The 121,896-nt window shown below is 46.8% G+C and overlaps 1 protein-coding gene and 1 pseudogene across 1 annotated transcript; both read right to left on the reverse strand.

Annotated features, from left to right (window-relative positions):
- Positions 1–47,544: 47,544 nt before the first annotated feature.
- Positions 47,545–119,771, reverse strand: CAPN8 (calpain 8). The gene is made up of 21 exons (XM_064383547.1): positions 119,535–119,771; positions 109,450–109,519; positions 84,696–84,814; positions 84,044–84,177; positions 82,702–82,870; positions 81,555–81,638; positions 78,941–79,026; positions 76,428–76,502; positions 75,519–75,679; positions 72,226–72,401; positions 68,816–68,827; positions 65,713–65,924; positions 63,923–63,959; positions 59,650–59,718; positions 56,828–56,885; positions 55,167–55,231; positions 51,153–51,221; positions 50,678–50,756; positions 49,974–50,090; positions 49,022–49,080; positions 47,545–47,834 (listed from the first exon to the last, which is right to left on the reverse strand). Exons 1-21 carry the CDS (start codon positions 119,769–119,771, stop codon positions 47,811–47,813), a joined length of 2,112 nt encoding a protein of 703 aa, XP_064239617.1. The 3' UTR covers positions 47,545–47,810.
- Positions 98,883–99,160, reverse strand: LOC105722300 (small nuclear ribonucleoprotein E-like; annotated as a pseudogene).
- Positions 119,772–121,896: the final 2,125 nt, after the last annotated feature.

The raw sequence follows: 121,896 nt of genomic DNA on the forward strand, positions 1-121,896 counted from the left end.
GGGGGCCGTGCTTGGAGGAGGACAGACCCCACCAGCCTCGGGCCCTGAATGACTGTAGGACACCAATTCCTCCCCCACCACTAATTGGACTTCATGTGAACAAAAAAGAAACTCCTACCGTGTTAAGCCCTGGGGATTGGCGGGTTTATCAGCTATTAATGCAGTGCAAAAGCCAAAGCCAGGCAGACAGAAGTACTCCCAGAATCAGCCACAGCTCCTGGAATGAAGCCTCCTGTTTCTAGCAGCACAGGAGCTGGTGACTGGGGTGAGCCTGAAGTAAGACTGGGGTAAGCTGGTGACAAGTGAGACAGGCAGGGCCAGGATCCCGCCTCTACCATTTACAGAAAGTATGTCCTAGGGCCAGGCACTTGCCCTCCCTGGGCCTCAGTCTTCCTCTATAATATGGAGATAGTATTAGAACATACCTGAGAAGATCGTTCAGAAGATGTCAGTGAAGGCCCACCAACACACCCTTTCTCAGTCTGGGCTGCTAACAGCCCTCAGCTGCACCCTTCTGTGGAAAATAGTCTTTGCCTCCTTAAGCCAATTCACCTGGGGATTCCTGAGAAGTTAAGCCCCTAGCCCCACACCCTGCCCACCCACTAACTAATAAGAGGAACCAAAGCCCTTGCTTCAAGGCAGGGCAACTCCAAGGTATCACCCAGGCTACAAGAGTGCCCGGTCGGGTGGAGCTGAGGCAAGACTCCAGACGGGGCTCCTCTGTTCCTGGCCTCCTCGCTTCCCTCACTTTTGTGTCAATTTCTCCTGTTAGCACTCACTCAGCAGGCCACTTGCATGAGAATCTTCATCTTAAATCTGCTTCCAAAAACCCCAACCTCAGACAATTGTGAAGATTAGATGAGATTACATGGGTAAACCAGTGCCTGGCAGATGGAAGGTGCTTAATGAAAGTGAGCTAGTATAGTTATTATTCCTCCAAGAGCCAGGGCTAGGTTGGAGAGCCTAGCGGCCTCAGGCTGTAGCAGTATTAACTGCACCACCCCTGGGAGAACTCACTCTCAACATTCATTTGTAATAAATAAACCCTCAACAAGGAGGAAAGAAAAACGTGAAGCCTGGGTGTCCATGGACACAACTGGTCTCATGAATAAACCATTAAGGATGAATGATTCGAGGGACTCCAAAGGTCGCAATTTTCTAAAGCCACAGCTTGCCCCAAGCCCCCTGCTCTTTTCTAACAAGCTTCCTGAAATGTCTTTGGTGTTGGTAAGACTGGGATAAGCCGGTAACTGGGGTGAGACAGGCAGGGTCAGGATCCCACCTCTACCATTTACAGAAAGTATGTCCTAGGGCAAGGCACTTGCCCTTTCTGGGCCTCATGGGAGGTGTTTAGACCCTTCGTTCAATGTTTTGGCGCCCTCTTCTCAATAATGAGTGAGTTCTCACTCTATTAGTTCAGGCAAGAGCTAGCTGTTTAAAGAGCCTGGCACCTCCTCCCACCTTTTGCTCCCTCTCTCACCATATGTTGCACGTGCTCCCCCTTTGCCTTCACCATGAGTAAAAGCTTTCTGAGGCTTCACCAGAAGCCAAGCAGATGCTGAAGCCATGCCTGTACAGCCTGCAGAACCATGAGCCAAATAAAACTTTTCTGGGCCGGGCGCGGTGGCTCACACCTGTAATCCCAGCACTTTGGGAGTCCGAGGCGGGTGGATCATGAGGTCAAGAGATCGAGACCATCCTGATCAACATGGTGAAACCCCGTCTCTACTAAAAACACAAAAAATTAGCTGGGCATGGTGGCGCATGCCTGTAATTCCAGCTACTCAGGAGGCTGAGGCAGGAGAATTGCCTGAACCCAGGAGGTGGAGGTTGCGGTCAGCCGAGATCACGCCATTGCACTCCAGCCTGGGTAACAAGAGCAAAACTCCATCTCAAAAAAAAAGACAAAAAAAAACTATTTTCTTTAAAAATTACCCAGCCTTAGGTATTCCTTTACAGCAACATAAACAGATTAATACAACCCCTATTCAAGATTGACTCTTTGGAATTTTGAACATGAGTTTAGAATGAAATGAACCTGGGTTCTGCTCTGGGCTCTGCCATCCAAAAGTGTCAAAATCAAGTTCACATCTTAAGCAGAATAGGGCTTGGTGCCAGGAATCTCCAGGTGGTACGGGTGGTCAGTACCCTGACCCAGGCTCACACTGCCCTTAAGTACTTTTGTACCATTAAAAGCAGCAGCCACAAATTCGTAGTGGCAGAAAGTACCATAGTGGTTGCCTGGGGCTGCGGGGAGGAGGAAACAGGGAATTGGGGTTTAATGGGTTTCACTTTAGTGAAAATGAAAAAGTTCTGGAAATTAAGGGAGGTCATGGCTGGACAACAATGTGAATATAATCAGTGCAAGTGAACTGTGCACATAAAAACGGTTAAGATGATCAATTTTATGTTATGTGTACTTCACCACGATTAAAGAGAGCAAACAATAGAGAACACAATCTGCCAAAGACAAGGCGGCTGTGATGTGTGACTGTGCTAAGGTGGCCGAAAGGGCCTGGCTCAAGGCTCCTGGAGCCCTCATGAGTAACATCTGAAGCGGCCACTGGGGCCAGGCTTGCCACCCTTTCAGAGGGGCATGAGGTGCAGGGCAAAGGGTCTGTAAAGGCTGGCAGGGAAGGGGGAAACAGTGGAGAGTGAGGACCGGCCCTGGGCACCCAGAGGGTGCTAGAGACCCTGACACTCTCCCAGGTCTCCAAACAAAATAAAGCATCCCAAACAAGGCAGCCGTGCTAGGAGATGAAAAGGAAAAGACCTTGGGGGACAGTTTCCTGATTTCCTCCAAAGACCGCAGAGCAAATTTCCTGTGGGGCTAAGCCTGTGCCTGCCTGGGCTCTGACAGTCAGTCAACGAACAGGCATTTCCAGGTCTGCATCAGGCCCCAGGCACACAAAGAGGAATGAGAGTTCCTGCCCTCCCTGGATCCTGGGGGAAAAGCTGACAGATACACCAATCCTGTGCCATGGGAATTAGGGATGGGGGGAATGATGGGCAGGGAGCATCAGGGTTATCTTCCCAGAGGAGGCGGTCCCTGGGTAAATTGAAGAAAGAGCTGGGAGCTTCTCAGTGAGAGCATTAGAAGGAAGATGGAGGCAGGAAGTGGGTGCTCAGGTCAGGAGAAAAACCCACGAAGGCCTCTCACATGCACTCTGCACCCTCCCCTCATTTTTACAGGGTCCTGCTGCCAGCTGTGCAAGCTGCAAGGAAGAAAGCGCACCCTCCTCCAAGGCCTCAAGGGTCTGCTCAGTCATCCACTTAAGGATGCACCAAATAAGTAATGACTACGTCGGACTGGGAGAAAATGAAAGCTCTCTTGGAGGGGAAAACAAGTTACTCATGCAATCAAGAGCATATCCTTGACACCCTCCGTGAGTAGAGGGACAAAAGGTGGCAGTGAATCACACCATGTGTGAGAGCCTTTGTTTCTACAGAGTGTGGTTTCCAGAGAGACCAGGGAATGCTGCCTTCAGGTAAACACGCCCACCCATGCTGCTCCGAACAGGATCCATCCTCCACGAGCCCCACTAAAGAGGCCTAGCTGCTTAAATTTCTCATTCGTACCTCCACAGGGGGGATTTCAAGTGCTAGCTGGCCAAGTCACCCAACAGGTGGCAGTGGACCCTTCTGGAGGCCAGGAGCACCCTGTCCCGTGCTAGGTCCCTGGCCTCACTCTGCCCACCGCCCTCTTACCCTCAGAAGAAGACTTCTCTGGTTGGTGAGTTTGGGAGAAGAGACTTGGCTTGATCAGCTCAGCCCTTCTGCTCCTGCTGACTCTCCCTCTCCTGCCTGCTCCTTCCCCTCCTCCTCCTCCCCTTCTCCTCCTCCTCCCCTTCTCCTCCTCCTCCCCTTCTCCTCCTCCTCCCCTTCTCCTCCTCCTCCCCTTCTCCTCCTCCTCCCCTTCTCCTCCTCCTTCTCCTCTTTCTCCTCTTTCCCCTCCTCCTCCTCCTTCTTCTCCCCCTTCCAGATTCAGTGTCATCAGGTTTGACTTCCCCAGTAGAGAGCTTTACAGCCATAATAACACAGTCCATCTTCCGGAGCTTAAGGTTTTGCATATTATCTCATTTGTCTTGGCAGCATCTCTATAAGGTGACGACTTGACACAAATAGTAAAATGGTGAGGGCAGGCTGCGAGGCGAGAGCTGTAAAGAGACTTATGTGGGGTTCAGTGCCAAACCAGGGAAGGATGAGGGGGTCATGGAACTCATGCTCCCAGAGGACCCACTGAACCAGGACTCGGGGCTCCATGACCCCTTCCAACGAGCCTAGAAATGGGCTGCTTTAAAAACAGAAAACGTGGCCTGGCTCGGTGGCTCACACCTCTAATCCCACATTTTGGAAGGCCAAAGTGAATGGATCACCTGAGGTCAGGAGTTCGAGACCAGCTTTGCCAACATGGCGAAACCCCATTTCTACTGAAAATACAAAAATTAGCCGGACATCGTGGTGCGAGCCTATAATCCTAGCTACTAAAGGGGCTGAGACAGGAGGATCACTTGAACCTGGGAGGTGGAGGGTGCAGTGAGCTGAGATCACACCATTGCACTACAGCCTGGGCAATAGAGTGAGACTCCATCTCACAAAAAGAAAACAAAACAGAAAACATGTTATGGAATCAGTGTGAAGGAGGGAATTAACTCTGGCTGGGGCATGCGCTCTGAAATGACAATGTGACATTTTTGTTCAGCCTCGAAAGATTAGTAATATTTTTCTAGACAGACTCACAGAAGAACAGGAATGAGCTGGACAGAGAAGCGCCAATGTGCCTGCTTATTTGGGCCCCTAGGGCTGGATCATCAGGTGCTCAGTGGGGGCAGTGGCCAGGGAGAGGCCTGGTGATCAGAAGACGTGCTTGAATGTCAGTCTGCAGGAGAGAGGAGCTGAGGGAGGTTTTGAAAAGCAGGGAGCAGGTGCTTCCTGCTAAGTGATGTGCCAGGAGCCACTGCTGCCCTGGCCCAGGGAAGAGGCAATGAGGGCCTGCATTAGGGCAGGCTCCTGGGAATGAAGATGAGATTCTTCACAGTTCAAGGCTGTGAACATACCGAAGGGTTCAGGACAAGGCCCTGCTCGCAAGGAGCTCATAACCTGGGAAAATATGAGCTGTAGACAGTGACCCATTCAAAGGCAATCGACTTAGAGGATGTAGTCCTGAGTCCAACTGAAATAAAATTTCAGAGAAAGGAAAGATCAAGTATGGGTAAGATAAGTCTAAGAAGTCACATGAGGGAGAGAGGTGAGTGTTAACCAAGAGGGGAAGGAAAGCATTTCTTTCTTTCTTTCTCTTTCTTTCTTTCTTTCTTTTTCTTCTTTCTTTCTTCCTTCCTTTCTTTCTTTCTTTTATTGAAGAATGTCAAGTTGAAAGGAAAGCATTTAGATAGACAAAAAGAGGAAGGGCTTTCAGGGGAATGGGGAAGGGGCTGGACTGAAGGCCCAGAAGTGGGATTGAGTAAGATCTCTGCTCTCAGCATCACATGTGTTCATAGATGGCCCCTTTTTCCCATCAGCCTGCTCTCTATCATCCCATCTTAACCCACACGCCTCCTTCTGTTGATATTTTGGTAGAAAATAATGAAAGCCATTATGTGTGTATGTGTGTGCATAATATATATATTTTAGAGACAGAGTCTTGCTCTGTTACCCAGGATATAGTGTAGTGGTACAGTCACGGCTCACTGCAGTCTTGACCTCCCAGGCTCAAGCAGTCCTCCTGATTCAGCCTCCCAAGTAACTAAGACTACAGGCATTTGCCACCATTCCCAGCTAGTTTTGTTCCTTTTTTTTTTTTTTTTTTAATAGAAATGAGGTCTCACCTGGCCACTTAGGCTGGTCTTGAACTCCTGGCCTCAAGTGATCCTCCTGCCTCCACTTCTGAAAGTGCTGGGATTACAGGTTTAAGCCACTGTGCCTGGCCTGAAAATCATTATACCACTCATTTTTATATGAAAAGTCTACCGTGGTTCCTTTCTCTGTGAAGGAATGTGACTCATTGGGCATAGAGGGGGTCCAGGTCCCTCAGGAGGAAGATGGAAATTTTGTAAGCCCTCAAACCCAAACTTCTGCCTGTCTAGTTCTTTCTACTGGCAAATCTAAGCCCCAGCCTTATTTCTCATGCCTGGAACCACTTGAGAGACACCAGCTGGCCCAGGGGACCTTAGAGAACTTGCAACATTTTGGTCCTCAACAATTAGTTGTTGAGAGAATGAATGAGCAAATGAATGAATGAATCAACCAATCAATCAGAGCCAATCACTCATTCAATCGATCAGAGCCTTTTCTCTCCCCTCCCCTGCCCATCATAGGCAACTCTCAGTGGTTCTGCCTCCCAGCTGGAGGGTGGGGTAGGGTGCATAATATTTTTACAGATAACAAAGTGGGTTGGGTGTCTTGGCTCACTACTGTAATCTCAACACTTTGGTAAACCAAAGCAGATGGATTCTTTGAGCTCAGGAGTTTGAGACCAGCCTGAGCAACATGATAAAACCCCATCCCTACAAAAAATTCAAACATTAGCCTGGTGTAATGGCGTACACCTGTAGTCGCAGCTACTCAGGAGGCTAAGGTGGAAGGATGGCTTGAGCCCTGGAGGCAGAGGTTGCAGTGAGCTGAGATTGTGCCACTGCACTCCAACCTGGGTAAAAGCAAGACCTTGTCTCAAAAAAACAAAAACAAACCAAGAGATCCCCCACAAAGTGATGCTGGTAATAGCCACCCTCAGCTCACGACTAAATGGAAATGATTCTCTCCTGGGCCGTGGTTTCCTTATTGATAAAGTGGAGGTAATGATGTGTACATACTACTTGGGTTAATGTAAAACTCAAATGTGATAATAGATAAGAAAATGACTTATAAATTGAAGGGCACACTCCACATTAGAGAGATTTTCATCTTGGTCTATGCCTGGTACAAGGCCCTATTCATTTGCAGCATTAGAAAGTATCTATGGATATAGCATAAACCATCCTTTGCTTCACGGACCGTGCTTCAAGTGATAGACAGTTACGGTTACTGCCCTGTCTCCAAAGACCTTGTCTTACTTCTGTGTCCCCAAGAGTTTGCACTTAATGAATGCATCTGAACGAATGAAAATAATGAAAGCCATTACATCTGCTCAGCTCTGGCCAAATGTTCTTCCAGGTGCCTTACTGACGTTATCTCTCATACCTCGACAGCCCTGTAAAACATGGTAGGCGCATCCATATTTTACAGCTGAGGAAATGGACATTCTGAGAGGTTGTTAATAATATTGACAATAAGCTGGGCGCGGTGGCTCATGCCTGTAATCCCAGCACTTTGGGAGGCCGAGGCGGGTGGATCACGAGGTCAAGAGATCGAGACCATCCTGGTCAACATGGTGAAACCCCGTCTCTACTAAAAATGCAAAAAATTAGCTGGGCATGGTGGTGCGTGCCTGTAATCCCAGCTACTCAGGAGGCTAAGGCAGGAGAATTGCCTGAACCCAGGAGGCGGAGGTTGTGGTGAGCCGAGATCGCGCCATTGCACTCCAGCCTGGGTAACAAGAGCGAAACTCCGTCTCAAAAAATAATAATAATAATAATAATATTGACAATAATAATATCAATGATTGCTAACTCTCACTGAGCACTGATTATGTGCCAGGCACTGTCTAAACAGTGTAACACATCATCCCATTTAATCACCACGACAACCCTATGAGGTCATGCTAACAGAATTCCCACTTTAAAGATGAGGAAACTGAGACCTAGTCAAGCAATGCACCAAGTTCACAGAGCAAGTAAATGAATGAAGAAGAGAATGAATGGACACTAAGAAAGCAGGTGTGGTGGTCAGAAAAAGGAAGTCCTTTCAATTACCGTCTTGCACAGGGAGATCCCTGAAGCAGAGGTCTGTAGCCATGAGCGGGCTTGGGCCCCAGCCCTTCTCCAACTCATCTGGAGGAAATCACTGCGATTGCTCATGCGTCGTGTCCTCCCACCACTGGCACAACCTCCAATGTGGAACTGTAGCTCTTTAGATGATGAAGGGCTCTGGGAATGGCTCCAGGGGAGGAGAGTTAATTAGTTCACAGCAAACAGAGCAGGAGCCTAATTACTCCCACTGCAGGAAGTTGATGGCTTGTGATAAAGGCTGAGCAGGACCCAGAAAGTTCTGTCCTTCTGCACCTGCGCAGGTGGGAGGCCAGGGACCTCTCATTCCCCCAGGGGCCAGAACCACCACCCAGACAGGGATTAAAAGAGCCTCCCTTGAAGTTGCTCCTGAACCATCCCACCCACCATTAGCTGGATTACAAGGCGACCATCAATCATCTTCATATGGGTTCCTACCTCACCCTCAGGAGCGGGTAGAGAACAGAAGGCTGAGTTGGCCATCAAGGCACTGGGCTTCTTGTCCTCCATCCTTTTTTAAAAAAATAAAGACAGGGTCTCACTCTTAAGCCCAGGCTGGAGTGCAGTGGCACAATCACAGCTCACTGTAGCCTCGAACTCCTGGGCTCAAAGGTCCTCCTGCCCTCACCACCCTGCCTCAGCCTCCCAAGTAGCTAGTACTATAAGTATGCACTATCATGCCAGGCTATTTTTTTGTTTGTTTTTAATTTTTGTAGAGACAAGGTCTTGCTATTTTGCCCAGGTTGGTCTCAAACTTCTGGCCTCCAATAATCCTCCCACCTCAGCCTCCCAAAGCTCTGGGATTATAGATATAAGCCACCATGCCCATCCTCCCTGATTCACTGATCCGATACTATAAGATATCTATTTGCCCTTTTTAAGGTCTCAGGACACCCCATCTGAAGAAGGCACCAGGGAGGGCCCAGGTTTGGAGAAAGACACTCTAGGCTCAAATCTTGGCTTTTCACTTAGTAACCGCATGACTTTGGCTACATTTCTTAACCTCTGAACAGAGGTTTTCTTATTAAAAAAAAAAAAGAGAGAGAGAGAAACTAATGTTGAAAGAACTCAGCGAGATAGCATATATGAAACTACCCAACACAATCTTACTCAAAAAATGTTTGCCCTTCTCTATCTATAAAATAGGATTAATCTTGCCTGCCTCTTCCTACTTCTCACGGACCGAGGGCCAGTGAGCAGAAGTATGTATCCAGTATGAAAGTGCTCCATGACCCATTATTTATAGGGAGCACAGCTTCCCCGCCATGCTTCAGGGAAAGTGCAAGGTGGACCTTTCAGCGTTGGCTGGACTCCCGTGTGTGTGAATGACTGAGGGCCCTGCATGATGATTTCACCACACAGCTCCAAAGAAGGGAGGGCAGTGAAGTCTCCAGCCTGACACTCCCATCTCTCCCTGATGGTCAGGAAGGCACCTCCAGCTTTTAGCAAACCTCAAGAGAGGTGAGAGACCCTCCCCTGTGCCCTTGCAGGGAAGAACCTGGCTCCAGGAAGACATCCCAGAAGACCAGGATGTCAGACCCCAGAGACAATAAACCAGGCTGGAGCAGAGAGGCGAAGCCTCTCTAAAGACCAGCCACACAAGCCAGAGGTGGTCAGAGGCTGGGAGGCCCTGGGCGGCCTGTGGGAAGAGGCTGCAACCAGCCTGGGACTCTTGGCAGGTTTCCTGGCAGGTAAGAGAGACCATGCAGGGGCCAGCTCACCTGGGCACCTGGGATCCTCACCTGCTGCAGTACCAGGGGACCTGGGGGGCAGGGACAAGTCTCTAGGAGGCTGGGGAACACAAGGCAGGCCCCAGGCTCAGGGGTGATGGTACAGTCCGAGACAGCACAGTCCCAAGACAGGGCCCCAGGTGTGAAGACAGAGCTGTACTGGGAACAAGATGGAGGATGGAGGATGAGGGTGGGTGGGCTGGAAGGAGGCTGGTCATGGAATTCAGACCAGGAACCAAAAGACCAGAGGGCTCGAGGCCAGAGCAGGACCAAGGTCAGACAACTGCCCGCGTCCTGCTCCTGTCTCTTTCTGACAAGCTGGACTACAACCTTGGGCAAAGGCACTCACCCTTCCCTCTCAGCGCCATTTGCTCATTACAGGGCTCAAGAAAGTAGTAATTATCTGCTTCAGTTTCAGAAAGTCATTAAATAATTAACATTTGTGGAACTGCTTTGAACTCCTTGGATATGAGCTGCTGTGAAAATATTATTATTGTTTAAAAAAAAATATGTCTCAAACCATGAGCTGTTGCTAAAGGATCTGTTATCTTATCCTTGGGGGTAGCTGTCTGCAAGCTGATTAATTAGAACTCAATTTTTCAGACTTTTTAATTTAGATGTTAATAAATTCAATAATTTTATCCATTTATTGTTCTAGATAAGATCCTTCGGGAATAACTTCTCATTTACAATAGTGACCTGGGCAAGAAGACTCAGAAACTGTTTTATAAATGCCTGAGATAGGAATTGCACTATGAATAAGCAATCTTGCAGGCCTCCAAATTATCAGACCTGCTACTCAGCCCAAATACCACCACCAAGTTGAATTAATATTCCTACAAGAAATGTAACGCTCACATAGTCTGATTTTTTGTTTAATTTCTCAACCCAACCATACTGACTTTTGCATTTAATTGACTTTGTCTCAATCTTTATCCAAAGGAAGAAATGTATAGATGCAGAGGGAAATGATTTCAGCTGTGTCTTTCTCCCCTTCCCCTTTGTCTCTGTCTCCTGCCCCCAGGCTGAAAGGCAGGCCATTTGGAAAGAGAGACACAGCCCCCAGCCATCAGGGGCCTTGTATGCCAGCAAGAGACCAGCCTCACTACCATGTGAAGGAAGGCACCCTTTCTCTGCATGGAGATGCCTGAGATGGTGCCTGGGAGCCAGGATCCATTCAGGATTGGGAGAAGAAGAGGGGTTCTGCCACATCCAGGAGGGTTAGCTCACAGCCCACTGTAAACGCCAGCCCAGAAACTCTCTGGAGTTGCCTTCGTCTTAGGACCAGCCAGCAACACAGATCCACATTGGGGATTTTATCATGGAGTGTAATCTTTCTCAAAGAGCTAGACTCCAGGGCCATCTGGGTTTCTAGGACCCTTTAGAGAGGACCCCAACTCTCCTCTAAACGTGTCTGTCCAGCTTCAAAACCTCTGCACTGAGCTACAGTCTGGGGCTTCCATCCAGGGTTCCCCACCCTCTCCTCTCCTCCAGCCTGCTCCTCTGTCCTATCACCTGGTCTCTGCTTTCCTTCCCTTTCTCAGCCCCTTCTAACCTGCAGACTCTCCTAAGCCAGGTTTGGTTTCTCACTCCGAGTAGACCCTAACTCCCTAAGCAACAGTAAAGATGTGCCTATCAGCTCTCAGTTACCTGTGCTGAGGTGGGAGGCAGCAGTCAGGACTCACTCCAGAACCATAGCCTTGCTATCTGAAATGTGTTAGCGACGGTTTTATAATCTCCACTCCCAGCTGCCTTTGTTAGGTCACTAATAAAATGAACCTCGTTCTGCAAGCAGAGCCCCGGTATGAGGTATGTGTTTTGTGGGGATACACGGGGGCCTGGTGGCATACCCCTCCACTGAGTACCCTGTCACAGGTGGGTCATGGAGCCAGCTCTACCCAACTATGTTCTTCCTCGGGCCTAGTTTTCCTGGGGAGGAACAAATGGCACCAACAGACCCAGGATTCAGTTGGTTGCAGAGATTTTCCCTTGAAAGTGAGCAGTGTAATCAGACCATCTGCTGAGAAGAGAGGTGAGAAAATAAATCCCCTTGGACTTAGACACAAGAAAGAGCAGCGAGCATGTTTGGAGCAGACAGCTTGGGATCTCAGTCACATGGCAGCTTCCCCCAGCTGGGTGTGCAGAGCCTGCTAACTTGTGTCATGGGATGAACCCAGTAGTACCTGCACCCTGGGCCACCCCCTACCTCGGGCCCCCACCTGTCACATCCCGGTCTCCACCCCAGCCTCTCTGCTCCCTGTTTCACCTTCAATTCAGTCTCCGTTCCACACCCACTGTGAGCATTCCAAAAGGCAGACCCCACCTTTCCAGGGTAACTTTCTAAGGCTCCAGTTTCTTCCAGATAAGATGTAAACTCTCCAGTCATCTAGTGCCAGGGCCCCTCAGGCATTTCCCTCCAGCCATTCTGAACAAAGTGCATCCCCCAAACCCTCATCCCTGTCACGCTGATCCTTCTCTGCCCCTGCCTGGCTAATTCCTTCTCACCCTTCCAGATTCCCCAGGCGTCCTTTCCTCTCTTCTCCCTGAGGCTAGGCTTACTTCCACCCCTCAGGACTCCCTGAAAGCCCTGCAGGGGCCACTGCATAGCTCTCACACTCTCATCATCTGCCTCTCCCTCTGCAGGGTGAGCTCCGTGAGGGCAGGGGCTGTGTCCTGTTCTCAGTTGATCTCCAGAATCTGAGTCACCAGAATCCATGTAGGAACTCTTGGGAAAAGCTCAATAGTTCATTTACTTTCTTTTCCTCATCACCAAAGTAGGCAGAAGACTCCCTGGGCCAAAGTAACCAACACAGCCCAGGGTAGAGCTGGTACAGCAAGTGCTTAAACTCTGAGGCTCTAGACCCTCCACTTGAAGCCTGGCCCTGCTGCCCTTCAGCCATGTGACTGTGACCAAGTCACTTAAGCCAATAATGGAGACAGTAATAGTCTACTACAATGGATTGGTATTGCATGGATTAAGTGAATTAATACATATAAATTGCTGAGAATAGGATCTGCCACACAGGAAGTGCCATGCCCGTGTGCCAGTATTGTTAGTAGGATGCTAACCCCTTGAGGGCAGGGACTATACTCTTTGTCCCCAGATACACACACAGTTCCTAGCACATAATAGCAAAATTGTCTACTGGAAAGACTTGGTGGGGAAACAAAACTGGATTCAAATCCTGGCTATGTGCTATTGGGTGGGTTACATGTTAACAGTGAAACTTTCATTATCTGAAAATCGTGCAGGTTGATGTGAGGTTGATATGGTTTAAATATTTGTCCCCTCCAAATTTCATGTTGAAATGTAATCCCTAATGTTAGATGGGGCCTGGTGGAAGGTATTGTGGCCTTTGGGTCATGGGGGCGGATCCCTCATCAACAGCTTCGTGCTGTCCTCCTGATGAGTGAGTTCTTGGTCTGAGTTCACATGAGATCTGGTTGTATTGGTCTGTTTTCACACTGCTCTAAGATACTACTTGAGACTGGGTAATTTATAAAGAAAACAGTTTAATTGACTCACAGTTCTGCATAGCTGGGGAGGCCTCAGGAAACTTACAATCATGGCAGAAGGTGAAGAAGAAGCAAGTGTCTTCTTCACAAGGCAGCAAGAGATGGGGGGTACTGCCAAACACTTTAAAACTATCAGATCTCATGAGAACTCATTCGCTGTCATGAGAACTGCATGGGGGAAACTGCCCCCATGATTCAATCACCTCCCACCAGGTCCCTCCCTCAGCATGTGCGGATTACAATTCAGATTACAGTTCAAGATGAGATTTGGATGGGGACACAGTCAAACCATGTCACTGGTTGTTTAAAAGTGTGTGGCGCCTTTCCCCCACTTCTTGCACCCTTTCTCACCATGTGATGTGCCTTCTCCCACTTCTTCTTCTGCCATGAGTAAATGCTCCTTGAGGCCTTACCAGAAGCTAAGCAGATACTGGCACCATGCTTCCTGTACAGCCTGCAGAACCATGAACCAATTAAATTTATTTTCTCTATAAATTACCCAACCTCAGGTATTCCTTTACAGCAACACAAAATGGACTAATGAAGAGGTTTAGAATGCTGTTTGTAAAGCCCTTATTAGCACAGTGCCGGCCCCTAGTGAACACTGAATAAATGGTGGCTGTAATCTTCATTAGTATTCCAGAATGAATGAGGTGACAGTGAGCAGCGGACCCTCTGGGGCTGGATTTCCTGATTACATGAGTAAATCTTCAGGAAACCTGCACTCCCATAGGCATGTCCAACTACAAAAATTTTGGAGACTGGTACAAAATGAAAATGTGAGACCCTCTTGTCTAAAAACTATTCAGAATCTCAAGACAGCAACACCAGAGCATTAAACCAAGCACAGAGCTTCCTCTGTGCACAGATCATGAACTCATGAGGTCAGCCTGCCTGTGGGACTTTACCAGCACTAGTTTCAGTGGGATGGGCTGAGGCCCTCTGATTTTGCAGACAAGAGTCCCAGCCCAGAGCATTCAGGTGTCTCACATCACTTTTCTTCTGGCTCACTCAGTGGGGTGAGACTGGGAACTCTTGGTGCCAAGTCCAGTGTCCCCAATGACTGTTAGTCCTCAGTGGCAGCCCCAGCACTCCCTCCTGCTTGGCTGAGAACCCAGATCACAGAAAGGGGATGACTTGTCTTTCTTTAAGTTTGGATTTAAAATTTTAAATGGTACTGAAGTTGATTGAATGGCCCCAGGTCTTCACTCCCCTCTTACAGTATTAGCTGTCTACACTCAGCTGTGGCTTCAGAGTGAGCAGGGTGTACCTCACCACATCTTGCCTCTCAGCTTGCCTATGTTACTTACTTAGGCCAATGGGAGTGGTTGGGCTTGCCATCTTGTGTGCCTGCCTTTCACTATGGAAAGAACATGCCCTGGGTGTCTACCACCCCAAAGAGGATGAGAGATGCATGGACCTGGACTCAACCCACAGTCTGCACTTAAGCCCAGCTAAACTAGAGCAGCTGAACTCAGCCAACCTGAAGACACAGGAGTCAGAAATAAATGCTTATTGTTCCAGGTTGCTAAGTTTTGAGTGGTTTGTTAAGCAAAATTACTATGGCAATAGGTGACTGATAAGTGTCTTACAACCCAAAGGGTCCATGACTCACTGGGTGCGGTGCCTCACACCTGTAATCCCAGCAGTTTGGGGGGCTGAGGCAGGAGGATTGCTTGATCTCAGAAGTTTGCAACCAGCCTGGGCAACATAGTGAGATCCCATCTCTACAAAAAAACATTAAAAAGCCAAATGTAGTGACATGCGCTGGTATCCCAGCTATGCAGGTGGCTGAGGCAGGAGGATTGCTTGAGCCCAGGAGGTCAAGGCTGCAGTGAGCCATGATTGCACCACTGCACTCTAGCCTGAAAGAAAGAGCAAGGCCCTGTCTCAAAAAGCAACAACAACAAACTATGACTCAACTGCCTCCCTCTGAAGCTAAGGAGGCTTTTTGACTCATATGCATTTTTGCAGCTTTTCTGCAGACACCCTAAAGCTTGGGGTCTCATGCCATCAGATCCCTTGATGTACATGAATCTCCACTGGGTTGGTTCCTTACTCTCCCCAACCTCTCAGTCATCAGCAATTACTCCAGCTCCCTGCAGCTGAGGTCTGTCTGTCCCTCTAGGTGGTCCCCCTCTAGGTGGTCGCCTTGGACAAAAACCAAGATGGAACCACACTGACCTCTCACACACAGCCCAAGGTTCCACATCCTTTGACCCGGAGGACCCCTGGAGTACAGGCCGATCCCAGTGCAGCAAAAACTTGTGCTTCAAGGAGACTCAGACCCTGGTCAAATGTGTCCCCCAAACTGCAGGGAAACCATGTTGAACTTTCTGGATGATCTATTTCAAACTTTTCCATCTTGACTCAAGGAGAAGGATGTACTTCCCATGCCTTATCAAATAGGAAAATTTGAACCCACTTGTTTTATTTTGCTTTGCTTTGCTTTAATTTTTAGACACAGAGTCTGTCTCTGTCACCCAGGCTGGAGTGTAATGGCACAATCATGGCTCATTACAGCCTTGAACTCCTGAGCTCATCTCAGCCTCCCTAGTAGCTGGGACTAGAGGCACACACCCAGCTTGTTACTTTAATTTAAAAAGATGAAACGGTAAAACCTTCTCAGGTTGGCAGTACTCCATGAATGTTGACATGCATCGATGCCAGGAGACTAATGCATCCTGACCTTGGGAAGAGAACAGAAGCTCCGCATTTGGAATGTTTCTGGATTCGTCTGTTGACAAATTTTAACCTGTATCCTTTTCCTGTAATAAATCATAACTGGGTGTCTAACAGCTTTCCATGAGTTCTGTGAGGCCTTCTAGCAAATAATTTCAGGAGTTTTTGGAACCACCTGAATTTGTGACTGGTGTCAGAGTGAGGGCAGTTGGGCAGGCTGTCCCCTCTAATTTTGCAGTTGGGAGTCAAAAAACTGCAGAAACAGCTGCTGATGCTTACAGCTGCCCAGCAGCCCTAAGGCAAAGGAGAGGCTGGGAAACAAAATGCACCGGAAAAACTCATGTTGGCCAGAGCTAATGCACCTGCCGCCATGCTGGAAGAGGAAGAATGGCTCAGTCTCCACTCCGGCTTCCTAATCTAACTTCAAGGCACTTGTTGACAGAATTAAACCATACTCAGCACTCTGCAAACAAAAGAGTCTGGGAACAGGCTTCTGAACAGGAGACAGGTGGAAGAGGTGAACCAGTCCCCTATTGGGCTCACCAGGACTCTCTCTGAAAATTCACTTCCTGATTTTCAACTTTAAAACCTTTGAGATCCACACTAAGGATGAGGGGTTTTAGATGTATGTGATGGGATTGTGGAGAGCTCCATGGTAAATTCTGCCAATAATCTCCCTCTTCCTTTGAATCATGTATTATCCAGGAGTTTCAGCCACAAGCACCATGTTATCATCCCGTTACACCAGTCACAGCTAAGGCTACAATAAACACTTGGAATAATAAGGTGTGGCCACAATTCCATGCTTTGCCCTTGTCTGATCTTTGAGAATAATAGACATGGTCACAGAGCCTGGAATCAGGTGAGGCTCTCCTGAGGACCCTTATTTCCAAAATCTGAAATTACCAGAAGGATAAATTAAAGTATGAATACTAATTTGGTAAAAAGGATACCTCGTTTACAAAATAATTTTACTTTAATGGTAGGCATTTCCAGATATTTACCACTTGTCAAACCGGAAGAAAGAAACTCCAAAGTATTAGGAGCTATTGTTATTTGAAGACAAGTTAAGAATGTAGAAATCCCTTCTCAGAAACATTTATGAAATTAATGGAGAATTATAATTTGTATCATACACTGTTTCTATGAATGCATCTCTTTTCTAAAATAAGGCCCAGCTGTAAATTATGGGGACAGCATGGGTTGGTAAATGCTCTTCAGATGCCTGATGGGTGCATTTCCTATCTCCCCTGGGTGTTAATCTCCTATGTGGGAAGCCTGTTTCCTGCGTGTATCACCTAGGTTGCTTTTGGCTACGAGTACAGAATATTTCAACTGAAACAGCTTAAACAATAAGGACATTTATTACCTCACAGGTCGATCTGTCCAGAAACGTGAAGTTCTAGGCTTGGTTAATTCTGCATGATGAAGTTGTCAGGCACCTGCTGCCTCTCTTGGCACTCTGCCATCCTCAGAGTCATCTGGTCCCCTCAAGGTGGCCGGATGGCTGCTGACCACCGGGCCTCACACAAGACCATCAGAAGGAAGGGAGGACAGCCTCTCTTCAAGTTTCTCCTGTTGTCAGAGAGAAAATCCTCCCCAGTAGTTCTCTAGAAGGCTTCCCTTGCTGGTTCCTTAGTCAACATTGGGTTCAAAGTGCACTTCGCCACTTTGAGGAAGCCTGGAAAGTGAGATGGCATTTGCATCTGCCTCTGTCTTGAGTGTGACGTTCTCAGCCAGAAAGAAGAAGGAGGTTGGGAAACACTTGGTCCAGCAAGAAAGCACATCTGCCACAACACCCTGACACTGCTCCCTCCTAAAGCCGAAGGCCAAGGCTCTGGCACAGCAGGTGCTCAGCAAACACAGGTGAAGAAATCCAAGAGCCAGTGAAAACCAGTGCTCACTCAATCCATCTCAGTTTTCTAAAGGGTCTTTCCAACTTTGGTATAGAAGCCTCCTACACAGACACCGAGAACCAGTCCCCCTTTGCCCACCTCTTTCTTGTCCAGGAGGTGGCGGGTAAGGCCGACCCATACCACAAGTAAGGGAGCCTTTTCCAGGTTTTGTTGTTATCTTGTTCTCAAGTCACACAAGAGACTGACTTTTCTGGCAGTAGAAGCCTGAAGACCCCCGCAGGAGAGGAGCCACTGCCAGGAGCAAAGTTGTCCCAGCAGAGATGAGAGCCTTTGCTAGTCTTGACCTTGGATCTGGAAATAGAAGTGTCTTATTCATGTTCCCAAGGAAATTGAGGAGAATACTCTTGAGTTAAAACAGATGCTTCACACAGGGCCCTTTAGAGGAGCTAAAACCAAATGGCTTTCAAAAGGAGAGAACAGCAGTTCAGAGGCAAACTTTGTCAGACGTTTGCAGCCCCATCCCCAGCAGGGACCTGTGGGCTGGGACAGTCCCTTTTTCCTCAAGATGTGGCTGGGGACTCACTAAAATGTCACAGCCTCTTCAACTTGCACTTCTGACAAAAACTCACAGATCTCAGCGGCCCCGTGCCCTCTTGCCAGCATTCTGTCTGTACACTCATCTTCTTGCAGGAAACCAGAGAAAAAGTAAAGGCTTCACTAGAGATCATATCAAGCGCAGAAATCAGAAACAGCTTTGCCACAGATAATTCTGAGGTGAATGCCGGGTGCCTCCCAGAAAGCCACAGGCCACTGAAGCCGGAAAAAATACAAAAAGATACTCGTTTAATACCTAAGGAAACTGAAGCCCCAAAGAGTGACACACAGGTACTTTGGCTCATTGGAGAAGCTAATGAGCCCACTCTCCACTCCTAATTAGTTGTATAATCTTGGACACGTTGATAACCACTTTGAATGTTGGTTTCTTCATCTGTAAAATGGAGTTAACATTGGCTGCACAGGGCTGCTGTGAGCATCAGACAAGATGAGGCCTGCAGGGGTGGCGCATCCTAGAGCAGGAAGACTCTGACCAGCTTCCCTCCCCCGCCACCTCCCCATGCTGCCTCGGGCCTCCTGGGGGCACCAGGTGGCTGGGTATCCTCACTGCGCAGACACTATCCTCTCTCTCCACCCAACTTAGAGGCCGTCAGCTCAGGGACATCAGGCAGGCAGGAGACCCACACCCAATTCCCCAAACAGGAGCGTGGCCACCCTGGCCAGTGGGGCTGAGCCCTCTGAGGACGCACAGCTCCTCCCTCTCCTGCTTGCTAAGAGCCATCTGTCCTTTGTCCCCATAGACAGGCCAAGTCCCAGAGCCGTGGGGAAGGTGACAGCTGTTGCTGTAAGGGCTGGGGCTCATGCCTCCTGCCACTTCCTTCCAATCCCACCCTGGGCCTGCCCTCATGGGGGCCCCTGGGCCTGTTCTCATGCTCAACCACGTGTCAGGAGCAGTGCTGGCCCTCACGGACCAGGGACACCCTTCCCAACTCCCTCATGCCTACTCCTGGGAGGTGCTGGACAGGACCCATGCTTGTCCAGGTTCTGGGTAGTCAGTGATTATCTAAATGAGAACAATAGCCACATGGACCATTCTGGAAGAACGTCTTCAGGAAAATCATTGTTCATAAGGACCAGCCTTTCTGCCCCACAGCTCTCCTGGACTCCAGGCACAGGTGGGGAGAGCCTTGGGGTGTCCTAAGCACTATGCCCTGACCAAACACCAGCTACCCAACTTCTAGGACCTTCCATTCCCTGCAAATCCCTCATTTGAACTGGAAATGACTCCTGCAGAGGAAGCTTCCAGTACAAATAGAGACATCCAGAGCCTGTGGGCAGCCCTGGGGTGGCAACCCAGATTCCTACTTGCAACTCTGGTGGGACTGAAGCATGAAGCATTATGCATCTGGATGCTCTAAAGCTTGATGTGTACACACGGCCAGCCTCACAAGGGACTGGTAAGGAACAACTGAATAGCAATTTTAAAGCACTTTGCAAAGTGCCACATAAATAACTCCTCGTGTAAGTGATTGTCACGTATATAAAATGCTATCGATAGCAGAAAAAATTATCTCTGACAGCAGAGACACACATATCTATGCCAGGAAAGCAGGTCTCTGGAAGGGAGGCACCTGCAGTGCACTGAAAATTAAATGTCAGTAGAGACCTGTCCCTGTTCTTGATCTCCCCGTTGCCACATGCAGACCATAGGAGATGTATTTGTGTGTTTTTAAATCACTAGCAATGAAATCCACTTAAAATATTGCAATAGCCCTGATGAGAGGAACTTATGGTGACATGGATTCTACCGATTACTGCCTTTGATTCTCTGAAGAGTGTGAGAGACTAAACCAAAATTATTATTTTGCAATCTTATCTGTGTTTACTAGTTTTTTTGATCACTACATATCAGTAGAGGCTTCTAAAGGGGAGTAATCTGTCTCCTAAGAGAATAACATTTGTATTCATTAGATAATTTATTTAATACAAGGGCAGCTTTTAAAAGCCAAACAAAAAATATATATATACAACTATAAATAAAATTTACACATATCTGAGTCCTGAATAAAAAAAAAAAAAAAGCCAAACAAGGCCAGGTACCATGGTTCACATCTGTAATCCCAGCACTTTGGGAGGCCAAAGCAGGTGGATTGCTGGAGCTCAGGAGTTTGAGACCAGCCCAGGCAACATGGCAAAACCCCATCTCTACAAAAAAATACAGAAATTAGCCAGACATGGTGGAATGTGCCTGTGGTCCTAGCTGCTCTGAGGGCTGAGGAGGGAGGATTGCTTGAGCTCGGGAGGTCGAGGCTGCAGTAAGCCCTGATTGTGCCACCGCACGCCAGCCTGGGTGACAGAGTGAGACCTTGTCTCAAAAAAAAAAAAATGAGTAAAATGTTTAAAACACAAATAAAAAAAGGCCAAAACAAAACCACTACCACACACACACACAAACACACACACACACACCACACTCCACACTCTCCTCCATTTCTATAGGACAGTTGGGGTAGCTTTATTCTTAGTGTGAAGAAAATTTTCAGAAATAGAATATAATAGTGTAAAGCCCACAATCCTTTAGTGTGATAACTTTAGTGTTGTAGCTCTGAGCTGAAAATGAGCAAAAAAAAAAAAAAAAAAAGAGTCAAATACAAAGTCCCACCCTCATGACAAGCCACACCTGTTCTAAAATAGGGACAAAAAGGCCAAAGCTTTGAAACACTGATAATAAACTAGACAAGAACCTGAAAACATGCACTCAGAGAAAGCACAAATAAAATGTAATAGAATTAAACAGGCTGTAACTACAAACACAGTAGAGTTGTAAGCATTATAAGAAAATATAGCAACAACAGCCTTGCAGTGGCTCATGCCTATAATCCCAGCACTTTGGGAGGCCAAGGTGGATGGATCACTCGAGGTCAGGAGTTTGAGACCAGCTTGGCCAACATGGTGAAACCCCATCTCTACTAAAAATACAAAACTTAGCTGGGGGTGGTGGCATGCGCCTGTAATCCCAGCTATTCAGAAGGCCGAGGCCTGAGAGTCGTTTGAACCCAGGAGGCGAAAGTTGCAGTGAGCTCAGGTTGTGCCACTGTACTCCAGCCTGGGCAACAGGACAAGAATCTGTCTCTTATTAAAAAAAGAAAAAAAGAAAGAAAAAAAAGAAGAAAAAGAAAATGTAGGAAGAATTCTGTCTCAATAAAGTTAAAAAGGTAAGTGAACAGAACAATTTCCTAAACAACCTAACTCATTGATTTAGAAAGAAATAGAAGGCAGGTGTGGGAGCTGGATGAGTCCTCTGACTATCGGCTTTCCCAGACTTCCCCGACAACCTGCATGACTCAGCAGAGATAGTCATAAACCTACTAGGTAAACAACTCCAGTGACCTCGGACTCTCACCCCCATCCCCCACAGCAGCCGCAGCAAGACCCATCCAATGAGAGTCTGGCTTAGACACACCTAACCCTGCCCCCACCTGATGTTCCTTCCCTACCCACCTTGGTAGTGGAAGACAAAGGGCAAATAATCTTGGGAGTTAAGGGCCCCGCCCACCATACTACCACAGCTGTTGTTCTCTGGAAAGCACCACCTCCCAGCAAGAGGCCAACGAGCACAAAAATAGAGCATTAAACCGCCAAAGCTAAGAACCCTCAGAGAGTCCATTGCAGCTCTCCCACCCCCACCACCTCCACCAGAACAGGCACTGGTATCCTCCACTGCTGAGAGACACATAGATGGTTCACATCTCAGGACTCTGCAGAAACCCCCAGTACCAGCCCAGAGCCAGGTGGACTCACTGAGTGGCTAGACCCAGAAGAGAGACAACAATCACTGCAGTTCAGCTCACAGGAAGCCACATCCATAGGAAAAGAGGGAGAGTACTACATCAAGGGAACACCCTGTGGGACAGAAGAATCCGAACAACAGACTTCAATCCTAGACCCCTCTGACAGAGCCTACCCAAATGAGAAGGAACCAGAAAACCTACTCTGGTAATACGACAAAACAAGTTTATTTAACACCTCACAGAAGTCACACTAGTTCACCAGCAATGGATCCAAGCCAAGAAGAAATCCCTGATTTACCTGAAAAAGAATTCAGGAGGTTAGTTCTTAAGCTAATCAGGGAGGGATCGGAGAAAGGCAAAGCCCAATGCATGGAAATCCAAAAAATGATATAAGTAGTGAAGGGAGAAATATTCAAGGAAATAGATAGCTTAAAGAAAATACAATAAAAAATTCAGGAAATATTGGATGCACATATAGAAATGCAAAATGCTCTGGAAAGTCTCAGCAATAGAATTCTGAGACTTTCATCAGAATTCTATTGCTAAAACTTTCATCAGAATTCTATGGCTGAGACATCAAAAAGCCAGCATCACCCTATTACCAAAACCAGGAACAAGCAGAAGAAAGAAATTCAGAGCTCAAAGACACTGTCTTTGAATTAACCCAATCCAACAAAGACAAAGAAAAAAGAATAAGAAAATTTGAACAAAGCCTCCAAGAAGTCTGGGATTACGTTAAATGACCACACCTAAGAATAATCAGTCAGTAAATGTGATACACCACATAAACAGAATTACAAACAAAAATCACACGATCATCTAAATAGATGCAGAAAAAGCATTCAACAAAATCCAGCATCCCTTTATGATTAAAACTCTCAGCAAAATCAGCATACAAGGGACAAACCTCAATGTAATAAAAGTCATCTATGACAAACCCACAGCCAACATAATACTGAATGAGGAAAAGTTGAAAGCATTCCCTCTGAAAACTAGAACAAGACAAGGATGCCCATTCTCACCACTCCTCTTCAACATAGTACCAGAAGTCCTAGCCAGAGCAATTAGAAAAGAGAAAGAAATAAAGCGTGTCTGAATCAGTAAAGAAGAAGTCAAACTGTCACTATTTGTTGATGATATGATTGTTTACCTTGAAAACCCTAAAGACTCCTCCAGAAAGCTCCTAGAACTGATTAAAGAATTCAGCAAAGTTTCTGGATACAAGATTAATGTACACAAAACAGTAGCTCTTCTATACACCAAGAGGAGAATCAAGTAAAAAACCCATCCCTTTTATAATAGCTGCAACAGAATAAATAAATAAATACTTAGCAATAACCTAGCCAAGGAGTCAAAAGACCTCTACAAGGAAAACTACAAAACACTGCTAAAACAAATCATAGATGACACAAACAAATGGAAATACATCCTATGCTCATGGATGGGTAGAATCAATATTGTGAAAATAACCATACTGCCAAAAGCAACCTGCAAATTCAATGCAATCTCCATCAAAATATTATTATTCTTCACAGAATTAGAATAAACAATTCTAAAATTCATACGGAACCAAAAAAGAGCCTGCATAGCCAAAGCAAGACTAAGCAAAAAGAACAAATCTGGAGGCATCACACTTCCTGATTTCAAACTATACTATAAGGCCATAGTCACCAAAACAGCATGGTACTGGTATATAAATAGGTGCATAGACCAATGGAACAGAATAGTGGACCCAGAAATAAATCCAAATACTTACAGCCAACTGATCTTTAACAAAGCAAACGAAAACATAAAGTGGGGAAAGGACACACTTTTCAACAAACGGTGCTGGCATAATTGGCTAGCCACATGTAGTAGAATAAAATTGGATTCTCATCTCTCACCTTTTACAAAAATCAGCTCAAGATGGATTAAGGACTTAAGCCTAAGACCTGAAACTATAAAAATTCTAGAACCTAACACTGGAAAAACCCTTCTAGACATTGGCTTAGGCAAGGATTTCATGACCAAGAACTCAAAAGCAAATGCAATAAAAACAAAGATAAATAGCTGGGACCTAACTAAACTAAAGAGCTTTTGCATGGCAAAAGGAATAGTCAGCAGAGTAAACAGACAACCCACAGAGTGGGAGAAAATCTTTACAATATCTATACATCTGACAAAGGACTAATATCCAGAAGCCACAACAAACTCAAACAAATCATAAAAAAACAAACAATCCCATCAAAAAGTGGGCTAAGGACATCAATAGACAATTCTCAAAAAAAGATATACAAATGGCCAACAAATATGTAAAAAAAAAGCTTAACATCACTAATGATCAGGGAAATGCAAATCAAAACCACCATGTGATACCACCTTACTCCTGCAAGAATGGCAGTAATAAAAAAATCAAAAAACAGTAGATGTTGGTATGGATATGGTGATCAGGGAACACTTCTACACTGCTGGTGGGAATGTAAAGTAGTATAGCCACCATGGGAAACAGTGTGGAGATTCCTTAAAGAACTAAAAGTAGACCTACCATTTAATCCAGCAATCCCACTACTGGGTGTCTACCCAGAGAAAAGAAAGTCATTAAATGAAAAAGATACTTGCACATGCCTGTTTATAGCAGCACAATTTGCAATTGCAAAATCATGGAACCCACCCAACTGCTCATCAACCAACGAGTAGATAAAAGAAACTGTGAGATGTGTATTTATATATAATGGAATACTACTCGGCCATAAAAAGGAATTAATTAACAGCATTTGCAATGACCTGGATGAGACTGGAGACTATTATTCTAAGTGAAGTAACTCAGGAATGGAAAACCAAACATCATATGTTCTCACTGATATGTGGGAGCTAAGCTATACGGACACCAAGGCATAAGAATGAAATCATGCTATTATAAAGACACATGCACATGTATGTTTACTATGGCACTGTTCACAATAGCAAAGACTTGGAACCAACCCAAATGCCCATCAATGATAGACTGGATAAAGAAAATATGGCACATATACACCATGGAATACTATGCAGCCATAAAAAAGGATGAGTTCATGTCCTTTGCAGGGACATGGATGAAACTGGAAACTATCATTCTCAGCAAACTGACACAGGAACAGAAAACCAAACACCGCATGTTCTCACTCATAAGTGGGTGTTGAACAATGAGAACACACAGACACAGGGAGGGGAGCATCACACACTAGGGTGTGGTGGGGGTGGGGGCCTAGGGGAGGAATAGCAGGAGGTGGGGGGATTAGGGAGGGATAGCATTAGGAGAAATACCTAATGTAGATGACGGGGCAATGGATGCAGCAAACCACCACCATGGCACATGTATACCTATGTAACAAACCTGCACAATCTGCACATGTACCCCAGAACTTAAAGTATAATATTTTTTAAAAAAAAAGATACAATGGACTTTGGGGACTTAGAGGGAAGACTGGGAGGGGGCTGAGGGATAAAAGGTTACGAATATGGTGCAGTATATACTGCTTGGGTGATGGGTAACCCCAAAATCTCACAAATCATCACTAAAGAACTTACTCATATAACCAAATACCACCTGTACCCCAATAACATGGGGGGGAAAAGCAAAAAAAAAGAGTAGCAAAATAAGTGGCTTGGACAGTATACATATAGTTAGAAATTTGTGTGCATAAAAAGAGAGACAAAAAAAGAAATAGAAGGCAGACTTCTGGGTAAAGATAGTGGATTGTACAGTGGCTCACGCCTGCAATCCCAGCACTTCAGGAGGCCAAGACTCAAGGGAGGCTCAAACGGATTGCTTGAGCCCAGGAATTCGAACCCTGCCTGGGCAACATGGTGAAACTCCATCTCTACAAAAAACAGACCAAAAAAATTAGCTGTGCATGGTGGTGCATGCCCAAGTAGTTTCAGCTACTTGGGAGCTAAGGTGGGAGGATCAACTGAGCCCAGAGAGGTTGAGGCTGCAGTGAATCCTGATTGAGCCACTGCACTCCAACCTGAGTTACAGAGTGAGTCCCTGTCTCAGAAAAAAAAAAAAAAGACAGTGAATTGAACACATGTACCTAATATTCCTCCTTCACTAAACCTCACTAAAACTATAGTAGAGGACTTTTTACAAGTTTACAAAAAAAGGAAACGAAAAAAGATGGACAAATGGTAACTATCTTCTGAGCAGTCGTGAGAAAAATGAATCTGGCTACCCTCAGGCCATGTCTCACAGGGACTCATGAACAGTTATTTTCCATCCTGCTACCTTAGACACTGTCCCTTTGGATGACCACTGCCCAAAAGTCACTTGAGGGCAGTTTCTCACCATGGATGTGGCTCAGCTACGTCCGGTGTCTCCCATGAGAAAGCTAGGACACCTTTTACTCTTTCCAGGCGCTCCCAAAGCCTTGACCACTCAAGAGGTCAAGACAACACCCTGTTCCCTTCCATCCTCACTGAGCAATCTCTGGGAGAGAGAAGGCCCTCCACTTCTTGGCATCACACTCCCTGTGCCTTTGCCACACTGTCCCTCCTAAGGGCAACTCTCTTCCACCACAGGGCCAAGGAAGGGGACAAGTACAAGGATAGTACCATCTTACTTTCCCAAGACCAATATCCAACCTGATACCCTGAAGCCCCTTTCCTCCACATATACCTTTAGAAGAAGGAACTTGTGCAAAAGTCTGCTGTGAAGCACCCCCACCTCCCAGAAGCCCAGAGCTCAGACCCAGGTTCCCCTTCACTGAGCACTACTGGCCCCAAGATGAGCCTGTGCTCCTCATGCAAGCTGTATTTTTTTTTTCTTTGGAGATAGGGCCTCACTCTGTCACTAGGCTGACTGCAGTGGTGCTATCATAGCTTACTGCAGCCTCAACCTCCTGGGACCAAGTGACTCTCCTGCCCCAGCCTCCCAAGAAGCTGAGACTACAGATATGTGTCACCACACCCAGCTAAGTTTTAAATTCTTTATGGAGATGGGGTCTCACTATGTTGCCCAGGCTGGTCTCAAATTCCTAGCCTCAAGCAATCCTCCTGCCTCAGCCTCCCGTCACTAGGATTACAGATACAAGCCACCATGCCCAGCACAAGTCGTATTTTTTAAATCTTCTATAGGTGTTAGGAAACTGAGAAATAGATTGTGTCTAGCTTGTTTGCATTTACAGTGACCATATTTGATGAATCAGATGTAAATGAGCCTCTCTTCACATAATATTTTTTATATATAACACAATTTACTTTAAGATGTTTTTAATTTTCATTTCCAATGGAGCTCTAAGCAACTGAATTCTTCAGCAGTCTAGCATCTCTTAGCTTTTATTAGATTCTGAGAAAAATGAAAAAAAGTCATAGAGTAGAAGAAGTCATCAACATTATTATGACAAAGAAAGTTATATTTTTCTGGACTAAGTGTCTCCTAAAGTCAAAAAGGTAGAGAAAGAAAATGTATTTTTAAGGAATAAAAACATTTCCAGGCTAGGTGCGGTGGCTCACTCCTGTAATCCCAGCACTTTGGGAGGCTGAGGCGGGCAGATCACAAGGTCAAGAGATCGAGACCATCCCAGCCAACATGGTGAAACCCCTTCTCTACTAAAAATACAAAAATTAGCTGCACATGGTGGCGTGCGCCTGTAGTCCCAGCTACTCAGGAGGATAAAGCAGAAGAACTGCTTGAACCCAGGAGGCAGAGATTGCAGTGAGCCAAGATCGTGCCACTGCACTCCAGCCTGGGTGACAGAGCAAGACTCCGTCTCGAAAAAAGAAAAAAATTTAAAAATTTTTTTATATATGATGTTGGCTTTTAATGCAAAAAGCAAGCAGAAGAACTGATGCTTATGGAGTGTATGCCCTGTGCTTGTCCCTGAACTCAGTGCTGGATGTGCATTAATCCATTCAATTCTCATAGTAACTTAGGCCAGCAGGAGCCACTACTAACTACTCCATTTTACAGATGAAGAAGCTGAGAGTTGGTGAGATTAAGTAACTCATCACATGGCTAGTAAATGGGGATCCAAAGTTTGTCTGACTCATAGCCTGAGTTCTTAGCCATTACACATCCTGACTTCTTTTTTATTTTTGAGACATTTATGGCTTTGTTGCTCAGGCTGGAGTGCAATGGCACGATCTTGGCTCACTGCAACCTCTGCCTCCCAGGCTCAAGGAATTCTCTCATTTCAGCCTCCGAGTAGCTGGGACTACAAGCACACACAACCACACCCAGTTAATTGTGTGTGTGTGTGTGTGTGTGTGTCTGTGTGTGTTTGTAGAGACAGGGTTTTACCATGTTGCCCAGGCTGATCTTGAATTCCTGGGCTCCCAAAGTTCTGGTATTATAGGCATGAGCCTCCATGCTTGATTGTATCCTGATTTTTTTCTGGAATTTTGTCTACAGTTTCTCTATTTCTGCTGCCTCTAATACTTTATTTTTTCCAGGCTTAATGAAACTGAACTTCTGCCCAGACAAAGAAATAATTCTCTGTCCTTTCAGATGCTCCTTTATTTCTTGGGTTAAAGTGCAAACTTCCAGAAATTGGTTTCTCCGCCAAGGTATGTCAGAGTCCCAAGCCCCCAAGCCTTGTTGCTGAATGGCATCAGGATTAAAGGCCTGTGACAGTCTAACCATCCTTGTTGTGCTTTATCGAGAGGCCTATTCTAACACTTTTTCGTTTGGCCAAGGTGAGACTAAGAAGCACTTGCTAAAGTTTAATTAGGCTGCTCTCCTGGGACTCTGTTCGCAGAGAGTCCCTCCCTGGTACAGCAGACAGATCGCCCTTCTGGGCTTAGTCGGTGCCCTGGGTCCCCCAGAACACCCTTTTCTCATCCTTTCTGGGCACAGAGAATCTTCCCAGATCATCCATGCCCAGTAGTTACCAAATGGGGCCCTAGCAGATCCCCCTACTTTGGCCCCCCTTTCAAGTACTCTACGTACCACAGATAAAGCTGCCACAGTTGCCAGCACATCAGCACAGGAACCCCCACAGTCTGTCCCCCTTCCCCACACCACCCACTTTGACCTACCTTGTCACCAGTTCCCACTGAACTTGGCTCTTCACATCACTCTTGGGTTCTGCTTTTTCCATCTGACTACATGGTGACCATTTATTCAGCTCAGGCCCTGGCCCCCCTAGACTCTGTTTCCACTGTTTGCTCATTGGCTCCCCTGCACCCTGGCCTCACAGGGTACCCCCACAGCTGTGCAGCCATCCACAGGCCCTCCCCACTACAACGGGAAGCCGACAATAGAATTCCATCAGGGAGAGTGGGAAGGAGCATCCATAAAGTGCTAGACACTTGGCAATTGTCACTTAATCCTCACAACACAACAACTTGTAATTTATTTATCCTCCACTTTATTCCAAAAATGGGTTAAGAAGCCTTATGAGACTATATAAAAGACCAACTTAGCATGAATTAAAAGCAGAAGCAAAAGAAGAAAGAGAAGTAATAGGGCACATAAACCAAAATTAAAGAGCAAAATGTGCTACATAAATTCTTCGCTGTGTGTGGCCATAACTTTGTCTCTGACATCCTTTTGCAGGCAAGAAGATAAGGGGAGCCTGAGCGGTGCCAGGAGGCAGGTACTACCATTTCTGCTTTACAGGCGAAGAAGTAGGCCAGAGGTTGAGGGGTTTGCCTAGGATCCCACAGCTGACAGGTGGCAGATGAGACTTAAATCTAGGCATACCCAGACAGAAGACAGAAGGCACTGGTTTTTGTTGTTGTTATTGTTGTTGTTTTTTGTGGGTTTTTTTTTTTTTTGGTAGAGACAGGATCTTGCTATGTTGTTCAGGCTGGTCTCAAGCTCCTGGCGTCAAGCAATCCTCCCTCCTCAGCCTCCTAAAGTGCTAGGATTACATGCATGCACCACTGCACCTTCTAAGTCTTGTATTAATATTTAGGCTCTCCTGAGCCCTGTCCCAGGAGTCCATCTCCGGTGTTCTTCCAGGACCAGAACCTCCTCCTGAACAAGAGGTATCCATCAGCTGCCATGGCCCTTCTCCAGCCACCATGGCATCACCCGGACAATAAGAGAAGAGGACACCTGGCTGTGATGGGCTTGTCTCTCCTGGGACTGTAGACAGTGGCAGTGGCAGTGAGGGAAGTGGGCCACTATGGCCGCTCTGTCCTAGTCAGAACAGAAATCAATCAACCTTCAGCTAAGGCAGGGCCAAGGGAGGGAGAGAAGAAGGGGAGGCCCTTCAAGACACCCACACTTCTGTGCAACAGACCTGCTCCCTGCTCCCTGCTCCACCCCAAAGGCAGCATACAACTAATAGGCTTGTCATCTGGGGTGATAACATTAGCCTCATCATTAGCATTTTACTAAATAAATCATTTCAAATTAATTACCTTGCACTCTTGAAAGAGTTAGCTCTGGTTGACTCCTCCATCCCTGCTGATTATCACATTGGCAGAATTCATTAGTAGATAAACCAAAGTGTTTGTGTGTGCACTGGATATAGACAAGCTCTTCCTCCCTGACACATGTGCCAGGGAGCCCAAGTGCATCCAGGAGGCTCAAGTCTGCAGTTGGGCAGCATGGCCATGGCCCATTGCTGACGTCTCTCAAGTCTGGGACCCCTCAACTCCAGGCATTACCCTTGAAGGTTGCAGCAGGCTCTGAACAGCCTTGTCACCAGTTGGCTTTGTCCTTTGTCTCCTTCTTGGGTTCCATGGGAAAATCATGTGAATGAACATGTCAGTTGCTTTCTTTTCTATTTCAGAGTCTCAAAGAAGAGCTGGAGAGCTGAGGGAAGGGGAGAAAGGGAGGCATGCATCTTGGGCACCTCACTTTAACCTCTCTAAGCCTCAACTTCCTCAGCAGTTAGTGGGAATGATGGTATCTACCTCGTAGGATTATTATGAGAACTATCATTTGATAGTTGATAGGTAATTTTAAAAAAACAGTTGATAGTGTTGATAGCTAATTAAAAAAAAAAAACAGATGGGGTCTCAATATGTTGCTCAGACTGGTCTTGAACTCCTGGGCTCACACTTGAGTTGAGCTCAGTGACCTGCCCATTTTAGCCTCCCAAAGTACTGGGATTACAGGCATGATCCACTATCCCTGACTGACAGCTATATTTTAATGGTGTATTTACCATGTGCTGGACACTGTTCTGAACACACAGACCAATTCACTTAATCTTGACCACAACTCTATGAGGTAGGTACAATAATTATTCCCACTTTCATATGAGAAAACTTAGGGACAGGAAGGTCAAAAATAGCCAGTTGGTCCATGGCCACACAGCGAGTGAGTGGCAGAGATAAACTCTGAAGCTAGATGGTCACCTCTACAACCCTGCTCCTAGCTGTTGAGCTTTGTGGATTAAATGAGATAATGCATAAAACATTTAGTAGACATTCTGGCACTTAGGACAACTCAATAATTGTTAGCTATTATTGTGGTTAATTATGCAAAATAAAAATAGTAGGATGGAGACAAACACCAACAGGGGTGAAAACACAAACGTTTTTGGTTGGAAGAGACCTTGATGATGCAGGGCAGGTGAGCCCCATTTTGGGGCTTAGCCCAGGAGGGCTCTTGGCTTCTCTCAGGAAATAATTCAAGAGCAAGCTGGAGGTAGAAGAAAGCAGGTTGACTAGAGAAGCAGCAGTGTAGAGTGGCTGCTCCCTGTAGAGTGGGGTTAACCCATAGGCAGTGCACTCAGAGTAACAGCACACAGACTGTTGGCTAGCAATGTTTATGGTTAATTCTTGATTATATGCTAAATATGTGGTGAACTATTCATGAGTTTTCCAGAAAAGGGGTGGAAAGTTCCCAGAGTCCTCCCCCTTTTAGACCATATACAATAACTTCCAGACGTTGCCATGGCATTTGTAAACGGTCCTGGTGCTGGTGGGAGTTTCCTTCAGCATGCTAATGCATTATAATTAGCATATAATAAGCAGTGACATAGCTTTCATTGCCATCTTGATCCTGGCTGGTTTCAGCTGGCTTCTTCACTGCATTCTGTTTTATCAGCAGGCGTCTTTGTGACCCAAGCCTTGAGAAACAAGTTCCACCAAATCCTTATCTCATTACACCCTAGACTCCTAGCTTTACAGGCTTCCTACTTTTGCCCAAGACATCCCTGTTGAAAGACGTTATAGTCTTGAATCTCATTTCAGAAGGTGCTTCCTTCATAGACACTAATAATTTTCCCAAACACAGAATATTAGTTTTGGAGAACTGAGTGACCATCTAACCCAACTCCCCTCTCATTACAGACGAGGAAACTGAGGCCTGGAAAAGTCACTGGGTCAGTGAGAACAGAGCCCGGCAAGGAGCTTGAGTCCCTGACAGTTCAGGATTTTTTTCTCTACAGCATGTTGGAAATCCTACACTCTTATTTGCATGTTGCTTTCCATAAATTTGCATGTTGGTCTCCAAAGACTCAGTGTGTGAAACAAAATAAAAGAATGTGGGCACTGAATTTAAACTTAATAATCAACACTCTTGAAAAGCAGAACAGAGCCCCAGGCTTCAAGGAAGGGACCGCTGAGGGCCCTGGAAGGGAGAACAGGAGTTGGGATGCAGCCTCTCTCAGTGTATAGGCAGGCAGGTCTCTGTGATAGAGGGAGCCAGTCACCTCGGTGGCCAGCATGACTCAGGAGCTCTACAGGAGCCACCAGAAGAAGCCCTCCACAAAGCCCACCTAGAACTAGAACACAAATCTATGACACAAGTTCTCCCAAAGCAGCCTTCATGGGCACTGAGGCCCAGAGAGGTGAAGGGACTTTCCTAAGATCACTGAACCGTCAACAACAGAGCCTGGACCACAACCCACATCTCCTAACTCCCAGTCCTACAAACTGTGGCCATCTTCAGGGTGAAGCTGCCCCAAGGCCCCACTGAAACACACTCTCCTCCCTGGCTGGACAGGAGGAGCCTCAGGATAGACACTAAGCCTCCCCTATTGACTCAAAGCTGTTTCTCCTTAGAAAACCCAGAGGCCAAGAGCAGCCAATCCCCAGGGGCATGTCCCTGGGGCGCACAGGCCCTAATCCTGGTCTGCTTAGTCAGGCATAATAGGAAATGAAGCAGAGAGAGGGAGAGAAATAAAAATGCCCACTGAATCATAAATGGGGGAAAAAGTCAATGAAGCAGTCACAGCCTTGGCTGGGGAAAGAACAGCCAGGACTGGGGGTCCAGGAGTAGGCAGCTCTCTCCTCCAGAGCCCCAAGAGGAACAGAGATGACAGAGGAACACAAGGCTGGGCTGTGGCCTGCCCCAGCTCGCAAAAGAGATCCAAGGAAGCTGACCTGAGAGATGTGCTCAGAAGAGTCTGGACTGGGGACCTGAGGGCACCAAGAACTCAATAGAAGTTCTTTTCCTTCTTGAAAACAAAAGTTGAGGTCACAGCAAGCCTGGAAGACTCACCCTTCAGTTTGCAGTGGCATGGCTTTGCAGAGACTTGGCTGAATACAAGGAACTTACAAGTTAATTCCATGCAAAAGCCTGCCCATTGCAGACTTCAGGGAAATGCCTCCTTTCTTCAGAGATGGTAAGAGACAGGATAGGAAAATCATCTTTCCAGATGGGACTGAAATTGTGCCTGGGGTGGGCAGATGGGCCTTCACTGGCTCAAGTCCAGGGCCTTGCAGGCCCTTCCTCTCTGGTCCAGGGCCCTGGCCTTCTCTCTCTTCCAGACTGGGAGGCTCAGACTGAATAGGATGTAATTGGGGTTTTAGCATGTTGGAAAGAAGTAAAGAAACTCTTCCTTTCCTCTCTGTAGTGGGTGTGTGAGGTATAGGGAAGGAAATGATTTTTTCTTTACCCTTCAAACTCTGTAACAAAAGACAGATTAACAAGTGAAAAACAAACAGAAGTTTATGAACATGTATACCTGGTAGATACCCAGAGAAAACAGGAAATCTCCAAGAGGTGGCTTTGAATTCAGATTTAAATATCATCTCTAGCTGAAACAAAGAAAGAAGGGTATGGAGGAGGCAATGATGATGGGGGGCGGGGGGGGTGACCAGGGAATAAGTGTCTCTAGTGATTTAATAGCATTGATAAGCGTCTCTAGTGATTTAATAGCATTCTTTTCCTTCTGCTACAGAGAGGGAGACACTTACAAATGGAGATTTCCTTAATATATATAAATTTTCTTACAAAAGAATAACTTTTACTCTGTTTTCAGGACTTCTCCTGTGCCTACTGAATCTTAAAGTAATCCTCATGCCAAAGAGACGTATTTTGGGTTGGCATATTCTGCTCTGCTACAAAGGGGATGTTGGCAGTGTGGGTAGATAATTTGTAGAGGATGAAGAAGGAGGAAAGGAGGGCGCAGGTTGAAGGAGTAGCCCCAGCAAGGGTGTAGGCATGTGTTTTAGTCCATTTTGTGCTGCTATAGCAAAATACCTAAGACTGGGTAATTAATAAAGAAGAGAGATTTATTTATTGCGGTTCTATAGGCTGAGAAGTCCAAGATTAAGTGTCTGCATCTTGTTAGAACCTTCTTGCCATGTTGTGTCATAACATGGCAGAAGTCATCACATGGTGAGAGAGTACTCCAGACAGGGCAAGAGGAGGCTAACTTCATTTTTGTAACAAACCCATTCCCAAGATAATGACAATCTATAAGCAGATAGAAAGGGTCTTCAGGGACCATAGGAATCCATCTAGTTTTAGCAATCATCCTGCTTTACAGCTCCCTATCTTACAGCCTGATGTTTTCAAGTCCTGTGTGGAATATGGTCTCCTAGTCAGCTGAAACCACCTCCTGACAGAGACCAGCAACTTACAGATGAGTTGGAGTAAACTTTCTTCATTACCATACTAAAGTCTACACCTCAGAAGGGTGTATAGCTTCATTATCATAACATGCAGCCTAGTGCCAGCATGATGACCTTTGCCAGTGAGACCCTCCTGTACATGCGACAATGCATCTTCTCCCCTCTCCATTGCCCCATTCAACACTCCTGTCACTTTCCCCCCAGGAGCACTGCTTTGGAGAATCCTCTTCCTACCTGTGGCAAATAATAAAATCCCTATTGATCAAAACCTGCATTCTCGCAGAGAGTCATTTGGTACTTGCCAGGCAAATGGACCCATTTTTTGAGTAACAAATTCATTCATGAGGGCTCTGCCATTAACACCTCCCATTAGGAGCCACCCCCGAACACCGTTGCACTGGGTACTAGGTTTACAACACACAAATTTGGGGGGACACATTCAAACCATAGCAGCATATTGGTGACTTTCGTTAATACCAAGTTTTATCCTGGGTGATTAAAACACAATAATGAAGCTGGAGAACAGTCTGGAAAAATGGCTTGGGACCCATTCAGAGAAGGGTCTTGAGCACTCTCCTAAGGACTCTGATGTTCGTTCTGTTGACAACAAGACACCACTGAAAGTTTTGAGAAGAGAAGAAATGATGCACCTGGCGCTGCAGGAAGTAACTTCTAACACGGGAGACAGAGAGGCAAGAGTTTGAAAAGAGGATTTGTTAGGAGGCCTCTGCTGGTGAGCAGATCGGGAGAGACAGAGCAGCAGCCTGAATTCCAGTCGTGGGTAGGATGGAGGAAACCAGAACAGAATAAAAAGAGAACTGACAAGAATGAACAATGGATTAGCCATGAGGATGAGGAAGAGAAAGAAATAAAAATTGAATGAGTTTTGTAGCCCAGATAGCTGTGTGGTAATATTAAGTGGCATCGAGGACCTGGGGAGAAAAAAGAGGTATAAAGGAAGAAGAGTGACTTCAGCTGGGGACATGGAGAATTTCAGATAGCCTTTGGACAACCTCGTGGAAATCCCCAGAAGACAGATGGAAACTCAAGACCAAGTCGGAGATATGTAGGCTCAACAAGAGGTGAGGATTTGAGAGTTAACAGCATCAGGGAGCCTGAGAAGGAGACTGAGAAGGAAACCCAAGGAAATGCAGAGCTGATGATGGCACAGACAAGTCCTTGGTAGCTAAAGATGGCAAAGCCACCCATAGGTAATCAGAATCAAAAAAAGAAATCTAGAAGGGATGGAAAAGTAAGAAAGTGGAGCCCCAGAGTACACAAAGTCCCTGCAACTCCTAGCACCTATGTGAAAAAAAAGAATTTCTATCTCTGTGGGAGCCATAGGAGTGTTGAGAAGAAAACAAGCTGTGAATATTCTGAGTTATTCAGAAAAGATCAGATGCTCATGTCTGTAATCCCAGCACTTTGGGAGGCCAAGGCAGGGGATCACTTGAGGTCAGGAGTTCAAGACCAGCCTGGCCAACACAGTGAAACCCCATCTCTACCAAAAAAAGAAAAAAATATGTAAAAATTGCCAGGTGAGGTGACACGCACCTGTAAGCCCAGCTACGGGGGAGGCTGAGGCACATGAAGTGCTTGAACCCGGGAGGCAGAGGTTGCAGTGCAGAGGAGCAATCTCTGGGTGACAGAGTGAGACCCTGTCTCAAAAAAAAAAAAGATGCATTCAAGGTGGTATGGCTGTAGACTCTTCTGAGTTATTCAAAAAGAGGATTTATATACCTCAGATTATAATGATTTTGCCCTCTTCAGATTAATCCTCTCTTAATAAAATAAATTTTCTTTTCATCACTTTATAATCATAGATATATGAAAGAAAAATAAATCTTGGGACCCCAAAATCACTAAGCCAAAGGGAAAAGTCAAGCTGGGAACTACTTAGGGCAAACCTGCCTCTCATTCTAGTCCTTAAAAAGATAGCTACTAAGTTTAAAAAAAAAAAAAAAAAAAAAAAAGCTATATACCTACCTCACAAGGAATTTCCTTGTGGACCAAGGACAGACAGAACTCAAAATCATCCCTCTGCTCACTGAGATAAATGCATATCTGACTGCCTCCTTTGGAAAGGCTAATCAGAAACTCAAGAGAATGCAACTGTTCATCTATTATCTACCCATAACCTGGAAGCCCCCTTTCCATTTCAAGTTGTCCTGCCTTTCTGGACCAAACCAATATTCATCTTACATATATTGATTGATGCCTCATGTCTCCCTAAAATGCATAAAACTAAACTGTGTCCCGACCACCTTGGGCACATGTCCTCAGGACCTCCTGTCTCAGATATTTGGGGTTCATAGATGGTTCAAATATTATAAAGAAATAAAAACTTCCGTTAACGTCACCTTCATCCTTCATTGGCTCCAGCCAAAAACGTTGCCATCATTGTCAACTCTTACCTCTGTCTCTACTGCATGTCTAACAGAACCACAGAGCTTATAAACTCTCTTTGCAAAATGTATCCAGAATCCGACTCTTCCTTATGACCCCCACTGCAGCCAGACTGGCCCAGGCCACTATCCCCTCTCACCTGCATGTGGCCACAGCCTCCCGGCAGTTTCACTGCTGCTCCTAAAAATCACCTCTCCACTTGACAGCCAGAAAGGTTCTGATAAAATGCAGACAAGGCCTTGTTACTCTTTAGTTCTAACTCTCAGTGACTTCTGTCTTAGTCTGTTTGTGCTGCTATAACAAATAACTGAGATGATATTTTATAAATAATGGAAATTTACTTCTCACAGTTCTGGAGACTGGAAAATCCAAGATCAAGGCCCTGGCCAAGTTCATTATCTTGTCGGGGCCCTCTTGCTGTGTCCTCACATAGCAGAAGGGCAGAAAGGACACCCAAGCTAGTTCCCTCCAGTCCTTTTATAGGCACTAATCCATTCATGTAGGCTGAGCCCCCATCACTTAATTACTTTCCAAAAGGGCCCCATCTCTTAATACTACCACAATGGAGAGTAAGTTTCAACATGAATTTTAGAGGGGACACCATCATTCAAACCACAGCAACTTCCCACCTCACTAGAGTAAAATCCAAAGTTGTCCTAGTGGCCTAAAGGCCTGACGTAACCCGGCCCCTGCTCTCTCACTCCATCTCTCTCCAAGCTGTTTCTAAACTTGTCATGTCTGTGTTCCTGTGCTTCCGCTCCCTACCTGCTCTCCTCCTGGATATCCATCCAGCACCTTCCCCTATGTTGTTCAGATCTTTACTCAAAGGCCATTTTCTCAGAGAGGCCTTTTCAGACCTTTCAATCTACAATTGAACCCTTACCCCTTCTACACACACACACACCCTCCTTATCCTCTCTCCACCCTGTGCTGTGTTTCTCTTCTTATAAGATGCTGTCAATACTACATAATTTACTCCTTTATTTGATGATTTTCTGTTTCCCTAAACGAGGATGTTAGTCCCTAAAGACAAGGATATTTGTCTGTTTTGTTCACTGGTGTGTCACCATGACTAGAAAAGTGCCTGACACTTTGTGGGTGCTCAAACATCTGTGTAGAATGATTGACTGCAGCCTACGGGGTAATTTGCCACCTTCTATGTCAGCTGTGATGAACTGCCCCTCGTTCCATGCCAGATTCTGCCAATAGAGGGCATGAGCAGCAGCTGAATTCACTTTGCAGTTTCTCCGGTATTCATAGAACCAGCCTCCTCCTTGGTATAGCTTCGTCCTCCCCAATTCATCAGAGGTCTGAGTTTCAGCTGGACAGGGTCTCTTTTTAAAGTTTTAATGATTCTAGCCTCATTCCTTTGTTCACTCAGCCCCATAGGCAGTGGCTTTCTCCTGCAGTTGCTATCTCCATAACACCCTGAAGTGCTTTTTTGATTTTAAGAGATGGAGTCTTGCTCTGTCACCCAGGCTGGAGTGCTGTGGCACAACCTTGGCTCACTGCAACTTCCACCTACTGGGTTCAAGCGATCCTCCTGCCTCAACCTCCAAAGACAGGCGCATGCAACCACACCCCACTAATTTTTGTATTTTTAGTAGAGGTGGGGTTCACCACGCTGGCCAGGCTGGTCTCCAGCTCCTGGCCTCAAGTAATCTGCCTGCCACAGCTTCCCAAAGTTCTGGGATTACAAGCATGAGCCATTGCACCCGGCCTGAAGTACTCTTTTTATCCATTCAGTTACTAGTTACAACATTATACTTTCTTGACAATTTGTTGCATAAAATTCTTTCCATCCAAATAACTGGTGCAGTTTCAGTCTCCCAATGAATGGATGGGGGTGGCAGATGCAAGCCACCACTCAGGATACCTAACTGCTGCCCACAGCCTTCCTGCCTGGCCTCAGACCTGTAACCCAGGTGCAGAGGGTGGGCAAAGCTCCCTGGCCCTCCCAGTCCAGGTACCATTGGAGGCAACTCCTATTTCACAGTCTCCTCTGTTCCCAGACCCTCTCCTGAACCCTGCCATGAAGCTCATGCTTCTCTGTACACTCACCACTCCCCACACCTGTCCTCACCATCACTCTTATCATCTTATTTTGAAGCTGCTTGTTTTTACACCTGTCCCTATCTTCAGACTGGTGGTACAGCCAAAGGCAGGATCAGATGCTCTTCTTATCTGTAGCCCTACTGCTTGCATACTTCACCTTTTCCCCACTCATAGTAGGTGCTCAGTAACATTCAACGAGCCTAATAAATATTTGCTAACCCAGATATCTCAACAGGATATGAAAGCCATGGATTTTAATGTACAGTCCAACCTGATATAACTACAAAAAAAAAATCCATGTGGCAGTAAAAACAAAACAAAAAAGAAAAAAGAGACAGAAAGAAACTAGAGTCTACGCTTTAATCACCCCCATGCAAAACCAAACTTTCAGATAAAAAGAAATATGGCCAGTCCCCAGTGAGTCTCTTTCCTCATAATGTTGAGCCATAATTATATTTTCACAGAGTCTGCATGTTGTTATTTACATTTCTGTGTTGATGTTTGTACAGTTGTCAGAGTTCCTGAGGACGCCTTTTCTGCCTGAGCCCAGAGATGGCTGCACATCTCTTGGAAGGGATGCTGAGATCCCAAGGCAGACAGCCTCCCTCCTGAGACTGGAAAGCTATTATCAGCTAGGCTTTTCTTCTCAATCTCAATCTGCTCATCCATCTCTTTCTCTCTCTCTTTTCTTCGCCCTCTTCCTTTCCCCTCCCTTCCTCCCTTCTCTCATTTCTGGTAAAGCATCTAATAGAATCACTTGTGCAATAGATAACAACCCTGTTATAGCTGCTGGTGCTTCCCCTGTGTAATTAGGAAGTGTATTGTTGTGTAATTCAGAAATTAATTAGTAGTAAATGTTTCAAGAATGCAGGTGGAAGTGGGAGCCGACTGCGCTCCATCAGCCATGCTTCTGGATTGCTTTCCAGCTCTAGAGGAACATTTCTGGGCTCACCCAGGGACATCCCCCATAAAGGACACCTCTATGGTTCTGAGGGTTGGCACTCCCTTCTTCACCCTCAGTGGTGAGGATGCAGCTACAAAAGCCACAGGTTGGCTGCATGTCAAAGTGCTCTGACATGCTGCTAGGCAGCAGCCATAGAAGGTGTCCCTTGCTGCCAAAGAATTCTCAGGGCCCTTCCAGCCCAGGGAATGGATGGGGTAGATGTTACCGTGCAAACTGAATCTTGGGGAGTCTGAGGATTTTGCTCTAACTGGGGAGTAGCCTGAAATTATTTCTCTCTGATATAGAAAGGAAAATTACCACATTGGTAACATAGACAGGATCATGGAACAGAAGACAGGAATAAGCAAGGAAGACAGCTGCTTCCTGGCCGAGGCTGTCCTGTGGGGGCTGCAGTGACGGCCTCAAAGGTGAGGTGAAGCTCAGCCTCCTCCAGAAGATTGTGGGCTTCTCCACACAGGCTCGTTTATCCCATCCTCTTGCCTTCTCTCATGCTGTTCCCTGTCTGGAATGCCTTTCCCTCTCCTTTACCAGGGCTTCACACAATACCTAGACTATAGCTGATGCTTAATAAATATTTACTGGATGAACGAAGGAATGAAATTCTACCTGTCTAATTTCTACCCATCTTGCATGAAGCCTGCTTTGTTTCCTGAGGCTGCATTAACCTCTCTCTTCTTGGCTGGCTTGACTTTTCTGTATGTCTCCTACAGCACTTATGTCATGCAATATTTCAAATTACTACCTGCATATGGGCCTGTCTTCGTTCAGTGGCAAGCTTATTGGGGAAAATGACTTGTCTTATTCATCTTTGCATCTCTTCTCAGCAACTCCCAGGGCAAAGACTGAGCCTGACATGTAGTTGGTGCTTAAGAAATGTTTATTGCCTGAATTACTGAGCAGAAAGAAAGACAGTGACTCCATCACCAGAGACTCTGCCTGCTCTCCTCAGGATGGTGGGGGTTCCCATTTCAGGTAGCCAGGAGAAGCTGAAGAGCCAAACAGGCACAGCCTGTGCCTGCTGGGTAAATCCACTGTACAAATCCACTCATTAGTATCCATGAAGTTCTGGAACAGACTCCCCAGCAATCCCTTCCAGAGCAGACGCAGGATAATTTTGACTGCGGGGTGATTTTTGGCTCGAATTTCATCACCAGATCATGCCTCTCATCTCCTAATCTTCTTTTCCTTGTTGAACTGAATTCAATTCAACACGCCTAAACTGAAGGCTTATAATATACACAGAACCTTCTAAAATCCCGGCGAGTTTCCATCTGCTTTCCTCTGTTTTTACTATCAGAGCCATTCCCTTCCGTGGAAACTGAGAAGCTGATTCTCTTTGGCAATGCCCTTCCCCTGAGCCTAGCATCCTCAGAGCCTCAGACAGGCCAGGATTAGCACAGCCCTGCCCCCACCGGCCAACAGGAACACTTGATAATACAGCTCTGAGAATATCACTGAACCTCAGGATTCCCTATCTTAGATTGAAAATTGATTGGGACCAAAAGGAAGCCCAGAGACAAGGCTCAATAGATGCTAAAAAGACCTGAACTTGCCTCTAACAGTAACTACAAAAGCAATAATAATCAACGATGTTGATGGCGTGTCTCCTGGGGAATGGGCACTTTCTGTGTGCATTTGTACAGTATCTCACTGATTCTTACAACAATCCCACAAGGCATATATCTATTACTATCTCATTTCACCAGTAAGGAAACTGAGGCATGGAGAAAGTAAGATGACAGTCTAGGAAATCCGTAGATATCTTTTTGAAGTGGGGGTGTGCTAGCGATCAAATGTTTTAATAGTGACTGAATGAATGAAATGAAATTCCAGTCCATGGGAGCCCTTTCAGGGAGTGTAAACTTCCTCTTATCTTCTCCTCTCTCCACCAGTGAGCTGCTTCTTTAATAGGGGCAGAATAATTCACTAAGGACTCAAGCTTCCTTCCCTCTGCGGTCAGTGGGTGTCCAAGCTGTGTGCTCTCTGGCTTCAGGGGCAACTCTGACCAAGAGAGGCAGCCTGTGGAGAATGCCTTTGGGATTTTTCTTCTTTCAAAGCTGAAGCTCTGGGAGGGAGTCAGGAGTGGTTGGGGAGGAAAGATTCAGAAGAAAGAGAAATTCCTATAGGCCAGGAAAAAGATGCCCATAGCAGAGACTGGTTCCCACACCCTGGCAGTGACTCCCAGGCCAGTTAGTGTTGAAGCCCATGGGGCCAGGAGCAGGAGCTGTCACCTCCAAAGACAGGCAGGCTTCGACAGCAACCACAGTGGAGTGAAAATTAGACACCCTTTTCCCATTTTGCTGTCCCTGTAAACCATTCTGTATAGCCCTGGGGAGAGGGAGGAAGCTGGGTGGAATGGGAACTCCGCATGACATTTAATTAGACTGAGAAACATGTAGAGCACATTCATATTGCCAGAGCCCTTTTTTAAAAGTCCAATTATTTGTTAATCACTCAACAGCATGAAGAAAGGGGAGGATTGCTCTAGATTAAAAGGTGCAAGCTAGGGGTCTTCTTTGAGTCCTCATCCAAATAAACCAACCGTAAGAATATATTTTGAAGCCAATCAGCGAAATTTGAATATAGATTGGTTATGACATGTGATTAAAGAATTCTTGCAAATTTTGTTTGGTTGGAGAATGGTGCTGTGGTTGTGTCATAAAATATCCTTTCTTAGACATGCATAATACAGGGTACAATTTACTCCAGCAAAAAATGACAAAATAGATATGATAAAATATTAAAATCTAATTCATAATGATGGGGCTTCACTATAGCATTCTTTTACTTCTATTAGATTTGTATAAGTAACATCTGGACCAGGCATGGTGGCTCACACCTGTAATCCCAGCACTTTGAGAGGCCGAGGCGGGAGGATCACTTGAGGCCAAGAGTTGGAAATTAGCCTGGGCAACATAGTGAGACCGTGTCTTTACAAACAATGTTTTAAATAATTGGGTGTGATGGCACATGCCTGTAGTCAGTCCCAGCCACTCGGGAGGCAGAGGTGGAAGGATCACTTGAGCCCAGGAGGTCTAAGCTACAGTGAGCCGAGATGGCACCACTGCCCTCCAGCTCTGGGTAACAGAGCAAGACCCTGTCTCAAATAAGTAAATAATATCTAAATACAGAAACGTGTATATAATTTGATAAGTACATATCAAATAATAACAAAGTAATAAAATAATTTATATAGAAATGAAAATGTTTAACATAAAGATATAAATGTAAATGTTTTCACAAAGAAAAAGAAAAGTGTCAACAGATGGTGATTAAGGAAAGGATCTCCCCACATCCCTGCAGCCCCTGGCTCTGGTCCAGAGTATAATGAGGGAGTGAGAGATGCATCGGCAGCCTTCTGCAGGCCTTAAGGAACTCAGCTGCCAGAACCATGCCTCTGCCTTATTTCCATTCCCCTTAAGGTCCTATGCTTAACTGGTGAACCCTTCCAAAATTGTGAAGAGCCAACATCTGTCTTCACAGCTTGCAAACTCCAAATGATCACCCTGTCCCCTATAAGTGAACCCTCCTTCTCCATGCAACTTCCACTAGTAAGTGACTAACATTATCCTTTCCAAAGACCAAAGCCAAATGGAATATGCTCGGACGTGGTGTGCCGCATATCAGCCCTAATTACAGGCAGAGGACGTCCAGGATGCTTCTCTTCATCCTTGTTGTCTTAGTCTGTCCTGGCTGCTGCAACAAAATACTGTAAACTGGGTGGCTTATAAACAACAGAAATTTAGTTCTCATAGTTTCGAAGGCTGAGAAGTCCAAGATCAAAGCATTGGCAGATCTGGTGTCTGTGAGGGTCCCCTGCCTGGTTCATAGATGGGCGTCTTCTCACTGTGTCCTCACAGGGTGGAAGGGACTAGGAAGCTCTCCTGTACCCTTCTAGAGGGCACTAATCCCATTCATGAGGACCCCACTCTCATGACCTTATCACCTCCCAAAGACCCCGCCTCCAAACACCCTCACAGTGGGGTTTAGAATTTAATGGATGAATTCAGGAGTGGGGGCATAAACCTTCAGCTCATAGCACTTATTGTAACACATAGATGTCCTCCATCGTCACACCACTTATAACCTATGCCAGGCGTGGTGGCTTAGGCCTGTAACCCCAGCAGTTTGGGAGGCTGAGGTGGGTAGATCGCTTGAGTTCCAGAGTTCGAGACCAGCCTGGGCAACATGATGAAACCCCGCCTCTACCAAAAATACAAAGAAATAGTTGGGTGTGGTAGTGCAAGCCTGTGGTCCCAGCTATTCAGGAGGCTGAGGCAGGAGAATTGCTTGAGCCCAGGAGGTAGAGACTGCAGTGAGCTGAGATCGCTCACTACACTACAGCCTGAGTGACAAATCAAGAGACTGTGTTAAAAACAAAGAGGGGTGGGGGAAGAGAAAAGGTGGCAGAGGGGTCCACCTCTAAGTGGGCCCTTTCTGATGCTATCTTTTCTGAAGTGGAGAGGTCAGTAGGCGTCTTGGTTATTCACTATCAAGGATGTAAACTCTCAAGGTCAGCCAACCTCACACATAAATTGAAGGAAAGGGTCAACATACGGATGGAAGACATGGACAGGAGACTGAGAGGGGAGTAGGGAAGTGGTGGGCTAGGGTGTGGTGGAATGGCCACATCCCAGAACCAGAGCTAGGAGCAATGACAAGGCTCGGGCTCAGAGGGAACTAGAACATCCAAAGCTGCCGAGATGCTGGACGTCGGAGAAGCTGACAGGCTGAGCCTGCCCTGACTCAGAAGAACAGCTGGTATGTGAGAGGAGCCAGCCAATGAGCCAGAGAGAGACCACCCAGGTGGGCGGGGAGCCTGTCTGCCAGTTGTGATGGGCGCTGGTGCGTAACCCCGCAAAGCAGGGCTGATGAGACATGGCTGTTGTCAGGACCTTGGCCAGGAAGAGCCTCCTGTTGCCGGTGGATGGGCTGTCTGCCTGGCTCTCCCAACCCCGCTCCAAGCTGCTTCTGTGATTGCACATAATTACAAAATGCCCTGCCTGGGCAGGTGGATGTGAGGAGCAAGCTAATCCATGACTCTCAGCAGGGAACGGGAGCTCGCTGAAGATGGCCTTGTTGTGGTGGAATTACCCAGAATATTCAGGACGCCCAAAATGCCTCTCACTGAAATGTCAGCTTCTGTGTTCCAGAAGGTCTTAGATAAGTCTGGGACTTGCACAGTGTCTTGTGTTTCTTCCTATTTACTAATAAGGAAACAAATTGTGCCTTTTAGAGGTGATATGAATTGGCTCTGAAGCTAGGGAGGGTGGGAGTGCAACAGAGGAAGAGGAACACCCCAGTGCCTGTCTCTCCAGGCTGACTTCCCCCCACCCCCACACCCACAGGGGGAATCAGAGCTCCCTGGGCTTCTCTGCACAAATCAAAGACCACATGACATGGGAGGCAGCCATGGCCTCCTCTGCTCCTGGCATTGTCAGAGTAAGGAGAAGCTGGGGGAGGGACCAGCTCAGCAGGAGACCCTGCCAGGGCCACATGTCCTCCCAGAGCTCCACAGCCCTTCAACCCTCAGCAACTCCCTGCCAACAGAGACCCAGCTTTGATGAATCTGCACATCAATGGCAGTCCCCACTGGGGCTTCTGCTGCCAGGGGCTGCTGTGTCATCTGTGAGGAACCAGTACAAACACACCCTCTCTGCTGGGGAAACACAGGGAGGCACCTGCTCTACAGTCTACAGAGCCTCCTCTTCTGCAAATGAAAGACAGAGTTCACATTCATTAAGTGTCTACTTTGTGCCAGGCACTGTTCTAGGCTTTGGATAACAAGGAAAACTCCGTCTCTGCCTCCACAGACTATCCACCCGGAGTGGGGAAGGCAGGCAAGTCAGCATGTTAATGCAATAAAGTGTGGTGCCGGCTCCCAGAGGGGAAGTGCAGGTGCTGTGGAGCAGGGGATTCCAGGGGACACACAGCTCTCCTGAGATACAGCCACATCTAGGGGCAAGGACAAGGCCATCACTAAAAGCATCATCTCCTACTGCCTTCATCTGGGAGGAGAAGGAAGCATAAGGCCGACTCTCAGGGGTTTGAGAGGGAAACTGTAGCGTTAGCATCTTTGACCTGCTTCTTGGGCTGTATTGGTAAGGAGTCCCCAGGACAGTCCTTACCTCGGACACAGGCCCCTGAAAGCAAAGGATGTTTTGTAATGAGACAGTATTTTATTTATTACCAGACTATGCCCTAAAGTACTTGAATTCTGCAGGGCTTCAAAATAAAACTACCTGTTGCAAGTCGATTATAACATAGCACTTTCTATTTATGGAGAATTGGCTTTAGTGCTCTACAGTGGGTAGAGTGAAGACCTGTACCTGGTCAGCTTGTCAATGAGCATGAGAATAACACCAGCTGGTCACAGGAGCAGGCTGCACGGCCTCTCCGGGCAGCCCTAGAGTGACCGGGCACACACCTGCTGAGTCCTGCTGACACAGCTCCTCCCTCCTATCCCTGACTGGACGAGGAAGGACTCCTTTTCTTCTGGGACCCACAGGCTGCCAAAACAACTGTATCTCTTTCTCCACCATCATATTGACAGAGCCCTCCCCACAGTGGTGCATGGCAGAGCCCCTCCCTGAGGGATGAGAGCCCAGAGCTTTTACCTCTTCTCTTCAGTTAAGGGCCTGACCCATCGTCCCCGCCAGGTCTCGGGAGATTCGAAGGCAGCATTGAAATCACCTGATGCTTGCCACACTTAGGAGTCATATTCCTATGAGGAACATTTATCTAAATCTACTTCCAGAAGAAGAAAATCAATCCATAATCAATTACGCTGATCCAGCGCCAACGCGTGCGCGCGCAAATGTGAACGTGCGTGCATGCGTGCGTGGTTACGTGCGTGCATGCGTGTGTGGATACGTGCGTGCGTGCGTGCGTATTCTCCTTGATATTTCACGTCTGCACAGAACAACCAGCTATGCGGACATAGAGTCTGCATAGAACAACCAACCCTATCCACATCCCTCCCTTAGGCCACATGGCTGTGGCATCTATTTTCTTACCAACGACAAGGATGCCAGCGTTCACCTGTGAGCAAAACTAACCTGAACTGTATTTCCCCTCTAGCTATTGGCCAGGTAAGAATTCCCCTCAGTACAGTCCAGCAGCCTCCCCTGTCTGCAGATAAGGAAGAAAGCCCTGTTCTCCCAGCATCCCCTCCCTGACCCCTTCCTGGGCTCCTTCCTGAAGGTGGCCTCCGGATGCAGCTTTTGGTCCACAGCAGGCCTTTCCTCTGAGAAATTAACCCACTTTTTTTTTTAATCTTTCAGCAGTTTTGCATCGTGCCATTTCCCGAGAACATCTTTCCTAAAGCGTAAAAAGCCTAGGACTCAGCCCAGATAGCATATCACGGGAGAAAGGCGGAAACCATTCTGGCTCACAGCTTTAATTGATTGCTTCCCCTCCACTGGGCCCACCCAGTTGGCTTACACAGCTCAGAGCTCAGTGCTGCTGAAAGAGACCCAGGGCTCCCCAGCCTGCTCTGATGAGACAGGCCAGGAACTCAGGGAATTATGACAGTCAAGAACAATATGAACAACCAGTGAATCCCACTGGAGCATAAATGTTCACAAAATTGTAGAGAAGGGGTGACAAGAGGCATGCAGTGGGGCAGAGAGTGTCACTGTGTCCGAAACCCCAGGTCAGACCAACACGCAGCACAGCCACTGCAAAAGAAAGAGACAAGGTTGAGTTCTTGCTTCTCAGGAGCTGGTATGCTTTCACCATCGATGCTCTCCTGCCTCATATGGGTGTGACCTTTTCATCTCCATTCTCCAGTAAATGCCTTGCTCAACTATGGGAAGCGAGGAAGGCCTTTGCTAAGTCACTAACTCCTCTAACTCCTGAGCCAGGGCACTACAGAAATGTGACTCCGAAAAAGCTCCAGACCCAAAGGGAGCTCCAAAAATAGATCTGTGCACATATATTCATACACACATACAGACAATATATAAATATGTGTCTGTGTGTATTTATATTCCTATAGATTCCTATATATGTGCATATATTTTTTCTTTATATATATTTGTTTCTATATGTGTATATATATGCCTATATGTGTATATTTGTGTGTGTATATATATGTGTGTGTATTTTATGTTTTATGTGCAACACAACCACATTCCATTTTAGGTTCCACACTGTTGTCCAGGTATCTGTAGGAATCCACAGGTCCATTTCTAGGAAGGCCTTTCCTGGGCTACAGGAAAGAGATCACTGGCATTCCTGCTTTAAAGAAAAGGAAGCGGATGGGCACACATAACTGGGCACAGACAGCAATAACCTGGCCCTCTACTTCCACCACCTCAGAAGCAAGTCAAAGGCCAATGCCTCCCCCGCCTGGACCCTGGAGACATCTCCACACTTCCTGCTGTCCCCTCTGGCCAGTAAAGGCCTCTGTCATACAGGGCTGCAGTGTCCACAGGGGAATTACTCTGATTTTTTCTGCAAAAACACTATGTGACAACATTTTGCATCATTCTACCTGTGGCAATTTCATCTTTGTTTGCTACATCCTTTCATAGGTCCATCTAAGATAGCTGGTCTTAGAAGTCAGACGCTTTATATGGCGCCCACCACCCACAACTCTGTTTAAACTAACAAGGGCTTGCAGCTCTGAAACGATCTGAAATGTAGCTGTAGCTTTATCTTTACGATGATAATGATAATAACAAAAATGTTTCGAAAACTGCATAATAATTGCTTTCCTCCCACCAAGGCCTACTACAAAACGCACTTGGTATTCACATGGAACTAAGACAGTCAATAGGAATAAGCGCCACTCAGCAACTCCATGGTCCAAGAATTTCAGAGCACCATCAGCCAGCAGTTCATCAGACCTCAGGCCATTTACCTCAGCCAGAGAGAGCTGCACCATGCCATCCTTATCTTTGTCCAGAAGCCTGAATAGTTCTAAAATGCCAGAGAAGGAATGAAATTAGATAAGGCTGTTCCTCGACTTTGAAACAGTCAGAGAGCTGCCTCTGTCTACCCCATCCCCACCTGGGGAACTCCCCTTTACCCTACACCCCCTCCCCTCCAGGCCCCACCTAGACCCAGGGACCTCAAAAAGCTAGATCCAGGACACACAATGAGCTTTTGGGGGATCGGATGCCCCTGAAGAAACAGACAAACCCCGTTGCCAGCAGAGATGGTCCCTTTGGTGTCTCCACCCTCGAAGCTTTATATCAGAAACGTACAATTACTTTATCAGGGTGCAATGTTGTCAAACAGATGGTGGTTATCTTGCTTGTGGGTAATCCAGTCCCTTAGCTTTGTCTCTGGCTAACTGACCTTAACCCACTAGAACATAACACCTACGAAACCTCAGTGGAAGGAAAAATCCCTCCCTAATAAGATATCTAATCTCAAGGCCCAAGATGTCAGGAAAACACCTTCCAGAGAACACCCCCCATTTCTTGCTGGAAGGTGGCACATGTTCTCAGTATGATTCCTATTGAAAATCAATTATAGATAGACACTAAAAGCCATCTAAGAATGTTACTGAAATGCATTCATCTTGGCCTAGTGACTGCACACTATATTTACATGATAGTCTGGATGGCAGCTTTGTAATCTCCAAAAACAGGCAGCCTTAGTCCTGGATCTGGCCAGCCTGGACTTCCTCAGCCCCTTCAGGTTCAGCTGCCCCTCACCCCCAAGTTGCCAGCATTACAGAAGCCCTGTCTATCATTTTCTGGGCCCCCAGCCTCCTAAAGGCAATGTCTGTTTCTAAAGGCCCCTTGGCCCTGCCCACCTTGCACCTTGGGATTAATAGGATGGGGTTGGAGGACAGAATGACTCACTGAAGAGGGTCTCCAGGCGGATCATACAAGCCACGAAGCTGTCAAAGTCAATGCCAAGCTTGCTGCATGCATACCGCAGGGCAATGGTCTGCTGCACCTGGCTGTTGAGGGTGAAACCTGAGGGCAGAGGGGGCCTGGGTCACAGGTGGAGTGGAGGACTCAGCACTGTCTCTCATAAATACTCAAGGAGCTGACGTTGCGGTGGGGGGGACCCTGTGGTTCTGTATCAATCTGCAAACCAGGCCTGACTCTGCCTTCTCCAGGGAATTCCAGAAGGTTTCTGCCATCCATCCCTCTCCTTGTAGCTGCTCCACATCAGGGTCACCCTCATTCCAGAGCTAGCACTAGCACCAGCACCAACTCAGCCATGGGTCACATCAGCAAGTCAAAGCAGAGAAGGTGAGGGGGCTGCCTGTCTGTCCAGTTCCTGTCCGTCTCCATAGCCCTGTCCTCTGTAATTGCCATCACCTTCCCAGTAACAGGCAGAGATCTTGGAAAAATTCTGAAGTATCATGCTCTATGGAATCCAGCAATATTCTCCCCTTCCTGGACAGGGAAGCTACTCAACAAAGCTTTGTTGTTGCCTTGATATTCCATATAAGATAGCTACAAACGATGATCATTAACAATCATCGTCATGAGAATAAATATTTACAATGTGCACACATGGATCCCAAGACAGTGTCTACAGGATGTGTTCTCACCTGCCTTCCTGAGGGCTGTCCTCATCTCGTGGGCATCCATGGTACCTGAATGGTTATAATCAGTTTCCCGATAGATCTCCTAAAGCAGGAAAGAAATCCCAAGTAGAAAACAACCATTCATGGCCCCTGCTAGAACCATCTCCCTCCACGGCACTGCTTCCTCAAAAGGGCAGGGACACATTCAAAAAGAGACCCTATTGACTCCTCCCAAGAAGGATTCAGAGCAAGGTTAAGAGCTTGGCCAGTGCTGGCCCCTTTGCTGTCTGAATAGCAGGCCTTCAGGGCGGTGGTTGGCATGAGAGTCTCTCATTGCCTACTTGCTCCGTCCTGAACAATGTGCCCAGGTCTCAATAGTTTTGACCATGATTAAGGATGTGGTCAGACTACAGTGGACCAGGAATAAGTGTAAGGGAGGATTAGAACAGAGGAGAGGGACCAGAGCCCCGAGGATGCCCAGGAGGAAAAGAAGAGTTACCAGATACTTCTGAATCTTCAGCCAGAGCGTCTTGAATTCCACCAGCCCCAGAGTGCCCGTTCCATTGCTCTAGGCACGTTAAAGGCCAACATGATCAAGTCCAAATTTTACATGCCTTATGGATTTATTTTCCTTGTGATCTTGCATGAGTGCCTTAAGGCCTTAGTGAACCTTCCGTGTCTGCAGCAAGCGGAGCAGTGAGGGTGACAGTGGGTAACAGGTGCAAATAAAGATTAAAAAGTCAAACATGCACCAAGACCCTCCTCTGAGGCCAGGCACAGAGCTAGGAACAAAGAGCAAGCCGTGAGCTGGCCAATCTGCGATATCATGAACATATTTACAGGGTGGAGCTGTATCATCTGTAAATTCGCTTCTAGATTTACCTTTCTGTGATTGATCGTTGAGCTAATTAAGTTTGTTGGAATATCAAAACATTATGGGAAAAGCCATCGGAGCCAGGGACCATAGGATTGGGAGTCTAAGCCACAGGATCTGCCCATATGCCTCTACACAGCCGAAACAGGCAGGTGTCATGAGGGATTTTCTGTGTCCATCTTACATTCACTCCTCAATTTTTTTTTTTTTTTTTTGAGACAGAATCTCTCTCTGTTGCCCAAGCTAGAGTGCAATGGCATGATCTTGGCTCACTGCAACCTCTACCTCCTGGGTTTAAGCAATTCTCCTGCCTCAGCCTCCCAAGTAGCTTGGATTACAGGCACCCACCACCACACCTGGCTAATTTTTCATATATATATTTTTTAGTAGAGACGGGGTTTCACCATGTTGGCCAGGCTGGTCTTGAACTCCTGACCTCAAGTGATCTGCCCCCCTCAGCCTCCCAAAGTGCAACAACTATTTTTTTTAGCACTGTGTTAGTAGGGATTTGGTTTTGAACTGCACTTATACTCTAAAGTTAACTCTCTCAGAGACTCTACGATTTTCTCACCAATCACAACGAATCAATAAACAGTATGTATGTTACAGCACCAATGTTAAAATTTTGAAACAGCCCCAGCTACTCGGAAGGCCGAGGCAGGGGGATCACTTGAGCCCAGGAGTTCAAGGCTTCAGTGAGCTCAGATCATGCCTGCGCATAACCACTGCACTTTAGCCTGGGAAGCGTAACAAGACCCCATCTCTGAATAAATAATTAGAATTCTAAAACAGACTATCACTCTCACCTCCTTTAACTAGCCAAACAAAAAGTCTTATAAGCCTCACCCTTTAAGAAAGTCTGTATTCTTGGATCTATGCTCCACACTGAGTGCTGAATGCATCATAGCCTTCAAATCCTTACTAATAATTCAACTAACACATCTCAGAACAGTAGTGTGCAAAGGAAGCTAACACTCGGGCCTAGGTACTCTACATACTCATATCTCATTTCGTCCTAATAGTAGCCACATTGGCTAGATATCATTATCCCATTTTCCAGGAGAAACTGAAGTTCAGAGCATTTAGTAACTTCCCCAAATTTATATACCTCAATGAGTGGTAGAGACAGAATTTGGACCCCTGTCTGTTTCAAAGCCTTTGTCCCAGTGGTCTTCACTTCCAGATAAAATTGCCTGCAGAGACCACACCTGTGGAACCAGGATCTCCAGGAATAAGGGTTTGTTTGTTTTGTTTTGTTGTTGTTGTTGGAGACAGAGTCTCACTCTCTTACTCAGGCTGGAGTGTAATGGCGTGATTTCTGCTCACTGCAACCTCTACCTCCCAGACTCAATGATTCTCGTGCCTCAGCCCCGCAAGTAACTGGGATTACAGACGTGTGCCACCACACTTGGTTAATTTTTGTATTTTTAGTAGAGAGAGGGTTTCACCATGTTGGCCAGGCTGGTCTCTAACTCCTGGCCTTAAGTGATCTGCTCACCAAGGCCACCCAAAATGCCGGGATGACAGGCATCAGCCACCGCATCCAGCCAGTTTTTCAAATTTTTTTTTTTTCCTATTACTTTGTAGGATATGTGAAAGACTGTATTAGACTGTATTTTTAACACCCCGGGGTGATAAAGTACTGACACATGCTATAGTACTTGAAACGTCATGTTCAGTGAAAAAAAGCCAATCACAAAGGACCACACATTGTATAATTTCGTTATGTGAAATGTCCACAATAGGCAAATTTATAGAGACAGAAGGTAGATTAGAGGTTGCCTAGGGATGGGGTGGGGGTTGGGGGAAACGGAGAACAATTGCTAATATGAGTACAGGGTTTCTTTCTAGGGTGATGACAATGTTCTAAATTATGTGGAGATGGCTGTGCAACTCTGAATACGCAGAAGCCATTGACTGATCTACTTTAAATGGGTACGTTGTATGTTATGTAAACAATATCTCAACAGAGCTGTTTTTTTTTTTAAGGACTCCATGGGTATTACTGCTGATTCAGAACCACTGCCCCACACCACCTAAACTGTGGAACAAAAACTCCTGAAGTGTGGCAGAGAGTCACACTCCTCTTGGACTGTGAGACACACAAATACCACTGGGAATAATGAGTGGGTAGATTACAAGGCAACTCTCAAATCTAAACTGAAGTCAACAGTCAGGGTTTGATGAGAATAATTCAGAAACCAAGGAACTATTTGCAGCAAAGTGAATCAACATTTAAGAGTTCCTTGTGGTCCACAAATTAAATTGTTAAGCACAGAGAAAAGACACGAGCGCTAAAGAGCCCCAGCCTCATGCCGGAAGTGGCTGCCTGAAGCTCAGAGGCCAAAAGATAGCATCAGCCCTCCATGGCAGATCAGCCACACAGAGGTGGGCACACATGCTCTGTCATCTGGAACCACTCTGTATGACACCTACCCAAAGGAAAATCCTTCCTCCCTTTCCACAGTTAATGAAAGAACCCACAGTAAAGATCATCATGGATGAACAGACAGAGCTCATCGTGGATGAGGCCCCAAGGAACCGAGAAGAACCCTCCAAGTCTCCGATTTTTAAAGAAATCACCTTCACCATCAGCACTATGATGAATGGCAACCTGGACCTGCTGTAAGCAAAGCTCTAAGGAAGTGATGTTACTCATTCACCCTCTGTGCCTTCACACCTAGAAGGTTCCTTCCACCTAGAATGCCCTAACCTTCTCCATTCTTCCCAAAAACTACGGCTCATTTGCTATAGACTGAATGTTTTTGTCCCCCAAAATTCATATACTAAAACCCAATCCACATGTGAGGTTATTAGGAGATGGGTCTTTGCGAGGTAATTAGGTCATGAGGGTAGAACCCTCATAAATGAAATTAGTGCCCTTATAAAAGGAACCCCAGGAAACTCCCTCATCCCTTCTACCATGTGACGTTATAGCAAGAAGATGTCATCTGTGAACTAGGAAGCCGGCCCTCATCCACCACAAAATCTACCAGCACCTTGATCTTGGACTTCTCAGCCTCCAGAACAGTGGGAAATAAATTTCTATTGTTTATAAGACACTCAGTTTATGGTCTCCTGTTACAGCAGCTGAAACAGCCTAACACACCATTCTTCAATATCAAGTGAGGGTTAAATTAGATCAGGGAAAACAAATGGGTTTTATCTCGTGATAATTCTAAACTATCAGTAGTGGCTGTCCACAAGCCATGTTAAGATTCTGAAGCAAAGATCGGATAGTGATGGGGAGAGCTTGGGAAGCGGGAAGCGGTAAAGGGTGGAGGGTGGGGGCAGGTGGGAATGTAGGGGAGGAGGAAGATCGAAGCAATGAACAGAGCGTGGAGGGAGGAGGTGCACAAATGCCCCATGCTTGCTACCTCCAGATTACATGATTTTAAACAAGTCACATCTCTGTTTCTTCACCTGTGAAACGGAGATCATCTTAAGCTTTTTGAAGCACATCCACAATATGATACATTTTTCCTTTGAGGCTTCAGGTACGATCCCTGACATATGCTCCATGCCTGCTCATTCCCCTTCTCATTTTTTACCTTTCCCTTCCTTCTAACTGGAAAAGGTGGAGGAGTCTTTAAAAACAGGATGAAAGTGAAAAAAAAAAATCTAACATTTAAAGGATACATCCAACAGACTGATCATTTCCCTGCAAGTGTTGATGTTGAATCCATCGAATTTTATGTCTGTTCCTAAAGATTTAAATAGAAAAGGGGAGTGGGAATCACGATCATTTGAAAGCGAGGGAAAGAACCTCCACAGCAGAAGACGCCCACAGATACCATCCAAGAGTATGCAGCCAAACTTGGTCTCTGCCAAAAGGGGAGAGCATCGTGGCAGGCTTGTGGGCACATACCCCTGAGCCTCCTGGTACCCTGGGAGACAGGACAGACAAGCACCAGCATCAAAGTACAGCATCTGAACCTTGGCTTGGCTCCCCACAAGCCACAGATGTCAGCAAACTAATATCTCTGAGCTTTAATTTCCTCCTCCATAGGAGGAATTTAAATACTCATAATAGCAACAATGACCATACTTGCCCCAGAGACTGGTCGGGCATTAACTGAGATAATAGAAGGGAAGTTTTAGCCTAAGCTTGATAAATGATAAGTTCTTTAAAAAACAGCGAACTTTATATGGCTAGGTATTGCTCTAAGCACTGTACACCTCCTCTCCAAAATAACTCCATGTGGAAGATGCTATCACTGTACCCATTTTTTAGATCAGGAAACTGAGTCCCAGAGAGGTTATATGATTTGCTCAAAGTCATAAACAGTAGGGAGCAGAGCTAGGAGTTAAATGCAGGCCAGCTGGCTCCACAGCCTGAGTTTTAATCACAACACACAGCTGCTCAATGATAGCTGCTATCTTTCCTTACTAAATTGCAGGCATGTCACTGGAGCTCCAGCCATCCCTGGCCTCCACCCTCACCTTCCTTACACCTGGGAGCTGAGACAGGTGCCAAAGACTCTGCATCCCCCTCTCTTTCTCTCCACTCTTCAACAACTGCAGGAGCAAGAGTGGTGTGGAGAGGGGATGGGCCTGTGATCTGAGCCCTGGGGAGCCATCTGCTCAATGCTGGGTTCTTCCCCAGGAAGGGTATAACTTAGCTTCTGGGCCACGCCCCTGCTTCCTGCATTCTCAAGCCCAGTCCTGTTGCAGTGAATGAATGACAGCCCATCACTAACTGGAAGACTTAACCTGGCCCATCCCTGGACCTGCAGAGAAACCAGCACCCTGCAGCCTCCTGTGGGGCTGTGGCTCAGAGGGGAGATGCAAATCTTTCCTCCTAAGTGGAGTTTGACCCTCTGACAGCTCTCAGGCTTGCAAAAATCTGAAGATGGGGAACTGAGTACAGTCTGGGAGAATCAGAATCATCCCTTCCACCCTCCTTCCCCCAAAATGCACTACAGAACAAGATCTTTCATCTGCACGGGTTTCCACGGTATCCAAGTTATTAATTTTATGAAAAAATTTCACTTAAGTCAATCCCAGCCCAGCTCTTTTTCTCCTGGGACTCAGCCTGCAATTTCATTTGACACTTTGTTCCTGCAGGGGATGGCTGGTCGCCAGCACCAGCCCTGCCTTCACCTCCACCCTCACCTCCCCATCTCCTGCCTCTCCTGCTGCCCCTCTTGTCTTGCTGGACTGAATCAGGACCCCCTGGAGTCAGCACCAAACCCTTTCTCCCATGTGTGGTTCTCCCAACCCAATGCCTGCCTGCCCCTCCCTCACCCTGCCCCAGCATCTCCTACAGACTTTCTCAAAGACCCCAAGGAGGAACTTACGCTTGGAAAACGCTTCATTCAAAAGCATCTTGAGTGCATTGGCAGTGATCTCAGATTCCTAGAAAGGGGAACCCAAATGCAAGTCATGTCAGGCCTGACAAGCTGTTTCAAGACAGTGACTTAATGCAGTGCCTCCTCAGAGTCAGACACCGGGTCCACTGGCCCTGTGATTTTAAAAGCAGGTGACAGCTTTAAAAACTCAAATTCTCCACTTTCTCTGGGGACCGCAGCAGCCTGGCCAGAGCTGTGTTAGTGCCATGAGTGTGGTACACACCGTGGCAGAAGGCTGTCACGCCAGGCTCCTGCTGCCTTTCAGAGGGCTTGCTTGAACAGGGACAAAGTAACAGGAACAGCAGTGATAGGACTGAACACAGATGTGCCACAGGCAGTGTGGAAGATCCTTAAACCCTCAGAGCAATTCTGCAGCCACTTTTGGCTAAGGAAGCCATGATTCTATAAACTGCTGAACACCGCATATATACAACAATGTCATTTGTCATTTTCATGTGATGTAATTGCTTGTGGTTTGTAGCTCCCAAGAGGCAGAGCTGGACTTGCAAACTTAAGGTTGGTTCACACCAAAGTGCCAGTTTTCCCCACTGCGCCTACAGGAGTTGGTATTTCACACAGGAGCCCATCTCAAACTGGGGGCAGGGATTGAGAGAACAGGATATTCTGTGTGCATCTGAGCCAGGGGAAGAGTCATTCCTTACTCTCAGATGGAAGGCAGATCTCAGGCAGGATGACCAATGAAAGGCAGAGAAGGGGTGCTGGGCTGAGGTCTGGGTCCCAGTCTGAACTCAGCACTTATTCATCATGTGACTTTAGCCAAGTCATTTTCTCTCTTTCTTTTTTTTTTTTTTTTTGAGACGGAGTTTCGTTCTTGTTACCCAGACTGGAGTGCAATGGCACGATGTCAGCTCACCGCAACCTCCGTCTCCTGGGTTCAAGCAATTCTCCTGCCTCAGCCTCCCCAGTAGCTGGGACTACAGGCACGCACCACCATGCCCAGCTAATTTTTATATTTTTAGTAGAGACGGGGTTTCACCATGTTGACCAAGATAGTCTCGATCTCTTGACCTCGTGATCTGCCTGCCTCGGCCTCCCAAAGTGCTGGATTACAGGCGTGAGTCACCGCACCCGGCCAGGAGCCAAATCATTTTCTATCTTCCCATCCCCCACTAGCCAGGCTCCGGCAATTCTACTGAAAGTGAGAGAGGCAAGAGCTGCACAAAGCAGTGTCTCCTCTGAGGACAACTGGCCTCACCCAGCACAGAGTGGTCAGTCCCAGTAAAAAGACCTGAGGACCTGGGGTGGGCGTGTGGCTCCTGCTGAGGCAGGTGGATCACCTGAGCTCTGGAGTTCAAGACCAGCCTGGCCAACATGGTGAAGCCCTATCTCTACTAAAAATACAAAAATTAGCCGGGCATGGTGGCAGGCACCTGCAATCCCAGCTACTCAGGAGGCTGAGGCACGAGAATCACTTGAACCTGGGAGGCAGAGATTGCAGTGAGCCAAGATTGCACCACTGCACTCCAGCCTGGTTAACAGAGCAAGACTCCATTTCAAAAAAAAAAAAAAAAAGACCTGAGGCCCCTCTAAAAAGCTTCTGGGGCTAGAAGACCACCCCCATTAGCCTGCCAGGAAAGAAATGGGATGTCAAGGGTCTTCATTTGGACCTTGACCTCATCTCTCATGAGGACTTGTGCCCTCAGCCAGCTCCTCAACCTCTCTGTGCAGGTCACTTTACCCGCAGAGCAAGGAGAGTGATCAATACCACCCCACACAGCCAGACAGAAAAGCAAGACAAGAAGCATGAAGAACTATGCAAATACGAGCTTTTCCTTTCATCTTTCTTGGTGTTCTTAATAAAATATGGCCCCTTGGCAGCTAAGGAAACAAGGTTTTGTTAGCAAAAATACTGACCTGTGAATACATCTAAAACAAATTGGCTCATCTTTGCAAGGGTTTTAGTCAATGGCTTTGCAAAGGAACTGTTCCCAGGTTTTATTTCCTGTGAGGGATTCTGATGCCTTTTCTTCTATTCTATCCTTAAGTCGCCCTGAGCTTCCCTGGGGGGTGGAGACCATTGTTTTTTCCACTCCAGGGCCCTTTTCACACACTTTATTATCCTCCAAAGAGCAACACATTGGCTGTATTTATGGGGCCGGTTTTGACATTTCAAGTCCCGGCTATCTTTGACTTATGGCCCCCACAGGGCTGCTACCAAAGTAAACTTAAGCCAGGGCGGGGGAGAAGGACCAGGGGCTGCTTCGTTCTCTGCACCAAGTGCCCACATTACATTCACGTCCAGGCAAAGCTTGGATTCCTCAGGCCGCTGGGCTCCCAGAGGGCGGGCAGGGCTGCACGAGAGTGACAGGGAACAGGGCCAGTCCCGCACACCAAATCTCAGGCCGGGCTAGCTGAGCTGCCTTCCACTTCGGCTGGGCAATCCCCCACTGAAGGATCTCGATTTGGAAAGGTTTTGCCGTCCCTGCTTTTTAGTGAGAGACCCCGATCTGACAGCGCCAATTTGCAAACAGAAAGCCTTTTGGCAGGACCTGGAGATCTGGCTGTTCTATTTTCTCAAGAGTCAGTCAACGCAGCCAGGTAAGTGACCTCAGGGCCAATTCCCCAGTGATGCAGGAAAGGTCTTCGATCTTAAGACAGGATGGTGATGGACACAGAAGCTGGGGGCCCCTGAGACCTGCAGTCTCATCCTTTTTACTCCTAGAGACCTCAGGGAATAATGATTGAAGTGACCTGACCATTCTTGAATATTCTCCTGCCCACGTGGGAAGCCATGTCTGCCCTCCACTCACCTTCCCTGCCAGCTTCTCAAATAGGCTCTTGAACTGGCCGTCTTCCTGATCCACCTCACTGGGATGTGGCTAAAAGGAAGGACATTTGTAAAGTTAAAATGGGAACCATCAAGGAGAATGAAAGATAAAGATTTCAAATCCATTCCTTTATCCATGAGTGTCTATGATGCACCTACTGTGTGCCAGGCTTTGGGCTAAGTGGGGCATGTGGTGTTAAACCAAGAGATATCCAAGGTCCTGGCCCCGGGGAGCCTACAGTCCAGCAGGGATGAGCAGATTTGCAGCACTGAGGCCTAGCAGTTTCCTCTCTAAGTGATTTGGGGGAGTGAGCCTCATCAACCCTGAATTTCTGTTTACAACCTGAACCACTTTCAGAAAATGACACCGACACCAGAAAATCTTGGTCTGAATCTATGGACTCCTGAGGGAATCACTGATAATTTTCCAGAGAGTCTGTGAACTCCAAAAATTGCATGAAAACTTGGGGTCACATTTAAATGCATTTTTGGCTGGGCGTAGTGGCTCGCACCTGAAATCCTAATACTTTGGGAGGCTGACGCAGGCAGGTCACATGAGCCCAGGAGTTTGACACTAGCCTGGGCAACACAGTGAAACCCTATTTCTACAAAAAACACAAGAATTAGTTGAGTGCAGTGGTACACACCTGTAGTCCTACATCTACTTAGGGGGCTGAGGCAGGATGGTTGCTTGAGCCCAGGAGGTTGAGGCCACAGTGAGCCAAGATTGTGCCACTGTACTCCAGCCTGGGTGAAAGAGTGAGACCTCTTCTCAGAAAAAAAAAAAAAAAAAAAAAAATTCTTAGCTTTCATCAGATTCTCAATGAGCAAGCAACATGATTTCAAAAGTGGTTGAGAACACGGCCTAGTAAAAAGAGCAGAACTAGAACCCAGGAGACTGGAGTTCACAGAGCAGACTGGCCCCTTACTCAACACCATCTCGGGGCGCTGAACATCCATGGCCTCCACTCTGATATGGATTTAACCAGACCATTTTCATGGGGCCATTTTGAGAAGCGAATGAGAGCTAATGTGGGTCAAAGTCCTTTGGAAATTACAAACTATTATATGAATGCTTCTGCCCAGAGACTTTCTGATGTGTAAATGGGCTGTGCCCAAAATTGAACAATGCCCGCTGTCACCATCAGACAGAATGGAAAAGCGACAGCTTTCCAGATGACTTGAAGTTTCTGGAAAGCTGGGTCAGTTTCTTCCAAAACTGTCACTCAGATGAATACGAATGGCCCAGTATGGCCTGATGGTGCTGTGCTCATAAGGATATCCACTGTAATAATAATACTTGTCTTTGTTGAGTACTTACTATCTGCCAGGTACCCTGCATGGATTATTTCATTTAATATTCACGACTTCCCTGTGAGGTTCATCTCATTACTGTCCACACTTCACCAACGGACAAACTGAAATTTTAAATGTTACTTCATATTAAATGTTACGTAACAGGCTAAGATCACACAGCCAGTAAACAGTGGAGCCAGGATTTAACTCCAGCCCATGTGCTTCTCACCACCCTCTGGAATGATCATCAGAGAAGATGCTCTCTGCATCCGACTACTCTCAGCCTCTCTGGGGCTGTTTCCTCACCTGTAGCATGAGGATATTAATGCCTACCATGCTGTTTACATAGAAGATGTGCAAATCTAAAGATACATCTAGAGTTTTAGAAAAAAATGATAAACACATCATATCTCATCACACATCTATGACTTTAAAGTGGTTTTGTAGGAAAAAAAACAACATTATATCATTCATGTAATACAGTATACCAAAATCTTGTGGGATGTCCATAAATTCCAGACATGGAGTAATATTCTAGTATGCTTGGGGGAAAGAACAAAATTACATATAAAAAACAACAAAACAGTATATGGATATGGACACACACAGGTGCATAGCAGGCACCCCGTCTCTAGGGGTTATCATTGCACACAAGCGAATGTTTGGACGCTGGGAATGAGGAGAACGTGTGTATATGGTTGCAAACGTGGTGCTTCACAATTTCTTCATTCAAAAAAAGATTTACCGAACACCTGGCACATGGTGGGAACTGTTCAGAACCTGTGTCTGAATGCAATGGTGAACAAGGCATAGTTTTTGTTCTCAAGGAACTTATTATAGTGGAATTTTCTATTTCTCTGATACAATCTATATGAAAACACTTTGCAAATGGTATGGCAGCATGGCAAAAGCAAGGAATTATGTTCTTTTTTTATTCCTTATATCACATGTTGGCAGTGTCTTTACAACCCCGCTCAAAGTGAACACAGTTAAATTCCAAGAGTGTGTTTATTCACCCTGTAATTTCTCCTTCCCTCATTCAGAGCAGGTGATTATGCTCTTTGAATGTCCAACTATCCATGACTTGAAGATTTCTGCAACGAGGAAAATGGAAGTTCCTGAAAGCAATAGCTCTTCCTGTCTTCTGTAAAGTCCTGCATTCCCTGAGGACATTATCTGTGTGGGGTGGGGTGTGTGTGTGTGTGTGTGTATGTGTGTGTGTGTCAGTCACAGCACAGTGGTGCCCTAAAAAGAAAAATCAGGGTTTCCCTGAGACCAAGAAGACATTGAAAGTCCATAGGATCTTGGGATATGGGAACCCTTGAATGACTCCATAGCCACGCCCTGGTACCTCAGAAGACTGGCCTGGGGACTCCAGTTCACCGAAGATTCCAGGCCTCATGCTAACCACAGAAGTCCAAGAGCTGACAGTCATAAAGAAACCTGTGAGCTGATCAATGTGGACCCATGACCAGAAGAGACTCCCTGTTGCTTGGAGGCTTTAGAAAACCCCAATATCATGGGAGGTGGAGATCGAAAGCCCCAGTAGTGACTATGATTAAACTCCTGCCAACCTGGTGCAAGGGGGGCTTAGCATCCGTTTCAGTCTATTTAGCAGAACCCTACCTTCCCCACCAAAAAAATGAGAGAGGATAATTTTGAATTCAGGCTCAGCTCCATACTCTACACTGGCAAACTGCAGCCTTTCTAATATACATGGGACCCACAGTAAGATATGCCCCCGTGAGTGATAAATCCTACTGGGAACAGTGAGAAGGCCGAGCTGGCATCAGCAACTGAAGAGAGAGGTAGGAGGGAAAATTCTGCCCGGCTCAGATCGCCAAGAACCAACCACAAGCACAGAAATGGCCTCTGGCGCCAGTAATTGCCACCGACTTCAGGCAGGGGGCGCTGTTGACCACTGGCTGAACTACAGTGCACAGGGAAGCAGTCACACCAGTTCAGAAACTAACTGGAATTTTAAAAAAACAGACGTGGGGTATGCATTTTCTATCTGATAAACTCACACCACAAAACCCCAGGGCAAGATGGATTCTTATTTGGCACCATCTCATGCATTGGCAGAAACACGAGTTGTAAATTTGACACATGTAAAGTCACAGAACATATCTGCCCCCACATCCATTCAGCCAAAGATGCCAAGCCCAGCACCTGGGGGCACTCCATGTGGCATCTGCAACCAGAGACACGTCAGTGCTGTTGGGTAGACTGAATAGAGGGGTGGAAGCTGGGCCTCTGCCCTCATGAAGGTGGTCCTCCTCCACCCCAGGCCGCAGACACAGCATGGCCCTCAGGGAGCAGTGGCACCCAACATACCCATCATCTGCCACACCCATCATCTGAGGGCAAGGACAGTAAATTGAAGACACAGTGAGGGATAAAGGAAGTGAGGTGGTGAACCCACATCTCAAACCCCACATATTTCTTCCTCCAAAGTCTGCCCAGAACTCACCTCCTCCATGGGGCCTTCCCAGACTAGGCACTCCCCCAGCACCCCTTGGACTACACATACTCAAGTTCAGATGGGTTTCCAGCATGTTCTTTTCTTCATCTTTCTCATATACTTTCATCATTTGTCCTCCAAAAGACTGGAGGTCAGTCCAAGAGCAGGAGGCTGGATCTGTTCTCCCATGGACTGCTCTATCCTGCACAGAACAGCTGAGGCACAGTGGGTGCTCTATCTATGGGTTCCGCTTATCAAACGTGGAAGACGAAGCTAAGACCTCCACAGGGGATAGGGATACATTACAGAGCATGGGTTCCAGCGCTACTTCTGTCTCATCTTCATCAGGAAGAGACGGGGACTAGAAAATGTTGTGACCCTAACTAATAAGAAGTTACCATCCTTAATACATAAAGAATTCTGAGGAATCAATAAGAAACCTGACATGACTGCTATGCAACAGTGTCAGAGTTTGGCATACAAAAAGATTGCATACCTCATGTGGGTTTCCAGCTACCACATCCCCAACTTCTCTGAAATACAAAGAAAGAAAGAAACCAAACATGAGTAAGTAAAAAGTACAACTAACGGCTGGGTTCCTTTAGGAAGACTTTGGCTGTCCTGAAAACTGCATAAACAGAATATTTGACCAGAATCCCTCCCCCTCGCCGGCTCAACCTCCACCCTACCCTGAGTTTTTCATCAGAGACAAGAGCTTCCAAGTGCAATTGGCCCTTCAAGGATTCTAGAATGTTCACCCTTGATGGATCACTCCCAAGGAGAAGAGTGGTAACTGGGGTAAGGGAGGGAGGGAATTCCCAGAAGAGTGATCCCTGTTGAAATGTCCTCTGGGGACTGAGCCAGCAACCCCACAGCCCTTGCAGGTATGGATAGAAGTTGTGTGTGCTGTGATGTGTGTGTATCATATGTACATGGTGTGTGTGAATGGTATGTATATAGTGCATATGTGGTATGAGTGTGTGCTGTATGATTGTGTGGAGTGTGGGTGGTATATACATGGTGTGTGTGAGGGGTGTACTGTGTGTGTACTGTAAGATGTGTAATGTGTGCAGTGTGTACGATGGTGTGTGGTATGTTTGGTGTGTGTGGTATATAATATGTGGTGTGCATGTGTTTGTAGTATGTGGGCTGTGTGCGTGGTATAAGTGTCGTGTGTGATGTATATGTGTGGTGTGTATGTGTAGTGTATATGGTGTGTGTAGAATGTGATGTGTGCGATATGTAATACATGGTGTTCACGTGTGTGTGGTGTATGGTGTATACGTGTGCATGGTGTGGTGTGTATATGGCATAAGTGGCATGCGTACAGTGTATAGTGTATGACTGGTGTGTAGTGTGTGTACATGGTGTGTGTGTATCATGGTATGTTGTATGTACATGGTGTGTACATGTGGTGTATACCTGATGTGTGCATGTTGTGTGTGGTGTGTATATGTGGTGTGTGTGTGGTGTATTTGTATGCTGTGTGGTGTGCATGTGTGGTGTGTGTGCATGGTATGTGTGGTGTATATGTGGTATATGTGAGTGGAGTATGTGTGTGGTGTAGATGTGTGGTATGTGGTATGTGTGTGTGCATAGGTGGTGTGGGTGATAAGTATATGTGTGTGGCGTGTACATGATGTGTGTGAATGGAGCATATGTGGTGTATGTGTGTGTGTGTGGAGAGTGTGTGCTATGTATGTGTGTGTGGTGTATATATGTGGCATGTGGTGTAAATGTATGCAGGGCATGTGTGTGGTGTGTATATACATGGTGTGTGTGAGTGGAGTATGTGTGTGGTTTGTATGTGTGTGGTGTATATGTGTGGCATGTAGTGCACATTTGTGTGGTGTGTGGTGTGTGTATGTGAGTAGCATGTGTGTGGTATGCATATGTGTGGTGTATGTGTGTGGTAGGTGGTGTGTATCTGTGGCATGTGGTGTGCATGTATTTGTCTGTGTGGTGTGTATATGGGCGTGTGTGTGAGGGAAGGGGTGCTCTGGTCCAGGTCCCACTCTCAGGGCCTCACATGCTACTCCTGCGTGGTGGGAGCCCCAGTCCAGGCCGCTGCTGGTCTGCTGGTGCCCTTTCTCTCCTTGACCTATAGAGCAAGGTGGAGGGGTAGGAGGTGGACACCCAGTGAAGAGCCCTTTGGCCTTGTGGTGTCTTACACATTCCTTCTGGGAACACGGACTGGGAGCTGGGGTGGGTCCTACACCTGCATGGGGCCATTTCCCGTCATGGGCCCAGACAACCGTTCCCCACCACGGAGGGAAGGGGACGCACAGGGCCTGGGCCTTCTTCTCTGAGAACACTCTCAAGCAGAACTCGCCGTCTTTGAAGGGCTCGAAAGTGGATGGCACCACCAGGTACTCCCCAGGGGGCAGCCGGGCCCGGCCCGAGACCTCCCGCAGGTTGACGTAGGTGCTGGTGCGGGCTGAGGGCTGGTAGCTCAGGAAGAAATCCCGGCCCAGATGTGCGTCTGTGTGACTCTCCAGCTGCACAAAACAACAGGCAGAGTCAATTTCTTGTTAAATCCTGGAAGATGAGAGCCCGAGAGTTCAGCTTTATCATGCTGATTTGGGAATTATTGATTTTTGACATTGCACTAAGAATCAGGAGGCCGCCAATTCTGTTGTGAACTCACTGTATGTCAATCGTCAAGTGTATTTTGAGTGCCTTCTGGGTCCCAGGCCCTGTTTGAGGCATTGATCTTAACTGTGTGACCTTGACCTCTGGGCCTCCCCAGTTACATGAAGGTTGAGCAGCAGTGTCTCTAGTGTGCACTCAGCTTCTCTCTGGATATTTTCCCCTTGAATCCAACAGGCGCTTTTATTCTGCCGCTGTCCCTGGGAGTGCGGCATTGACCTTCCCAGTACAGGCCCAAGGCTGGAGAAAAGAGCTTAAATCCTAGTCCTCAAGCAAAAGCTGCAGAAAAACTTGCTCACCTTTGACTATCTGGGAAAACTGCTCTGAAAGAGACTAGGAAGGTCAGGCTGGGAGCCAGGGAGGCAGCTCTAAAAAAGGCAGGCAGAGGGGGTGGCCACAGCTAGGCCTAGTCCTGGGTTCCCTGGCTTCCCCAGGGCCTTGACTCTCCTCGACAGATGACAGTGCTCGCCATGACCCACTTATTTGTTGTGGGGAGGTGGGAGGCTGTTGGTGCATGACACGGGCTAATTAGTGACTACAGAGTGCTTCCAAAACACAGGTGCCAACATTATTATTGCTGTAATTAGGCCTCCCCACAGCACTGTGTCTTTACGATCAATCTTCATCAAAATGCCTGTGACAGAGGCCAGGTGCTGATAAGTTGCAAGGGCTGTAACTTCTGAGTGACCTGGAGCTGGAATGTCCACCCCAGAGTGGACAGTGGTCACTCGTGGTCATCAGACCCTCTTTGGACCACAGATCTGCTAAGCAAAGAAGGAAGCAGGCCACCTGCCCCCACTACCCTAGCCGGGACTCCACATAGAGCCCCAGGCAGTCCCCACTGACCTTGCCACTAGGGCAGCCACAGTCCTTGAGATTCTCCCTAAAAATGCTTACACTCTGGGCAGGAGAATGCTGGATATGTGGCCAGAGAGGACATGCCCAAGGTCTGCATGTCATGAGTTAAAGGGCATTCTTGCCATCCCTGACGGTAGCAAGGAAAGGAGACAGGCCACTGGCAGGAGGAGGCACTCAGGAGACAGGGCACTCGGCAGAAGTGAAAAGTAGGGAAGCAACTCTAATTTGCTTTGGGTTGGGAAAGGGGCAAACTGAGTTCCAGCAAGAATCCAGGGGTGGAGCAGTTTAGAGAAGTCCTGTTTGGGAGGCCAGAGTGGGAATTGGAGGACACTGACGCAAGATCTGGGTAAGACTGTCCCACCAGGTACCCCAAGTAAGCAGGTGCCACAAGGTCCCTGGCTCCCACATCTGCTCTTGACATAACTCATCTCAAAGAGACAGGATGGAGGTTGGGCAGGTTTAACTAAGGGTGGTTCTCAGTATGGGGTCAGGATCAGCAGGAGCACCCCAGTGTAACTTGTTAGAATGCAAATTCTCAGGCCCCACCCTAGACAGAAAGAATCAGAAACTCCAGGAGTGGGGCCCAAAAATCTGTGCTTTAACAAGCCCTCTAGGGGATTCAGAAGCACATTCTAAGTTTGACAACTGTTGTCCTGAAGGCCCCCGGCACTTGCAGAGCACAGGATCCAGGGTGACACATTGAGGGCACTGCGAGGTGCTGCTGGAGAAAGCTGCATTGTGTGGCACGTCACCTCTCACTCATATAAATGGGGTATTTCTGATGGGAACTACCATCACCCAGACTTAACTCAGCTTTGGTTTTAATTATTTTCTAGTAGTAATGAGGTAGGAGGTGGGACTCAACTCCCAGCAGGACGCTGGACCAGATGGAACATTAGCGGAAACAGGGAAGAGGTGAAAGCACCTCTCCGTAAGACATACTCACCCCAGTGTGCCATATCAGCTTACTGTTGCCATGGCAACATCCAGATATTACTGCCCTTTTCCATGGGAACAACCTGACAACCCAGATGTTAACACCCTTTTCTAGAAATTTCTGCATAATCTGCCCCCTAATGTGCATATAATTAAAAGTTGGTATAAATATGGCTGTGGAACTGCCTCTCAGTGGCTACTCTGGGCTCACTGGCTATGAAGTAGCCCTGTTCTGCAAGGACCTCTGCTGCTGCTGTACACTGCCACTTCAATAAAAGTTGCTGTAAATACCACTGGCTGGCCCTTGAATTTTTTCCTGGGTGAAGCCAAGAACCCTCCCAGGCTAAGCCCCAATTTGGGGGCTCACCTGTCCTGCATCAGTAAGAGATATTTGCTCTAAATCAGTCACTTCCTTGTCTGTTCCCTCCATAATCAATAACATGCACTTGTGAGCCAAGGGCAGGTGGACCAGCAGTCTGCAGACTTGGACCAAGGCATACACCAGAGCTGATGAATTGGACTTTGTTGGCACATGCTTCATGGCCAGCCAAGCTTGAAAACCCAGAAGAAGTGGGGAAAAGCTGCAGCAGGGAGGACTCACCTCTACATAATTAGTGCAACTGACTCCAGCTGGAGGAAGCCCAGATAGAACACCGGTTCTCAAGCCTGGCTGCCCATTGGAATCGCATTGTTCAGACCACCAGGGGCATGGGGGAAAAGGTTACCACTGTTCCTTCCATGAGGGCCTGACAGATGGGACTTGCGATGGCCCTCACCCACTCTCAGAGCTACCAGCCTACTCGTGTGGTTTGATTCATGACTGGATCATGTGAGAGCCGTGGAATAACCAGCTTCTATCACAGGAAAGATGCTGTTGACTGCCCATCCTAAAGGCAGTCAAGCTATTTCTTACCAAAGGAAGAAATCTCCGTCAGTGCTCACATACCTCCTTGGGAACCTGTGGGGCAGAAGAAAAGAGCAGGTCACCTGAGAGCTCCAAGGTCCTCCTTTGGCTCCTTTTCCTCCCTCCCCATGCCTTGCCAACAGACTGTGCAGTCCCGGACCACTGAGGAAGATGTTTGTGCTAGAGTGAGAAACCAGTCAGTATTTCTGAAACTAGAACATAATTGACGAATTTCAAGGTCATCTGTAAACAGGATCCTAGGAATCCGGCAGGGGCCCACTAGATTTCTAGGTTCTTCTTTCTTACTTTTCTAGTTATAGAATCTACCAAGATCTCAAATTCTTCAGGAGTAATAGCCTTGGGGTTTCAATGAGAGCTAACCTCTTCTTAGAGACTTCCGGACCTGGCATCCTAGATCAAGAGCTTGACCAGAGTGGGGGAATCTCACTCGACCTGAGCCATAGTTTATTCTGCCCTTGGCTATGGTGAAATGGGCCGAGAACAGGCACGTGACCCAAGCTGAGCCCATCAGAGACTAACTTCTCTGGGATTTCTGAATTGGAACTAACAGAAGGGGCTCCTTTCTTAATGCTGGTGATATTAGGGAATGAAGAAATCTGGACTAGCACAATGTCATCAGCACTAGAGAGGAGAGGCGGAGAGAAAGAATTCTGGCAGCCTCTGAGTCCCTCATCCCAAGCATCCATCTCCTTCCCTTGCTTTGGTCTCATGAGCTGGTACATACTTTTCACTAGCCTAGCTCGAGCTGGACTCTATTATATGCAACTGGAAGTGTTGACTCCCACAAGACAGTAGCTCTCACATCCAGAGTTAGAGCCTCCCCATGCCTGGGGCTCCTGGCCCCACAGCCTTTACACACCCTCAGCAGGGGCTTTCCTCACCATATTGGCCATCTTTCCATAAACCACTTGACCACCTCCACTGCCATCAATATGCTCCAGATCCACCCTGCAAAGAATCACCCAGCAGGGACTGAGCCCGGCAGGTGGGGCCTCTTGGTGGCACAAATCCAGAGCAGCAAGGTAAGGGGGCAGGCCTTAGCCACTGCTCACGGGTGGATGGAAAGAAATGGTCATCTTTGAAATGCAGGATCCTGACTGCAAATGACAGGTTGGCCCTGCAGGAGCTGCCATCACCACAGGAAGATAAAGGGGAGAGAGAGGAGGCCAGACAAGGAAGGCTCTTTAGCCTTTAGAGGAGCCTGACTGTTCTCAGTCAGTGGCAGTTTTTCAACCTCAATCCGAACTCCAATTAAAGCAAGAGGAGGGAGATACAGCAATAAGCATATGGCACCCACCCCTGCAACTCCAGCTACTCCCTATCACCCCAGCTACTCCCCATACCCTCTTCACCTGACTTTTAAACTGCTTTCACTTACGGATGTCATGCTCTAAATTATATGCCTGTGGCCACGTGAAGAAGGACCACAGATCACATACACTGGAATATTTTATAAGCAGCTGTAATTTGATGACTGAAAACTGATATGCTTTATATATTATTTATGAGTGCAAATGTCATGCCACACAAAGCTATTTCAGTCCTTTTGAAAGAATGCTTTGTTGGTCTGGTTATATAACGTAGGCCTGGCTGGGCCCAGTGGTTCACACCTGTAATACCAGCACTTTGGGAGGCCGAGGCGGACAGATCACCTGAGGTCAGGAGTTTGAGACCAGCCTGGCCAGCATGGGTGAAATCCCTTGTCTACTAAAAATGCAAAAATTAGCCAGATGTGGTGGCACACACCTGTAATCCCAGCTACTCAAGAGGCTGAGGCAGGAGAATCGCTTGAACCCAGCAGATGGAGGTTTCAGTGAGCCGAGATCACACCACTGCACTCCAGCCTGGGGGACAGAGTGAGACTCCATCTCAAAAAAAAAAAAAAAGTAGGACTGATGGATGAAGAACTGAGTAGCCCACCCAGTAGCCATGCCCACCTACTGTCAACTCTCCAAAACCACCACTTAACTTTTAAGCTCTCAAGAAATGTCCTTCTGGCTAGAATGCTCTGCCTTGAAATCCAGTTCATCTTTCAAAGTTCTCATCAAAATCTCCTCCTCCAGGAAGCTGAGGTGACCCCAACTCAATTGTGTCTGGTCCCCATTGCAGCAAATCTGACTTTCTCTGTTGCCAGTTGAGTGTGCATCTGACTTTCCACTTCAGATTGTGAGCACCTTGAGGACAGTATATTCCTCCATGTCCTCAACTTTCAGCACAGTATCCGGCACATAATAGGTGCTCATTAAAGTTTGTTGAATTCATGTGCATATACTAAGTGCCCAGTCAGGTTTTTAGCTCTGCAAACAGAGTCTGGCTTTGTGCTACTTACATTCTAGGTGGAGATGAAAGACCTAAGCTGGAGTAAAATGGGAGCTTATTTATTTGCAATTCCTTTCACCTGCCATCAATTAGCAATTATTTTCCAACACCCATTCTTCAGCATAAAATATACTCGCATGCTCGTGCATGTGCAGGCATACACACATACACCCTAAACTCTAAAGCCCTAAGTTCCAGAATATGAGAAATATATGGGGGGGTGGCGGGGCAGTTACAGATAGGATCTTGAAAATTGTACTATTTCCTTACTGGTTTCTTATTACAATATTTTTTTATACATTAATTTATACTGAGATATTGGGCCTCTGGCCAGCTCTTGCTCTTCCTGATTAGAATTGTATTTTTCCCAAGAAATTCTTTTAACGAAATTGGTTTAAAAACAACCACCATGAGCCCCTCTGGAATTTGTTATAAGGAGTCTTTGCCCGTATAAAAAAGTGAATTTCAATTTGTTTCTGGCTAGAGTTGTTAAGACACAAAGGTCTTGCTTTAATATATCTGTGAGGCTGTTAAGTCTGTAGAGGGGTGACTGCCAGGCAAACTGGCACATTGAGCCAGGGACTGCAGCGTGAGCCCAGAGCTGGCTGTGCTCCTGAGTCCAGAGACACCAGAACTGAAAGCAGGCACTTGGTTTCCATCACTCCAGCTCAGGCCCTGTGTGCTCCAAGTGTCTCAAGGCCTCCCAGGGAAGAGTTGTCTTTGGCTTCCATATGCAGCCTCCTTCCCTGACTCAGTGATGCCCCTCCTCCTCCTCGTGTCACCTCAAGTGCCTTATGCCCGCATGTTCTTGGCTCTTGTCTCTGGGGAAGCCTGTACTTGGAAAAGTCTAATGAACACATGTACAGGCAAAGGTTAACGTATTACACATCTCAACATTAACAGCAGAGACTTAAGCCATAGGAATGAATTTCTAATTGTGGAATTCAGGCCTCAGTAAAGCCATTGGGAGAGGTATATAGGGGAGCAAGAACACTTCTCGATTAGAAATACTCCAGCAACAGGAAAAATGTGCTGTGATGACTGGCCAAGATCAGATATTCAGCCCCAAAACATCAAGTGTGTAATGAAGGACAAACCCAGCCCAGCAGTACCTGGTAGACGGCATAGCCGATGCTAAGCATGCCCTGTCCCATCCTCTTCTGTCGCCTGCGATTTTTCTGCATCAGACCCAGCAACACCGTACAGCAGGGTTCACCGACGCTCTCCTCCTGGTCCTCATCCACTTCATCCAAATGGATTTTGAACTGGGGATTGGTCCAGTAAGTGGCTGGAAGTCACCCAGGTAATGGTGGTTCCCCATGTAGCAGGTGAGGAGATGAAGAAGAATTAAGTAAAAGGGAAGAACCTTGATCATCCTAATGAATGCACAGCTCTGTCCAAACTGTGCCTAGTAAGCAGGGCTCAGAACGTGTTCTTTACAAGGTGGTCAGGCATTTCCTCCTACCTCCCTATGCATCCAGACACACACAGACATATCCCATCGCCTTTGGAAATGTGTGCTTGTCCATTTGATCAACCAGGAGCCCAGAAGTGCTTGATTGATCACTTTTCTTTACAGTAGGATTAATATTCAGGATCCCCTGATCCAAGGGTTGCTTTGGGCGGCACTGCCTCCAAGACTTCCTGGGGAAAGACTTATCACCACCTTGCTCTCAGCACTTGACCTGTGAAGGCAAACCCACCTTCTGGAGGAAGGAAGATCTCTGGGTAAAAAGCATGTCCCCAGGACAGAAGAGGAGAAAGTCCCAGAAGAGACTAGCTACCAAGGAGGTCTCTGCCTGACTCTATAAAGACACCTGCTCTTGCCATCTGATTGACACCTGTTCTCCCTCTGAGAGGGCCCCAGCTGCAGAGCACAGCCTGAGGTACCCCTGAGAACTAATCTGCTGTCCATCACCCCAGGGGCCTCACAGGATGGCTTCAGTGTTGTAGTCCACTGACAAGACACACTTCCTTCAAGAGAAAGTCGTTTAATAATGCATGAGGAATCACAATTGGCAATTAAGAAGCAGTCCTCCTACACCACCTATGGCTATTGAAAAAAAAACCCTTCATTTCAAAGATGGCTTTTTAAAAATCTCTCATAATAGTAACTACACAAGCCAAGACACAGAGAGGTCAAAATGATCATCCAAGGACACGCAGCGAGTCTATGGCAGAGTCCAGTGGCAGAGCATAATTGCAGAAGACATGCCTGACAGGTGTCTCCACACTAGGGCCTCAAGAATTTCAATAATGATGTGTCGGAGGAAAAACGAAGTGGAAGGGCGTGGGACTTTTTCTCGTGTCCTTTGAAGAAGAGTCTAACTGGAAAATTACAAGGCATTCACAGGTGACCAAGAGCCATTGATGGTCATTTTTCTTCACGGTAGGATTACTTACTCAATTCCACCCTCCCAGAATCCCCACTTCCAGTTTTTGTTTTTGTTTTTGTTTCAGGACACACGTGTATGGCTTTTAAAGCCAGATATCTGTGGATTCCAGAGGAGACAGAAAAAAATCTGTAATCGCCTATATTTCCATCATTACCAAAGGGCAGGAACAATCCATCTCTTCCTGACAGCTACCTGGTGGCACAGATGGGATTGTGATTTGGTGCATGCAGATACCTTGGACACCCCCTACGGTTCTGAGCTCCCAAAATGATCCATGCAAATTTCCTACACATTTTCTAAGAGCTTGCTAATGGTGAGCATATTTTAATTTCTCCCAAATGCAACATTACTGCAATCCCTACATTTTTTGTTTATTCCTTAACAGTACTGGAGGAAGAGAATGGGTCATAAAAATAATACATTCCATTTATATAATGCTACACAGTTCACAGAGTGCTTCCCTACACACTCTGTGTTCCAGTGCTCACTGTGACCCAGTAAGGTTGGGAGGTCAAACCCCATCTGGAGGATTAGGAAACTGAAGCTCAGAAGAGAGAAATGCCCTTCCCAGGGTCTTACAGATGTCAAATCAAGCAACAAGGGCAGGATGTGGACCCCGCCTCCTTCCTCTCTAATCCGCACTCTGGTCACAGCTGCCTGAGCTGAGAGCTTTGGGTTGAATGGGTGATGAAAGAAGAGAGAACTTGTCAAGATCCAGCACTGCACCCAGGTGGGGTTTTATTCTAATGCTGCTACCCTAGCAGTGAGCACAGCCCTGCAGTGAGCTCTGTCATGAGAAGAAAGTGACTGGCCCTGCCCCATACGCTTACAGTCTAAAGTCAATCAACACATCAACAGCAAACCAGGCAGGGAGCATGGGGAGCAGGAGGTGAAAAGTAGAGAGAGCGGGTTTTGCTTTTCTTCATTTCTCCTTAGGGACGTGGGGCAGTTTTCCCAAGTTTCTTCATCAGGTGCTGCCTCAGCTGATTCATCCTAGGAGGAGCCTACACAGGGACACATTAGTGATCTTCTGCGAGCCAGGAAAGCTTCCCACCTTTCATCAGATGAGGACCCAAAGTTAATGCAGAGGCCATGCTTTGTACCAGATTATCTCCACCAGGGACTGAGTCCCCATGACATGCATGCCTTGTGTGTGGCCATCACGGCCCACGCTGTCTTTGGTCCTCCACCGCCAACTCAGGCACAAATGCAGTGAAACAGCAGCTCTCATGGATGCAGTCTATTGAAAAGGCAGATGTTGTGCCCATGTTCCCCTAGCGCACCATCAGCCACTCTGTCCCACAGCTCAGCAGGATGACTGTTAGCCAACTGGGCAGGGGGAGCGGGAAGGAAGGGGTGAAAGCCCAAGGGAAGAACAGGAGGCCTTAGTGTGAGGTGCCAAGAGCGGGGTTAGTGTGGTAAGCATGTCCTTTAGGGCAGGGGGAGTGGGTGAAGCAGGGATGGTTTGAACACACAGTTCAGGCCTCAGCTGAGCAGCTGCAGAGCTACCGCCCACCCTCGCAACACTGGCCTCCAAGCCCTACGGAGAAGCAGGGCCTCCAGAGGGTCCCAGGAGTCAAAGAACAAAGTCCAAAGGCTTTATCCAAAGATGAACATATAGGGCCAGGCACAGTGGCTCACAACTGTAATCCCAGAATGTTGGGAGGCCAAGGTGAGTAGATCGCTTGAGCCTAGGAGTTCGAGACCAGCCTGGGCAACATGGCGAGATCCTGTCTCTACAAAAAAAAAATTTTTTTTAATTAGCCAGGCATGGTGGCATGTGCTTGTGGTTCCAGCTACTTAGGAGGCTGAGGTGGGAGGGTCACTTGAGCCCAGGAGGTGGAGGTTGCAGTGAGCAGAGATCGCACCACTATACTCCAACCTGGGCAACAGAACAAGGCCCTATCTCAAAATAGACACATAAAATACCAACAAAAAAATATATAAAGTGACCCAGCTCAGGGAGGATAAGCCAGAGGCGTTTGGGCCAAGGCAGCCCTTCACCTTACCTGGGTAGTTCTGGCAGCCCCCGGCTGTGGAGCCCCGGGTCCAGCGGCCATTGAACAGGACTAGGTTCCATTTGTGCACCTCCTCGCTACTCAGAGAGTCCGGGGACAGGTTGCAGATCTCCAACCGAGAGAATTGCCTCAAGAAATCTGAAAATGACATCCTGGGGGCAAAGGCACCAGAGGGCCCTCAGTGAAGAGGGCTGGGCTGGAAAGGTGATTGAAGGCACGCATACCTGGCACGGGAAGGAGCCATGGCACAGGCCCTAGAGGCCGTGGGCTAGCTTGATCTTTTCTACAGCCCACTGATACAAATACGCAGAGACAACAGTCCACAGTCATCACTATTGCTAGCTTCTTGGTTCTTATAGGGAGCCCCCCTCACGTATCTCACCAAGCAAGCAAAGCGTCTGAACTGTAAACTGCAAAAGACCCCAGGAGGTCATCTGAACAAAGCCTCTGCCTTTAGAGTGGGTTAAGTCTAAGCTCACAAGAGGTTTCTTTCTGTTTAATTCTGAGTGATGTCCAGCTAAGCCGTACCATATTCAAGGAATATCCTTATTATCTTCCTTAGCTCACTAGCAAAGGAAGTTATCCCATATTGATGGTGGGTAAATGTTAGCTTAAAGAGATAGAAACAGTGCTCTCAGTTCACTGGAAAGATAATAGAACTGAGAAAGACAGGCTCATAGCTAAGCCAGGTTGAGGGCCCAGATATCATGAATTCAGTGCTTTAGACGTGCTGATATAGACGTGCAATTGTACCAGGACAAAAGGAGGAGAAGAATGAATTCACCATGGTCAGGAACCATGTCACCTTCCTGGAAGACCTAGAGACTGGCTGCACCCACATCAGAACTGAAAAGGGACCCATCACCAAGCGCACAGCGCTTCAGCAGAAAACTTTCTCACCAGAATTCTCCATCCTCAATTTTCTTGTCCAGCTCTTCCTTCTGCCGGGGGTCTATGTGATTCCACTCTGGTGCACTGAGGGGCAAACAAGCAGAGGTGGTCACTCCTGAGAGATTCTACACACAGGGCAAGCTGTTTGCTGAAGCTAAGCTTCCCCTAAGGGCCAGAAACAAAATAGCAAAAGCACCGCAGGCAGACAGAAAGGCAGGATGCAAAGTGTGGGGTGAGCACACTGTCTGGGGAAGGGACACAGACAGATCTGGGTCACGGACTCCATGGGCACCAGCAGGGTGGCCTTGAACATGCGACGTGAACGTTGTGACTGAAACATTATGCTCTAATTTTTACTCTCTAGGCAAATTTCACATTTCTAATTAGACTCCCAGGCCCCTGTTCACAGGAACGGGGAGGCCCAGGAGAGGACGTGGATGAGTTCTTGTCACAAGAAAGGCATGCACTCAGTATCTATTAGTCACTTGTCCCTCTGGCTTATCCAGCAGTCTAGGTTGAATATACTGACAGAGTCTAACCAGCTCTGGGTACACAGACATTGTTCACTTCCTTACACCTGCAAGAATGAGAATCCAGCCCAGTTTTACGGAATTTCTCTGAAGTAACATCACCCTGTGAGACCTCCTGCTGGTGGCCTTTCTAGGGCAATATCCATGCACGTTCGAATGCCATCTCCAGCTTCCTGACCTTTACGAAGTTACGTTTTCCTGAAATATGTATGTGATGTCCAAGTAACAGAGCAGTATCAAGATCCATCTTAAAAAAAAAAATGCTGCCCTGAATATCTTCAGCAAAACCTAAACGCCTTCTCTCTCCAGCATAAGAGCCGGAGCACACTCCAGCCCAGCCTCTCCCTCCAAGTTAGGCTCTAAGACCCCAGGATTCAGCAGGAGAGTTCCCAGGGCCTCTTCAATTCATTGAAACATTAGTTTGATTAAAACCACATCTCAGAATCTGCTTATTATAAACAAAGATTAGGGCAGGAGTTGGAGAATTCTAGATCTGACCTATTGTTCTAATTGGTTTTTTTTCTTTTTTAACTTTTGGTTTTTTTAAGTAAAATCTCACTAATCACTGGGTTGAGCTTAAGGGTGTCGCCTTAGAGATTCAGTGTCCTCTTTCTCCAACAGCTGATATATATAAATATCCCAGGCTGCGTCTCCAGCTTGACAGTCACCACCTCCCACCTGCTAGAGAGCGGGTGCTCAGGCGGAGGAGAGAAAGTCAAACAAGCCCTTTGAATAGCTCGGTAAATGGCTGCTGGTAAGAATGAAAAATCCTTCCTACAGGCGGCTCATGCGTGGCCCTAGAGACACGTGTTTCTTCATGACACAACCCTGAAGGGAGTTACTGCAGCTCTGTGCAGTCATGAACATCATGATGCTATGTTTAAATGTGGCAATGACCCCTTTGAAAGCCCCAGTGGCATCACAGAGTACCGACAGCAATGAAGGATTAAAAATGTATTGCGAAGAGGCATTATCGTTACCATTTTCATTTCTGGTGGTTCTTTGTCCGTGAGACTGGCTGCTTATTATTATTATTTCTTTTTTTTTTTTTTGAGACGATGTCTTGCTCTGTTACCTAGGCTGAAATGCAGTGGCACAATCTCGGCTCACTGCAACCTCCACCTCCCAGGTTCAAGCAATTTCCAGGTAATTTTTGTACTTTTAGTAGAGACAGGGTTTCACCACGTTGGCCAAGCTGGTCTCGAACTCCTGACCTCAACTGATCCACCCACCTCAGCATCCCAAAGTGCTAGGATTACAGGCGTGAGCCACCATACCTGGCCGAGACTGGCAAATTCTAAGTCCTCCACAACACTAGCCTGCCTCCCCCAAGCCAGCTGTGCTCACTGGACAGAAACCACCCCATGCCTTCCATCCTCCTGCACCATGCGGACATGGATTCCAGGGCACAGCTGTCCTGGGACATCACTGCCTCTGACCAGCTTCCCCTCATCAGCAGAGAGACCTGCCCAAGAGGAGTCTCTTCAGTCAAGGATCAAACCTGCCCAGGGCATGAGCGAGTGCCGCTGCCTCATTCATCACTGCTGCTGGGGCCTAGGGCTCCTAGGGTCAAATTTCATTTTCTCAGCATCCTTGTATCTTCTTGGTGCTGAGGGGTTTGGCCTTTGTCAGAGTGTCCAGTGTTTGTGGAGTGGAAAGAAACAGACTGTGAATGATCGATTTGACCTTTGGACCAGCACAGTGTGGTGGGTAGAAAACACAAAAACCTTTCAGCACGAAGCAAAATTCGACAGAACTGCCAAACTTTCAAATGCCAAAGCAGAAAGCTAGAATAGAAGCCTACAGCCCAGTGGTTTTTATTTTGCTTTTCCCAGCCTGGATGCATGTAATACTCTTTTCTGAACATGCTATATGATTTGCAGACAGGATGTGCTGCTGAACTCACTGTGACATCGATCTCATTATCGTGTGCTTTACACGACACCCTTTCGCAGAGGAAGAGAGGATTGGAGAAGCGGGGAAAGAACCTACTCGTCGCTCCAGGCTCCCGACCACTCTACTTCACCCCATGGATTCCTGAGTCTGATCAGCTTCTCTGGATGGCCCTGGAAATCCACCTGCAAATTCCATACACAGAAAAGTGGCTGAATCACTATGTTCCAGTTGCTTTGCCCTTATGTCCGCACCTGAGAGGACCCGCATTAAAGTTTTCAAATGTCCCTAAAGGACAACATTTTTATTTTCCTTTAACACATCTTTTCAGGCTTTGGCCAAGTGCTCTATTTTTCACAATTTGTTTGAATAAATGAAGAGTGAGTCTAGCCCCAAAACAAGTTTATGTCTGCTTTAACTCAGATTTAGATTTTATAGTTGACTAAGATTGACTAAGCTCTTAATACATGAGATCTAATGATAAAAAAAAATGCCCTCCCAACAAACACCAAAGCACGGCAGTTAACATTTATTGAGCAGGTACTACAGACGAGGTCTTGTGCTAAGTGTTTAAGATGCATTATTGCCTCATTTAACTCTCACGACAATTCTGAGAAGATACAGAGTTACCTTCATTTCATAGCTCAAAAATCTGAGACTTAGAGAAGTTATGTTATCCATAATTATCTAGTTAGTAGGTGGTGAACGCAGGCGGGGAAGCCAGGCAGTCTGTCTCCAAAGCCCATACCCCTAAATCCACATATACTGCTTTCCCATATTTATTGAACACACAGGCATAAGCCCCTTGCACCCCTGCACAAACACTTGCATTCACACATGCACATATGAACCGCATAGACGGTTAGGTCTTCATTGCCTTCATTTCCTGTGTATTCCCCAACTCGCCTAGCCCAACGTTTACATGTATATGTTCAATTCCCATTTATGAGATTTTTAACTTCATTAAAGAGCATATTTGGGCCAGGCGCGGTGGCTCAGGCCTGTAATCCCAGCACTTTGGGAGCCCAAGGCGGGCAGATTAAGAGGTCAGGAGACCGAGACGATCCTGGCCAACATGGTGAAACCCCATCTCTACTAAAAATACAAAGAAAATTAGCTGGGCATGGTGGCACATGCCTGTAATCCCAGCTACTCGGGAGACTGAGGCAGGGGCACTGTTTGAACCAGTGAGTTGAAGGTTGCATGCCACTGCACTCCAACCTAACGACAGTGAGACTCTGTCTCAAAAAAAAAATAGTATATTTATGAAACACAAACACCTGTTATGAACATCTATTTCATTTAACTCTATTTATTTATTTATTTATTTATGAGACAGGGCCTCTCTCTGCCACCTAGGCAAGAGTGCAGGTGCAATCACTGCAGGCTCAACCTTCCAGGCTCAAGCAATCCTCCCACCTCATCCTCCTGCGTAGCTGGGTCTACAGGCATGCACTGCCATACCTGGCCTATTTCACTTGAATAAATAACAAGAAGTGGGACATTCATTGCATTTCACTTTCTGCCTTGGCCTTTGGGAAGCCCAAAGAAAAATTAATTTCTCAATTATAGCACTGTCTTCAGCCTGGATTGATGCATTTTACCAGAGTTGTATGGTTTTATTGTGTCTGTTCTTTGAATGGTAAAATTGGGCAGGGCGGCTCACACTTGTAATTTCAGCACTTTGGGAGGTCAAGGCAGGAGGATGGCTTGAGCCCAGGAGTTCAAGACCAGCCTGGGCAACATAGAGAGACTCTGTCTCTATGAAAATTAAAAAATAAATAAATAATTAGCCAGACATGACGGCGCTTGTCTATAGTCCCAGCCACTCGGGAGGCTGAAGCAGGAGGATCACTTGAGCCTAGGAGGTTGAGGTGGCCATGAGCCAAGATCATGTAACTACAGTCCAGCCTGGGCAATGGAGCAAGACCCTGTCTCTAAATAAATAAATAAATAATAAAATAAAAATAAAATAATTGTAATTCACCTAAAATCCTTTTTGAAAGCTGACACAATGCAGGAAATAAAAACAATGAATAGTGTAGCACATGTTTTCTCCTTGGGTTGGAGAGTGAGGAATATTTGCATGTCTTTCCATTCCTATACCCTGCCCTAAAAGTTGTGACTACTGCCCCTTTTCCCTTTTTGGAACTCTGTGAGTTCCCACTGTTTTGCCCATACAAACATATTTTTTGGAATGTCTGCAGAATCTGACTAACAATCTCTACAGCTTTCCTGGCCTCATCTAAGGAGAGGGCTTGCATTTAGTTAGAACCTATTGATCAAAAGCTCAGAGAGGTTATGTTGTCCATCTTCAAGTGAGGATGAGTCAGAAGAGCCCTTCTTTTTTTTTTTTTTTTTTTTTCCTTCTTTAGAAAAAAGTTTTTATAGAGATGTCTTACTATGTTGCCCAGGAATGGTCTTGAACTCCTAGCCTCAAGTAATCTTCCCACCTCGGCCTCCCAAAGTACTGGGATTACAGGCGTGAGCCGCTGCACCTGGCCCAAAGAGCTGTTAGAATGAGCAAGAGCTAATGCACATCTGTGGTGTCAGGCGTTCTGTGCAGGCACAGAGTGCACCCCAACATGGCAGTGAAGCTCAAAAGCCAATTCCAAACCTTCTAGTAATAATCACCTCTTTCCTCCTGCCAAGATGGCTTGGATTCATGGAAATATTATCACATTTCCTTCCCCTTCCTCCTGCCCAATTTTACCTCTTCGACTCCAGTGACAGAGTATGCGTGACTCTTAACCAACTTCTGGCTGGTGATGGCTTCTGCTTCAGCTGCACTGGAGACCTGCGTAGAGGAGAAAGTCCACTCAGAGTGGCTGACCCTGACCTCTTAGGGGCTGTCCGTGGAATGCTTTCCAAGGACACACTGCACAGCCACAGGGGGCTTCAGTGTGGGACTGGGGGTGCAGGCATGGCAATGAACCTCAGGTAAATAGAGTCATCTCCATCCAGACTCCCTCTTTAATTAGGCCTGCAGTTCCAGGCCAGTGCGGGTGCCTGCCAAGCCTGGAAGACAAGTTACCAGCCTTCAAAATGCCACCGAGAAACTGGGAAGTCATTTATTCTCTGAGAGCGACCCCCGGCTGCCTGAAGAAGCCTAATTCTCCACGCTGCTGGCTCTGGACAGGTCCCAGTCCTCCACAGTTCTCCCTGAGCGGGTCCTTATCTTTCCCATGTCCCCAGCACCCCTCCCCCATGCCCCACACCATCCCTCCACCAACAACACACGTCTCCTGCTGGGGTTTGCAGAGAGAGGAGAAAGGGAGAATCTTCTCACTTTGTGCTTTGCATTTCTAAAATCACCAGGTAAGGACAAGAGAGGAAGACAGAACAGCCAGAGGGCAGCTGGCCACAGGAGCCTGAGGTGGTGACAGGGCCTCAGGGCTGGGGGCCTCCAGCCTCTGGTTTCCACAGCCACCTTGGAAATCCACACAGCTCAGCCTCCTGTCCGGCCACAGCCTCTGGTTTCAGGACTTCTTCTCTTTTCTTCAGGGATCTCAAGATCCATCAGGTGTCATCAATCATCACATTTGTTTTCCAAAACCTCAAGATTATTTAGCAAAAAGGAGGTAGCAAATGTGAGGCCGAGGATCCAGGGATCCTAGACTATGTTCCTAGGGCTATTCCAGCAGTGCTGAAGGACTAACAGTAGGAGGGAGATTGGGGCTCCTGCAATGCAACTAACCCTGGTTCCTACCCACTAGTTAGGTCTTCACCAGCTCCTACATTCCTAGACTCTGCTCTGACCAAAGCCTTCCTAGGCCTCTCTCGTCTGTCTCATCCCTTCCCTACCATACAAGGGGTGGCGGTGGCGAGGAAGGAGGCAGCACAGAAGCCACATGGCTCACATCAATGGAGCAGCCCAGCAGAGACCCCGCACGGAGGGCCTTCCGAATGATCTGATACAGATTGGCCGGTGGCTTCTTCAGGTCATAAAACTCAGAGATGCCACCTGTGAAGTCCTCAAACCCCTCCACTGTGGAACCTCCAGCAAGAGCCTCATAACAACCGTTGAGCCTATTGGAAAAAAAAGAACACATGCACCATTAGCACCCCCAGTAAGGAGACGTGGGGGCTGGGGACAGGAACAGTGCTAGGACGTACTGTGACCTGGGAAAGAAAGGAGGGCTCTTTGCCCATTTTGCCTATGGGCCAGGAAGGTGCTGAGGCCACTGTTTCATGCGGCCAACTCAGTACTTCACTAGGAACTGACCTTAGCCAACCTCTCTCCAGCCACCTACTCCTTTACAAAGCCAAGGACAACCCCTCCAGGACCGACCCCAGCTGTTTGGGTTTCTGGGGCTGGGGGCATGGATGGGGAGGAGGAGAACTTTCCCTCAAGGCTGAAAGGGATCTACTGAGGCTTGCTGGGAAACAGGACTGGAAAGGAACTGGGTTCCAGAACAGGGTATTGATAAACAAAAGTAATTAAAAGAACCCCCAGGCCAGGCACGGTGGCTCACGCCTGTAATCCCAGCACTTTGGGAGGCCAAGGTGGGAGGATCACGAGGTCAAGAGATCGAGACCATCCTGGCCAACATGGTGAAACCCATTCTCTACTAAAAATACAAAAATTAGCTTGGCATGGTAGCATGCGCCTGTAGTCCCAGCTACCCGGGAGACTGAGGCAGGAGAATCACATGAACCCAGGAGGCAGAGGTTGCAGTGAGCTGAGATTGTACCACTGCACTCCAGCCTGGTGACAGAGTGAGACTCCATCTCAAAAAAAAAAAAAAAAAAAAAAAAAACCCAAAGAAGGTTTTGAACATCAAACGCCAGTGAGAAGACCTCCTGGGGAAGGAACAGACTCTGTTGAGTTTGTATCTAGTACATTTTTTAATCATTATTATGCATCATTCTTTTAAACATTTACATTGCCCCAGGAACCTGCCTTGGGATTTGAAAGAGGAAAGGCTCAGGCCCAGAGGGGCAGGGAGGCTCACCCACCCCACCCCCACCCTCATATGTATTTACCCAGGGCAGAGCTGAGCTGATAAACTCCCCACCCAGATTTCTGTTTCTCTGAGTTACTGAAAAATGGTCTCTCTCCACAGCTCATGGGGGTCTGGATGCTGGGAAAGACTTGGCCCTGACGCCCTGAGTTTGGGGTGTGAAGCACATGTGGGAGGGGGACAGGTGAGAGCTTTCAGGGAGGCTCTGGCATCTCCCAGCTCCTGCTGCCCCACTTACTTGGCATAGGCTTTCTCCAGCAGGGCACTCCAGAATTCATTGCCTTGTTCCGAGTGGAGGAAGAGCAGCTGTCCGTTCTTGGTGGGCAGCCTGTCGTCAATGACCACTTCCACCCACTCTCCATACTGCCAGAACTGGGGAGGGGGGGACACAGTGGCAGTTCACATGAATAAGCAGATGTGTAAAGGGAGTCTCCCCAAGGGCCGCACGTGGGGACTCTGTGCCATCAGTGTTTGAGTCTTGGCTCCATAGGAGCGGGACCTGTGTCTCCCTTATCTGTACACACAGGAGATGCCAGATGAACCTGGGGACATCTACTCCAGGGTCTGCGTTTGTGCATCAGAGAACTGGCCCAGTACCGCCCAGTGGCAGCAGGAAGTGACTGAGACCCACACCTCCTGACCCTCCATGCACAGTGCTGTCCTCAAGGCCATGTGGCCTGGGGCAGCTGGCAAGGGGATGGATGTGTGGATGTCCAGATGGATGCATTAAAGCAGAGGTTCTCAGACTGAAGTGTGCATCAGAGTCACCTGGAGGATTGTTAAGACATAAGTCACTGCACCCCATACCCAGAGTGTCCATTGCAGTGGATCTGCGGTGGGGCCTAAGAGTACAGAAAGCGGCGACAAAGGCCCTGAGCAGAGCACAGTACCTGAAAATGAAAGATTCCCGCATAGTTCTCCTGGAAGTTCTGGTCCCTGGGGACCACCCGGTAAAGCAGCTCTTCATTCAAGGTCAGGGAGGCAATGGCGGCCAGAAGCCAGCAGTCACCTGCACAGTGTTATAGAGGACACACATTGGTCAGGCCCGGCCTGCAGGGGCCCTGCTTTCCCTGACCCTGTCCCACTCAACCCAGAGTCCATGTCACCCCATTCACTTCTAAGTCAGGTACAGTCTCTTCCTCTGGTGCTGGAAATGCACCTGCAGCCAACAGCTTCCCCTGCCTCCCTGGGATGTGTTTACTCGGGAGTCGATCCTCTGCTCCTCCCTGTGGCTGTCCCCCGACCACCACCACATGCTGGCCACTTCCCGGCTCCTATATACTTAGCCAGTGGAGTGGAAAATGAAAAGAAAAAAAAAAAAAAGAAAGAAAATTAGTCCCTTTGGTCCCTTATTAGCAGTTCTGATTAATTTGGTTGAGGGAAACATTGAAACTGTTTATCCAGTCTTTGATGTATACACGTAAGAGTGTGTGTGTGTGTATATGTGTGTGTGTTCCCTGCCCCTCCTGACCTTGGATAATGGAGAGCTGGCTCTGCATGCTCTGTCTACAGTATTGCCCTCCTTGTTTCACAGTTCACCATGAAAGCCTTGATGCCTCATGGCTTAAAGCTCCCTTGAGATATTGATTAACATTAAATCAGCATAATTTGAGGCAGAAGAAATAAAAGTCAAGAGAGGTTAAAAATCTTGGGGTTTGTGTTGGTCACATTGGAGATTCACGGAAATGCGGAAGAAAACAGAAAACCCCTTTCTGTGCAAGTTGGGACCTCCCACACTGATGCCACTGAGTGGCGCTTCCCTGCGAGGCATCGTTGTCCCTTGCAGTGTCAACTTCAAAAGCGGCACAGGCCCCAGGCACCACTGCCTATCTCAGCATCCTATGGCGAATCTATCTTGGAAGTTATGTAACTTTGCTCACCTCTGTCTATTTGTTTATTCCACACCAACCGCTGAGGTCTCAGTGCGAAAGGCTATTGCATCTTTCTGGCCTGGTACTGCTTCTTTCCAGCTTCACCGCAGATCCCTAGCTCCAGGAGTCTAAGATTTGGTGAACAAGTCCCTGTTTCTCCTATTTGTTTCATTCAAACAGCTCCAAAATCCTGCCTGTGCATCTCAGCTTTTATCTTTTCCATACAGAAGATCGGAGTCTTTTCAATGTGTGTTCACATGGAAGGCCCTTTAGCCTTTTAGAGACCATCTGTGGATCTTGTCTCTAAGTTTTCTTTTAACACTGTGGTCAGAGCTACGTACATATTCTAGGTGTGAACACATTTTCTCAGAAAACCTGTTGCCTGAGCAAGCAGTAAGCCAGGAACCCACATCTGAGGAGCCATCATCTCCATTATGGCTCAGAATTGCTCCTTTACCAGGTCATCCTGGAAAGCCCTGGCCTCTGTCTGCCTGAATCTTTCCCAACAAAGAGGTTCATGATCTGACCCCAAATTAATTAATCCCTCCTCTCTCTCTCTCTCTCTCTCTCTCTCTCTCTCTCACACACACACACACACACACACACACACTCATTTACTTTCTTTTCCTGTAAGAGACAGGGTCTTCCTCTGTTGCCCAGGCTGGAGTGCAGTAGCACCGTCACCTCAACCTCCTGGTCTCAAGCATTCTTCCCACCTCAGCCTCCCAACTCACTGGAACTACATGTGCATGCCATCATGCCCAGTTAATTTTTTTAATTTTTTCGTAGAGACAGGGTCTTGGTATGTTGTCCAGGCTGGTCTTGAACTCCTAGACTGAAGCAATCATCCCATCTCAGCCTCCCAAAGTGCTGGGATTACAAGCGAAAGCCACCAGGCCTAGCCATATTACTTTTTGAAGAGCTTTTCTGATCCAGGAGGCAACCCGCTTCCTGCCTCACTCTCACCAGGATCTCCTTCACAGATAAACACTATCCTCCTAATGGCAACAGAGCTCCTAGGTGAGACTAGTCCTGCTAGCTGAGGGAAATAGAGCTAGTGGATATGGATGGACTGGCATGAGTTCTGTTGCTTCTCACCAAAGAAGGCTCAAGCAGGGCAGTATCTCTCATTAAAAGGCAACTTCCAAAGTGTGAGCAAAATAACAGTTTCCTCCTCCCACCCAGCTCCTCTCAACCCAGTTTTCTTCTGTGATCATGTCACTCCTCTGCTTGAAATCCTGCAACTGTCCTCCATTGCTCACCAATGAAATACAACCTAACAGGGCATCGACATCCTTCACAATATGACTGCAACCTACTTCTCCAGTCTTTTTCCTATTAGATTCCTGCTATGAATCTAATCTCCCAATCAAACTCGGATATGTACAAAGCATACCCTGGTCTTTTTCACTGATGTGTTTTTTCTTGTTTCTTCCCTCTGCCTGCAAACTTCTTGCTGAATCTTACCCCTTCTCCATGAAGCCTCCTCTGATGCTCCTTCCCCTAGCCAGAAGTCACCTCTTTTTTGGTATGTATTTTAAAGACCTTATTTATGCTTCTCTTGCAGAGTTATCATAAGCTGCCTCAGATCGCTATTTGCACCCAGACTGGCCTCGAAACTCCATTCATGCATCAACTCCTTGGCAGACCTTTCCCTACCCCTACCCCGGCCTGTCTCACCAGCACCACGTCCCTCCTCCTCACACCTCCCCAGCAAGTTCTAAGGCCACTTGGTCACATCTGTTTGTCTCTCTCCCCCATCCCTCACTGATCTCTTCCTGCTCAATGGACGTTTGATGAATAAAAACAAATAAGCAGATGACCACATGCATCAAGGAATCATATTTTGCTTTTCTGCAAATCTTCGACAGCATCTTTCATATATTTGTACCTCAACCTCCCAGGTCTGTGGGGAAGTGGCATTCAACAAGAATCTGCACAGAACCTGACGGATTTCACCTCCACCAGCATCAGGCAGAGAGATAAACAAGGTAAGACAAGCACAGAAGCCCAGTCCTCTGGGAGCGGAGGGGGTGACTGCTCTGCAACATCTCTGAAGCAAGTGGCTTCTCAAAGTGATTAGAGCAACCACACAGCCCTTATTACTGGGCGTGGTCCTGGCTCCCTTCTGATGTGGAGGTTCTGGCTCCCAGTCTGAGCTTCTTCCGACAGCCCGCCCAGAGCATCCGCTAGACCTTACAATTCAAGGCACAGTAACAAAATGTCCCTCCGTTGCTGACATCAAACGAGGTGGCCCAGCTGGAGGGGAGTTTCATTTTCTCTTCATCTGCCTCACTCCTGACATTTCACAGGGTCCACCCGCCTCTTGCAAGCAGTCGCAGAGACTCGAGGAGATGCCGTGGGTGTGTAGGCTTGGATCCTTGCCAGTTACCGCATGAAGTGTGAATGGATTGTCATGACAAGAATGCATTTTCAAAGGAATACATCCAAATGAGTGTGCTTCCCTTCAGAGTCCTCAGGAAGATGGACACTTACTCTGTTATTCAGAACATTTCAGAAACTTGTTTGGGGACCTGCCAGTGGAAAAACAGCTTTGATCTTGGAGCCTAGGTTTTGTTTGGTTTGTTTTGTTTCGAGACAAGGTCTCACTCTTTTGCCCAGACGAGTGCAGTGGTGCAACCACAGCTCATTGCAGCACTGACCTCCTGGGCTCAAGCAGTCCTCCCACCTCAGCCTCCCAAATTGCTGGGATTACAGGCATGCACCCCCACGCCCAGCTAGTTTCTAAAATACAGAGATAGGATCTCACTATGCTGCCCAGGACTGAACTCCTTGGCCTCAAGCAGTCCACCCACCTAGCCTCCCAAATTGCTGGGATTACAGGCATGCACCCCCACGCCCAGCTAGTTTCTAAAATACAGAGATGGGGTCTCACTATGCTGCCCAGGACTGAACTCCTTGGCCTCAAGCAGTCCTCCCACCTCAGCCTCCCAAATTGCTGGGATTACAGGCATGCACCCCCACACCCAGCTAGTTTCTAAAATACAGAGATGGGGTCTCACTATGCTGCCCAGGACTGAACTCCTTGGCCTCCCAATGTGCTAGGATTATAAGCATGAGCTACCACACCTGGCTAATTTTCAATCTTTTCATTTTCAAAAGAAGTCAGGAGGCTTTGAGATCCTAGTTTGGTGGTGAATAAGGTAGACAAAAACACTGGGAAATACCTTGATAGACAAGTCCCTCCTCCCTGGCCACCTTCCACCTAGGGCTGCTCAGGGCTTAGTTCTCACTCATGAGCTTTACGCAGAGGTGCACTCCGTGAGAATTTAGGAAAGATTTTCATATCCTGATGAAATGGGACAGACTTGGCTGGCGAGTCTTTTTTGCCCATTGCCCTCCCCACTTCTTCCCATCTAGAAAGTCCACATTGTGCTTGGAGGTGCAGGGCCAGCTTGCGACCCCAAGGCTGCAGGTGCAAGATGAAAGTCAGCACAGGAGAGTGCAGAGCAGGGCACAGGGTGAGTCCAGCTCTCCAAGAACATTATTAAAGTTACACTAGCCCCAGACTATCTACCTCTAGCTTTCTTGTTATAAAAAAAGAATTTGCCCCCTGTTTGAGCCACAACAGTGGGTTTTATGCTTCTTGTAGCCAAATGTTTTCCTACCTGATGCTAGAAGAATGACTGCAGAGTGATTTTGTGTGCCCCATATATTGGTTCTGAAAAAAAGAATTCCACAAAAGGAATTCCAAAATAATGTTGGGAATGGCAGTTCAAATATATACATTGTCCCATGCATTGGTTTGAATCTATTCTAGGGAGACTGGAAGACCTGGATGGGAATTCTGTGTCTGGTCCCTAAACAGGGACTATAGCAAATGCTCTCTAAAAAAAAACAATTTATTTGAGAGGCCAAGGCAGGCAGATCACTTGAGGTCAGGAGTTCAAGACTAGCCTGGTCAACATGGTGAAACTCCATCTCTACCAAAAATGCAAAAATTATCCGGGTGTGGTAGCACACACCTGTAGTCCCAGCTACTTGGGAGGCTGAGGCAGGAGAATCACTTGAGTCTGGGAGGCGGAGGCTGCAGCGAGCCAAGATCATGCCACTGTATTCCAGCCTGGGCAACAGAGCAAGACGCCATCTCAAAAACAAAAAAAAGAAAAGAAAAAAAGAAATCCACCAGGAGACAATAATCCTGAATCAGACATTGTAAAAAAGAAATCCCTTAATTCAAAAATTCCCTTTACAAATTAAAATCAAAGCTTAAAGGTTTGGACGTCTAATGTTATTATAAATTATAGGTAGCAAAAACTCAAGCTATAGCTTAATGGAATTTCCCAAACACCAAGGGAAGAATTGGAGACACTTCTAGACTGTAGGCAGAAAGAAAAAAGAAGGAAAGAAAGGAAAGAAGAAAGGTCAGACATCAGAATCCCTGCAATAGCCCCTACCTTACCTTGAGGTTGAACAATGGCTGGAGTGGAAACAGGAGTAAAGCCGCAGACAGTTTGAAGCAAAAGCCAAAGCCGAGAACACTTATGCCCTGCTTCCCATCGGGGAGTCCAGGAGCAGAGTAAAGACGGCACCAGGGAGCACTGAGGCAGAAGACGAGAGATGATGGAAACACCCCCGAGTCTCCTTCAGGTATCATGTAAGATGGAGCTGAGGGCAGGGAGCAAAAAGTCAGGTCAATTCTACTGCAGAGGCTGTGGGGTGAACCTTGTGGGTCAGGCACCGGACAGAGCGTGTGATATGTCATGTCAGCAGCAGTAAGGAGCATCAGGTGGGGCTGAGTCAGCCAGGGAATGTCCACTGGACCCTGAGGAAATCAGGAAAAGAAACCAGACAACGTGCCAGTCACATCTCCAGGAGGCCAGCAAGGACCCAGAAGTCAGCACCAGGCTACACGAGGACTAGCGGGCTTCTCCCATTGGTGGGAGGACATTGTTTGGCCTTCCTTATATCCAGGTACCATCCTGGGATGGTGGGGGAGGAACCAGACTTTACAAAGTGAGAAACCACCTGCCTTAGTCCACTCGTGCTGCTGTAACAAAATACCATACACTTGATGCCTTAGAAACAGCAACACAACTGTGGAGGCTGGGAAGTTCAAGATCAAAGCACCAGCAGAGTTGACACGTGGCGAGAGCCCACTTTGTTCATAAATGGCTGTCTTCCAGCTGTGTCCTCAAATGGCGGAAGGGGCAAGGGAGCTCTCTAGGACCTCTTTATAAAGGCACTAAGCCCATTGATGAGGGCTTTGCCCTCATGACCTAATCACCTCCCAAAGCCCCTCCCTCCTAATGCCATCGTATTGGATGTTAAGATTTCAACATATGAATGGGGGTGGGGGGACAGACACATTCAGTCTATAGCGCCACTCAAATAGAGTAATTGAAAGAAATATTTATCCAAAAGAGGAAAGAACATGAAACAGGCAGAGGTATAATACCTTAAATTGGCTAGTTTATATTTCCCTCCGACTCACAGTCCATGGAAATTGGGGCTCCACAGCGAGCTGAGAATATTTGAGCAAAATAATGAATTCTGTGCTGATTGCACATCTGAGTGTAATGTAAAAATTTTGACCCTGCTAATATATGCTTGTTTTTTAAAAATCCCTCTTCAATATTTTATCACAGCTGAGGCATCCTTTGCCTACTCTTCCGCAGAAGGCTGCTCTAAATGTCTTTATACACAGGGAGCTATTTCAGCTCTGTACATTACTATGAAGCAGTCACAGAGCCTCCCTTCCCCCACTGGGTAAACATGTCTTTTGAAGCCCTTGGCATTTAATTCACACCATTTTGACTACTTAAAACACACAGACACACACACACGGACTTCTTTTTCAACCACTCCTTGTGCAGCAGGGCTAATTCACAGGCAGTGTGCCCAGCGTCGACCCACACATTGACTTTTGACTCTATTTGCTTTGTTGACAATTCCCATCTCTCTGGCTAGACTTGGAAGCTGCTTGGAGACAGACAGTGGCCCTTGTGGTTCTCAGAGACCCCAGCATAAAATGCTTGCTGACTGAATTCACCTCAGTATAATCATGTCAAAGGTGATTTGAAAATTCAAACCTTGAGTAGCCTGTCACTAGTGAAGCTTTCTGGGACCCACTTTCTGCTTGCCCGCTCCTTCTCTTACTTCTGCCTTCTCTGGCTAAAAGCAAATTTTGGCATTCAAAGGAAGGCTCTGACTTGCTTCTCAAGCTTCGTCTCCATGCCTGAAGAAGAGCCTCATCTTTCCCACCTCCTGACACTCACCTCTCTGAAAACCCTGCATATATCATGGTTAGATTCTGGTCTACATGAATTTGAGAGAGTGACCTCTTGACATCCCGCAAGCCACGTAATTTTACCATTCTTCAGTCCCTCCAAATCAAACAGATGCCAACCCTTACCCACTGTGACCAGAGGTGAACATAGACTTTTCTGAACCTGGCAGACACCAGCTTGACTGGGTCTCCAGGGCCCCCACCTGCAGCCCTAGCACTATCTTAGACACACTCCACCTCTGCCTTCTCCCCCAGCCTAGCCCTGGAGCACAGATGCCTGCCAGCCCTGGTAAGACCTGGCTCCAGCTCTGCCATGGCCTCTTAGCTCCTCAGGTATTCCTGTTTAATCTTGTCACCTGCTCCCCCGATTCCCACCACCATCCAGTGGCAGCACCTGGGCAGGCTGGCCAGGTGGCACATGAGACTGGAGAGTGAATGAATCAGCCATGTTCCTACCCCTGAGCATCCTGAGCAGGATCCTCTGTTTAAGTTTCCATGCTCTTTGAATCACTTAGTAAATCTCCCTCATCTTGCACCAGCCTCCAGCCCTCCTGGAGGCCCTCTCCCTTCAGGCTTAAGGGACAGCTCCTGTATGCCATCATCACTCACCAGCACTTACCAAACATCACCATGTGTGGGACCGTCTGCAGGACACTGGGACAAGAGAGACATAAAGGACACTGTATCTGCCCTGGAGAAGGCTACAAACTTAGAAGAGTCAAAATAGCACAGCTTTGGACTCAGAAAGCCTGTCCTGTGTTCAAAGCCCTGGACCCTAACTTGCCTGCTGAGCGACTGGCACCAATCACTTGACTCCTAGGATTCTCAGTTTTCTAATCTGTAAAATGAGTTCGGACCTCACAGTTTATTGTACAAGATCATCTGATACCGAGCAAAAAGGACTTACTTGTAACAAGCGAAATGTTTAGTGTTGTCTGTGTATATCTCCTGTTGGCCTTCTGTATCCATGGGTTCCACATCCATGGGTTCAACCAACGACAGGTTAAAAATGTTTGGAAAAAAGTGAATGGTTTTGTCTGTACTGAACATGTACAGACTTTTCTCTTGCCATGATTCCCTAGGTGATACAGTATAACAACTATTTACATAACATTTACACTGTATTAAGTATTATAAGGAATCCAGAGGTGATTTAAAGTAAACGGGAGGACATGCATGGGTTATATGCAAACACTACATCGTTTCTATCAGGGTCATGAGCATCTGTGGATTTGGGTATTCACGGGGATCCTGGAACCAGTCCCCCACAGATACCAAGGGAAGACTGTATGGGGTGTGTGTGTGTGTGTGTGTGTGTGTGTGTGTGTGTGTGGTCTCCAGCTGGCTACAGAGGACATCAGGACATAAAAGATATCAAAGATGCACATGAGTGTATATGTAACAGCAGTTATGATATTTTTAGAGTGCCTCTGGAGTATCTTGATTAATGTTCCCCATGAATAAGCCAGCTTCTCTCACCCCGACTGAGTACAATCTCTCCCAATGAGCAACTGCTTCTCTGCTGATAAGAAACAATTCCCTGGCCTTTCCATATCCAGGACAAATCGGGACCTTCAGTGCCTCCAGGAATCGTAGGCAGGGGGTTCTGCTGCCACCCCAGGCTCTGTGGTCCCTACTCTCCCTCAAACAAACAACATAGAACCAAAGGAAATAATCTCAGGCAGCAGCTCACATGCACAACTAACACCATGAGTCCCTACACTGGGGCCCTGCTCTGTCCTAATCCATTCACCCTGTTACCGCCCGCTGGCTCTGAGTCAGGCTTAAAGCACCCATGCTCTGCACCTTCTTTGAACCTGCAAATGTACTTCAGCCTGATGGACCTTGCACATCTGGAAGTTGCCCACAATAAGTCCTGCTGCTAATGTAGAATTAAAGTAGGTTAATCTGGCCAGGCGCAGTGGCTCACACCTGTAATCCCAGCACTTTGGGAGGCCAAGACCAGCAGATCACCTGAGGTCAGGGGTTTGAGACCAGCCTGGCCAACGTGGTGAAACCCCGTCTCTACTAAAAATACAAAAATTAGTTGGGTGTGGTGGCCCTCGCCTGTAATCCCGGCCACTCAGGAGGCTGAGGCAGGAGAATTGCTAGAACACAAGAGGCCAAGGTTGCAGTGAACTGAGATCGTGTTCCTACACTCCAGCCTGAGTCACAGAGCAAGACTCTGTCTCAAAAAAATTAAATAATAAATGAAGTAGATTAATCAGATGGCTCTTGGATACGGTAAGTTCCTAGAAAATGGTGATGAGAAAAACATGTACTATAGGCTCAGCCTTTCACCCTCCAAGAGTTGAAATCACATAAGCCACACCTTCATCAGTGTATTGCACAAGGAGAATGGCTTCTTTTAAAAGCATATTAATTGGGAAGCCATTAGGCTGGGGCAACTACAGCACTTTAAGTTTTTACCTAAGCAAGCCAAATCCTGATGTAAACAGTAAAACGAAACTAGAGACTATCAATCCGAAACCAACTAACCTCTAAAACCAGTCTTTCCACTGTAATCAATCAAATACGTTGTATGTGTCTTACTTCCATATTCAGCCTCTAAAAGCCCACGCTGCTGCAGTGGATCTCTCTGAGCCTCTGCTGGTTTTGAGGGCTGCCCAAATCATGAATCCTTCTTTGCTCAAATAAACTCTGTTACATTTATTTTGTCTGAAGTTCTTCCTTTAATACTTCCTGTATTTGAATCTGCCTGTGCTTTGCACAAGACAAAGGGGCTGTTTAATGCCCATTTGCCTGACAACTAAAGCTGAGGCCCTGAGCTCAAGTGACCCTCAAGCCAGACAGTGTCAGAGGTAGGATTAGTTCTAGCAAGATGATGAGTTTTCTGCCTTCTCAACTCTTCCAGGGCCATGTGGAAACTGAGGTAAATACAATCACATCATTTGAAATAAATGCCCTAGACCTCTGCACAAGGGAAGCAGGAAATTTCAAAAACAGTCCCTCCTCCTGTCAACCTACACAAAGCTTCTCATCAGCCTCTTTTCATCCTCACTTTCCAATCGCATCCAACCACCCCCTCTCCCCACCCCTCGTTAGCATTTGGTTTGCCCTCTGACCTAGCTCATAGACTAGCATCTCCTTACATTGCAATAACATAAAATTGTATGACTTCTTAGAGTTGTTACGAAGATAAAAATGAGATAAGATATGCAAGGTCCCTAGCGTAGTGCCTACCAGATAGAAAGCCCTGAACAAACCTTCTTAGTATTTGCTGTTATCACCCAACATACAATCAACCCAAACACCAGGTAACCCAAACAATTGCATCAGCAAATGTTTATTGAGTGTCTACTGCCCATAGGAAAACAAAAACTAAAATGATGCCAGGAAGTTGCAGGTGTCCTTCCCTATCCACCCCTATGTTTGGTATAGGACGCAGACTGCTGTCTCACTCCCACCACCTGCCTTCCTGCCCAGGTTTCCCATCTCAGGCATCGGCACTACTAGTTTGTCAGTTGCTGAAGCCCAGGAGGCATTCTGATTCCTTTTCCTTACTCCATTCATATCCAGTTGCTTCCCAAGTGCTTTTGATTTCATTCCTAAATAGCTCTCAAATCTCATTCTCCTCTCTAACATTACTGCCATCGCCTCCTCTCCCATTAAGACTATAAGGGACCCTCTTTCTCCAAATATTCATTATTTAGGAGCAGTAATTAGGAGACTGCAGAAAGAAGCAAAATTGTCATGATGTGAAAATATTCAAGAGTTTTCACCCAACCAACCCTCCCCACCTAACATTACTAGGAACACTAGAACTACCAACCATGCCACTCTCACATGCAGATACAATGCAAGGTGGCTGCAAAGTGACACTGAACATTTTGCTCAATTTGCTGGATTTCATGAAGTTGATGAAAGTGATATTGAAGACCTGCTTCAGTGCCACTGACCAAGAAGAAGTTGGCAGAGTTAAAGCAGTTGCAGCTGAGGAAGGAAAACTGCTGAGGTTCGAGGCAGGACTGGTCCTTGAAAAGGGAATGGTTTGAGTGTCAAAGTATCGAGGAGGGCCTTGGAGAAACTGATGAAATCTTTGAATGTTTTCATGATTCTGCCTCAGAAGTCAAGCAAGAAGCGAAGTGTTGCATCCTGCTGTCCTGTCATCTTTTCAGCATGAGTTCTCCCCTCAAAAAGTCAACAACTGATTCATACTTTGTTCTAAGAGCTAGCGCAAAGCTGCAATTATTACATAAGTATTATGAAATACAAAGTAATATGAAAATTTTAAAATAATTTTTTGTATTATTTTTCAAAGTAAGATACTAATCAAGCCTTTTAAAAAAATGTTTACTAAGAAATGTGGGCCTCCATTTTACTCTCAGTGGTCCCTTTCCAATACCAGTTTTCTGCAAATAATGAGAGTTTCCTGTCTTGCAATTGTCTCTTCCTGATGTCTGCACTCTCCACACTGCAGCAAATCTGGCTATAAACAGCCCTGTTTTAAAATCTTCCATGATTCCCCACTGCCCTCAGGAATAAAGTCCAGAATTCTTCACACAGCACCAGAGCCCTGCGTGGTCTGGCCACTGCCTCCCTCTCCACTCTCAGCCTTTGCACTCCCTGCTCCATGTTTGCCCCAGTCCTACCACTTCTTTGAAAGTTCTCCCCAGTGCTATGCACTTCCTAGCCAAAGGACCTTTATTCATCTCATTCCTGCAGCCTGGAACCCTCTTGCCCACCCTCTTTCCCAGGAGAGGAGAGAATGCCTATTTGTTCTCTTCTGTTTCCTGGCATGAAGAAGACACTTGATACATATTTAAATGACTAAATGGGCTGTGAAAGTTCTTCCTGATTCTGACAAACGAGTGTGTCAGATAAGCCACATGTTCCCTCACTCCTGTAAGCATCCACAGCCATCGGTACTTCAGTCCACCACCATTCAACGCCGTGAGCCCACCTCCTACTGTGCTTGTAAATTAAGAACCTGGCACACCTTACCAGAACATCGTCCTCCTTTTAGGGTGGATAATAGCAAAAGCTACCGGTGTTCTAGAAACAAGACCATAGAGAACATAAGTCCTGGGCATGACAGATATCCAGAAAACTCAAAAGGGCAAGGGCCTAGGTGCTGTGTTCTCAGCAGGCGGTGGGGTATTCGAGTCACCCAAGGGGGAGAATCACTACGAGTTTCAAAGATTAACCCCAAGTCTGGTATTTTTCTGAACAATGGTAACGTGACTCATTTATGGCAACTATAATTTGTATAGCCTCAAAATAACTCTTTGGAGTCATGCTACATATAATAAATCACACTAAATAATCCACTTCCACTGACCCCTATAGGTTTCCTGGCACCTCCCGCTCCTGGTTACCATGGCGACCCAGAAGGGGCCTCTCAGACCCGATAGCAGCGTGGCGGCAGCTATAAACATCTCTACATTTGGCTGAGGACAATTCTGGGCCAAGGGGGTCTTCAGCTTTCAGGAGCTACAGAGCACCCCAGAGAGTTAATGTAGTTCAAAATAGAGGGGAGAACAGGAAAGGCTAGCGAGTCATCTTTGAATCAGAAGCCATTTTTGCCTTGCCTTCTAAGTTTTCAGTGGAGAGGAAAAGAAGAAAAAAAAAAAGCAAGCAAACTCTTCACAGCTGAAGAAACTTGTTCAGATTATTTCAGAGTTCCTCCTAGTTGCCCGTGAAGCCCACCGGGCCCATTCTCATCTGTCTCATTTCTGGGATTGTGGACGGAATAAGACTCAATGGCATGAAACTGCTTCAGGACCTCTGCCTCACCTCCAGCTTTAAATCAGATCTTGAATGCTACTTAGAGGGAAAATTTTTTCTTAGTAAATTATAAAAATGGAATTGATTCACCAGAGGGGGAAAAGAACCCACTGAGTAAATACATTTGAGGCTTATGTAAATACATCTCAGAGCATGTTTCAAGGGAAAGTGGCTTGCTTATTGAGTTTAATTATAATGCTCTTTGGTTTCAAAAATAAGACAAAAATGCTAGAAGCCAGGTGTAACAGGGAAAGAAATGAAAAGATGAGCACTGAGGTGCAAGGGTTAGCTCCAGCCACGGCTGAAATACATGTGATGAGGTACAAAAATGGCACATCGCCGTTATTGCTAGGGACAGCCCTGACACATTGTCAAGTGTCCCCTCCAAATATGATCCTAAATGGCACCACACTTCCAATCCCGGACTAGGTATCCTGAGGTTTCCAAATGTATAGAGATCTTTAAAGTGCATTGAGGATAATGGCGTCTCCTAGCAGTATATTCCAGGCTCAAATATACAGAGATGAGGTGAACTGAACTCAAATGTTAAAATGCCAAGGAACCCAGTGGGATGTTGTGAGCAGAAAACAAGACGTTTTTAAGGCTGGGAAAATGTCCTAAGTACAACGTCCAAGAGCAAAAACAAGTAAAAAAAAAGAAAGAAAGGAATCGAAACTCTTAAAGGGAGTGGTAGAGGGGACCCTGGCCAGGCTGGTGGGCAGGGCAACTACAGAGAAAGCCTTTCGATCAGAAGCCACTGACCGCACAGAAGCCTGGAGCACATCTACAGAAGCACAGACTTTCTCCAAACACCAAGCTGAGGACAGCTAGCAGTAGCTCAACGCAGATCACAGGGTGAAAGCCGACTGGAATGCAGAAAGTCCCCAGGGTCAGTGTCATGATTCAGGCCCAGTGGGGGCTTGAGGTAGACTGCAGGCGATAAACACATCTTAACATGCTTCCAGATCTAGTCTGTGCAGCGCATACAGTACTGGCCAGCGTAGTGACTTCTAGATTTCTAGAAAATCTGGACTTCTGATTTCCTTTTTAAAAATTTTTTTTAATACAAACATTCCCATAGCATTTATTGTCATCTTGTAATAACATAAGGGGAATCAATACAATATGAATAAATGTTCATATTGGACAAAGGACATCTAAAAACAAACTGCATCCTTTTTAACAATTCCTCACTTCACTGATCATCTCTAGTTGGAGACACTGTATAGCCGAGTAGTATCATCTCCTTTTAGCATGATCCAATGCAGTTGTTTTCTTGACTTTGTTTTAGAATGAATCTGTTCTGCATCAACTAATACAAGAGTCATATACTCATCAAAACCAGTGATACAGCCTTTCTCTACATATTCACTTGCTCATAGAGCCATACCTGAATCTGGGGTCTATTTTGTAAGTATCTGAAGACGAGGTTGATGGGCTGCGTCATAACCTTCTGCACTTTCTGGCCCTGGTCACAGTATGCCATGGTGGAATTTTCTAGATTTCTGATTTCTTATAAAAACTGCAAAATCCAGCCAAAATTTTTCTCTCTACTTATTCTACAAATATTTACTGAGCATTCGCTCTGTGCCAAGTATTCCAGGCCCTAAGGATACAACAGTGGGGAAAAACAAAATCCTTGATGTTGTGGAGCATACATGCTAGTAGGAAAGACAAACACTAAATAAATGCATGTGACAGGTGGTGGTAAATCCTGTGAAGAAACTGGAGCAGGGTAAGGGGGGTGAGAGTTTCTAACGGAGTGCTAGGAAACGCAGGGAAGTCTGGGAAGGTCTCCTGGCTCCTGCACAGTAACACCCAGCTCCAGCTAGGTGATGGCTTCCCCCTCACACAGGGCATGCTCTCTGGTTTGCCACAGTCCCCGCTACTCTCTCGTTACCTCCTCCTGGCCTACTCTACTCGTTTATGTGGCCCCTGTAGGCATCGCAGCTGTGGCCCTCTGCGTTAATCCTTCCCTAGATCCCTCTGCATTAATCAGGGTTCTCTAGAGGGGCAGGACTAACTGGATAGAATGTATATATGAAAGGGAGTTTTTAAGGAGTATTGACTCACACAGTCACAAGGTGAAGTCCCACAATAGGCCGTCTGCAAGCTGAGGAGCAAGGAAGACAGTTAGAGACCTGAAACCTCAAAAACAGGGAAACCAACCGTGCGGCCTGTGGCTGAAGACCTGAGAGCACCTGGCAAATCACTGGTCCAAGTCCAAGAGTCCAAAAGCTGAAGAACTTGGAGTCTGATGTTCTAGGGCAGGAAGCATCCAGCAAGGGAGAAAGATAAAGGCCGGAGGACTCAGCAAGTCTAGTCCTTCCACGTTCCTGGGCCTGATTTTATTCTAGCTGCACTGGCAGCTGATTAGATGGTGCCCACCCAGATTGAGGGTGGGTCTGCCTCTCCCAGTTTACTGACTCAAATGTTAATCTTCTTTGGCAACGCCCTCACAGACACACCCAAGATCAATACTTTGATCCTTCAATCCAATCAAGTTGACACTTAGTATTAACCATCACGCTCTCCAATTCTGGATACCCAGGATCCAGCAGGGAAAGGAATTACTGCTCCCAAGCAGACACACAAAACAAGTCTAAGCAAATGGGATTTGAGGAAATACGAGCCTAAGCCAAGTCTGAAGGGGTGGGGGGACCACTCCAGGCACTGCCCTGGTAAATGATGGAGAAACACGGTTTTTAAGACTTGAACACGTGTACAGAAGGGGCTCCAGATGTGACTGGGGAGGGATCCCCAGACCTCTCCCCACTACAGAGTGCCAGGCTGGGGGTCCCAGGTGGTAAAGCATCAGGGACCAAGGTTGAGGAAGGATGCAGGCCGAAGTACTGGGTCATGGTACTTGGTCAGGGACCAAGGTTGAGCGAGGATGCAGGTACTAGGTCATGAAGCCTGGGTTCACATCCCAGGGCTGCTCAGCTACCCTGTGGGACCCCTGAGGGAGGCACAAAGAGGCCTCTTGGAGCAGAAGGGAGAGGGTAAACCAAAGAGGAAAGTAAAGGGAGAGGGTAAACCAAAGTGCTCTACTTTCAAGGAGCAGGTTTGGGGCTCCTTGACCTCAGGTGATCGGCCCGCCTGGGGGTACAGGGAGCACTGTGGGGAAAACAGACTGCACCTCTGTACAGGGAAGACCAGTCCCCTTCTGCCAGCTGGTGAGAGATTGCCCAGCCTGAAGTCAGCAAGAACAGCTGAGACAACAAGAGGGAGGTGACACAGCAAACACAGGGCCAAGAGAAAGCACTGGAAGGAGAACAGTGTCTGCAAAGGACTTGTTAGATGGGACTTGTTTCCATTCCTCAGGTTTGTGGCCTCTTAGAAGAAGGGAGTCACCTATCCTTTCTCCCATGAGCAGGTGGTGTGGCTTTGCTTCCAGAAGGACCAGCCTTTTGTGGGAGCATCCTGCTCTATTCCTTGGATGGCGGGAGCCAGCCTACTGAAGAACTGAGGATGTATGTCTCCCAGCCACAGTCCCAGTTGCTGCTGTCAGGGCTTTCAATAAATGCCCTGAATGTGGCAAAGGCCTTAACATAGCCTGTAACCTCACCCTTCCTGCTTCTGCGCCAGTCTGCCCTCACCTTTTCCTCCTCAACCACATCCCCAGAAGACCACATATAGGCTCTCTTGAGCCTTGGGGACTGGGACATGGCATTACTGAAGGTTGATCAATTGCATTGTCTTCAGGTGGCCCCAAGATCTCTTTTAGTTATGCCCTTTATGTACCAGCCATGGCTGGGCGCAGTGGCTCACTCCTGTAATCCCAGCACTTTGGGAGACCGAGGCGGGTGGATCACCTGAGGTCGGGAGTTCAAGGCCAGCCTGACCAACATGGAGAAATCTCGTCTTTCCTAAAATTACAACGAAAATTACAAAATTAGCAGGGTGTGATGGCACATGCCTGTAATCCCAGCTACCCAGGAGGCTGAGGCAGGAGAATTGCTTGAACCCTGGAGGCAGAGGCTGCAATGAGCCAAAATTGCACCATTACACTCCAGCCTGGGCAACAAGAATGAAACTCTGTCTCAAAAAAAAAAAGAAGAAGAATCAGCCAATGTGCTGAATCTAATGGCTAAGGTGGGGCAGGAGGTCAGAGAGAGTTGAAGAAGCCCAAGACTCACGGCCAGCCTGTGATAGAGAAATTGTCCTTAGGCCCTGGGATGACATCTATAAAACTGAAGCCACAGGCAGAGTGGAGCTGGTAAGTGTGAAGTCAAGTCCTAACACTGGGGTCTGTGGAATGTGTTAAAATAACTGTCCCACAAAATGCAGAACAGATTCATTTTAACAAGCAACCCTCTGAGTAGAAATCAGCAACACTCTAGGGCTTGGTTTTCAGACCCAAACTTCAGGCAGCTCAGCCAAGCTGGAGTTCAGAGAGCACCCCCTTTCCTGGGACCACCTCCCGCCTCTCATAAGGTTAAGAGGATGTCTTCCAGGGGACTCAGGCTCACTGGCAATTTTGCACTTTTCTTACAAAGTGAGGAATAGTCAGGTCACCTCTGAGTAGGTGAAACTGGAGAGCACTGACAAAATCCTCTTCTGGCAAAAAGAAGCCTCCCCTGGCAGAAGGAGCCTCGCGTTCCTGAAAGGTAGGATTCTTAACCTTTCCTGTGCATTGTGAAAGAAAAGTAGACTCTTGGGACCTCAAACTCATTATGCTAAAGGAAAAGTTAAGCTTGGGAATTGAGTTACCTGAAATTACCTTTCTTTTGTTCCCAAATAGACAGTTACCATTTTACAGGCTTACTTTATCCTATGTAAGATGCAGATTTACTAAGTACAAGATAAATGCATAAATGACTTTTCCTCTACCCACTTCTTTTCACATGTAAAATGTAGATTCACTGGGCACTAATCAGAGCCTCACAAGAAAGTAATCACTTGCCTCATCGCCTACCCTCTCTCCTTTTTCTTCTTCCCCTCCTGCCTGCTCTTTCCTCTTTAAATATTGAAGTTCCCAAAACCCTCTTTGGAAAAAGAACAGGTCATGGATTCTACCGTGATTTGCGTTTCATTTTCCCAGGTGTGTCCTCAGTCTTGGCAAAATAAAACCTCGAATCGATTGAGACCTGCTGCAGTCACTTTTTGGTTTACAGCAAGGACCCCTTTGGTAAATGCTTCAGATGAAAAATAGGGCCATAAAAAAACAATTACGCCAAAGTTATCAAAATATGTTTTTAAAAATTATAATAATGCTGTGCTTTTCTATTAACGTCTTGAACAAACGATTGGGAGAGGGCCTGATAGATAACATAATTACGAAATCTCAGTGAGCAGATGTGGGGTTTTGGATACTTGCAGCAACTGTTATGTGATATGAAAATCACCCACGGTTTCTATGACTGTGCTGCATCTCCTGCAGTCATACGAAAAGGAGCGAAGTTAGTGAGCGTTCGTGGAACTCTCCACGCAACGCAGAAATTTTTCATGCTCCTGAAGTAACGTGCAATATGCAAATCCTCCTGTAATCCACGGCCTCAAACTCTCGTTAAAGTGGAAGTGGTTGTCCTGGACCCTTTGTTCAGAGTAGAAAGGAGAGTGGTGTTAGGGGAATGAAACAAGAGGGCGGTGAGCGCCAGGACCCGAGATCAAGGGAAGAGATGGCGCCGCGGAGAAGGGGAACCACCATGGGTAGCAAAGCGAACTTCCCCCGAATCACAGGTAAGCCCCCTGGGCTGCATGGAGTGTCATCTTCAGTTTTTCCAACCTCCCGGAGGCCTGACCCTGTGCTCTCCAGAATCAATGAGTAGATTTGGCCCTTTAAGTTCTCTGAGGCTTCCCTGATTGCTCATTAAAAGTATCTGCTCAGTCCTAGTGAATTGATTTACTTCGCCCCGGTCTCAAAGGATGCTACAGATCAAAAGGTGTCCAGGAAACTGCTCTTAAAGATGCTGACACTACTCCCAATTACTGACTAGCGGTGTGCACGCCAGGCCCCTGTTCCAGAAGTCCAGGCCTCACTCCGTGGGGGAGCGTGAACTCAGAGGAAAATCAATGTGTGGGATGCAGAAGAGAAGGCAACTGGATTTAAGTTGTTGTTGGTACCTTGTTTGCCTTTAGAGATGTATGAAAAGGTCCAGTCATTCTTTTTTCAAAACAGAAATACGGAATATAAAACTCTACTCTTGGGAGGCTGAGGCGGGTGGATCACGAGGTCAAGAGATCGAGACCATCCTGGTCAATATGGTGAAACCCCATCTCTACTAAAAATACAAAAAATTAGCTGGGCATGGTGGTGTGTGCCTGTAATCCCAGCTACTCAGGAGGCTGAGGCAGGAGAATTGCCTGAACCCTGGAGGCGGAGGTTGCGGTGAGCCGAGATCGCACTATTGCACTCCAGCCTGGGTAACAAGAGCGAAACTCTGTCTCAAAAAAAAAAAACAACTCTACTCAACAAATACAACAAAAATGAAAAAGACATCCACTTCATAGAGGCAAAGAGAAAAATCAGGTCAACAGAGAAAAGACGGTTAGGAGAGAGAGGCACACACGGGCACAAACACAGAGAGTATAAGACGAAGTGAAAAATGATGGGGAAGGCAGGAGACGGAGAAGAAAACCCCAGCACGTACCAAACCTTCAGGCAAAGCTCATCTCACTCATGAATTCTGCTCCAAATGGAAAATAAACTACCCACTAGAGTCAAAGTTTAGGAAAGAAGAAAGTTTCTTGCTCCCAGTTCCTAAAAGCAGCAAGCATCAAATTTCATTTTACAGAGACCAAGGTCTTCTACTTTTATAGAGTAATATCACTCATGGGGCCTCTGGGCCCATTTAACATAAAGATGATTCAAGCCCTTTTGCATTTTCACAACCATAGACACAAATGGTACCACGCCTTAGTGTTTCCCTGCCTGTGGATGCACTCAGGTAAGAACTGGATGGAGCTTGCGAGACAGGTAGAGTTAGCAGTTACTACTGAGCCAGTGCAAGACGGACTTACTCTGCGAGTCCTGCTGGGATCCCCAGGAAGCAGTGAGCATTCTGTGTTCCTTTAGCCACAGCCACCATCAGGGCTGGGGACAGCCTCCTTCATGACCTGTTCCTTCCACTGTCAAGGATCAGCCAGCACCTCCAATAACCTTAATGTATCCACCCAGCAGTGTCAGCAAGCTGGGGACAGACACACAGACACATTAGTTTGCATGAAACTCTGAAATCCTTTGAAAATAGAGACATATAGGCAACCTCAGGATGGAATTTTTATTCTAAATGCCTGATCCAGCCTGATTGCCAAGAGTGATACTGGCAAAGAAAAACAAAAAATACAAAAAGCCTCGGATTTAGGCTGTGTTTTCAAATGATTTAATAATAATGACAGGCAGAGGGTTTACACCAACAGATCAAAAGTGCAACAAACATTTGTCGAGCACTGCTAGCTACCAGGTACTTTGGATATATCGATGTGTAACAGTTTCATGGAGTGCACAGTCAGGACTCCCAGGGTTATTAAGATCCACCTCCACCCATGGTAGCCCCCACTTCCTAGGGGACAAGGAACCAGGTGTCAACTCTCTACCCATCACAACCACCTGACCAGCTGGCTTTGATTATATCCCCACTTTACAGCTGTGAAAACTAAGGTGGAGAGGCCAGAGGTGCACCATGAAGACCCAGGTCTACCTGTGATGCTGAATTAGGCACTGCTAGTGGTAGATCAAGTGAGAGAAAGGAGGGGCCCTTGGCAAAGACATTTCCAGGAGCACTGCAGGGTAATGGATTTAGGAGAGGGGGAAAGACGCCAGAGCCATGGGGCTCAGAGGGCAGAGGTGGCCTTGGAGAGGGAGAGTGCAGACTGGGCCAGACCTGAGATCCCCCTTCATTTACATGTTGAGGTGCACCTGCCTTATTCTGTCTGCCCAGAGCCACTCCCCCTTCTTTTGGATAGTTCTCTCTGTGGTTTTAGGGGAGATTCCCAGTCACAAGAGGCTCCCAACAGCAAGAGTGAGTCCCTTAGCCATATGGCACCTCACTGCTCTGGCTGCCGTAACTGGCTCAAGGAGTAGGAGAAGACCCAAACCGTAACATCACAGTCCTTTTCCGAGATCCATAAAACCAAAGCCGGTTTACGATTATACTGAGATAAAGTCTGGAATCATTAGCGGTCCTGTTTCCTGCCAGATGGATCCTGTCTGTCATGGAAGAGAATGAAGCCAACCTGTAGATACCAACAGAGATGAAAGATGGGCAGAGAGTGTGCCAGGAACATTTAGATCCCTGGAACCAGGCTTCAAGGCCAACAATGCCCTTCCACTTCCAAAATCTAGTTGGATGAGCCAATAAATTCTCCTTTTCTCTTAAGATATTAATAGCTGAGTTGGACTTTGAAAGCCAGTAACCAAAGGAGTTCTGGTTGACATATAGGTGTGACTTACTATGGGGGAGGGGTGCACAAAACCAGAATTGGGTACTATATTCACGGGACAAAATCTATTTCAGTGACCACAGAGGCCTCAAGATGCTCTGAGATGTGCATAGGCCAAAACGCAAGGGAGAGAGGCTGTGCTGGAACGAGCAGTGGAGGGACTGGCTGGGTCCCTGCCATTTCCTGAGGGATGTGCACCCTTGAGTGTCCACTGGAAAAAGCACCCACAGACATGACCCACAGGGGACCCCACACTTACAGCTTATTCCATCACCACATGCGGCGGCCCTGAGATTGCCTTCCACTCTAATAGGACGCTGAGTGTGGCTGGCCCTTGCTAGACCTGGTAAGAATGGACGCCATTCAGAAGATGGAGCAAGGAAAGGCTGGGATTGCCGGGAACAGCAACTTTGGAGAAGGACTCTCCTTCTCAGTGTGCCAGGAGGCCTCTGCGTCCTGGGAGGGCTTTCATCTGAGGGCTGTTTCAACAAAGGATGTACTCGTTTATTATTTATGTAGAGGCAAAACCATACTATCCTCCTGCAGGGACTGAACTACCCAAAGAAAAGTCATATTCTACAGGAAAAATTACTTGAAACAATTTGATCCTTGGCATTCAGCTTCCTCAATCTTTATTTTCCTAAAATATGTCTTCGAGGAAAGCCAGCTCCTGGGCTCTATGTAGGCATAAGCTCTGATAGTAGCCAAGAGACTCACACTTTTAGGAGGAAAATCTGGCTTAGTAAGGACAGCAGAGGGGAAGGGATGTGTTTTACGTGAGTGGAAGAGAGAAAATAACTCAAGTGACCATCCATAGGAGGGAGGATAAATCAACCACAGTGCATACACACGACAGAGTGCAACACTTGGAGTGGTTCACAGAGAACGAAGGTCTTTATAGACTGTTATGGAAAGATCTCCCAAATACCTTATTAAGTGAAATAACACCAAATAATGGCAAGGTGCCAAACAGTGTTCATGGTGTGCTGCCTTCAATACAAGAAAGGAATAAAAATTAGAATATGTGTTTAGATTTGCTTGAATTTGCATAAAGAAAGACCGAAGGAATTTTTTGAGTGGCTGCAAAGCAGTGAGCAACGGAGTTGGAAGCAGGTGGGAAACAGACTTCACTGGGGGCTTTTCAGTTGCTTTAATTTTTACATTGTGTGTATTCAAAATAATGATGAAATAACACAAAACTCTATGAAAAAGACATTTTCATTATACAAATCAACTGTTTTAAAAAATCCCAGCCTGGACGACGTGGCGAAACCCTGTCTCTACAAAAAAAATACAAAAAAATGAGCTGGGAGTTGGGGGCACATGGCTGTTGTCCCAGCTGCTCAGGAGGCTGAGGTGGGAGGATTGCTCAAGCCTGGGAGAAGGAGGTTGCAGTGAGCCGAGATTGGGCCACTGCACTCCAGCCTGGGAGACAGAGCCAGACCCTGTCTCAAAAAAAAAAAAATTATAAAATTTTTTCTTAAAACCCTTAGAGCAGATCACACTGCGCTGTGTTGTACTCTGAAAAGCCAACAGAACATTTAACAAACATTAATCCATATCAGGCCCTAATTCAACAAGTGCTGTGTGCTGTCGCCTTGTTCTTTGGGAATACACACCATATGTCGAGTGGGGAACCTCTCCTCTTAATCTCTCACAACTCTCCCGCTGTTCAGGACCAGCCCCGACTCAGATCCCACAGGCCACAGAGGCTGCTGCAGCTCAGCCCCTAGCTCCCTGCCCTGACGCTCTGGGTTATAGCCTTGGCACTGTGAGTCTTCGTTTCTACTGACAGAGGCTCGTCTGCACCTGGCTCCTTTCAGGAGGTTGGACTCTGCAGCCCCTTTCCGCTCTGTTCATTAAAAACCACCTCCGCGGCGGTTGGGCTCCCCAGCTGCCCCATTTGTTCTGATGTGAGGTGGATTCTGAGAGCTGGTTGGGTTCATTTCCTGTGCTTCCAGCCTCGGTCTCCATTGGCAGCACGCACTCACCATGGTAACGCTCAGGCCGCTTTTTGGAAACCCTCACTTCTCCTTGCTTAAAACTATTCAAAGAAAAATCCACCCAAGCCCCACAAGGAAAAGGTACTTATTAAATACCTTTCCCAAAGTTAAAATATCTCTAACAAGGAGCTGTTTGAGGCTCACTGGAAGTTGTGTGTCCCTGAGACACATGCTTAATTAGGTTAAACACGGAGCTGGAAGTAAAAAGGTACCACACTTACCCAGAACAAGAAAAGGTCAGAACGGCACCCCTCTGTGAGCCCTCCCACAAAAGCTCAGGAAATGGAGGCTGTGGTTTTCAGGGAACAGGGCCCGCGCTCATGTGTGGCACCCCGAATCATTCCCGCTGCGGGATGGTCACGCTCTGTGGTCTCTTTCTAAGGTGTATTTGCTATATTCATTAAAGGGGAGAACACTGGAAGCATTTAGAATAAAATGCCCTGTGATTTTCAAAATGGTGAAAATTTCCAGCAGGCTGAAGAGAAAGGGCTTTCCTGGTTGCAATGAGAAGGAATGAGAAAAAGAGAAAACCTCCTAAAAAAAATAAATAAATAAAGGGTTATGGGATCCGTGTGATGCTGAGGTTTCTGTTTGTTTTGCTGATTTTCAGTAAGCAGAATTTGTTTCTTTTTCGCCTTCATTTCCAGTTCTGTATTTTGCAGCTGTCACTGGATGCTGGTTTGGAAGACCCTCAAATTCAATTCAGAGCCATGTTGTCCATAAAATATAAGGGTTGAACAATTCAATGCAGAAACTCCCATCTGTGAGGCCTTGATATCAGGAGGGTTTATGAGATCAACAAAGCTCACCTGCTACCAAGGAGCGCCTCGGTTCCTGACAATGGAGGCTAGAACTTACAAAACTAAATGAAATTATTCCTTAAACTCAACTTCCTCTAATTTAAAAGGAATGCAATAAATTCAGAAATGAAGGTTCTTGATTCCAGGATCCCAGGCCTATGAAGGAATGTGTGGCTAGAAAAACATCATTCTTGTTTTCTTACTAATTATAAAAGCACTTATTATGACAGACCATAATTATTTAGACATGGCCATTCCATAGGGCAAATTATGCCTGCTTAAAGGTAACTACAACAAAAACACAGGATAGCACAGATATCTACTCTATGCCTGTAATCCCGGCTCCTTGCTCTAGCATTAAAGTGGTTAAATGAGCTGGTGGAAAATTTCTTATTAGGGGCAGCCAAGAGGTAGTTCCAGCATTTGGACCCACAGTGAAAAATGCAGTCTCAAAAACACAAACCTAGATGGACAAATCAGGTACCTAATTGAGTCGGTCAACCCTCACAACTTCATCTGATACTTACTCATGACACATACACACCCGCCCTCTCCCAAAACAAATAAGACTCTCCCCAGTTACTCACCTAGACCACCCTGACAAATATCTGTGCGCGTGGCTCCACCAATGATAAACTGAGGGCTGGGACACAACTCCTGAAAGTAATTTGGAACAAAACACAAGTCACAAGGTGCTCAGTGACGGTGGCAGCCTGGGGAAGGGAACATCAGAGTCCCAGATTGCAGAGCTGGAAGAAAACCAGGAGATTGTCTCCTGCCCATCACATTGTTTTATTGCTGAGGACTCTGAAGCCCAGAGAGGGGAGGAGCCCTGCCCACAGTCACACAGCCAGGGGTGAACAGAGCAGGAGCTGGAGTCCAGAGCCCCTGCCAGGAATAGTGTTTTCATTTTTTTTTTTTTTTAATTTTTTTTTGAGACAGAGTCTTACTCTGTTGCCTAGGCTATAGTGCAGTAGTGCGATCTTGGCTCACGCCTCCCAGGTTCAAGTGATTCTCCTGCCTCAGCCCACCAAGTAGCTAGGATACAGGTGTCCACCACCATACCCAGCTAATTTTTTTTTTTTGTATTTTTAGTAGATTCAGGGTTTCACCATGTTGGCCAGGCTGGTCTCAAACTTCTGACTTCAAGTAATCCACCTGCCTCGGCCTCCCAAAGTGCTGGGATTACAGGTGTGAGCCTCCGCCCCCCGCCAGGTCTAGTGTTTTAATACTCTATGTGTGCTGTAGGAGTGTGGGTGTGAAAAGGTTTTGGGTGAGGAGCAGAGATGTAGGATAAAGGCAAAGGCTGAGATAATACATGATGAAAAATGATCTCACCCATTCAGACGACACCCCTATTTACAGAGAGAGATTAGCAGAATATTTAGCAAACTGCTGTGAGCCCTGTGGGCACTTGTTAAAGTCCTGACTGAATGATAATGATCCCATGTGCTGATAGACATACTGAGGTGTCAGAAGTACCATGTATCCTGAGATGAGAACTCATCTCTGATACATTCACATACCTGACCTGCACTTCCTGCACTCACCTATCTCAACTGGCATCTGCCTACAAGCAATCTCATGGCCCTGGCGCTCTGTTGGGAAATGACACATGCTTTTGTCATCCTATCTTTGTTTACCCTGCAAGGATTTTTTCAGTGCCTGTTCTGTATCCAGTACCCTTTGAACAATGGCAGGCAGGGGAAAGAGGGAAACATGGTGAAATGAAGAAAGAAAAGAAATAAACCATCGAGTTCTTGATCTCAAGGTGTGTTTGGTCTATACAGGAAACCAAGAATGACATTATGAAAAAGTCAGAGAAAAAAGGCTAGTGCATAATAATAGAATGTAGGCTATATCCATGAAAGGAGAAAAAAAACAAAGAGAGAAAAATGAGAAGGACCCAACAGGGACTACAGCTGCAAGACTTAGTGGGAGGGAGATGATGCCTGTCCATCAGAAAGGTAGGATGCAGGAGCAGTCTATGTATTGGTTCCCAAAGAAGAGATGGGTCTACCTGTTCACCAGCCAAACTGCTAGGGGAGAAGGGCGGGACCTCAAGGGACAAAACAGAAATCAGCCTACATTTAATCGGAGGCATCCTGGGCTGCACTACATCAAAGACTGGCCACAAAGAGAGAGAATCATTTCGTTCACAGGGGTGAAGAAATGGCAGATCAAAAAGGACCAGGAAGCAGGAGGGTGGGCTGAGGGCAGACACACGGGGTCTGGATGGCGCTGGCAGTGGGGAATCTGGGATTCTGTTGTGTGAGGTGGAGCCTCCCAAGTGGAGGCCCTATAACCTATGTAAGGTGCCGGCTCCTGCCAACATGGCAGAAACAGCTCCTCTGGGCTGATTTTTTTTTCGAATATTAAAAAAAAATTATTGACCTGTTTTTCATTGAAAAATTAAGACATGAACATGAGGAAAAAAACCTGACAATAAATAATGGTGTAAAACCCAAAATCCCTTCCGCCTCAGAGTCCACACTGGTAACGTTTCTTAAGTGTTACCTCCAGAAACTGTCTTCAGATATAAAAGCACATTCATATACATATACACATTTTTATCACGTGTCTTGTACATGCATCTTTTCTTACACGGAGAGCTTTGTAATTTCAGTAAAAGTATCACAAGTTATTTAGCTCGTTTATTTTGTTGCTATTTATTTATTTGTAAATAAAGGTCCTTAGTGATGGATCTTTCGTTTTTTGTTTGTTTCTTCCTTTTCGATATTTTGCAATCTCTGGTAGCAACTTAAAGAGAAAAGTCGCACCAGCCAATCTGGGTGTTCTAAAAGTGTGGAGCTGCAAATGCTCACCCCGGGTACTCGAGAGCTCCAGTCTCCAGGCAGTCATTTTTCGGCAAATAAAAGGCAGAGAGTTCTGAAAGAGTAACCAGTAAAAAGAAAAAGAAAAAGAATTTTAATTTAAATGTTGTTTTTAAAAAAAAGAAGGAAAAGGTTGGATCATCAAGAGGGAAGAAAAGACAGTACACTTAATAGGGGTTTGGAAGAATCTCTTTTCTTAAAAACGCTCTTAAAATAGGTTCTTGGCTGCTCACAGTGGCTCATGCCTATAATCCCAGCACCTTGGGAGGCCGAGGCAGGTGGATCACCTGAAGCCAGGAGTTCGAGACCAGCCTAGCCAACATGACAAAACCCTGTCTCTACTAAAAATACAAAAATTAGCCAGGCATGGTGGCGGGCGCCTGTAGTCCCAGCTATTCGAGAGGCTGAAGCAGGAGAATCACTTGAACCCAGGAGGCAGAAGTTGCAGTGAGCCAAGATTGCGCTACTGCACTCCAGCCTGGGCGACAGAGTGAGACCCTATCTCAAAAAAAAAAATAAATAAATAGGTTCCTGTTCTTCATCCTCCACTCATCCACCAGTATCCTGAAATCTGACTTCTACCTCCATAGCTCCATGAAACTCCTTTCACCCAAGTCATCAATAATAACTAACTTCTCTATGCATTTGGTACCTTTGGCTATTCCCTCTCTGAAACTCTGCTCCTTTGACTTCCACACCCTCACTCACGCTTGATTTTCTCTTTAAGTCTCTGAGCACTTCTCCTCAGTCTCCTTTGTGCATCCCCCTACCAGGCTTACCCCTAAGTATCAGAGAATCCCCAGCCCTTGGTCCTCAACCCTCTGAGATTATCCCATTTCATACAGCAGTAACCCCACCAAGTGTTCTCTCTCAGTGACATCATTCAACCCCATGGCTTCAACTATTAACTGCAGAATATGCTGATGCTTCCAATATAACTCCCTCAGCTGTATCTTCAATTACCTGTGTCACATTGGTCATGAGATAGAATTTCATTAGATTCATATCTAATAGACCTCCCAGGCTCTGCTAAAATTTTGAGTTCTGGTTGGAAGAGTGACTGGCAAAGGCTACAGACACTTGAAAGTGAAATATACAGAATAGTGCTAAGTGATTTGTAAGTAGATGGAATGTTCATTTTACGACGTGATACTCAGTATAATTCAAAAATGCCCTCTCCCCAGAAAAAAGAAACACCAAGAAATGCCATAACTAATATGTTGCATGAATCTTTCAGATACCACAAAAAGTCCTCAGCTTTGGGCTGGGCACAGTGATTCACACCTGTAATTCCAGCACTTTGGGAGGCCAAGGTGGGCTGATCACTTGAGGTCAGGAGTTCGAGACCAGCCTGGCCACCATAGTGAAATCTGTCTCTACAAAAAAAACAACAAAAAAACAAAAAACTAGCCGGGCATGGTGGTGTGTGCCTGTAATCCCAGCTACTCAGGAGGCTGAGGCATAAAATCATTTGAAACCAGGAGGCAGAGGTTGCAGTGAGCTGAGATTGCGCCACTGCACTCCAACCTGGGTGACGGAGTGAAATTCTGTCTCAAAAAAAAAACAGAAAGAAAGAAAGAAAAAGAAAAAGGTCCCCAGCTTTGCAAGGATATTCCATCTCACTGTGATCCCCAAAGAACTTTTCCCAAGTCTCTCTCCATTACTAAGTTCCTGTTGAAACACAGATCAGAGATACAAAGTAATTGGCAGTCAGAGAGGTTTTAAAGAGGCAGACTTCTGTGAAGAGGCAGGCTCCACCTACCCACACTTGGATCCTTTCTTATATTTCCTAATAACAATCATGTCTTTTTAGTAATACTGTTTTTTATTGCTCAAGCAAGGATCTCAAAACACTCCATAAATACAAACTACTCTAACCTAGGATCAGCCTCTGATGACCGGGCATAAGGAAATACAGGTATCAGTCAGGAATCCAAGGCTGAATCCAGGCATCCAAAGTGACTGAAACCCACACTTTCTCAGTGATGATGGTTACTTGGCCACACTGCTCTCCTACAGCGTTAACCGCGTCTGATAGTTTTGGTTTGCACTTCACAAGCTCTGGTTATGCACTTTTAGAACCCCCAGGGATGCTGCCATCTTCATCATCATCACCTTCAAGTATAACCACATTGCTTGGCCCAGAGCTTCTGTCCCTCCATGATCTGGCCCCATTGGATGTTTCCAGCTTTATCTGTCAGTTTCCCACAGTGAGTGATTCTCACAACAGACTCCCATCTTCCTCTGAATACACTTGGTCCTGATGCACTGCCACAACCCAGTACCTCTGCCCACACCTGTGCTTCTCCTCAGTCTCTCTCCTGATTCTCTTCCACCAACAAGCCCAACTCAAATGTCTCCAGTCATTAACCTGCCCCAATTCCACTGCCAAATTTAACTGCTTTTTCCCCTGAACTCCCATACATTGTATTCATATTTCCATTTCTTTCACCCTCTGGATAGTCTGTCTTGTAGTAATAGCTAGATTTTCCCATTCAAGCCTCCCAATAAACCAAGCCTCCCAAAAAACAGTGAAGTGGGTAATATTCTTATACCCATTTTATGGATGAAGAAACTGAGTCTTTGAATGGTTAGTAACTTCCCCATGGTTCCTCAGCTAGCAAATGGCACAGAGGGGACCAGCAACCTGATCCACCTGACTAACACGCCCATGTTCTTAACCACTCTGTTGCCTGGCAGCTGTCCACTTGTCCATATGTCTCTCCCTGATGAGCCAAAACTCCACAAAGACCCAGCTCCAGCACCTGAACACGACCAGCACACAATAAATCATGGCTGAACTGCAAACTCCAGATTCACTAATCCAAGATGTAGCAGCTGAAGAAAGAGAGGAAACTCCAAGCTGAGGCCTCTCATCCTCATCCTTGTCCTAACTTCCTAACAATTCATCCCCTTGACATTTCCCTTAAATTGGGTCCTTACTATGCAGCTGACATCACCTCACTGCTGTCTTGCTGTATTTCTCCTTAAGATCAATAAACCACTTAATTGCCAAAAAGTGGACACTTCAGGGAAGAATATCATTGACTGCGCTGCACCAGGGCCCACTCATGCTGGGCATTCCTCAAACCACAGGACGTGGGCTGGGCATTGACCAAGCACAGAGGGGAAGCCAGAAAATAAGGATGCAAAAATGTACCTGCTAAGAACACCCGCTGATGTCGCATAGCCGACCATGCTGTTTGTGATAGGACTGCTGTGGTCACCCAACCCTAAATGGCCTCAGGATTGTGAACAACCAAGAGCTCATCCTGAGAACCCATGCTTGACCTTGAGACCTTCCTCTGGGCAAACTTGTCCTGAAACCCTTGGAACAAGAGCTCAAGCAAATCTTTGTTCAATTGCTTAAGAATGGGCAGAAACACTCAGCTGGGGTAGTAATGTCAAACGGTGTGATTTCAGAAAACATCTAAGTATCAAGCTTTATTTTATTATTGAGAGGACAAAGACATGTGTACATATATGTTCAGCCCATCTCATCCCCTTTCCCCCAAAGGCAGGTAGAAATTAATGTCTGTGTGGGAACGAGGATCATGTGAGTCACATTTAGGCAGCTGACTTAACACCCCAACACTGAAGAAGTACAAAATCACCCTCAAAAGCAGCAATGAAATGAAAAAGCAAACACAATTTAAAACGGGCAAAGGGGCTGAGTGAGGTAGCTCACACCTGTAATCCCAACACTTTGGGAGGCCAAGGCAGGTGGACCACTTGAGACCAGGAGTTTGAAACCAGCCTGGCCCATAGGGTGAAACCCAACTCTGCTAAAAATACAAAACATTAGCTGAACATGGTGGTGGAAGCCTGCGGTCCCAGCTACTTGGGAGGCTAAGGCATGAGAATCACTTGAATCCAGGAGGCAGAGGTTGCAGTGAGCTGAGATTGTGCCACTGCAGCCCAGCCTGGGAAACAGAGTAAGACTCTGTCTAAAAAAAAAAAAAACATGGGCAAAGAACTTGGATAGATGTTTCTACAAATGGTCAATAAGCACCTGAAAAGATGCTCATCCTCACTGATCTTTAGAGAAATGTAAATCGAAACCACAATGAGATACCACCTCACACCCATTAGGATGGCCACTATCAAAAAAACAGAAAATGGCCTGGTGCAGTAGCTCATACCTATAAGATCAGCATTTTGGGAAGCCAAGGTGGGTAGATCACCTGATGTCAGGAATTCAAGACCAGCCTGGCCAACATGGCAAAACCCCGTCTCTACTAAAAATATAAAAATTAGCTGGGCATGGTAGTGGGTGTCTGTAATCCCAGCTACTGGAGAGGCTGAGGCAGGAGAATCACTTGAACCCAAGAGGCGGAGGTTGCAGTGAGCCAAGATCACAGCACTGTACTAGAGCCTGGGTGGCAAGAGCAAAACTTCATCTCAAGAAAAAAAAAATAACAAACATTGGCAAGGACGTGGAGAAAGAGGAACCCTGTGCACTGCTGGTGGGAAGGCAAAATGGCGTAACCACTATATAAAGCGGTACGACAGTTCCTCAAAAGCTTGAACATAGAACTATCATGTGATCCAGCCATGGTTCATATCTTTTGGGTATATAACAAAAAGAATTGGAAGCAGGGTCTCAAAAAGAAGCTTGTATACCCATGTTTGTAGCAGCATGACTCACAATAGCCGAAAGGGAAGCAACCGAAGACCAGTAATGGATGAATGCATAAACAAAATATGGTCTACACACACCACAGAATACTATTCAACCTTCCAAAGGAAGGAAAATCTGGCACATGACATAGCATGGATGAATCTTGAGGATATTATGCTAAGTGAGTTATGCCAGTCACAAAAGGACAAATGCTGTATAATTTTACTTATATGAGGTACCTAGCACAATCAAATTCATAGAAACAGAAAGTAAAACACTGGTTGTCAAAACTTGGGGGGAAGGGCTAAGCACAATGGCTCACGCCTATAATCCCAGCACTTTGGGAGGCCGAGGTGGGCAGAACACTCGAGGTCAGGAGTTCAAGACCCACCTGACCAACATGGTAAAACTTCGAATCTGCTAAAAATACAAAAAGTTAGCTGGGCTTGATAGCGGGTGACTGTAGTCCCACCTACTCTAGAGGCTGAGGCAGGAGAATCACTTGAACTTGGGAGGCAGAGATTGCAGTGAGCTGAGATCGTGCCACTGAACTAGGCAACGAAATGAGACTCTGTCTCAAAAATATATATATAAAGAAAGAAAAAGAAAAAAGAAATTGGCAAAAGAAGGAATGAGGAGTTTTTAATGTGTATTTAGTTTCTGTTTTGCAAGATAGAAAACGTTCTGGTGACAGAGGGTGGTGATGGTTGCAGAGCAATGGGAATGTACTTAATGCCACTGAACTGTACATGTAGAAGTGGTTAAGATGGTAAATTTCATGTTATGTGTATCACACCACAATTTAAAAAGAAATAAGTAAATGCAACAAATGAACTTATAATGCACCACATTTCTGGATACCCCAATCAGTTTGCAAACCCCTGAGAGGCCTCTTGGGAGGAAAAAATAATAATGAAGCATTTAGGAACAGGCTAATTTTCCCAGGATTTAGTGCATGTCCCTGATAGAGATAGGATCAGAATCTTTACTGATTCCAGAGTCTATTCAATAATCTGTAAGATGTTAAAGGATAAGTCTGCATCCTCTAGTGTACCCTTGTGGTATGTGAGCATGAGCCTGGCCAAAAGCAGCTGTGTGATAATTTTTCACTGATGATTAGGGATGAAGAAGTTAAATCTTGACACACATTTATTTACTCAACACACGCTTGAAAACTCCAAATAGGAGTCCTTCAGTTTCACCTTCCCTATTACTCGGGTTCCACTGCCTCATGCTCTGAATTTTACTTCCTCCATTGACAGACACAAATGAACACATCCAGTCTACGATTACCGCATTTCCACAGACCATGAGAACAGGGGAAGACATGGTTTGGGGAAGAACAGGTTATGTGGTTAAGGAGGTAAGGGCTCTAAGGATTTCAAAGAAAGGAGAAAAACCAAGCAAAGGTTAACTGATACCTGACTTTGGTCTCAAAGGAAAATTTTCTCCCCCTCCTTCCCCTCCCGCAGAACCCTTGGGATCTGCAATGGCACCCCTCCCTAAGGCTTTTCACCACCCAGGGGTGACAACCCAGGTTCCCATGGCCCATCATTCATGCCTCTGTAGAGTTCTTACTTCATTCTGCCTTGAGCATCAGTCCTTTACTCACACCTGTGTCTCCCTACACTTTCCATCAGAGCTGAGACCACAGCCCACTGCTCAGTTTCTCCCTGACCACCTTCCCAATGAGTGCAGAGCCCATGCCTGGCACAAAACAGAAGCTCAGAAAACTGTCTATTGAAATGAAATGTGGCTGTCAACTCTTGAAATTAGAATATAAAACCATGACTCCCAATCCGGATTTTATCAACATACCAGGGCAACCCCGTAGGTTTCAGAGGGGGATAGGAAGATGGACCACGGTGGGCGAGAGGGCAGCATGGCCAAGGAGTTACTCTCAGAGATGAAAACTGTTACATAAAATCAGCAGGATCAAAGCAAAAAGGGTAGAGGTAGCTGGGGTTAGACAGTGATTTTGACCATTTTAGAAGTAGCACTCTCCCTTTATCTTCCCTTTCAACCGCTGCCAAGAAAATCGGAACCATGACTTGATTTCCCTATCACTGTTTAGATGACAAAAGGTGCCGGGGTCCTTTCATAGCCCCTCTCCTGAGACGCCGTTAGGGCAGACACTGAACAGAGCACTTCGTATGGATGAGCTCAGTTCTCACAACCACTCTGTATGGAAGAGGTTCTCATCCTTGAGGCTAAATCACTTGACAAGGGTTGCATAGTGATAGGTCATGGGCCTAGGTGTTTGGAGGACTGTTCTCCATCCCTTCTTCTTGAGCTTTGGGTAGTATCAGTAACTGCATCCAGGAGCCCCTGCCTTCCATCTGCACCCACAGAGCCCTGGCTCCCTGCTCCCTCTCCACTCACCAGGCCTGATGGAACAATGTCATTTCATGACTTTAAGCAACTGTGCACCTTCCAGCAACGATCTTTTCACAATTTACCAGCGGGTTAGCTGCATCCAGCATTGAGCTGTTCCATTGTGCACTGGCCCAGGGACCGTATGCAATAATAACAACTATGTATTCTGCATCTATTATGCTCCAGGCACCATGATCTGAGATTTAACTCTAATTCTCATACCAACCCTGAAAAATAAGGTGCCAGTAAACACCATTTTACATTTGAGAAAACTAAGGCTCACAGAGTTTACCTTCCCAAGACAACACAGGCAGAGCCAGGATTTAAATCTAACTTTCCTGGTTCCAAAGCTCATTCATGCTCTTCTGTCTATACCTCACTGTCTCTGAACAAGAGTTCAGACCAAGTGTGGTGGCTCACAACTGTAATCCTAACACTTTGGGAGGCCAAGGTGGGCAGATGGCTTGAGCCCCAGGAGTTCAAGACCACCTTGGGCAACACGGCACAACCCTGTCTCTACAAAAAATATAAACATTAGCCAGGCATGATGGCACATGCCTGTAAGCCCAGCTACTTGGGAGGTTGAGGTGGGAAAATCACCTGAGCCCTGGAAGGTTGAGGCTGCAGTGGGCTGTGATCGCACCACTGCACTCCAGTCTGGGTGACAGAGTGAGACTCCGTCTCAAAAAATAAAGAGTTCAAAAGGTGGTGGTGGAGGGGTCTGAATTATGAGATCCAGACACTTAGGACCCACAGCCTCAACTTCTCCCTCAGTTCCTCCTGATCAGATGTAAGACCCCTCTACCCTGTATGTCACTCAACAGCAAGCCCACTTCCTTACCGTGGGCCGCTTCCAGATGATGCCTTGAGTTTGCGGGGAGCATGGTCCAAGATCCTTGTAGCCCAAAGCTGATGGACACGCTGGGAACTCAGGGTCCTTAAATAGGACCCCTGAGTCCAAGCACTGTTGCCTTAGGGTCTTGAAATCTTGGCCCAAGTACTTGACAGCCTTTTGGTTGGAGCCAAGACCTTGAGCAGCTGCCCGCTGCCTAGATACACCAGCGACCTGGGCTGCCATGACCGTGGGCTCTGTGGGGTGGACAGAAGGGCAGGGCTGGACGGTACTCTCAGACACCTGTCCCACTGGGAGGGGAGCTATAAGGCACTAAGGGAGGTGGAGCAGGCAAACATTTCACCTGAGGCCCTGTTCCAGAAGGAAGTGAGTCATGGCCGGGGACAAATATGTACCCAAGGTGCAGGCAAATCTGCCCCACCTTCTTCTTCTGCCTTTTGCAAACAATTTGGGGGCTGGGAACCTTCCAGGGCCCATCCCAGGCCATTAGCCTAAGAAATCCATTAGAATCTTTTTTTTTTTTTTTGAGATGAAGTCTTGCTCTCTCACCCAGGCTGGAGTGCAGTGGCACGATCTTGGCTCACTGCGACCTCCACCTCCCCGGTTCAAGTGATTCTCCTGCCTCAGCCTCCTGAGCAGCTAAGATTATAGGCACGCACCACCATGCCCAGCTAATTTTCATATTTTTAGTAGAGATGGGGTTTCACCATATTGGCCAGGCTGGTCTCGAGCTCCTGACCTTGTGATCCACCCACCTTGGCCTCCCACAGTGCTGGGATTACAGGCATGAGCCACCATGCCAGACCAATCCATTAGGACCTTGACCCCCACCCTGCCAACCCCTCCACACACCTTTTGCAAGACCTGTTTGCCTTGCATCAATCCCATTGACTGAGATGAGAAGGCTCATTGTGCAGCTTGAAGCAGATATTCAGCAAGGAATTGGAGCCATGGCTCTGAGCAAGAAGAAGGCAAGTAGTTAGAGGGGTCTCCTTTCCTGCCAGAAAAGTTTGGGTCCATATTTCCTAGGAAGGCAAAAAATATCAGAGAGTGGAGATTCACAGGCCAGATTTGGAATAAACATGACCGGAGGAGGTTCCACCTGTGAGTGAAGGCTTTGGCCTCTGACTACCTTGGTTTCTATCCCAGCTCCACCAGTAATTCACTCTGTCATGTTAGGCAAGTTATTTAACCTCTTTTCTCCTAAATTTTTTTTTTTTTTTGAGACAGAGTCTCGCTCTATTGCCAGGCTGGAGTGCAGTGGCACCATCCCGGTTCACTGCAACTTCCGTTTTCCGGTTTCAAGCAAGTCTCCTGCCTCAGCCTCCCGAGTAGCTGGGACTACAGGCTAATTCTTTGTACTTTTAGTAGAGACAGCGTTTCACCATGTTGGCCAGGATGGTCTTAATCTCTTGACCTCGTGATCCACCTGCCTCAGCCTCCCAAAGTGCTGGGATTGCAGGCATAAGCCACTGCGCCCGGCCCTAAATGTTTTTAGGAAGATCATAGGAGAGCCTACCTCAAAGGGTTGTTTGGAAGAGTGATGAGACAGTACAGGTCATCTGCTTAGAGTAGTGTAGAAATGACATTCAGTGAACGTCAGATATCACTATTCCTTGAAGCCAGGATTCCCAGAAAGGCCTTGAAATCAGGAGCCTTGATTCTAATCTCGGAAGTGAGTTACAAGCTTTATGACCTTGGATTAGTCACTTCTCTCTGGGCTCCGGTTTCCTATATCTGGTCTACCAGAAGGATGTCAACCACATCAATGCTTTTAGAACTTCAGTGTTTTTGGCATACTAGAAAATGGTCCCCCAAAGAAACCAGGTCCTAATATTGAGAATCTATAAATATTCCCTTATTTAGGAAAAGGGTTTTTGCTGCTATGACTAAGTTAAGCATCTTGACATGGGAGATTATCCTGTCCCTAAATGCACCAGTGTCCTCATGAGGAAGGCAGAGGAATATGTGATGATAGACAAAAAGGAGAGGTGATGAGATGAGGCAGGCAGAGGTTAGAGAGATTCTGCCCCACTCCAGGGAATGCCAGCAGCCACAGGAGCTGGAAGGGGCAATAATGGGTCCTCCCCTAGAGCCGCTGGAGGGGTGTGGGCCTGCCGACACCTTGACTTCACAGCCCTGGGACTTCTGGCCTCCAGAATGGTGAGAAAATACATTTATGTTGCTTTAAGCTACCACATTTGTGGCCATTTGTTACAGCAGCTGCGGGAAACAAATACAGTGCGCAGAAGAATCCCCCGGAACACTCGCTCAAAATGCTGATTCCTCTAATAGGTGCTACCACAAATCCTCCACCCCCATCCCCCCAAAAAAAGAGTTCTGCTTCAGG

The sequence above is a fragment of the Aotus nancymaae genome, unplaced genomic scaffold, assembly GCF_030222135.1.
Source record: "Aotus nancymaae isolate 86718 unplaced genomic scaffold, 86718_ANA_hifiasm-v0.15.2.pri h1tg000032l_0, whole genome shotgun sequence".
Classification (NCBI taxonomy): domain Eukaryota; kingdom Metazoa; phylum Chordata; class Mammalia; order Primates; family Aotidae; genus Aotus; species Aotus nancymaae.

Excerpts from the sequence above, each read along its gene's own strand:
- CAPN8 (XM_064383547.1), bottom strand. The coding sequence starts at position 119,771 with ATGGCAGCCCAGGTCGCTGGTGTATCTAGGCAGCGGGCAGCTGCTCAA. Across the intron at positions 79,027-81,554 it reads CTGTCACTGGAGTCGAAGAG|GTGGATTTCCAGGGCCATCC; the intron begins GTAAAATTGGGC and ends TGGAATTTGCAG. Across the intron at positions 63,960-65,712 it reads GAGAAGAAGGCCCAGGCCCT|AGAAGTTGGGGATGTGGTAG; the intron begins GTGCGTCCCCTT and ends TTTGTATTTCAG.